Source organism: Rhinolophus sinicus, linkage group LG07, assembly GCF_036562045.2.
Source record: "Rhinolophus sinicus isolate RSC01 linkage group LG07, ASM3656204v1, whole genome shotgun sequence".
NCBI classification, from domain to species: domain Eukaryota; kingdom Metazoa; phylum Chordata; class Mammalia; order Chiroptera; family Rhinolophidae; genus Rhinolophus; species Rhinolophus sinicus.
The window spans coordinates 120,278,509-120,422,687 of record NC_133757.1 but is presented as its reverse complement, the minus strand read 5'-3'; the positions used below and the strand labels follow the sequence as shown (position 1 = coordinate 120,422,687).

The 144,179-nt window shown below is 37.1% G+C and overlaps 2 protein-coding genes across 3 annotated transcripts; both read left to right on the top strand.

The window, feature by feature from the left end:
- The first annotated feature begins 67,017 nt into the window (after nt 1-67,017).
- INTU (inturned planar cell polarity protein) lies at nt 67,018-119,537 on the top strand. The gene is made up of 16 exons (XM_019749039.2): nt 67,018-67,241; nt 75,200-75,735; nt 84,685-84,770; nt 89,999-90,202; nt 94,486-94,604; nt 97,114-97,203; nt 99,305-99,382; nt 102,958-103,147; nt 106,824-106,877; nt 108,274-108,336; nt 109,084-109,305; nt 109,908-110,390; nt 111,728-111,825; nt 113,272-113,461; nt 115,916-116,073; nt 117,582-119,537. The coding sequence occupies exons 1-16, from the start codon at nt 67,093-67,095 to the stop codon at nt 117,691-117,693; spliced, it is 2,832 nt and encodes a 943-aa protein (XP_019604598.2). The 5' UTR covers nt 67,018-67,092; the 3' UTR covers nt 117,694-119,537.
- A 1,515-nt stretch (nt 119,538-121,052) lies between these two features.
- On the top strand, nt 121,053-141,465 carry SLC25A31 (solute carrier family 25 member 31). 2 transcript variants are annotated; one of them, XM_074338691.1, is made up of 7 exons: nt 121,053-121,070; nt 122,426-122,603; nt 129,785-129,912; nt 133,852-133,969; nt 135,978-136,132; nt 137,623-137,748; nt 141,265-141,465. In XM_074338691.1, the coding sequence occupies exons 1-7, from the start codon at nt 121,053-121,055 to the stop codon at nt 141,463-141,465; spliced, it is 924 nt and encodes a 307-aa protein (XP_074194792.1). The 2 variants fall into 2 exon arrangements, with proteins under 2 accessions (XP_074194792.1, XP_019604602.2); XM_019749043.2 differs by lacking the exon at nt 121,053-121,070 and having other exon boundaries at nt 122,360-122,603.
- The last annotated feature ends 2,714 nt before the right edge of the window (nt 141,466-144,179 follow it).

The window sequence follows — 144,179 nt, the reverse complement described above, 5'->3', positions numbered from 1 at the left end:
GAATTTATTTGGATTATAAATGAAGCGTGCATGCATGAACCAAGTTAATATGAGGTATTTTTTACAGCATTTTGTGTGCATTTTTGTTAAGCATATGTAAGGACTTTGGTTTCAGCCTACGTTGTTGCCTCTGCTGGGATTCAGACATGTCTGAGCATGTCTGATGAGGTAGTGGCAGCCCTCAAGTGTCTATTTATACAAACTGACCTGCCCCGGGGTTTGGAGCAACTGTAGGGAGCAGAGCTTTTCAAGGCACACCGTGAGAGACACCTGGGATTGGAAGGGAACAACATGGCAGCTGTCCTGCTCAGGACTCATAGACTCGTGTTTGAGCTCTAAGCAGAGAGAGGTGCTACAGGCATAATGGAGGGGAAAATAACCTGTTTTCCTAAAGGAACTTAGGAGACACAGCCTGAGCCCCTCTCTGTGTGCCTGCTGACAAAATACGTTCTTTGTGGAGCACAGCTTGTTTCTGGGCCAGTGTTGGCTGCAGGATATTCAACTCTGCTTGGTCCCTCAAGTTTGCAACTTTGGGAGATCCAGGGGTGTAGTGACAGCAGGCAGTAACTGCTCTCAGACATTTTCTCCAGTAAGGGATACCCATGAGCAGAAGAGCTATTTATGAGTGCAGAGGAGACACCCCAAAAAGATACCCTAAAAATATACTTGGCAGGGAGTTTTCAGGAGGCTAAGCTCTCACAAGTTAGTAAAACTTGAGTTGTTAGAGTTGATGTGGTATCATTTGTGCCGACTGGTTTCTAACACAAATGATGACACAAGTCTGGCCCCACGCTCTGCTAATGCCATGTCAAAGAACGGATACTTGTTGCATTGATGAGCGGGTCTCTTGTTTTATTTAGTGAATAAATCCTACTTCGTTTCAGAAAGGATTCCAGGCAGCTGGCTAGTTTATTTAACAACGAGTTGCAACCTAAAGCCATTCAGTTGAAAGAAACAGCTTTTTTCCTAAAATCTAAGAGACAGCATGATCGAAGCCTACTTGCTAAGCATGTATTGTCTAAGTGTTGTTGCACTGAGGCTCCTCACCAAGGAAGCTTTGCACACACGACCAATGTTCTTTGGAATTGTGCAGTCTGAAATGGGTTGAGAACTCATTTCAGAAATGGAATGATGAGAAAATTCTATTTATAAAGAATGCGAAAAAGGGAAAAAATTGCAGTCTGGGACAGAAGTAGGTGTGCCCTGTCATGGATGTTGTGTAGAAGCCATGTTTTTGTTTTCTTTTTCAAAGGGAACCTGTGGAAACCTTCTTTTTTCCCTTTATGTCATCTATTACCACCATTTTGCATTTTTGTAGCATATGCACCCAAAAAGCTCACAAACTCTTCACAAAAGATATTATGAGGTAGAGGGTAAGTGCTATTTTGTTCTGTAGATAGTGTATCTGTGCTAATCCTTCAAGGAATAGTTGACTCTCATGGATGCCTTTGAGTTTCATTGATAACTGAGTGAGAATGTTCCAGAGATGACATGACCTGCAAAGAATTGTATTATAATCTTTAAATAAAGACAGGAAATGGATTAAAATTAGTCTTGAGGAGTCTAAAAATATGAACTATCATGGTTCCTATTCCGTTTTTTCCTTCTGCACAAGTACTTTTTAACTTTCTCCCAAGAAACAATTCTTTTTTTCATTTCTAGGAAACTCAACATAAAACAAGGAAACTCTAAAAAATGATTGGTTTAGCTTTTTCTTTAGAATTCCTGTACACCCTTATAAAAGATTTATCTTGACTATAATGCCAGCATAGGGAATCTGAAATTTGATCTACTTCTGGTAGTAAATTAAATAAAGACTTTTAGACACCCATCAAATCTCATACTACTTCACAGATGTTGCAATGCACAAGTCAAAACTTGCTACCATTTCCAACTAGCAAATGGCTCCCTCTCATTGTTGGGCTTGCAGCTAAACCCAGGTACCATGATAAATGTGGAGATACAGAGAACTGGGCCACGGTCAGACATTACACAGGTGCCCTTCATAAATGTCAGAGAAAAAATAGACTATCCCTTGGAGATTGGCGTTTTCAGGGCTAAAGCTCTAGACACATCCATCATAGAAACCGGCAAGACGCCATTGCCCCAAAGCAGAGCCAAGCCGAGCGTGTGCTCAGTTACATTACCATCTTGCAGCACATCTAGGAATCAGGGGCCCTCCAATGGAAACCCAAGCATTTGTGCAGAAAAGTCATCATGGGAAGTAAAATCACAGACATTCAGTTTCAACTTGTGGAAGCCCGTGGCAGAATTGCAGTCATTTTCTCTGGACTTTCTACAGCAAAAGGAAATCAAATTACTCCAGGAGGAAAATATGCTGTGGTTTTCTTTTCCGAGGAAAACACAATTTGCTCTCTCCTATTATGTTTGACTGAGGTCAGAATTGACATTGTTGCCAGTGTGTCTGCTATTAAACATCTTGAATAAGCCTTTAAATAATGGCAAGTAAAATACTGAGCAGACACAGAAAAACCCCAAAGGTTTTCTTTTTGAAGCTAATATGAATCATTCACTTATTTCAGTAGCTCGAAACACTTATGTATAAACACACTTAGAAGAATTAGCGATACTATACATAACATGAGTCATTTAAAACCTCATCTTCTTTCATTAGAAAGTCCAGTCGTTAACCTGACTCAGTCTGAGCAAATGTTTCATGATTTGACTGTTCATTCTCTATTTTAATCTTAAGTCAACAACTTAGCTTCATTCTAAATGTTATTTGACCTAAATGTTTAGCTTCCTCTAAAGCATTTAGGAATTTCTCATTAGAAACATTTATTAAGAAAAGCCAGTAGGATTCAGGAAGTTTAGGCAAACCCAGGCACAAAATTCTTAGAAAATGCTAGGCTAGCAATTAGTGACAGTTTACATTAGCAGCTATGATCACACCCAAAGTACAGCGATTCAAACGAGATGGAATTTTATTTCTCTTCCATGAAACAATTCAGAGATAGATGGCTAGTCTACACAACCATCCGGGACCCAGAATCCTTGTATCCTTTGTACTCTGCGTCCTCTAAAGTATTGTCCTAATAGAAACTGAATCCGCAACAATTGAGTGTTCCAGCCAACAAGAAGGGGAAAGGATAGAAAGTAGAGAGCAAGCAACTTCCTTTTACAGAAGTAACACAGAAGTTGCCCACATCATGTTTGCTCTCATCCTACTGGAAAAACATATTCACACAGCCACAACTGGTTATGAAGGAATTGGAAAATGTGATCTGCAGCTGGAAAACTATGTGCTTAGCTAAAATTCAGAGGTTCGCTTACGAAAGGAGAAAAGAGAATGGATACTGGAGGTACAATTGCATTCTCTACCACAGACCATGTAACCTGAAGTGTATTAAAGAAACATCGGTTACATGAGATGTCAACAGGCTTACTAAAAATAAAAAACAAGTTCTTTATAGCTGGACTTATCAGAGCCTAACGTTTAAACTCCATGAGGGAGGAAGAGCTTTGCTACATTTCCTAAACTAATTTGACTACAGAACCCATTTTTCAAAGGTTAACTCTCAGAGCTAAGACTTTGTGGAACACATTTTGGGAACCAGTATTCTAGAATGCTACACTTCTATTCATTAACTCTGGTTATATATCAAAATTTCCCCCAAGTGAAGAAGAAAGCATTGCCATAGTCACATGCTACACTCTATGAAAGGGCTGAATATAGCAGAGACTGCATCCAAAGATTGCATATTGGAGTTCTTACAGTGAACTCATGAAGATTAGTTTGTGAAATCCTCTCGCTTTTTCCTTAAAAGGGGGGGAAGGGCTATTTCTTTATGGAAGACAAAATAAACGTGCATGATAGACAACCTATACCATGAAGTGTCCGAAGGGTTAATGGTCTATTCCAGGCTAAATCAGTAAGTCTAGAAAACCAACTTCATAGGGACACAAGTCAAACGCTTTAACAAAGGGAGTAACAGCTAAACATTGTTTATGGTCCAGGTCAACATCCGTTACCACACCGAGCTCCAGGGCAGGGTCCGACTAATGCAGCCCCTGTGTCTCCTTGTATGTACACTGCTAGGGTACACGATGAGGCAGCGGAGGCTAACGGAGCATCATCTCTGCTACTCAGACCAAGAAAGCACCCTGAGACTAGTTCACAGTTCAGATTATCCCCAAAGTCATCACTGCTGTTTACTTTTCTTATCATTAAGGAAAGCCAAGAGTCTAGAGCACTCTAAAATCATCATACAAGGAATTACTACCTAAGTCTGCCATCTGGGGAATGGATTTTTATATCATTTATTTGGTTCGCATTGCCTGTATCAATGGATGGTTTCCCTTGGACTGAAAGGGCCCTGCTAAGTTGTGGTGAAAAACTCTGGCTTCACCACGTCCCAGCTTTGTAACTCCAAACAAGCTACCCAACGTGAGCCTCTATTTCCTTGTCTATAATATAAAGACTATAATGTCTACCTTATAAAGTTTTTGTGATAATAAAATGGGAAGGAGTAGATGAAGTACTTAGCACATTGGCTGCTACATAATAGACGTTCTAAAAATCTTAGTTTTGTCGTATTCTTATACAACATTCTTCCCCACGGGTGATGGAGACGTTGATACCTAAGTTTCTGCCCTTGCTCAGTCTCTTCGTGGCTATATGAACCTTGAGCCAGTTTCTGAATCCCTCCGAGTCTCTCTTTCCTCATCCATACACTGAATATTAAGAGTTCTCTCTGTATTGGATTATTAAGGATGAAATGTAATATGAAGAAATTAGTCCAGTGGCTGCCATACATTATATTTCATCAAACTTAAGACTTCATCAACTTTAAGATGCATCCTGGTTTTGGAGATATTTACATGTGGAAGAAAAATATGTGCTTCTTAGAATTGATAAAATATGGTAATAAACACTTAATGCATATTAGGCATTGTTACCACATACTTATATAACGTTATTATGTATTAAGGATTCTTGCGTGGAGATCCAGGAGTAGAGCTTACAGAGGTTAGAAGGGTCAGTAACTTTAGTCCTAGAAAACTGAATGAAATTTGGAAAGTTAACATTATGGTCACAGTACCGTGTGATTAATGTGATAACAGAGGCATATCCATGGCGTGCAGGTACTGGAGAAGAAGCTGTGATCACCTCTGGCCTAGGACTATGGAGAACAGGGGAGGTGAACGTGGAAAAGAAAAGCTTCACAAAGAAGTGACTCATAAACAGGGTTTTGAAGAATAAACTAAGTGTGTAACAGCTAGGAAAGGACATCCCAGACAGAGGAGAAAAGAACTAAAAAATCACCGATGTTGGAGGATCACAGCTCAGCGTTACTGGAATGTACATTGCTTTCCTGTTGGATGACAGTTCACAGGAATCCACGTGGCCAGCTAAGATAAGCCCTCTTCATTCCCTGAAGAGATGGCTTCTAAGTAAAGTAATTTAAATCTATTCAGAGAAGAAACAAAATAAACGTACCTAATCGCCTAACCCTGCAGGATAATACAGAAAAGATGAGTGAAATCTCTAGGGCAAAAAGAAAAATAGACTTGAAGTTTCTATTTCCTAAAGAGAAGTATGTTCTAATCAAAGAACAAAAGATGACAAATTTGAGTATCTTCATGTTTCCAAGAGACTAAAGTCAAAGAAGTCCACTAGAAAATAGGCCATTCTTTAAAAAAAAAAAAAAAAAAACACACACACACACACAAAACAAAAACACTAACTTTGGCACATTTTTTTCATTCTAAATTTTACAATTTACTATCAGTAAAATGATCTCATCTTAAAGCACATTGAATTTTATTCCAGTTCTTGTGCTAATATCAGTTATTACACACCAACAACTGGATTTTGTTCATGTTTTGAGGTGTTATTATTGATGCAAAGGTAATTGCAGTTTTTGCAATTATTTTTAACCTTTTAAACCTTAATTACTTTTGCACCAACCTAATATAAGTAGCAAACCTTGAGAATAAACACACACCAGGGGGTTTATTCTCTACATGCAGGTAGGTCCTTCCTGTGGAGACAGCATTTGAGAGGCTACCAGTGGAGCCCCTCTGACCCCAAAATACTGACACCAATCATCTTACACAACCACTGTCCAGGTTTGGATCTGCCAGTCTGTTCCTGTCATCCTCTCTCCCCAACCTTGAAATATAAATATCCAAAGGGACCAGCCCTATTCTACTGCTCTTGGCTATCAAAATCTTAGCTGGAATTATTAATCAGTCACTGTGAAAAAGAGTGAGTGAGACTCGGGGTGGGGTAGCCGAAGGAAGACTAGAATATTCGTGACAAAGAAGATGTTTTTTGCAGCCCGGCTACTGCTCAGGCACTTTCCACTCTACACCTCTTTTGTTAGTATCATGGCTTGTTTGAAGGCTTTCTCAAAAGAGTCTCTGTCCTTTAAAAAGCAACATCTCCCTCTTCGTTCCCAAATCCCCAACCATCGGTTGAGGTTTTTCTCCTTTAGTTCTATTCCTTCTTCTCCTCTGAAAGAATTTCCTCAAATTCCCAACACCCTCCTCTGTTGTATTCAGGTTCCTTAGCAATCAGTTGGGGACAACATTTAATGATTTAGAGCTTTGTGGCTTTCTTTGCAGACTATTTTAAGATGGAGAGGGAGCTTTTCATGTCACAGAATCCAGCTGTTACAGAAATAGAGCAAGGGAAAGAATGTAACACCTTTCATTACACACTTGAAGCTTTGGCTCCCTGCTTGGGGGCTGGTAAGTCTCCTGGGGCCCTCTCTCCTCAGAGTATGACAGCTCTGGGTCTGATGCCACAGTGGGCTGCAGAGGCAGGGATGTGAGGATGCAACTGGGCTGGAGGAAGTAGCAGAGAATCATGATGACTAACTTTCCCCCTTGCCCATTCTTCATTTTCTGAGAGGGCATACATGGCTTAGAAAAATGTTTTATAGAAACAGTGCTCTTTCAAAGCAGGAAAAAAATAGAGAGAATGTCTTTTAAACTTTTATTTTCCAAAAGGGCAGTAAATGTGTACAAAGGAAATAAACAATAAGCAGAGGGGAGAGTTGACAGAGCAGGTGGGTGAAATGCAGGCGACTTTGTTACAGTCTCTTTTTGCAACTTGTGAACAGAAGGCTATTGATCTCTTGATAGACATTCTGTTAAAAAAAAAAAAAAAAAAGTTTTTCCCTTGGAAAAAATTATCTTCCTTAGTATGAATGTTCTTTTCTTCCTTTCCGATGCCCTTAAAATAAAATGACTCTCACAATCTGAGTCTGCATCTCCATCTTGCTTTCAGTGGCTGGTAAAATAATTCTTGCTATGCTTTTAACTTGATAGTAAAGAGCAGTTTAACTAGGGGAAATGCTGACTTAAACTAACTTAAACTGTATTTGTATTTCCAAAATTCCTCGGCCCTTTCATTTGCAGTGTAAGGGGTGGAATAAAGGTGAATACATTGCAGTGTTTCCTAAATTCTTCTTCCCATAGACCATTCTATCTAAGCACCTTTTAACTCCTCATGGAGATTAACACAAATCAGGAAATATTGAGTCCTCTGCTAAAGCAAAAGATTTTGGTTTCAGGACCCCTTTGCATTCTTAAAAATTATTGAGAACACCAAAGACCTTTCGATTATTGATATTTATCATATCAGTAATCAAAACTAAGAAAATTTAGATTTTTAGTCATTTCATTTAAAAATATAATAAACTTTTTACATGTTAACATAAATAACATTTTTTTAATTTTTAAAAATAACTGCATTTTCCAAAACAAAAATATCTTGTGAGAGGATAGGCAGTCTCTAATTTTTTGCAAGTTTTTTTTTCATTTTTGTATGTCTCTTTAACGTCTGGATTAATAGAAGACAACTAGATTCTCATACCTGCTTCTGCATTTCATCTATTGTAATAAAGCATGTAGTTTCTGGAAAACTCCACCACACACTCATGAAAAAATAAGAGTAAAAAAGGCCAACATCATCTTAGAATCCCTATGAAAATTGTTAAGACCTTTGAAAATTGCTGGACTAGACCATGAATGGCTTGTGCAAAGTGGAAGGGAAGGGAGGGAAGAATAAACCACTTATGAGTGTCTACCACATGCTAAGAAACCTGGTAGGAATTCATTAATATTAATTCACTTCACCTAGAACCATTTAAGGCGATCATCATTATTTCCTCTGTCTATGCAGGTGAGGAAACAGACTCAGAAGGATGCCAAGCAGGGACGAGTCAGAGCCAGTCTGAAGCTGATTTATGGATGTCAAAATATCTTAAGGAACGAGTTTTCAATGTTATATCACTGGATTCATTTTCTATTGCTACGTAACAAATGACCACAAATTTAGCAGCTAAAGAAACACCCACTAGTCTCACAGTTACATAAAAGTGAAGTCCTAGAGCTACTCAAATGGACTCTCTGCTCTGGGTCTCACCTTCAAGTTTTAGCCCACCTGAGTTCCCATCTGGCAGTTCTGGGGGGGAATGTGCTTCCAACCTCATTGGAGCCATTGGTCAAATTCAGTTCTTCACACAATTGAAGGACTGAGGTTCCCATTTTCTTGCTGGCTTCTGGCCAGGGTCACTCTCAGCTGCTAAAAGTTATTCTCAGCTCCTGGACACCTGGCTCTCTCCATCTTCCAGCCAGCAATGGGAAATCTCCTTTGCATATAAAAATTTTTCCCTGCACTTGCTTCTTTTTCCATTTCTCAAGTTTCCTAGAGCTGAAACATGGGTGCTGACCTCTCTGTTCTAAGATGAATGCATCCATCTGGGGTCAGTGGCTCTGTCCTATGCCAGCGTCGTCAGTGCACTTCATGGAGCTAGGCAGATAAAAGCTCTCTGCTGCACAGCAGCTGGGCTTATCTCCGTGCACCTCTGCATTCAGAAAGTCAGTTAGCCTTGGCTCCTCCCCCCAGATCCCATGGTTCCATGTCCACAATTTTCAGTGAGGGGACGCATTAACTTCTACAGTTCACAATGCCAACCCTTTTTCATCTCCTCTCAAAATGTCTTTTCTCTTTTTTTCCTTTCTTTCTCATAAAGATAAATTCAGACATTCTGATATCACTCTTCTCAGCTAGTACTAAATTTAGAGATTATCTCTATAAAACATTGTTACAAAACAGCTTCATTAAGGGCATCACATATACTTTTAGGATTAAAGGCTGTGGAGTTCTACAAATTCCAGTCAAAACATTATTACATATTAAACAGAATTAATATTAATTGTGCTTAGAGAAATTTATAAGAACATTAAAAAACCCTTTAAAGCAGCTGAAAATCAACTCTCTTTCTTCCTTTCCCTGCTGGGTTGTTGTCAAATGCATACAATCCAAAAAGCGTGGCATGCTTTATAAGCAAACACTAGTTTTTGCTGTTGTTTTTGTTTATGTCAACTTTTCACTTCTATCTTTTCAAAAAGGAAATATTCAGAGAATAATACCACTAATTTTTTCCACATGTAGACATTTATTGTGACGTATGTAGAAACCATCATAATAGCCAGTGGAAATGGAATTAGAACAAGCATTTATGAATTGGATTATAGAAATGACAGCACACAAGGCAAAGGGACAAGGACGGAGAAAGAAGAAAGTGGAGACAAGAGCCATGATGAAGAGGTACAAACAGACGAGAACATTAACATGCCATGAAAAAGAGGTGACGATACCAGACTTGTTGTACCTTGAGTGATCAGCTAATAATACCTGTTGGATCAGGCAGTTTCAGGATCTTCTGTTTGTGTATCTAGGGATATATACAAGAAGGAAACACAGCTGTAAATCTAATGAGTCAGAGCTTTAAGAACTCCACATATTAAGCCTTATGTCCTTGGTCTAAGTCCCAAAGTTTTGGCCTGAGGATCCAAGATTAAATGCAATAAAAGGGAATTTCAGAATCTACAGTCCACGTAGAGCTGCCTTTTTGGAATTATATCAATGCATAGGTAACAGTACTATTCTATAAAATTGAAAATCATGCTTCTGTAGGCAAAAAGAAAAGAAAAGAAAAGAAAAATCTGTGTGACTTGCTCACATTGTTGGTGATTACGGTTCCTGAAGAATAAAAACTAACTACTCAAGGTCAGTGCCATCTTTTCCACAGCATTTGTTTCCTGACTATTCTCAGAAGAAACTGAAAGAACAGACATTTTCTTTAGCTTTTTCCTGTCTTTCTCAAGTCATTCACAGTTCTCTCACTTTTTTCAAGCATCCTGTGTCCTTCTGCTGTAGGTTTTTTTGGGGTTTTTTTATGTAGATTTGCTAGAGCTGCCATAACAAAGTACTGCAGCCCGGGTGGCGTTAACAACAGAAATTTTCTCACAGTTCTGGAGGCTGGAAGTCCAAGATCAAGGTGTCAGCAGTGTTGGTTTCTTCTGAAGGACGCTCTCCTTGCCTTGTAGATGGCTGTTTTCTCCCTGTGTCTTTACATGGTATTTTGTTTGTGTCTGTATCCTAATTGCTTCTTATAAAGACACCAGTCATATTGCATTAGGGCCCATCCTAATGATTTCATTTTACCTCAGTTACCTCTTTGAAGACCTGATCTCCAAATGCAGTCACATACAAAGGTATTGGGGGTTAGGACCTCAACATATGAATTTGGTGGGGGGACACAATTCGGCCCATAACAGTAGTGTTTGGGAAATTTTACTCTGATAAAAGAAATTCTTATCTGTGGACATAAGTCATCTGTATCATCTACTGCTGCCATCTTTAATTCAGCTTTTTGCCTTAAAAAGACAAAACCCACCAAAGTTTTCACAAGTGAAAACTCTGAAAGAAGGGTTTCAAAACAGGGAAATGGACAAGCAAAACCTTTAATTCCCTTGAGTTTTATCTCCTATTTGTGACTTTCTCACATTAATTCTATCACCATGCAATCCACGAAGTAAATACTTACGACCATGTTTTCTTTTTGTTTAGTTGTTTGTTTAAAATTTTCTTAATTTATGGACTTTAATAAAAGGAGGCTGTAAAACATTGATAAAAATGCGGAAATCATAGCTATAAACTCAGGTGAACCCTAAAAGAGACTAATTGATGGATTATTGAAACTAGTGTTTAAATCTTACCTCTACCATTCACATAATATTAAGTCACCCAATTTTTACTTCACTTTGTGCCTTAGTTTCTTAATCTGTATAATAGGAACAGTAATTCTGGGAGACATTAAAAGGAACACCTAAACCTTGCAGGTTCTGACATCTGACAGTGGCACACTCCTGCCCCCTGGTGGCAATTTTTAGAAATATGTCGGCAGTGGCAAGGGCAAAAATAAAATAGAAGCTGTGAAACAAAAACTATGAGATGCCTTCATTGCAATGCACACTTTAATTGTTAATTTTCTTGCCTATTCGGTGCTTTTTCTCTCCTACTACTATAAGTAATCCAAAACAATGCACAAAATTTCAGGAGTCATTTAATTACCCCAGAGAAACTGTAGTATACTTTTTATCTTTATTTTTGCTTCTGTCCCCTAAATCACAAGGATTTGTAGCAAATATCCATGCCCTGTGTCACTAATGAGACCTCTTTTTAAAACTGTGATAAAATGCACATAACATAAAATTTACCATCTTAATCTTTTTTAAAAAGAGTACAGTTTGATGGCATTAAATACATTCACATTGTTGTACTACCTGAAAAGAAAATAATTTTATTGTGTTCTAAGTTTAAAAAAAAAACACAAATTATGGTTATTGTAAATAGTTCAGAGGGATGTTGAAAACAGAAGTAAAAAATTACACCAAATTCCACCAGCAGAAAAAAAAAACGCATTTTTTATTTTGATGAACAACTTCCATGAATATCTAACGTAAATGTTAGCTACAATCCCTGTGACTGGTGAGAATCACATATATTTTGTCTCTGATCCTAAGAGCACTGCTTCTCTACTTCTATTCTGTGTTTTTCTGCAAAGTGACCCAGCTGGCTACTACCCTACTACTTCACTATGCAAACTACTTCCTAATGAAGGTGGTATGTGTAGCAGAAATGGCTGATGCTTAAGCCAAGAGTCAGGACAGCAGAGAAAAGCAATCAATGTAAAATTCCATCTCATACATCCTGTTCTTTTAAAGAAATCCCTAAGCCATTTCTGTTCCAAGGAAATTTTCACCCACTACATCTTCCATTTATTCCCTGCTGCTGTACAAACCCTTTGCATTCCCCGCTCTTCACCCTCTCTGGCTAGCGTCTAATCCCAATCTTCTGTTCAGTTTCTTACACAGAAGAGTTCAGCTTTCTCTTTATACCTTCCCTGCCCATCACAGCTATGCCAAAGGAATCTCAGCTTCACAAGGAAGCACACCCATCTAGCACAATCACTCTTTTCTCCCAGAGAATTCTGATATGTATGCATATATATTTTTTAAACAAAAAAGCAGTATCATACTATCAGGGCTGCTACATTGCACGATTCTGGGGACACCATTCACATCCTAGTCTATATGGATAGGCACCCCCTGAGCTTATGTGTCTTTGTTTCTGCAAAAAGAGATCCGCAATACTAGTTATTTGGTAACTCCACAGTGCAATGGACATTTTCTCCTGTCACAAAATACGGTTACATATCATTTTTTAATAGCGATGTAGTGTCCCATACTGCATAATGTTCTATTGTCAGCAACCACCATACATAACTGACCCTTATTTCTCATTATTATGAGCAATGCGGTAATTTACTCCTCAAACAAACCTTGTGAAGATATCAGATTATATCCTTAGACAAATTCCTAGATATAGAATAAAAAGTATATACATTATACATTTTTGCCACATGTTCCAAACTGCCCTCTTAAGAAGTACCAGTTTTTATACATGAGAGTTTTTTCCTACACCCAATTTCCAACCATGGATATTATTATATTCTTTCTTCTTTTTTAATATGACAGGTAAAGATGACAGCTTAACAATTTTTGTTTTCTTTTCTCTGATTACAAGCAAAGTTGAACATCTGTTTTATATATTTATTGGCCATCTTCACTTCTCCATTTGTGAATAACATCTTTATCTTTTAATCCATTTTTCTATTGGTGGATTTATATTTTTCCTACCAATTTATAAGAGCTATTTAAAAATAAGCAACATACTTCTCTAAGGCTGATTTTTATTTTACATTTTGGAAATTCCTTTTTACTTCAAGGCCCATCCACTATTAAAATTAGGCCATGAGAATGAGACATTACTTCAACAGAGTGATAAATGGGAGAAGACAAAATATTCAAGTTCGTGACTTGAACTTCTATCATTAAAATAATGTGATAATGGTATATAAATAGACCAGTCAAATAGAATAGAAATTAAAATAATAGACTCAAGTACATATTAAACTTCAGTGTATGATAAAATTGGCATTTCAGTTCACTACAGCAAAAATGAACTTTTTCATAAATGGGACTGGAACAACTGTTTAGTCATTTGAAAAAAAAAAAAGAAGATAAAATTAAATCCATACCTCGCAGTACACACAGACACACACACACACACACACACACACACAGACACACTTACACACACACACACACATCTCCAAATGGAGTAGAGAGTCAAATGTAAAAAGAATAAAATTGCAAATACTGGAAGAAAACATGGTTGATTTCTTTATTAACCAGTTGCAGGAAATAATTTTCTAACCATAACTGAAAATCCAGAAGCAATTTTTAAAAGACTGATAAAAATTGACTTCATTGCAAAAAAAGGCAAAGTGAAAAGACAACTGACAAACAGAAAAAATATCTGTAGCCTATATCACAGATAAAGAGCCAATATCCCTAATGTATGAAGAACTCTTACAAATTGAAAGGTAAAAGATCAAATACATGACAGAAAATGGGCAAAAAGACGTGAACAGAAAATTAACACAAAAAAATATATAAAAATGGCCCTTAAATATATGAAAGTATGTTCATCCTTACACATGATCAAAGAAATGCAAATTAAAACAACCACTCTCGTGGTGAGGCTTAGGGAGACAGCTGCTCTCATATACTGCTAATAGGAAAGCAAACACAACAGTTAAAACAAGACCATAGTAAATGGGGGAAATAGCGTTGAGCCCTAGCGATAAGAAAATGATTAAGACACACTCCCTGTCCTTGTATGCAGAGTCTCTGTCCCATCTTTGAGAAGAAAACAGTGCAGGATAGACACAGAAAATATTCTTTCAATGCCAAGTTCCAGCCATGAGAACAAAGAGGAGGGCATTTAGACTAGGAGGGGAAGGCTTCCTAGAGGAAGTGATTTCTAAGCCAATGCACGTGAGCCAGAAGAAAGAAGAGGAACCGGAAGGACAAGTGCGAAGAACTTACACTTCATCCCATCAGCAAGACAGAGCTATTGCAGTATCTTAGGAAAAGCAGTAGCGCTTTCTTCCACAGCAGATAGAGTCCTTCCAATGGGACCAGAAATACCTGATGGCCAAGAGGCCATCTTTCCTTGACAGTACGAGTTGGCCCTTAACCCTCCTTTTTCTAGCTTCCACGACTGTCTAGCATTCTCTGTGAGTGGATACATTCAATCAGGTTACAGTGAAGTCTGGCTCTCCTGGGGGCCATATGGATTTTTACAATTTTACAATCTGATCATTCTGTGTCGGTATTAGAGTTACCCTCCCAAAGTGTAAGATGATTCCCCAACTCTTAGGGAACACCTCACTACAGAGCCCATCTCAGGGTATAAATGGTCAGGTGTACATTTCAAATACATACATCATTCTCTCTGTAATGTACATAACAGACTGCAGAGAGGAACAACTGCCCACTGGGGAAACCAGGTAGTAGAGTCTAAATAGTCTAGATGAGGGTCCAACTAATGCAGTCACCATGGGGATGGAGAGGCGGGGCCAGAGTTACCTGAAATCACAATCCTCCCACATATAGAGAAACTACTTTTCTCATTACAATGCTGAAAACTGAAAATGTCTCGATCTAGCATTAAGTTAATATAATAAAAAGTATCATATATACAATAGGAGGGCTTTATAACTTCAGTTTTGTTTGTCAATTCAGAATTTGAGCACTGGTTTAGTATTTTTCTTTAAAAAAGAACAAAACAGCGTGTTAGCGATAATGTTCACTGAAGGAGAGTTTACCTGGCACCATAACATCATATCAATCTTGTAATTGTAACAATGAAAACACAATCACAAAGGTGGCAGAATTAAAATAACGATTTGATTTATTATTATGAACGAGCCTCATAAAATGAAATTAGCCACTGGTATTTAGTACTTATTACAGAGAAAATCGAGCTTTTTAATATTTGTTTTCTGTCAATTGTGCTATTTTCCAAAAGAAATTTCTCTCTTTGCTCTTACTCATTTTTTTCTCTTGACTGTAATTTGTCCAGATTAGTTAGTGTAATAAACTTTAATTGCTTTATATTTATAGACTGCTTAAATTAGTTCCTTTGTTCTCTTCAAGTGAGATTTTTTTCTCTTATGTTTATGTTGTTCTCAACCTACTTCACAAATATGCATGTATACATATCCATATACATTATATATATTTCCCAGTGCATCTGCAGTTATTACACAATACAAGCATAATCACCAAAAAAAGATCATTTTTTTCTATGACTTTGTCTAGCAGCCTAGATAAGTAATTGTTGCAAATGTAAACTTTTGCTATTGAGTTGTAGAATCCACAGTAAGGTGGAGATTGCATTATCTAACTTCAATAGCAAAAAACTGTCTCACACAGGTGAGATGAGAAGCTGATTAAATTCACAAAAATTTTCCTTTTAGAAGAGATGTGCATTTTTAAATTTTAGATATCTGGTGTTTTACGACTTGCTTGAGAATTGCTTAAAATCCTGCACCACACAGGCCTTTAAAAGTATTTGCCTCTTACCTAATGCCATCTGGTGTAGATCAGCTTATTATATATAGCATCATCTCCAAAGAATTCTCTGTATTATATATAAATATTATAATATGGGTTGTAATAAGTTATGAAAAGTATGCAAACACATCTGGAGGTCATTTAACAAAACTCAATAAACCCTTTATGAATTGAACCATTATTCATATGTTAATCTGATTGGCTCACTAAACATTTCAATTGTTTCACTAAACATTGCCGGTGTATGTGAATATGCCTCAAAGTTGATCAAAAGACTCGGTGGCTACAGAAAGCACCAATTAAGTTTTTCATTACACTATTCCTTAGAAAGCTATAATCCTCTCTCATTGCTGACTATTTGGGCAATAGAAATGTGAGCACTCCAAGCTACATAGGCAAAGGGAAATACGGTTGCAGAGGATTATAACTGTCTATCACCTAGGCAGTGTGTACAAGAGAAACTACTCATGAAAGATCACTTTGCTCAAGTTTTCTAAATCATTACTTCAAACCTCAATGTCCCTTTGTCTATGCCAATATAACTATTAGAGATTCCCATAAAAGGAGCCCCTTATACATTTTCAGACCACCAAAACCACAGTCACACATATTTATCATCCCAATAGACTTGCCCTTGCAAAACTCCTATTGATTTCAGCAGGAGACACCCATACCCCAGAGTACAGTCAGCTTTTCTCATCTACTCTAATGAGAGACAACATTTTATTAATAAAGCAGGTGGCAACCATTACAAATGTCTTATTAAATATTAAATAGTGGGGGATTTCTCTGAGCCAAGAAACAGTAAGAGGCAATATCCATTATGTACACGGTACTGGCAAGTTTGCCCTTTTATAGACTCTCAGCAGAATTGAGTGGTTTAACATCTCCCCTAAAAGACAGGAAGGTCACTGTTTCTGACAGCTTACCCTGCGCCAAGCACAGTGCTAGGCGCGTTATATGCATTATTATTTTACAGACGAGTACCTGAGGTTCTTACAAGTTAGGATAAATTACCTACTAAAGGCCACACAGTTTTCAAGGGTCAGGCTGACTTCGAAGCCCCAGCCCCTCCCAGGTGGCCACACTGAACGGAGCCCTAACATGGAAGGCATTCTAAATGAACTCCCCCGTCAACCCAAGTGTGCAGAGAGAACAGGGCTCCTCCACTTTGCAGTTGATACGGTGACTCTTATGAGCCCCCACCCTCTCTCTGGGGAGTAGAGGGGGGGAAGTTACCTAATGTCAAGCCTGGGTTAAACCTCAGTCCAGTCCAGTCGTTTGCGCTGTCTGCACAGGCAGCATTTCATGGCCCCTCACACTATTCTCCCCCTCTCCCACAGAACAGCAGGACCCATGGCCAGGACGGCCAGGCCAGTGGCACCCCCTCTACTCCACAAATGGCGTGCTCCAAATCTGTTCCTTGATACGCTATGGGGGAGAATACAGGATTTTACAAAACCCTTTCCTGTCAATAGCCTGGCTTGCAAGACTATGGACTTGCAGCAAATTTGAATTCAGGAGCTACATTCCTTCCATACCTTCAATCCACCCTCACCCCAAGTAAATGGATTTCTACATCTGTCTGAGCTTAGGATATGTATTTGGAAAGGCAAAAGAGAAAAGCGTACGGATAAACTTCAAACTAGTTTTACCAATCATACAAGCATGGGTGGATGCCGCTAGTATACTAGAACTCCAACTTGGTGAAATTATTTTTCATTTGAAAAATATAAATTTTTGTTATGAATATATCATGCATACTATGGAAATAAACAGTGGCTGCTAAATTGTTGAAGAATCATTTAAGAGTTCTCCCCACCCCCATTTTCTTTATTACAATGTTTAACTATTAAGAATAAATTCACTATATATATATATATATATATATATATATATATATATACACATAAAATCATAACAATTTCCCTTGCACCCCACTCCTCCAAGGTAATAGGAGTAATGTTCCCTAGGGGTAGAGTGTATTTTTCCATACCTCCACCCACACTCACACAAACATATATAAACATGCAGATATATGAATAGGGATTTTTGCATCATTATATAATCTATACACATTACTCTGCAAGTTGCTTTTCTCATTTAAGTCATTAAAACCTAATTCTCAAATTGGTTAAAACAAAGTTCCACACAAATAGTATTGTGCACATGGCAAAATTTCATTTGACTTATTAATGAGGAAATCAGCAAAATGACAATATTGATTCAATTTGGATATAAGAAACTTGGACTTATATAAACAGTGAAAAAGGAACACTATAAATAGGACTGGTAGATTAAATATAAAATTGGTCATTGTCCTACAGGGAAATAAAATCATAACCTTTGGGGTTATACAGGAAAAAAAATCAATGCACCTTATTATATTTCTACAGGTTAACCTTTAATTTTCTCAAGATGTAAAATGCCTGGATCCTAATCAATGGTAAGCAATAAGTGAAGCCAAGTCTCTCTTCCTCAAGAGAGAGCTACATGACCCTCAGACTGGCTTGGTAGAAAATGCTATAGCTGAATAGAAAGGTCATGCAATCACAATTTTTGCTTTATTTCCAAGTTTTGGAAAAATTTCCTAATCATAGATCATAGGTATCCCTCTGGATTAATAGATACAACTTTAATTCATTTTTTAATAACTGTGTAATCAATCCATAAATGCTCTACAAATAATACAGCAATTCCCTTATTGCTGCTTTAATATCTTTTAATATGTTCTTTGATATGATGCTTCTATTCCTAAAGTAGAGTCCCTAAAGCAGGGGTGTGAAATCAAAGAAAATCAGTATTTTAACTTAATATCAATTGCCACACTTCTTCATGAGTTTCGACAATTTGGGATGTAGCCTCTGAGGCATTTTGTGGCTGTTCATCAGCCTCTAGTTACAGCCTCCATTAGAGCCTAAATGAGAAAACTCAGGGACGAAGAGATTGGGTCAGGGGCATGTGTCTTTGTAGCTTTCTCCACTTAACTCTACACTTTCTTCAACGCAGAAGTTCAGTTCTCATCCATCTGTCTCCCTAAATACACAACCGTAATTATTGCATGTGTGAGTCTACATTTATTTTGATTACACATTAGTTTGACCTGTAAAACTATAAACTCCTCCAGGCCAGAGTTTTTGGGGTTTTTTTCATATACACTTCCCACATTCAGTGGTCTATTCCTTGAGCTCTTACCAAATACTTGCTGATTGAACATCTGATGAGGCTAGCTCTAGTTTCAGGGCATTGGTTCCAAACTGAAAAAATAAAACCTCTGCCAGCACAGTGGTAACACCCTGCCTAAATAAACAGAGTGATTTGCAATGCTTTACTCTTATGATTTCTTCTGGTTTTGATTTTTTAACGAGCATACCACTTCAAAAACATTCCTAGTGTGGCTCAGCCCGAATAACTCCAGTAGGAGATGGTAGCCTTTCTCCACGAAAACCAGCCCGACATTAAATCCTTTTGTTCCTGGGTCACAGATCAGATCCAAGATCAACCCAGAGTGATACAGGCCAGAAATATAAGCCAAACACAATGCCCTTCCCTCAAGACATTTTCCTGAGTGTGCTTCCTACTGTTAAAAAGATGAACAGAGGCATGTTAAAAAAAATTTTAAGAGTTTATCTGAGCAAAAATTGATTCAAATTGGGCAGTGCCAAACCAGAAGTGGTTATGAGCTCTCCACCAATAGGAGATGGGGAAGGCTTTTATAGAGAAAAGGTGGAAGCAATGTAAGAAAATTATTGATTGGCTATAGCATCAATCTCACTTGGCTATTTGTGGTTGGTTGTCCTTAGGTTTCCATTTTGTAACCCTGACACATTTACAGGCTTAGGTTTTGGGTTGTGTATGTAGGCCACATGGCATTAGAGCCAGCTCAGTCTAATAGCCTTCTTGTTTAATTGTGGCTTTCAGAGAAGACCCCTGAATGTCTGAATGAAAGGTTCCAACAGTAGGGTAACTGATTAGTAGTAGTGTTGAATGACTTTTTACAAACTCATCCGATTTTGAAGTACAGGACATGGCCTGTAGGTTACAGCAACTTCCTTAACATTTATGAATACTGAATATAAAGCTGAGGAAAATTTATGCTTTGTGTAGGTTACAGACTCTATTTGCAGCGATTAATCTGTCCTGGGCTGGTACAGAGTAATTCTCTTCATACTTTACTGTATGTATGACATTGTCTTTCTACATTAAAGTGGGAATGATCAAGGTTCATTCAGATATATATATATATATATATATATATATATATATATATATATATATAGAGAGAGAGAGAGAGAGAGAGAGAGAGAGAGAGAAAGAAAGAAGAAATAAAGAAGATATATAGAGACCCCAATAGATAAGAGGCCTTGAATACCCAATAAAGATATCCATGTGGGCACTCTCACAGGCCCATCTCTTATTTTCACTTCCTCTACTACTTCTCTCTCCAAACTTACAGAAACTACAAGTCATATTTGTGGTTTCTCCAAGGTATATTTGGCCGATTTTCAGAGTGGGCAACACATACAGGATCCCAATTTAAAATCCTGGGCAGATGAATGCTATGGAGTAGTGGAAGCCATCTTTGCCCTGCCCGTATCCCCTCATACAGGCTTTATCATTTCTGTGCCCTTGGCCTGACCTCCAGCCGCTAGCATGTTTATCTCTTTGCCTAGGGGCTTTCTCACACATAGAAATGAAGTATGGGGGAATCAATATCCTCTGGAAAAAGTCTTTATCCAATGATGGATAAGAGTTGGTGTATAAATTCCCGGTTCCCTTGCCTCTTGTTTGAGATCACTATGAAGTGTACACTCTACATTGGCTCTAGTGGACGAAGCTCTAGTTTTCCAGGGTGGCAACTTGCCCTTATTGGCTGTCTTCACTTCCTTATTTTACATCCTACCTTCCTTAGTGGTGTTTACTGGAAGTACCTCCCAAATAAACTACTTGCACTCAGATCTTTGTTTCAGGTACTGTTGCTCGGTTAACTCAAATCAAGAGATACGGTAATAATAATAATCATTTGTTCAACATATGCCATGTGAGAGACACTGTTCTAAAAGCTCCTTATATATTAAACCACTGAAATATCACATGACTGGATAAGGTAGGTACTATCATCTTTATCCCCAATGTACAGGGGGAACTGGAGCACATGAAGTTAAATCCATATCATTAAATCCAGCCCACATGGCTCCAGAGCCTCGGCACATACCTATGCTGTGCTATGCTGCTCACTGCCCCAAATGGGCTGTTCAGAAATAAATGAACAAAAAGGAAAAAGAAATAAAATCAGAAATCCAAAAGTCAAAATAATCTATTCATAAATAATAAGGGTATGACAGAGGAAGAACCAGCAGACTTGAGTACTTATTGAATAAGGAGTAAGGAAGAGAGAGGAGCAAAAATTAATGCAATCCAACAGACAACAAGCGCTGGTGAGGATGTGGAAAAGAGAACCCTCATGCTCTATTGGTGGGATTGCAGGTTGGTGCAGCCACTATGGAAAACAGTATGGAGGTTCCTCAAAAAAATAAAAATAGAACTACCTTCTGACTGAGCAATTCCACTCCTAGGTATTTATCCAAAGAAATCCAAGACACTAATTTGAAAAGATATATATACCTTTATATTTGAAAAGATATATCTATACCTATTTACAATAGCCAAGATATAGAATCAGCCAAAATGCTGATATATCTTATGGGTATATATACATACATTTTAAGAGATAGTAGTTCGCCATAATCGGAAGTGTCTGGATGCTGATGGTAACCACTTTGAGCACCTCTGTAATTGCAGAAGTCAAACATGACTTGTATTCATCTTTGTTATCGGTATATATTGAATATTACAATTTTAATTTTCTTTTTCTTTCTTAAAATGTGTATGCATTTGTTTGGCACCCTCTGTATGCATACACTCACACACACACACACACACACACACACACAAATATGCACAGCTGATTTTTGACAAAGTTTCATAATTAATTCTGTGAAGGAAAGACAGCCTTTTAAACAAATGGTGCTGAAGCAATGTCCAATGTCCATTCATAGGCAAAAAAGTGAACTTAGAACCTCATACCTTACACAAAAATTATCTCAAAAATGGATCACACACGAGTAAAACCTAAAACTATAAAACTCTGGAAAATAAAAACAAAGAAGAAACTCTTTGATGATTTTCTAGGGTGAGGCAAAGAGTTTTTAGACTTGACACCAAAAGTACAATCCATAAAAGGACAAACTGATAAATTGAGCTTCATCAAAAGTAAAAACTTTTGCTGTGCAAAAAGACTATGTGAAGAGAGGATAAAAGGATAAGTTACAGGCTGGGAGAAAATATTTGCAAACCATGTATCTGACAAAGGACTAGTATATAGACTATATTAAGAACTCTCAAACTTTCATGATATATTTTTTAAAATCCAATTAGAAAATGGGCAAAAGACATGAAAATACACTTCACTGACGAGGATATGCAGATGGATACTAAGCACATGAAAAGATGTTCAACATTCATTAGCCACTAGGAAAATGCAAATTAAAACCACAATAAGATAGTACTACACATTTATCAGAATGGCAAAAATAGAAAATAGCGACAACACTAAATGCTGACAAGGATTCAGAGAAACTGGATCACTCCTACATTGCTGGGGGCAACGTAAAATAGTACAGACACACTGGAAAACAGTTTTGCCATTTCTTGTAAAATCAGACATACAACTACTATACGACACAGCAATTGCACTCTTGGTCATTTATCACAGAGAAATGAAAACTTAAAGAAAACTTCACAGAGAAAAGTGTAAAGGATATTTATCGCAGCTTTGTTCATAAACAGCCAAACACTGAAAACCACCCAGATAGATGTCTTTGAAGGGATGACTGTTTAAACATTCATACGTGGACTACCACTCAGCAATAAAAAGGAATGAACTAGTATGTAATAAGTACAATAGAAGACTGTCCAGGGAATTATGCTGGGTAAAAAAGCTAATCCCCAAATATTACATGGTATACGATCCAAGTTATATTGACATTCTTGAAATGACAAAACTTTAGAAATGAACAGATTTGTGGTTGCCAAGGGTTAGGAATAGGGGGGAAGACGTTTTACAAGGATCACACAAGAGATCCTTATGGTGATGGAACTATTAATATTTTTTTATCTTACTTTTATCTCTGGTATGGATACACACACCTACACGTGCTAATAAATTGCAGAGGACTAAACGCACACACAAAGCATAAGTAAATCTGAATAAGATCTACACTGTAGTTGTGCAAGAGGTTGCCATTAGGGAAAACTGGGTAAAGGACACATATCACGTCTCTGTATCATTTTTTACACCTGCCTCAGAACCTACAATTATCTCAAAAGAAGAAGCTTACTTTCTAAAAATTATCTCTGGATATCAGTCATCAAAATAATGCCATCTACTAACGCTTAACCCATAAGCCCTCTCCTGAAGTTGGGACGGGCATCTCAGGTGTCATTACCTCTGCCCAGCCCTGCCTGCTGCACTGTGAAGCATGACGATTACAACCAGAAGAACTGAATCACTGTGGTTGGACCCTATGCTGATGAGTAGGGAGCGTGAGGGATGGAAGGGTAAGCGGCAGCTTCTCCTAAGAGAAGCATGCTTTCACCGTCTCAAATGGTCCACAAGCAAGTCAAAAATTAAAAGGCAGAAGAGGTCATTGTCTGCACAAAGACAACGCCTACGCACAGAAGAAACCAAGACAGAAAACGAATTAGGTTGGGTGTGTTGTTCCCCGCCTTGAAAGCCACCACTAATCTGAAGAACGCCCTGGGCAAGGAAACTGTGCTGCTTCTGATGCCCACGCAGCTGATGTGCATAGATAAAAATGACTGAGAGGCAGCTGTCTCTTAAGCAAACGTTGTGATTCCCCCTTGAGAACTATGGCAATAAAACCACCATTTTATTGATAAAGAAACACTAAGGGCAGAAGTGGGAAGTGAACTGCCACCATGTCAGAGTTAGGAAACAACAAAGCCAGGATTCAAAACCAAGTTTCCTGACTCCAAGGCCAGTATTCCCTCCAAGGCCAGCTACACCAGGGCTGTGATGGCTTCAGACAGTCTTTAGCTAATAACTATATAGAATATTTCAACTGGCAGAAGAGCTGCATGATTACGTTGAACATTCTTACCTTTCATCATGTGGATCTTGAATATTAGTTGAAGAGATAAACTTTTAAATTCATACGTAGAAAAAGCTGTGCTGCATGTGAATATTCCATTTCATTAGTAACATATTGAATGCTTTCAAGTACATTTGATCCGCACACAATCCTATAAAATAAGTAGGGCTGGATTTGTTATAACCATTTATTAAAATGAGAAAAATGAGGCTCAGTGAGGCTCAGTGACTTGCCAAAGATGACCTAGTTTTTATTAGAAGTGGAGCTGGAACAAGAACACATTCTCTATCCGCAGGTTTTTTACACTTCTTTTTCCATTTTCTTAATTTTCTTTCACATGCAAAAAAATATATGTGATAATCAAGCACTTATCTTAAGACCTGAACCTTACCATTGATGTTGAACCCCTGTAATCTCTTCCCCAAGGGCCACTGTGTTTCACAGCTCCAGGAATCACCACTCAGAGAATATAGTGGGAAGGCTTCCCCCTGGAAGCCCTGCCCCATTTCATCTCTTTCCTCAGTCCTGAACTGTGTTTACCATTATCTTACTTTTCCTGATATTTCACCATATATCTTTAGTACTCTAAAAATGTATTGTTTAATTTTGACAGTTCTTTATACTTTTAAATGGATTCATACTGCTCTAGTCATCTACAATTTGTTCTTTCATTCCAGTTTTGTGCGTGAGCTGTACCCGTGTTGATGTGCCTAGTTGTATTTCATTCATTTTCCTAAATGCAGCATAGTATTCCACAATGCGCATTTGCCACAATGTGTTTGTCTAGTCTCCTGCCGTTGAACTTTTGGGTTGCTTCCAGATTGGGGCTACTGAGCTGTATGACTTCTTTACGTATTTTGTAAATTCACTCTTTACCAGATATATGATTTGCAAATATTTTCTCCCATTCGGTAGGTTGCCTTTTCATTTTGTTGATAACTATTTGCTGTGCAGAGCTTTTTAGTTTGATGTGGTACCATTTATTAGTTTTGGCTATTAGTTTTGTTACTTGTATTTTTGGTGTCATATCCAAAATAATCATTGCCAAGACCAATGTAAGGGAGATTTTCCCCTATGTTTTCTTATAGGAGATTTATGGTTTCAGGTTTTGTGTTTAAGTCTTTAATCCATTTCAAGTTAATTTTTGTGAATGGTGTAAGACGGGGCTCCAATTTCATGCTTCTGCATGTGGTTATCCAGTTCTCCCAACACCATTTATTGAAGAGACTATGTTTCCCATTTGAGTATTCTTGGCTCCCTTGTCAAATATCGGTTGCCATTATATGTGAGGGTTTATTTATTTCTGGGCTTTTAATTCTGTTCCATTGGTCTATGTGTCTGTTTTTATGCCAGTACCATACTGTTTTGATTACTACAGCTTTGTAGTATAATTTGAAATAAAAAAGTATGATACCTCCAGCTTTTTTCTCCTTTCTCAAGATTGCTTTCCCTTTTCAGGGTCTTTGCGGTTCCATTCAAATTTTAGTATTGTTTTTCCATTTCTGTAAAAAAATGCCATTGGAATTTTAATAGAGATTGCATTGAATCTACAGATATGTTTGGACAGTATGGACATTTTAATAATATTAATTCTTTCAATCCATGAACATGGAATGTCTTTACATTCATGTCTTCTTCAATTTCTTTCATCAATATCTTATACTTTTGAGTATACAGATATTTCACTTCCTTGGTTAAAATCATTCCTAATGATTTTACTGATTTTTATCCTATTGTGAATGGGACTGTTAGATTTTTTTTTTTTTACTTTTTTTATTAGTTTCAGGTGTACAAAACAATGAAAAAGTTAGACATTTCACCCCTCACAAAGTGGTAACCCCCTCCCACAATCTACTGCCTCTCTGACATTGTATATAGCTGTTACTAAACCATTGACTATATTCCCAATGCTGTACTTTACATCCCGTGACTATTTATATTTATAAATATTTAATCATAGATTGATGACTATATATATATGTATGTATATATATATATATATATATATATATATATATATATATACACATATATATATTTAATTATAGTTGACATTCAATATTATTCTACATCAGCTTCAGGTGTACAGCAGAGTGGTCATGGCTCTACACAGTCTATGAAGTCATCCCCCCAATAAGTCCAGTGCCCATCTGGCACCCCACATGATCTTTACAACATTATTGATTATATTCCCCATACTGTATTTCAAATCCCCATGACTATTTTGTGACTACTAATTTGCACTGTCTAATCCCTTCACCTTTTCCCCCATCCCCCAACCCCTCTCCCATCTAGCAGCCATCTGTTTTTTGTTCTCAGATATTTCATTGTTAGTGTAAAGAAATTAAACTTATTTCTGTATGTTGATTTTGTATACTGCAATTTTACTGAATTTGTTGATTATTTCAAAGAGTTTTTTTGCTGGAGTCTTTAGAATTTTCTATAGATAAGATCATATAATCTGGAAACAAATATAATACAATTTTACTTCTTGCTTTCTAGTTCATACGACTTTATTTATTTTTCTTGACTGGTTCATCTGAATAGTACTTCCAGCCAAGCTAAATAGGAATGGTGATAGTGGGAACACTTGTCTTATTCCTGATCTTAGAGGAAAATCTTTCAACCTTTCACCATAGAGTTATAATGTTAATTATGGGTTTGTCATATATGGTCTTTATTATGTTGAGGGATGTTCCTTCTATATCCAACTTGTTCAGAGCTTTTATCATGAAAAGATGTTGTATTTTTTCAAATGCTTTTTCTACATCTACTAAGATGATCATATGAGTTTTATCTTTCATTCTATTAATGAGGTATATCACATTTATTGATTTGCATATGCTGAACCATTCTTGCATCCCAGGGATAAACCCACTTAATCATGGTGTATGATCCTTTCATTGTGCTGTTGGATTCCATTTGCTAGTATAGTGTTGAGAAATTTTACATCTTTATTCATCAGAGATAATGGACAGTTATTTTCTGAGGGTGTCCTTACGTGGCTTTGGTACCACAGTAATGTTGATCTCTTAAAATGAGTTTGGAAGTGTTCTCTGCCTTTCAGTTTTTTAGAAAAATTTGAGAAGGATTTGGTGTTAATTTTTCTTTAAATATTTGGTAGAATTCACCAGTGAAACCATGGCTCAAAATTCAGTACTCTGATGGGCCACTGTCCATGGAAATTATTGTTGTTGAGGAGACAAAAACAATGGAGATCTTATTTCACCATAATGCTAACGTCACTCCCATAATTTACATTAAAGACATTGTAATTCCCCTATATGTTCTCCAAGGTTTTAAATTGTTTCCTATTTTTTCCATATAGACAATTCTTTTTTTATATATACAACTCTTTAATGAACAACTTTGCATTTACAACTTTTTACTTGTTCTATTACTTCCTGAGGATGAATGTCTTGATGTGGTGTTGCTAAGTCGATTTTCTAATTTTCAAGATTCCTAACTCTTTAGAATCTTTTTGCTCATTTGGATCTCCGAAAAATTATTGAATGTATTCTTTTGACACCCTTACCCTGTTGGTCAATAAATCAAAGTATTACCTAAGCTGGATTGTGCCAAACAGTATTTAGCCAGGTGTGGACAGAGAAAGAACAAGCCAACTATCCCAAGTCCTTTGGGATGTGTGCATAATGGTCTTCTCCCACAAGGAAAACAAAACAAAGACAGGGCAAAAACTCAAAGAAAACTTTGGAAGGCTATAACCTGCTTTTCTTTGGTTTCAGCATTTCTGATGTTTATTATGTCATTTGCAAATGTTCGTCCAGGTTATTCTGCTCAGATAACACATATTTCTCTTCTCCAAAGATGTTAGCCTTTTATGTCTTCCTTCTGAATGTTCTTTAAAATGTTGTCTCGGGAGGAAAGAATTAAAAACAAGGAAGAATTCCTGGCAGAACAATATGATCTGCACCGTTAAATGTGCTCTGTCTTTTCTCCAATTTCTCCCCTTGTTAATAACTCCAGAAAAAAAAAAAAAAAAAAAATATTGATAGAATTATTTTACCTAATCTCTGTGTAGTTTAATTTGGAAACATTCTTAGACCAACATCCAAACAAATTTAGGGCAAGTGAAAAAAGGTGAAGGTGACCTCAAACAAAATTCAAGCAATCACTCATGGTTGGAGAGACTGGTGATCTGAAGACAGGGCTATGGCAGCAGGAGCAACTAAGAGAGAAAGGCTTCCACACCTCTGTGCTTCCCTGAGTGGTCCAGGGCTTGCTGGTTGGAGGAGTAGGGGCGAGGGTGTTCAAAGAACAGGGTGGCATCCTGTAAAAAACACCAAACTGGGAGTTTAATGACTTTGGTTTGTGGTTTGAGACCCAACTATTCGAACTCTCAACTTGGAACACATTATCACTTACGAGCAGTACAACACAGTGGTCAAAACCCCAGGTTTTGGAGTCAAGCAAAGGACAAATAGCTTGTTCCAAAGCTAAGGAGTCTAAATACTGGAATATTTTAAGTGTCTAAATATAAAACATTAACCATCAGAAAGCTTCCGTTTAAAGCAATCATGCTGCCATTCAAGAGGGAGATTGCCTCTGCCTTTGAATCATGCCTTGACTGTTTATCAGGGCTCTGATCTTGTCTAAGTTACTTAAGTTCTCTCAGCCTGAGTGTCCTCATCGTGAAAATGGGGCTAATAATGCCTGCCCCACAGGGCTGCTGTGAGGATTACATGTATAAAGCACTCCGCAGAGTGCTTGGCACAGAATGCTATAGCAGTGATTCTATTGTTATGATTATCTTTTCTAAATCACAACTGACTCATCTATGCAAGATGTTACTTGACAATTACTGTAATCTCTTCTAATTTCAATTCTAATTCAAATATTTTACATGTGAAATACTGCACAAGCACAAAATCTGCTCCTACATTTAAGATTTCATCATAATGCTCTAGATTTTATATATATGTATACAGAGGGTACCAAAAAAAGTACACACTTTAAGAAAGAAAAAAACTATTAAAATTGTAATACTCAATATATACCGATAGCAAAAGATGAAAACAAGCCACATTTGACTTCTGCAATGACAAGAGATGCTCAAAGTGGTTACCCTCAGAGTCCAGACTCTTCTGATTATGGCGAACTGCTGCTTGAGCAACATTGACCAAAGTGGCCACTTGTATACATTTTTTTTGGTACCCCTGATACATACATACACACACACACACACACACACACATGAATGATAGTTCATATCTATGTATATATATATGATAGTTCACACATATATATGAATGATAGTTCATATATATATATATATATAAACTATTCTCAAATAAGATCATCATGGTTAAATGCCTGCCACCATAACTGAGCCCTCAACTTCTATTTAACCCATGGAAAATATGCACTCAAACATGCGATCTCTTCCCGTGCCTCCCTCTCTCATTTCCTACAATACTGTCTCCCCAGCCCTCCCCAGCCTCACAAGTCTTCTTGTTATTCCACTGAATACATAACACACAAGGCCAACACAGTCTTTACACTTGCTCTTTTCTCTTCCCTGAATGACCTTCTCCTAGATGTTCACATGGCTTGCTCCCTAATTTGGCACAAGTCTCCTATCAGAAAGGCTTTCCCTGACCATAATTACCATAAGCAATCAGTCTCTATCCCCATACCCTCAGTATTTATTGCCCCATATATTACATATATGTTTGTTCTTGTACATCTACTCACTATAAAATATGTTCCACATTGGAAAAGACTCGATCATGTTCCTATCTGGATTTCCAGAGTCTAAAAGTATGCCTGGTACATAGTAGGAACTCAGTAAATATTTGACAGTTGAATATATGAATGAATGAGAGAAAGAAATAAAAAAGAAGGAAAGTGGGAGGGAAGGAGGGAAGGTAGGAAGGAAGGAAAGAAGGAAAGAAGAAAGGAAGGAAATGGGAAAAGAAGGAAGGGAGGAAGGAGGGTGGGAAGAAGGACAATCAGTAGTTACAAAATAATCATGGGATGTAAAGTACAGCATAGAGAATATAGTCAATAATATTGCAATAACTATGTATGGTGCCCTGTGGGTACTAGACTTATCGGGGAGATCACTTCATACATTATATAAATGTCAAACCACTATGCTGTACACCTGAAACTAATATAATATTAAATGTCAACTGTAATTGAAATAAATTTATAATTTTTTAAAAATCCACATACAAGTGGACCCACACAGCTCAAACCCGTGTTGTTCAAGGGTCAACTGTATGTACACACGTGCCCTATACTGTTCACTGAGAAGGGGCCTATAAGCAGTGACACCCTAAGAGCACTGAGTGTAATGTATCATTGTTCATTTCCTGATTTTAATGGTTGTATTTATAAGAAAATGCCTTTGTAGAAAATACTTATTAAAGAATTCAAAGCTGATGGGACATCATGTAGGCCATTTACGCTCAAATGGTTGAAAAAAATAAAAGTTCTTACCACTTAAAACATATTCTGTAAATTCAAGATTGTTACAAAATAAACATAAACATTAAAAAGGAAAGAAAGAAAGACCCATGAAGAGTGGATCAAGGATCAAAAGGGCGATCTGTTACCCTCTTTCTTAAAAAAGAAGGGAACAAAAACATTAGGAAACTTAATTACTTCAACTGAAAGGAACATTATTTTTCCTTTCTTCTAGCTTTATTCAGAAGGAACATTTTTAATTCAGACATGTATCTGACTGGTTGTAGAAAGACTTGGGGGAGAGAGCATTTTTAGCTGGGCCAGAATTTACTCAGCCAACTCCAGAGCTCCTACCATGGAGTGAAGAGGAGAAAACGTGGCTGGGAGCCTTTAGGAGACGTGGAAGTCCTCTCCGTGAATGAAGTCCTGCTGCATTCTGCTCTTCCATTGAAAGGGATTGCTTGCTTCTCTTTGATTGGAAAGCTGAATGGGAAATGGGTTTTGATATTTCTTCTTATTCTTCCTCACCTTGAGCTAAATGAAGATATGGACTAACCCATAACATAGGAATACACTCACCTCTGCCTCTATTGACAATAAAATTTTCTGATTTTTTTCTTAAGTTTTAAGTTGATAGAGTTTATTTTGCTCTAATAGTCCACGCAAGTGTTGTAAATTTAATTCCAGCTCCAAGGAAAATCTGTAAGGAGAACTCTTTTCAGATGTGCACCCAAATAGAGAATCGACTTTATAATGTCCCTTCTGGCATGAGGAGGAGTCAGAATCAGGCAGACAGACCCCTTTTCAAAGGATTCCTAGCACTATGGCCTAGTTCCCGGGGTGCTTGCCTCTTTCTGTACTGTTTTTGCTAATTACTCTAACAAAGAACAAGAGTTCTTGATGTTGAAAATCAAACAAAAAGCAGTCAAAAGGAGGAATGTTCACGTTTATAGACATTCTATCATGCGTATAATTTTGTCCATGATAAATGAAATGACTTATTTAAGCTACCCTTTACTGAATACCAATATGTCCTAAGTTTTGAGCTAGACACCAGAAAAAATGGATATATCTGAAGCAGGCCCTGCCCATGGGCAGTTTTCTGCCCAGGAGGGGAATCAAAAGTGGGGTGCTAGAGGGAGATAAAGGGTAGTGAGTGGAGAGTAGCCAATAGGATTGAAAAGAGATAGCACATCACACATGCAGGGGCGTGTGGAGATCATTCATTCATTTCACATTTACTGAATACTTATCTACAAGTCATTGTTTTAAACCAAATATTCTTAATTCTTGATACAAAAGTCCTGAGTCCCACTTGTATTATTTTCTGCATCCCACTTGCAAGGTACAAACAAGTTCATTAGCATTTTTTACACAATATCGTCTAGATCCTTTTTACATACCAGATGCATACTTAAAAAGCTTTATGCCTGTTTTTAAAAGGCACATGAATTTCTAAAGACTATGTTTAAAGAATGCTTATATGATTATTACAGTAATGCACTGTAGAATGTTTGGAAAATGCAGAAAAAACATATAACAATAATTTCACCACCCACACATAATTTCTAACAATTTGCTGTATTACACACACACACACGCACACACACAAATACATACATGTGCACACACATACACACTTATGCAAACATACACTTTCTACATAGTTAGGATCATACAGAGTATATAGTTTTGTATTGTGCATTTTTCACTTAAAAATGAAGTATGAAATATCCTAAAGGGTTTCACACACCTTTCCATGTAATTATATCTGCAATAACATGATCCACTTCGAGGAATTCTTTGTCACTTCTAATAAAGTGGAATGTACGTTAAATACTTCATCTGTTATAACTCTGAACTTTTCTCCAGCAGGTTTCATTAAAGCAGAATGCATTTGTACATACAAATAAATTAGCCTGAGAAGTTCCTGTTTTCGCCTGTTGTAAACAACCTCTACAAATCTGAGATCTGTATTTTTTTTTTCCCTGACTTTTTTAAAAGGGCATCAAGCAAGTTGTACCCTAATTTATGATAGTGACCATGGCATAAAGGTTTAGGCATCTTTAATAACAACTTTATAAACAAATTTATTGGCCAAATATTTAGAAAATCAACTGGCTTAGTTAAAATAAAATGTTCTTGGTCCAGCATATTTTGAAACTTCAGAACAATCATTTTTAGGATGTAATTTTTCCTATCATACAAGTAATATGTGCTTCTTAGAGATAATTTGAAAAAAGTCTATGAAAGTGTTATCAACCCAAGATAACTTTTCTAACATTTTTCTGGATCCATTTTTTCCATTCAAATAATTAAAATATATAATCATACATAAGTCTCCCGATTTTTTTAATTATGAAAAATTTAAATCCTCCATACAACTTAAAAACATCAATTTAATAACACAATGTCCCTCGTGTAAATGTATCCTAATTTAACCATTTGTAAAATATTATTCAATAGTTTACATTTCCTGGGTTTTTAGCAAAAGTGAACAGATGTGTGCATTAAGCTTTTCTATATTGAGGCTTATTTCCCTAGGTTGATGTGATAGTTTTTTGCTATGTCAACCTGGCTAGGCTACAGTCCCCAGTTATTCAATCAAACACTAATCGAGATTTTCCTGTGAAGGCATTTTGTAGACGTGATTGAAGTCATAATCGATTGACTTAAAGTAAGGGAAGTTATCCTAGACAATCTGAGTGGACCTCACTCACTCAGTTAGAAGGCCTCAGAAGAAGAGCTGCGGCTCCCCTGGAGATGCTCGGCCTCTGCACTACAGCTTCAGCTCATGCATGACCAAATGTTTGGGCCTGCCCTTCTTGACAGCCTGCCCTACAGATTTCAGACTTGCCCAACCAGCCCCCACCACCCAGAAGCCACCTCTTTGCAATAACTCTCATAATATATATCTCCTACTTCTGCTTCTCTGGGTGAACACTAATGGATAACTTATATTCTCAGACGTATACCCACTAGGTCAAAGGTTCACCCAATTAAAAAGTCCACAATACTATTACTGTTGCTTCTTTCTTATAACTTTCTCCATGATTTTTTAAATATTTAGATGGTGCCCTGCTTGCCAACTAATCTCACATAGGCTAAAATTGAGCAAGTAGCTGGAATCATGTTTGACGGAAGACCTGTTTTATGGCTAAGCTAAGAAAAATTACACTCAGAATCAGCCAGATCAGTGGCATGTGTTCAAGTTGTGTGCTCGACAAAGTGTAACCGAGACTTGGTCCAAATCCTTCCCCAAAAGAGTTGGCATTTATTCAAAGTGTCTCAGCTAACACTTCATTATCCAGGCAATCTAAGGACTTCTGTGATACCACTCTCTCCCTTGGACTGATTTTTTAATGGACTATTTCTATTTATAATGTAATATCAAACCTATACCAAGCAAAAAGATTTCACACACACCTACGTGCATGCATACAAATATACCACCCCAAACACATATTACCTCTTAAATATTCCTTCTTCATCTTGTCTTATGTGGTTTCTACAGTTTTGCAATTATTCTTTATAATCTCTCTTCAGACTTCATCGAATTTTATATATGAAGAATTGTTTAAATGACTTTGAGTTATTAAGGAAATGCTATAACAATTAAAAAGAAATGCACACTAATGAACAGTATGTAAACTGATTACTTATAAAGTCCTGTGTATTATTCTTATTCTGGAAAGTTTAACAGGATACTGTTATCACAGCAAGACTTAATCAGTTTATTGTTTCCCTGTAGACTAGATATAATTGGCCACATATTTTGATCAGGTACATTACCATGTAACCACTACAGTCCAGAAGAACAACTTACAGAATTGGGGTTAAGGTTTTCTAAAAGTCTAACTATTAAAAACTGACCTCAAATAAAAGAATTGAACCATTCATAAGGTACCTCCTATTTTTTAAAGTGAATGGTTCTGTGCATTTGGAATCATAAAATGAGTAGGATTCACTATCTGCATAAGATAATGAGCAATAACATGCCATGAGAATGGTTCATACATGTGATTCTGTCAGAATCAGAGCTTAAGGAGCCAAAGGGTGGACACACCAAGGAAATCTAAGTGTCTTACCAAGTTAAAAGGTCCACGCTGCACACAGATAACACCACGTAACTGGCGGTTAGACATTTAGACTTGGACAGCAAAAGTGAAGTCAACAGAATTATAATGATTTATAATGTGTCTACACGAAGTAAAGTGGGTGTATTTTAGTGTTGGAAGTCCCCAAAGTCACGAACTGTAGACATCAGTAAACATGCGGCAGGAATGAATCCATCCTTTTTCCCTCTGAAAAGTTGGAGCTGCAAACAGCTGTTGGTATAGAAAGCCCTTTCCACTAAATTCTCCCCATCCTGACACACTTTGTGGTCTACATGGATTCTGGAAAAGACTTTGGAGAGAGGGTGTCCTGTAAAATCAGGTCCACTTGGTGAAAAAGATCACAAGTGTCCAGAACTTGACAAAATTCTTTAGGATCATTTGATTGCTCAGATTGACACCAGCATCTTCAAGCAACTGTCTGATCCTAACTTGGCTTAGGACATTTTCCTACTGAGAAGAGAATGCAATAACCAGTCAATACCAGGATTTCTACCCATTCTGGAGTTATATTCTTCAATGTAAATATTGGCCTTTTATTTATAAGTTTCATTAAAATCCAGAAGCTTCACAACCTCCCCACAGATGAACTAAGGAACTCAATATTCAATGAGACCAAAGTCCATGATCAGGCACACATGGGTATCTGAGAATTATACTGTTCCAAAGCAAAACATGATCTACATTGTAACAATTCCTTTTATAATATGGTGTCCAGAACTGTAAGGTGTTAAAAAAAAAAAAAAAAAAAAAAAAAAAAAAGAAGAAGAAGAAGAAAAAGAAAAAAACTTCAGTCTTTAAAAATCACCCCAAATCAATAAGAAAATAATGGGGGGGAAAAAAAGATTGTATTTCTCATTGTGAAATGAAAGTAAAAGCAATTCCTAAAAAGCACATTTTTAGAATTTATAATATTTATCTTTAAAAGTATGCCTATTTTTCAGGTAATCCACCTGTAATTTCATTATTACAGTTCTAGTAAATGCATGGGACATGAGCCCATAGAAAGTTCATGGGTAGATTTGAAGTTAACCTCAAGTCAACAAATACTTGTTGAGTACATACTATGAGTCCACCTCTGTTTTGGACACTGCATGAAAAGATAAAACACTGGATAAGATACTCCTTCTGTCCTCAAGGCCAGAATATAAAATAACTATTAATATACGAAGCAGGTCAAGAGACCTGGTAAAGGCATAAGCTAAATGTATAATTCAGAAAAGGGGGTGTCACATCCAAACGAGAAGTGGGGTGCTTAATCAAGGATTTGGTATTTGGATGCACCTTGAAGATAGATAGAATTTTAGCAGATGGAAGTGGAGAGTATTCCTAGTAAGTGGAACAGCAAGAGCAAATGCACAAAGGTGAAAAAACGTGGCATAGTTTTAGAAAAAAGCAAATGAATGGGTTTGACTGAGGTGTGGAGAATGGAATAAGAACCCATGAGGAATTATATTGGCAGGTATATTATGAAGGGATACCAGGAATACCAGGCTGAAAAATAACGTACTCAATTTCAGATACGCTGGTGGGCCACTAAAGATTTTGGTCAGGAGATAATGGGCAGGCTGAGGGTGAAAGAGGCTCAAGATAATGTTGGTAGCTTAAGAAGACAAAAATGTTCTCAAAGGATCCATCACCTTTGAGTGACAGACAGGAGAACCTGCCTGTGGGCCCCAGGCTATTCCCCCAGGAATTTTCCAACATATTATAAAAAAAAAAAAAAATTCCAAATATGCCCCATTTCTAAAGTATGGTCCCTCCCAAAATGTGGATAAATAAAATTTTCAAAGATCAAATTCTATTCTGTATGCCCAGGAATCCTGCAGTGCTCCCATTTTCAAAACAAAAGATCATTTGTGCTAAGAAAACAGTCCATGATTTGTTTCTCAAAATTTTTTTTTTTAAATTATTGCTTCTTTCCAATAAACCTAAAAATCTCAGCCTCTTTTTAAATGTCATTTGAAATTTCAATGTGAAATAATGATTAAGATTACATCAAAGTAATTATACAATTAAATATGCTTTTTTTTAACTAAATATGCTTGTTTGGATTCTGGGGTCACCACTAGCTACCTCCCAGAATAAACCACCCATCCCACACCAAAGATATCTGTAATATTTGAACAAAATCACTGACTCTAAAACAGAGCCATTTTTTACAAAAACAGTGCTTTGTTGTCTCAGAGCTAATTCCACACTCAAGAAAGGGCAAGTTTATTAAACTTCTTAATTATCTACACTAAAGTTAAAAAAAAAAGTGAATATTCCAAAAGTCATATGTTTTACTTTAAATGCTAACTGATATGCTTTTCTAATTATGTTTCCCTTTATCTATTATTACATTTTCTAATCCCACAGTGCACAGGAGACAGACTGGGAACAGTGCTGATTGAAAGAAGCCAGTGGAAGTTCCAAACCATGTTGAAATAATTTATAAAACAGATAACCCATATACAGAAATGTGAAAACCAATATACTGCAAGGTGAGTGACTTAAAAGAGTTGCAAATATCTCTTTATAGTTTTTTTCTTATCTTTAGATTGTCAGCATTACAATATAATTGAAAAATATTCATTCTTACAGTGCTATAATTTTCCCTTACTTGACATAATTTTCCCTTGTTCTATCTGTCTTGTTGCTCAGATCCTCTCCCACCTTCTGACATAGCTTCACACTGTCCATCAACTACATTGTCATTGCTCAGGAAAGCACCGTAGGAAAAGGGGCGGGGGGAGTCACAAAATGAGTTGTCATCCCCATGTTTACAGATGAAAACACTGAGTTTGTAAATATCCAAGTCAAAATTCAAACCCCAAAATGACAACTCCTTGCATTTAAACGGCACTTGATACTTATTGAAGAATTTCACACATATTATTTCAATTTACTGAACTTTCATTAGATTCTTCCTTGATATGAAAAATGAGTTCCTAAAGGCAGGTGGGATATGTTAAGATTTATGTTTGTGACACTCGGATTAAAAAATGATTTTTTTCTCACATATAAATAAAAAAATTAGGGGTACAAATGCTAAGAAAATGTTTGTTTTCTTGACTTTTGTTAAGTCATGTGGTTTTATAAAGTTACCTATCTGTAAAATTGTGGTACCTATCTACATATTGTGTTACCGAATCAAGCAAATAAATATTTAGCCATATGTTCTGTCTAAAATAAACCATCCAAAAGAAATTGAGGCTAAAAGAAAGTGCTTCTTTCAGTCATCTCCATAGTAAAAGTCTGTGAGGATTTGTATTTAGTCTCAAATTATTTGAGCACACTTTGTAGTGGCATACACACAACATTTTGAGAACTGCTATATACCCAATACAATACCTTGTACCTGGAGAATGTGCCCACTATATGGTGATGGAAGGAGAACTGACTCTGGGTGATGAACACACAATGCAATATATAGATGATGTATTGACAGAATTGTACACTTGAAACCTTTGTAGTTTTGTTGACCATTGTCACCCCAATAAATTTTAATTTAAAAAAAGAGTTGAATTCATGTGAATATGTTAAATTGTGCAGGGAGCAAGAGACTAGGTAAGTATAACAAGAAAGACTGAGAATGGAAATAAAATTGGGGCAATTTCAGTGATATTTTATAAGAAAACAATAATGGGTAATGTATAGATTCATTTAACTCGTTACTTCTACATCATAATTTATTTTTTGTATTTTTAAATTCCATGTGCAATTAAGCAAAGGTAAGTCTAAAGTTATATGAAGTTTGTTTTTCTATCTATGCTAGAAATTCTAAAAACTTATTATTTTGTATTATTTGTTGACATATTTTAAGAGAAATCAAGTCACATTAAAAGTTATTTAAAGATTTATTTCCATTATAATCTCAGCGTACACTGAGTATTCTTGTGCTCTGTGGCCCACTCATCCATTTTTTGTTTTTGCTTTTTCTTTTTAGTATTCAGTAATATGATGACATATTTTTGAAAACGAAAATTTTCAAATTTATTTCTCAAGCATATGAACAAATTGCATTGGAAAGTATAAAAACAGTGTACAAATGTTTTTGAACAGAGCAATGAATGCCCTCTAGTGTTTGTTGCTGGAATATCAGTTTTAATAACAAAGATAAATTAAGTAAATATTTTTGTAACTGTTCAAAAAGTAAAGGAATAAACAATAGAATTGGAATTGTATAATATTTTAAATGTTACCCAAAAATAGAGTAGCAAAACATTTGGTCAAATGTGATGCTACCTACATAACAGGTTATTGTTTTAATGTAAAGGGGATAGAAATCAGCGCTGTTCTGAGAGTTTTTCAGATATGGGACAGCTGACATACCTGAAACACACATCCTCCCTTTTAGGACTACCTTTCTAGCTAACTCCGAACTAAAGTAGTTACAGAAGTGATTCTTAAAGCAGAAATATACAAGGAATTAGTCCCCAACACCATACGTGTGCCCTGTCCATGGGCATGCATATGCAGAGCTTCTCTCTCTAGAAGATGAAACACTGTTTTCATGGGCATCTTCTGCTTCTGCTCGAGTGCCCCTGTTGGTAATGGACATGGTGAAGATAGAAAGCAGTAAAGGAACATAATTTACCTGGACGTGTCAAACCTGCAATGTTCCCGTGTGCCTTGCCTTAACTTTACACAGTGGCAATCATAATAAGAATAATATACGTCAATGCCTGAGTAGTCACAAACCAGTGGTTGGTCTATCTAATGCAGTATTTGCTTACAGAGAAGAAGCAGGGGCATCAAAAGCATGCTGGTGGATATCTGAGTTTGTCACAACCTACAGATGACTGCATATCATCTCAGGAACTAGGAAAATCATTATAACTACCACAAACAAAGAAAAGCATTGGAAAATATTTGAGTTGAATACATCAAATAAGGGATATTTGTTATTTTTTCCTGCACAGTATCCTTCCACTTCTTTTGGGGGCACCACCCCACTTCCAGTGCATCAAATTGGTACCACGAGGAGGGTATTTTACCTTCTCAGGACCAAGGGGTGGGCACAGATTGCAACCTCGGCCAGACTTTGAGAAATAGGAATCTTGGACAGAGTGAAGAGGGGATAAAAAGTTGCTCCCTAGATCCCCAGAGCTGCCTGTTTCTACCTGCCGAAGGCCTAAATGTTCAAGTTTTCCTTGGAATCTGTTTGAGATTCCAGTATCTTATTATTTTCTCTTTTTGTTTAAGGTAACCAGAATAAGGATGCCTCATTGAGCTCCTTCATAATAATAATTTTACACTCATCACACTTATAGTTGCATAAAACATAAAGGATAAAGTGAAATGGTATAATTATGCTGTGGTTTAGTTATAAATGCATAATTTATGAACAATATTTTGTTATCATAGAATAACACTGTCAGCTACAATTTTATAATAGAATTTGTGGAGATAAGCAACATTTTAATGTATTTTCATTAAAAACCTCCAAAAAAGCATGCTAAAAAAGGTATTAGAGCAAAAATTTTTTTATTGCTCATATTTACAACTAAATAAAATTGTCTTCTTTCATTCTTTGCCTTAACTGTCAGGTAAGTATAGTCTCCCTTCCACCACCACCACCACCATCCAAAATTGAAGGGGGAGATTTACTTCTTCATGTCATTTATTAGCTTGTTGCAAAAAGTTAACTGCAGTTTTGCAATTATTTTTAACCTTTTAAACCGCAATTACTTTTGCACCAACCTAATATATCTTTCATGCAGTTTAAATTTGTACTCTTTTGTTTCCATTTTTAACCTTTCAAAGATTGGTTAAATGATCAAATGTTTTATTTATTATTAAACAATGTATATATTTTATGTGAAAGTAGCAAAGTAAAATAAGGCCAATTTTACTTATTTAAATAGTGCTTCAGAATATTTTTATTTATGAAATCTCTTAGCATAGACTATGAAACCTATAAGTCCTGTACAAGGTCAGAATAACTCGTGTTTCCCCAAAAATAAGACCTAGCCGGACCACCAGATCTAATGCATCTTTTGGAGCAAAAATTAATATAAGACCCAGTATTATATTATATTATATTATATTATATTATATTATACCCAGTCTTACATTATATTAAAATAAGACCATGTCTCATGTTAATTTTTGCTCCAAAAAATGCATTAGAGCTGATGGCCTGGCTAGGTCTTATTTTCAGGGAAACACTGTATGTACCTACTTTGGCAGATAATTTTTTAGGAATACAATTAAGCAATGATAGTGTTAATATGCTGTGTGTTTTAGTTTACTCCATGCTTTTATGTGAATTATTTCATTTAAACCTAATGACTGTGTGAAAGGGTCAAAGATTTGTGTCCTCATCTTAGAGGTAAGGAAACTGAGGCTAAAAGAGGGTTATCATATCGTGAAGCTAACTCAAATACAGATATTCTATCTCGTAAGCTATGGTTCTTTCCACTATACCACACTGCAAAGTAGTGAGAAGTTTTATTTTCCTAGAATTGTATTACATCTTAGAGTCAGTATCAGTGAGACGGAAGTAAACCAAGAACATAACACGATACAAAAACCCTGGGCAGTTTCCAGAAATTGTAAGTTACTGGTGCTCACTACTTTTCTATCAGGAATTAGAAAGTGTCTTTCACCCCAGAGTATTGATTATTCTCTAGAATATTCCAGTAATGTATGTCCTATTTCAATGATAAAGCCAAACAAATCTCAATCTGCATTTAAATCACCAGCATTTAATACGGAAGTGTAATACTGATATCATTGATTGCGTGCATACAAAGACGACAGTAAAGTTTCTCCATAGATTTTTTTTTTTTTTAATCCATGAAGGTGTTTTTCTAGGAGTTGGATTTGCCTTGACTCAGATCACCCTTTTGACTGGTGCAAACAAGATGGTTGGCTAATTTAGCATGCCTGCTTCGGCCATGGAGCATCAGAGAGCCAAGAGGCCTCACAAAACACATGCCCTTTTCCACACATGTACTAAACAGCCAAGCTAGGAGAGACTGAGACCTGAGTTTAAGATCTCACAATCTACTTTAATGCATACGAACCATATATTAGACAATTCAGACATCAGAAAATGAGGCCAATGTCTCCACTTCCACATTTTCCATAAGACTTCCAGAATGGATAGTGTGTTAGTTTGGGGTCTCTCAGAAGCAGGAACGAAGACAGGATTAAACATGCAAGGATTTTATTGCAAGGAAATGCTTGTGTAAAAAGAAATAAGCAGGGAGCTGGGAAAGACTGGTAGAGTTGTCAGACTGCATGCAAATCCAATCTGAGAGAATGAGAGATTGACAGCAGGTTGAATAGATGCATCCGAGACAGCTGCGCAGTCAAAAAGAGCTTTGGCAAAACCATGGGGCCAAAGTGGGCCCACAAATGAGTTCCCCCTGTCTTCCAGGGCTTGGTCTGCCTCAGTTTATCACTGCACTCAGTATTGGCGGGAGCAGGCAATGGGAGGTGTGGCCTGGGCGCAAACCTTGGGATAGATGGATTTACAAGCACAGCAGCTGGGGCCCTCTGGTTTGGGAGGAGCCTTCTTAGAGCCCTAGCACAGCTGGGAAGGGAGGGTGAAGGAGGGACTTTTCTAAAACCCTTTAAAACATTAAAGGGAAGGCCTGCTTTTATCAGAAATGCATTAGTTCATAAAAGAACGAATTTCGCATAATTGGGGAACGATATCAAGAACATTATTCTAAAAAGAATAGACTACTGAGAAAAGCATTTTGAATGCAATTTTTAGAAAACCAACAATTCTATCTCATCAAATAAAAATTATACGTAGTTTTGTTCAACACCAGGTGGAGCTCTTTTGCTTTTTAAAACAGCGAAAGAATATTTTTTTCTTAATTTAATACAGGCTTAGGCTAATTACTCCATAGCTCTTAAGTCATCTTTTAAAATCATTTGAGTGCTTTCACACCATATTCGTCAACATTGTAAGCATGATATTTTTTCCAAATACTACAGACTAGATCAAACTGCAATATGAATAAAATAAAACCACGAAGACCAAAAATATTGTTAAATCTCTAAAATAAAGTTGTAAATAATACATTGTGTGCATTTTTTCAAAAGAAAGAGTTAAGAACCTAATTTAAATCTCCTGGTCAATCCTTAAGTAAATCAACAACTACTGAAAATGCTCCCCCAAACCTCCAATTTGCTCAACAATCATCCTATTTTTATCCAAAATATATTTTCTATGGGAAAGATATTGCTTTAAAAGAGGTTTTAGGTTATAAAAATAAAGTACAATATTTTTAACAACTTTCCTATGCCAATTCTCAAAAGAGGCTAAAGGGTTACATTAACAGCATTTAAAATGTAGACATGCATTTTTAAGAGTGAACTGTGACAGCCAGGAGGCATTATTTATTTTGTGCCTATGCCTCAGAATTCTTTCATTCTCATTGCAGGGAGACAGATACAGATACAAATAAATGAATTTTTGTATCAAATAACAATTTTGTTTAAATGATAGAGTTGACATACCTTTAAAGCAGAAGTGTCCAAACTTTTCTCAACGTTTTTCACCAAGGGCCATATGCGGTAAAATACACAAACAGCCGGGCCACTCACTCGAGGTGAAGTACGTATTGCCTCACCTGGTTTATTTAAGTAAACTAAATATATTTTTGGAATTTGCTGCGGGCCAATTAACAATGGATTGTGGGCTGCAATTGGCCCGCGGGCCGCAGTTTGGACGCACCTTCTTTAAAGGAACATATAGTCAGGCTGCCCTCTGCATCTTTGCTTTCCCACATCTGGGGATTCAACTGACTTCAGATCAGGAAATGGGAAAAAAAAAAAAAAACACTTTATACTGCTGCTGACATAACCTAGGTACCGTGTTTCCCTGAAAATAAGACCTAGCCGGACAATCAGCTCTAATGCATTTTTTGGAGCAAAAATTAACATAAGAGCCAGTCTTATTTTACTATAATATAAGACTGGGTATAATATAATATAATATAATATAATATAATATAATATAATATAATATAATACCGGGTCTTATGTTAATTTTTGCTCCAAAAGATGTATTAGAGCTGATTGTCCGGCTAGGTTTTATTTTCAGGGAAAACAGTGTAGTTAGGCCTACGATGGTTGCGTCTGTACTGACCATGTACAGATATTTTTTTTCATGTCATTATTCCCTAAACAATACGGTATAACAACTATTTACATAGCATTGACATTGTATTAGGTATTATAGGTAATCTAGAGATGATTTAAAGTACGTATACGGGAGGATGTGCGTAGGTTCTATGCAAATACTATACCATTTATATAAGGTACTTGAGCATCCGTGAATTATGGGGTGTGTGGGTGTGTGTGTATGTCTCCTGGAACCAAATCCCTTGCAGATACCAGAGACAACTGCATTTAATGAAACAGTTTGTGTACCTATTTATTCTTTCATCTATTCAATAGTTACCGAGAGCTTGTTATATGCTGAAAAGAGGAGTGAGTAAGAGGAACAGTGCCCGCTTTGAAGCTTGAGAGATCAGAAGGCATACAAAGAAGTAAGCAATTATAATAAAGGCTATTGTAATTAAGGAAATACAGAGTACTGCAGGAGCACACAGCAAAGAAACTTAATGGCAGAGACCTAGGAGACAGAGACCTTCTGAAAGAATGGAATTTAAGCTGAGACTTCTCGGTAGGAGAGAATGAGGAGAAAAACAAAAGACAGGGTGTGTAAGGTGAAGAAACAGCTTTTACAAAGTCCAGGGGGTGAGACAGAGTAGGTCGAATTCTCAAAAGGCAAAACATTTCAACATAGCTAAAACATGGGGTTTTAGGGGAAGGGAAGAAAATGAAAGATCTGGAGAGATTTGCGAAAACCAGAATGTGGAGGATCTTTTGACTGAATTAAGAAATTTGAAATTTACCCAAGAGCTATAGAAGTATAAATCAAGGATGATTTAAACAGGAAAGGACGAGTTTTAGCTTGAAAGGGTGTGATTACCAGCCCAAGAAACGTTCAGTGTCTAAAGGAGCAATATATTGGATGTATCATCAATATCCCTACCAAAACAAACTACTTGGATGTGATAATTTTAGCTGTGCTTATTCATTAAAATAATACCATTAAAATACAGACTCAATTCATATAATGACTATTGATTTCAGTGATGATTTACCGTAACACCTCTTGAAAAGTTATGCTGCCTTTCAAATTCTCTCATTTTTTTTCTTGGTGTAACTATATTTATTTCCCAAAAACACACTAATTGAATTCACTGCAAAATGTGATATTTCAATGTTGCAGTTTCAAAAAAAGACAGTCACCAATTTATTCAACACATTTCTGGTCAGGAAATTTCTAATGGAGCAAATCTGAATTTAGCCCAACTACTGGATGATACAAAACGTTTTGCTAAGCAGATCTATCTGTGCCAAGAACATCTATACTCTACAGTTTGTGGTCTACATGGGCTATTTCCACATGTGTTTCAAAGCACTGTAATGTTTACCTTTGATTTTGCCTTGAAGGTGTTTTTAATTGCTATTACTCCCTTTTAAAGTGCAAACCAATCATGAGCCTCCTTAAGGTAAAAAAACTAAAGATCATGCAGAAAGAAAAATGCACCTTTCAAAGAATGACTCCCTGGCCCCTTCCTCCACCATCCACTATCAAATCATCTTTCTCCTTTGGAGAATATAAGAAATCTTTATCATGTTACATTTTATGAATAATCCAAATTTATTTACTTTCAAACTGTTGTTTATTACTTATATTTACATCACTCAGTTGAGTTTTTTTTTTTTTTTTCTTTTCTACCTGTTATCTGGGAGTGAGATGGAATACACTGTAATTTTTCCATCAAAATTCACAGAAGTTTTTTTTTTAATTTATGGCATGTTTTTAATTTAATGATATGTTTTTCAAGGAATGAAATAATGTCGCTAACCAAAAAATAGGTGTTCATCAAAGGACAGAGTTGAAACCAAACATTTGAGGCATGAATGTAAACCGGTTTCCACAAAATAAATTGCAACAGAGAAATAACCATTAAAACAGGATATTTTTAAAGTCAGAAGAGATTACTTTGTAAATGCATGTGGCAACCCAGATGAACTGAAAATGCAATTACAAAATTGATCCCAGAAAGAGCAAAAAGTTTAAAAAGATGTAGATATATAGAAATAAAAACATAGTGAAAGTTATTAAGGAATTACCCCCATGTGAAAGCACTAAGCACAGATGATTCCACAGGCAAATTTGACTAAAAACATCAAAGATCTGATAATCCCAATGCATATAGTGTTCCAGTGCATGGGAAGAGAAGCAAAACTCCCAAATTCTTTTTACAAAGCAAGTATAACATTAATATCTAAACGTAGGACATAAAAGTGGCAGACCAATCTTACTTACGAATTTTAATGCAAAAATGCTAAATAAAATATTTGCAAATGGAATTCAAAACCACATTAAGGAAATAATGCATTGTGATCAAATGAGATTTACTTTAGTAATGTAAGAATAATTCAATATTAGAAATTCCATTAGAGTAATTTACCACAGTTATATAACTAAGGACAAAAATTATGATTATCTCCATTAGTGCTAAAAAAAGTCTTTGACAAAATTTTATACCCATTCCTCATATGGGCTGTTATGGGCTGAATTCGTACCCCCTCCCCAACTTGCATGTTGAAGCCCTAACCCCAGGGGTGTTTTTGAAATAGGGCTTTAAAAAAGATAATTAAGTTAGAATGGATGGTTAGGGTGGGCTCTCATCCAGCATGTCTTTATAAGAAGAGTGTGTTCTTATAAGAAGAGAGATTAGGACACAGACGTATAGACAGAAGTTCAAGCATGTGAGAACACAGTGGTGTCCATCTGCAAGCCAAGGAGAGAGGCCTCAAATAAAACCAACCCTGCCAACAGCTTGATCTCAGAATTCTCCCCTCCAGAATTGTGAGAAAATAAATTTCTGTTAAGCTACCCAGTCAGTGGTATTTTGTTATGAGAGCCCTGACAAAGTAACATACCCCACACACCCCCAAAAATAAATACAATGATTTTACACCACTCAGTCTTAAAGCCAGCACCTTATTGAATAAGGCAACACTAAACGCCTTCCCACAGAGACCAGGAACAAAGCAGGGACGTCCATGACCTCCCGCACTCTTCAACAGTGTATTGCAATGAAATCAGGCAGCAGAAAACAAGCAGACATACGTGTACTACTCAGAAAAGAAGTAAAACAATTTCTACATGCAGATGATATGACAGTATACCTACTATCGCAGGAAATTCACTAATAAAGCTAACCCAGACAATAAAAGTACTTGGTAATGTAGCAGGACATAAAATTAAGATACAAAAATCAATAGCCTGTATATAAGCAAAGAACAACTAGTTAAAAGAGCACCCTAGCTTTCTTCCACGTCTTTGTGGCACTAACTCTGCTGTTCCTCTGTTAAGTAAGGTTCTGGCGTTAAAACTAAAGTGTGTAAAATCATATTTATTTATTTTAGGGACAGGGAGACCAGGAATGAGTGTAAAATTTTGTAAGAGTCTTTTTATAGCATTAATGGGAGGGGAAATTCCAGTTATAAAAGCAGTAAAAAATAGATAAAATACTTAGGAATAAACTTACGAGGTCTGACAATGAAGTTCTCAAACTTGTTGCCATGATGTTGCTAACCTTTTTTTGATATCAGAGTGATTATTCATTATGAATTTGTACCAATTGGACAGTTAACCAAGTTTACTATTTGGAAGTGCTAAAAAGGCTGCATGAAAAAGTTAGATGACCTGAACTTTTCCCCAATTCATGGCTCTTGCATCACGACAATGCACCAGCTCACACCGCACTGTCTGTGAGGGAGTCTTTAGCCAGTAAACAAGTAACTGTATTGGAACACCCTCCCTACTCACCTGATCTGGCCCCCAATGACTTCTTTCTTTACCTGAAGATAAAGGAAATATTGAAAGGAAGACATGTTGATGACATTCAGGACATCAAGGTAGTACCACCACAGCTCTGAGGGCCATTCCAGAAAAAGAGTTCCAAAATGGCTTTGGAGGGTGGACTGGGCACTGGCATTGGTGCATAGCTTCCCAACGGGAGTACTTTGAAGGTGACTGTAGTGATATTCAGCAATGAGCTGTGTAGCACTTTTTCTAGGATGAGTTCCCGAACTTAATTATCTGACTTCATACTTTAGGAAAACTTTTAAACACTCCTAAAGAACATGAAAAATAGACCTGAACTAATAGAAAGACCTACCTTTCTACTGGATAAGATGAATAAAATGAGTCAACATAATAAAGATAATCAGTTCTCCCCAAGTTCATATATCAATGTAATTTGTTCCCAATTAAAATGCCACAAGTTTCCTCTCCTCTTTTCTTCTCCTCTCTCTCTCTCTCTCTCTCTCTCTCTCTCTCCCTCCCTCCCTCCCTCCCTCCCTCCCTCCCTCCCTCGCTCCCTCCCTCTCTCTCCCTCTCCCTCTCCCTCTCCCTCTCCCTCTCCCTCTCTCTCCTTAGGACATTTGATGCTAAAGCTCATATAAAAACATGGCAGGGGCCCGCACTGCTCCCCAAGGCTGGTCAGGATGGAGCCTGGGGAAGCCCAGCTGACCATGCTGGCGGATGCCCACGAAGAGCCAGGGCGAGCGAGCTGCCAGAGGGACGCAAGGGCATGACCTGTTACTACCTGCCTCGCGGCTGGCCGGGACCTCATGATGGTAGTGAACCCGCACGCTACGTACTCCCCACACATGCAGTGCGACTGCTGACAGCTTCAGCATGCTGTGCACGCGCGACAGCCTTCGCCCCCAGGACAGGGTACCGCCCTGCACAGGCAGGTCCTGGTGATGTTGTCCCAGCTTGAGGGCAAACCATGTGCCGCCTGGTGCACCGCAAAGCAGTCCAGGCCTTCTTCAGCGACTGGACGGCCTCAGGGGACACCCACAGCCCCCACTCATGCCTGAGGTCGCTGGCCTGCACGACCGGGCCTTGTGACCGCCCCGCCCTCGCCCGCTTGCCCCTGCATGTGTACTTTAGGTGGGAGGCTGGGACAGAGGACTCTTGAACCAGAATCTCAGGACCCCACGTCCAGGGAGCCCCAGGCACCAGGCGCAGCTCCCCCTGGGCCTTCCTCCCTGACCCTCCCTCCTGTCTGGGGCGTCCTACCCACCAAGCGGAATACCTGGGACCCGCTTCTAGCGAAAGGGGATTGTGTGCCAGCCCCTCTGACTCACCTGCCTCAAGGCTGGGTTCAGACCTCCAGGGCTCAGGTTGAGTCTGCCTCTTCCCCCTGGGCCTGAGGCCTCCTGCCTGTGAGCGGCAGCCAAGACTTCCAGTCACAAAATCAAATTGAGCAGGTCAGAGGCTGGGACTCCAGGGTGAGGAAGAATCATTCCCTTGCGGGGGTCAGAGGCCGGGCCCCTGGGCTGAGCAGGGACCATTTCCTCTGTGGGGCACACGGTCAGGAGACCTCTCTCCCCAGCCTGTCCCCAAAGACCACCTTCGAGGCAAGCAGCATTCCCTGGAATCCCAGACGCCTGGTGACCATACACTTGGGACAGGGAAGGGGAGGATCTAGCTGGGGACACCAAGCAATTCCTGTAGGCCCGTCAGGATCAAAGCCAGGCCCCGGCCCGGGGGCTGTGGGTCAGGAGCTGCCATTTGGTGGTGTGCTTTGTCCTCAGTACCACCTGACCTCTTCCAGGAGCCTGGACCAGGGTCCAGAAGAAATCCTTGGCCAGCCTGTCCGGACACATGCAGGGCAGGCCGTGGACCCTCCCAGTCCCTCCTCTGTCTCAGAAGTCAGGGAGCCGGACTGTCTCCCAGCTGTCCTTCCCCGTAGCTGCTCAAAGTCCTGCATCTGGCTGTGGACGTTGGAGGCCAGCTTCTGGGGGTCTGCCTGGCCTCGCTGCCCTGCAGCAGCCCCTCACTCCCACGGAGCTTGCAAGAATTCTCACACATGGAGAAACACCAGAAGCACTACACTCACCTTTAGGCCTCCGTTATATTTCCTCCTTTTACTCTGTGAATATTTTTAACCCTGTACATATGGCCCAGATCTTCTGACGGGGAGACTATTTCATCAGTCAGTCCCCAGCCCTGTAGGATGATTCTCCAGGGGTTTCCAGACTCAGGCGCCGATGGACCAAAGGAAAATGTTTTGCATTATAAAACAAAAAGAGAGAGAGAGAGAGAGAGAGAGAGAGAGAGAGAGAGAGAGAGAGACAGAGAGAGAGAGAGAGACAGACAGACAGACAGAGAGACAGAGAGAGAGCGAGAGCGAGAGCGAGAGAGAGAGAGAGAGAGAGAGAGAGAGAAACATGGAAAAATAAACTAGTAAGAAATGTGAGACTAGCCCTACCAAAAACTATGGAGAGACTAGCCCTACCAGAAACTGAAATATAATAGAAAGCACTAGAATGGAAAGAGCATAGTGCCAGTGACAGGTAGAACAGTGGAACAGAATAGAAATTGCAGAAATAGACACAAGTACATATGGAAGTTACTTTGTTACTATAAGAAAAATGGCATCTCAAGTCACTAGGAAAGGACGAGATTTTTAATAAATGGTGTCCTGGATAGTCATTTGGAAGAAGATACAATTAGATTCATACTTCTCACCAGGCACCAGAATAAATTTTTTATGGATAAAAAATAAAATCAAATGTTAAAGAAGAAAGAAAAAAAAAAAGAAACCATGCAAGATATAAGTAGTAGAAAAATGTGGTAAATTCCTTTATAATCTGAGTGTGGGACAAACTTTCTAAAAATGACTTGAAATCCAGATGCAACAAAAGAAAATGAATTTGTATTAAAAGAAAAATACATGAAGAAAAAAAAAAAGCCATAAGCAAAGTAAAAGGATACATGACAGACCAGGAGAAAATATGTGAACAGTTGTCATATATAAAGAGCTCATTTTGCAAATTTTTTTTTTAATCATAAACCTAATGGGGGGAAGTCCCCATGATGGGGACCCGTGGTTATAATGGACCAGCAGAGACTAGATTACTCAACCATCCTAAACAACTGAAAAAAAACACACACACACCAAAAAAAATGACAGAAAAAACACATGAAAGTATGGTTTTCAGACTGTACCAAAAGCAGCCCAGTGCATGAGCCCTGAGAGAAGCAAAACAAATGAAATCATGTCTTTGATGGCCCCAGTTTACTGCTTGGAGAGAGTTTCCAGGCCACAGCAAAGGGAAAGGGAACCCAAACAAAGCCAGGCTGTCTCCACTGAGCTAAGGAGACAGAGAATTTGGGGAGGTTAAGGTGGGGCAGAGTACCAGAGAGGAGAAAGAAGCATGCAGAGGAGAGGGCGAGGGACCTCCCCAGACCTGAGTAGGAGTCCTCCTGGGTCTTCAACTAAGTACCGGTAAGAATTTGCCTGTGAGGAAACCTCCTGAGGCCAGAGAAAGAACCACTGGAAAGGAGCAGATGAAACAATCCTCAGAGTACACACTGCACAGGGAATAGCTTATGTCCCCACTAGCCGCGTGGAGAAACCTGGAAATAAACAGGAAGTCTGGCAGAATAAGAATGTGCAGTGACAGAAAGGTCAGTGCCTGCCTATGGATGGGAGCGAGGGAGGAGAAAAGATGAATTACAAAGGGCACGCACGAGGAAATTTCAGGGAATAATCAGTATGTTTTATATATATATTATAGCTCACCAAACTGTATATTTTAAATGTGTGCAATTTTTTTATGTTGACTACACCTCGATAAAAGTACAAGGGAAAAAAGTTTTTAAAAAATTAAGAGGGAGAGAAAAGCGACCAAAATCCCAATAGAAACATGGGAAGGCAGGAGCAGACAGTTTTTAAAAATAAATAAAAACATATGAAAAGATGCATAATTTCACATCTAATAAGAGAAATGCAAAATACTGGTACTATTTTTTACCTTTCATATTGGCAAAAATTCAGGAGCTTTACAATACACGCTGGAAGCCATAGCGATACAGTCTCAGACTTTCCAGGTGGTGGTGCAAACTGGTGTCGTCCATTGGGTGGAAACTGGCAATATCTACCAAAACTGTACATGCATTTATTCTTTGTTCCAGCATTCTCACATCTACAAATTTACCCTGAAGATACACTTCCAAACAAACAAACAAAACAAAGCAAACATTTATTCAATGTGTCATTACTAGTCATAGAAAATATTAGGAACATTCCAATTGCCCATCTATGGGAAACTGATTGAGTAAACTATGGAACACCCACACAATTGAGTATTGTTTAGCTCTAAAGTTGAATTTTAATCAAAAGAAATGAATCTAATTATATATCAAATGGATACCATAATCACAGAAAAAGAGAATTAATTAAAGTATCTTTAAAGTAGTACAGTAATCTGACTGTATCTTTAGTGTGACATACTCTAAGGACAAAAAAAAATGCTATAAAATTTGGCTTTGGTAGCGGTGTTGGCATAATAATTCTAATCTTAACTTATATGAATTGTAGGCGAGAGCAAAGGAGTGACTATATTGATATTTTGGGACGTGAGGTTCTCTCAGTGGGAGAAGACAGATGTAAATATGGATTAGAGGAAGGAGAGGAAGAACCTTAAGGCATTGTTTTGGAATAGGGGGTATTAGCATCTCAACTCGTGTTTTTAAATATATATTTCCTAGTTCTTTCCATAGGAAGGGCATACAAGCAATGATACACTAGTAGCAATGAACACATTTATTCCCCAGTGTCAGGAACAGTACAAGGTCTGAGATTTTTATCCTTCTTGCGATCGAATAAGCTTGCCTGACATAGTTTCGTGAATGCCAGCAGAACACAAGGAACTCCTAGGTCAACAACAAAGCACTTCATTACTCTCAGACATTGCAGTCACAGGGTTATCAGCATTTGTGCCCGCTCCCCAACCCCAATTCCCACAGGGCAAAGTGAAAAGCGCTAGGTGATATCTGGACGTGCACTGGGTTCTTTTACAGGAGGACCCTGCAGTTAGGGTATCTGAATCTTGTAGAATGAGAAGGCTGTCTTAGATTCACCCCAAAGGGACACACTGTCTTCATTATACTGGTCAGTAAGCAAACCTGTCCTTTGCTCTGGAGGGAGACAGATCTGTATCTTCTAAGGCTGTTCACTACACAAACATCCTTGAAAAAACAGTTCAGAACAAAGGGCAGTTACTGTGTCACCGAAACATGAGAGAACCATGGAGAATTGTTTCCCAACACCCAGATCCTGGGGTCTAAATACCACACCCCACTTTAAAAAAAGAAAAAAAAGGAAGAAAGAAAAGGGCTCCTTTGATTATAACTTTAGGGCAGAATATGTAAGTACAGGTGAGTCTGGAATAGCTTGTGGTGTCAAAAAGCGAAGGAATACTGAAACATTGATGCAGACATTTAAAGGAACACAGGAGCTAGAACAATTTGAGCATCAAAAAGAATAATCATGGAATGGATTATAACACAATTATAATTATAAATGGATTACTTTTTAAAAAATCCACGAGGCCATAGTAATCCTTTAAAAAAGGTGGTGGAGTAACTGTCTTTACAGAAGAATGCCAGCCACCGTGTTTCCCTGAAAATAAAACCAGGTCTTATATTAATTTTTGCTCTAAAAGACGCATTAGGGCTTATGTTCTGGGGATGTCATCCTGAAAAATCATGCTAGGCCTTATTTTCAGGTTAGGTCTTATTTTTGGGAAAACACAGTAATAAGTAAAGATACAATGGAAACATTAGAAAATAAGGGTAGACTACCAATGAATGCGTCTTGATTTGTAAATTGGCCCTGTACACAGAGGGTAAGGAGAGACTGGAGAAAGAGGCCGACCACTCCAGATTGGGAGCGGGCAGGTTTAAAAAGCAAGGGAACTTCAGAGGCTTGTCTTGGGCTCCACAAGATGAGTAGATCTCCACAGGTGCCTGGCTGCCAGAATCTTTAGAGTTTATATCAAAGCCTTAATGAGGTTCAGTTACATATTCAGTCAAAATGGTCTCAACACCACATTACTGCATCAAGGCTGTCCTTGGAGCAAGTGGAACGCACATTCCACTAGGGGAGAGGAGCTTCCCATTGCCCCGTCCAGCTCCAGCGTCAACCTGTGGCCACATCCTCGCAATGAACGCCTCCAACAGTGCCAAAACTCTTGTTAAAAAATTGTTGGGGAACGCAACCTTGACGTATCACTCCAAAGGTTTATTGATTACAAATAGAAAGAGTAACTTTTATGGTGGGGAAATCTGGCAAGCTCCACCTTACCCAAGTGATTAAACTTTACATCACCAATGGTGAGGCAAATTGAAAACGTGTGCCTCCTGGTGCCATGCACTGAAAGCAATATCATTTTGCAGTATTCGTATCAAAAGTGTTTGATCTGAATCCAGTCAAGAGGAAACTATAAGATAAATCCAAGTTGTGGACCATTTTGTAAAATAACTAGTTTGGACTCTTTATAAATATCAAGACTAAGAAAGAAAAAAAAAACTTGCGGTATGTTCATGATAAAAGACAAAAGAGACATGACAACGAAATGCAACAAATAATTGTTGGTTGGTTCCTTTTTTTAACAAAACTATTAAAAATTACTGAACAATTTGGAAATTTGAAAACATTCGAAACCATTATTAAATAATACTAGTGTATCAGTAATATTGCAATAATGGTATTGTGGTTTTGTAAGAAAATGTCCTTTTGGGAAACACATGTTAAAGCATTAGGAATAAAGCAACATGATATCTGCAATTTGTTTGGAAAAACAGAGAGTTCAAATGTGGAAAAATACTAATTGATGAATTCTAGGTGAAAGGCATAAGGGTGTTCCTTGGTTCTTCCAACTTTTCTGTAGGTTTGCAACTTTTCAAAATAAAAAATCAAGAAACAACTAACAAATCATATTCCCTGGTCATCTTCCCAAACAGTACTCCTAATCCCTTATGGACTTTCAGCCCACCCATCTTTAGGATCATTTAAAGCATGAGTGTCCAAACTTTTTTCAACGTTTTTCACCAAAGGCTATATGCGGTAAAATACACAAACAGCCGGGCCACTCACTCGAGGTGAAGTACGTATTGCTTCACCTGGTTTATTTTAGTAAACTAAATATATTTTTGGAATTTGCTGCAGGCCAATAAAAAATGGATTGCAGGCTGCAGTTGGCCCGCGGGCTGCAGTTTGGACACCCCTGATTTAAAGTATCTCTTTGGAGACATTGGCTGGTTTCCTTATAATTTTAATATAGACTATCACCCAAGACTGCATGTAACTCTGCTATAAGAGTGACCTGTCTTTGACCTAGAGTTGATAATAGCCTTTATTTTGTATTCCATATCAACATTTTTTTTTTAAATCTTGAATTTCTAGACTATACACATTGAGATTGTATCTTAATTGAGTCTCAGGTCCTTTGCCTGGCTGGTAACTGATACTCATAGAGAGATTTAATTTAGATAAATTCCCCATGTATTTTCCATCACTGAAATTTAATATGCCTTTTTTTGTCAATCCATATAGTTATTAAGATCTTCCTACAGTTTATTCCATAGTCATTAGAATTTCCAAAATAGCTTAGCAGCAAGTGATATCCTCAAACACAAAGATGTCATTGCCTGTGTCTGCTTTCCATTCTTTATAAACTGTTAAACCCATCCAGCCCTACCTTTGTGTTTGGAGGTCGTCACTATTCCAGTTCTCTCCCCAGAGGCTTTTTGTTTTATGTCTCTAATACTATTCTTTACACCTTTTAAACTGTCGGCCCTCTTCACCCTATCCCATTATAGAATTAGGAAATTTCATGAAAGTCTTTCTGAATAAAACAAATTATGTATTGTCTCTGTGTGTCCTCATTCATATATATCCCCCCAAAATATCCATGAGCCAGATATGACAACCACTGACTTTGTGTGAAGCTATTGCCTTATGTCCCTTTAGGCTTTTCCTCTTAGGTTTCATCTCATTTCCTTGATTCTCAGTTATGCCAACACACCATCTTTATTTGTATCACTTCACCGTGTCATTTCTTATATTTAGACCATGACAACTAAAAGGTACCTAACAAAGGCACAGGGACTTTGTAGCCCTTCTCTGTCTATTCCCACTTTCCACACAGGTTCTTACACATTCTTAGGGCCACACTCAGTTTCATCTGTGTGATGCCCTTAAAGGTAGAGTGAAGGGTCCATTAACAGTCCATTATTAAACAGCATTACTGCCAGCAGCTCACACAAACACACAGAAGCCAAGAGTGTATTCAAAACTCATTCCTGTATTCTAAGACTGAGTTGTATCTCCCGACTCAAGAAGTTAGGTGTGTCACTAGGGGTCTCTATGCCACTCAACTGATCCCCAGCTCCATAAGAGCGGGTACACGTGAGGCCCCAGGGAGAGGAATAAGTGGAAGAAAGAGCTCTTCCCACTTATTTTGGTCTAAGAATTTGCACACAGAAAAGATTTGGATCCAGGCAAAGCAAACTTTATCCACCTAGCTGCCTATCATTCTATCACGCCACACTCTTATTAAATGTTTAGAATGAAAAACCTAAATGTGGGTTCAGTGGTCTGGGAAATGACAAGAGTATGTCAACAGGGTACCAGATACTGAAGGCTTGGATGTTCCTGCTCAGCTCCAGTAGGACAGCAGTGGGAGCAGCCCGAGGCAGAACAGAGCCTGGCTGGTCAGAACTGAGAGCCAGTTCCTGAGAAAGGGACCAGGATCGGTGGCCCTGTGGGAGGCTGGGCATCTAACAACATGCCTCGGCTCGTTAGGAAGATGGAACAGGAACCAAGGGCTAGAGGACTTTTTCTTACCACTTTTACATGATAACACAGTGATAGACAACGAAGAGCAGGCATTAAATATTTGTTAAATAAATAAGAAAAAGTCAGAAATGCTACATTGCTATCACCTTGCTATTATGCCCCCTCAATGACTGAAAGAGCATACAAACACGTATAGAACATTCGCAGAAAGAACACACCCAGATTCAGTCATGAACACAGTCCAGAGGGTACAAAACATTCTTTACTTCCTATAGCACACAGACCAAAGCCCTGTCCTCTGTCTTATTCCCACTCGGCCTGCCCCTCACTGCCCACTCACTCCCTCCTGCTGCTGAGGGTTTATCCTTCTGATGTCTGCTGTCCTCAAGGAGTTTTGAGGTCTGTCTGTGTTCCATTTTCCAGTGCAATGATGGATCCTCAAATTCTTCATCAAGGAGCACCTACTCAACAAGTAAAACTCTCCTGATAAATGATAGTAATTTTAGGCTACAAGGCCCCTGCTAAATGATGAGGTATAGATGGAAATAGAGAAGTCTGTTCTGCCAATTGGGAACAAACGAAGAAAGCTATTCTCTTAGTTTAAGAGTAAACACTAGATCAAGATAGCGCTATAATTTTAAGAATGTAGATATCGTATGTATGTATTGTCCTGGAGGGTAGAAATAAGACTCCACTTCATGCTTTTGCCCATGTTGTGTCTTCTTCTTATCTTGACAGCATATTTTGCACAGCAGAGATTTTTAATTTTAAGGAAGTCCAACTTATCAATTATGTCATGGATCCTGCGTTTGTTGTTGTGTTTTAAAAGTCAGCATGATACTCAAAGTCATACAGATTTTCTCCTATATTATAGGGTCAAGTGTATTTTTAAAGCAAATAGATTCCCTAAAGAGAATATAGGGTTCACACTGGGCAGGTCAGAGACCAGTTATCCTTTTATCCACAAAAACTAGAACTCAGCCTGGCATATAGCAGGTAATCAAAACAAGTTTACCTCTGCGCAGAATTTAAATCCCATCGAGAACTGACACCTAACTCTCCTTTTTCCCACTCATTTCCAGTCTTCGGAGAAGCCCCTTCTGTGCCTCCTGCACTCCTCCAGTGTTCGCGGCTCTTCAAGCTGCAGGTGGGAGCTTCCCTTGCTGGGGGCGGTGCCTGGACACCGGTGTCCCCAGCCCGGGACAGCCTTGCGGTCCAAGAAGGAAGAGTTAAGAGCACTAGGCGGCGAAAGAGCGCAGCTTTGGGCAGCCCAAGCAGCGGCTCTCCGACGGCTCACCGCGGGCACAGGGGTCCCTCCACAGCGGTGCGACAAGTGGAGAGGTGGGGGCCCAGAAGAGGAGGAGGGGCAGCTTGGACGTGGTCAGTCTCGGCCGGGGACCCACAGCGCGCTCACCTGCCCCTGAGCTGCGGCGCCAGGGTGTCCGCGCGTCCGCCAGGGGCTCCAACATCCGCACGGGTTAGCGAGAGGACGGAGGAGAGGCACAGCGGTGGCTGACGCCGCCGCCCTTCAGTCCCAGGTTTTCGCGCGTCCGAAGCTGGCCGGCTTTTCCATCCCCTCTCGGTTTCCCAGCCGCGGACCGAGCCGCGCCCCGGGCAGGCGGCGCTGCGAGCGCGGGGCTGAGAGCGGGCCGCCCCCTCGCCTTCCTCCGGGTACCTGCTGTGCGCCCTCGGAGCGCGTCTCCAGCGGGCATGTTTCAGGTGGGCAGGTCCAGCGTCCCCAAACCTGCCCCCCGGAGCCTGGAGGAGCTGGACTCTGTGCAGCGCGTGCTCTTACACAGGTCAGTGTTGGGCCGGGGGCTGAGGCAAGACCGTCCTGCGTCTCGGGGTGCCGGCCACGGGAGGGGCAACTGTCCCTCGGGGGTCTTGCGGAAGTCTCCTTGGGAGTCTCCTCCGTGCGCTGCTCGCGCTGGAGGGGCGGTGGGAGCCGCACCACCCATTTCCAGAATCGGATGCTCTGGACCCCCGGGTCTCGCCGCTGGGAATCTGGCCCCACGCGGGCCCGGCTTACCCACCCCTTCCAGAAAACGCCACTCTAATGAAGCGAAAAACGATTAAGCAAAGCTGTTCTTTAAACACCTCTAGACTTGCTCCAGGAAAAATAGCCGAGAGTTTTGTTTGGGCTTTGGTTGTGATGGACGTTAAAACGAGCCACTTTTTAACAAATCTAACTTGAACCCCCCCGCAGAACACATACACATGAACGCACGCGCGCGCGTCCACACACATAACTACACAAAAGAAATTTAGGAGTTCTTCTGGAGGGATGAGAACCCCAACTTTCCGTAGACTGCTAGTATATTGACTTACTGCGGGTACCTTTGTCCAACCTAATACTTTATGCAAAATAGACTAACAGATACTAAATTCCATGGTAACCGTGAAGAGTGTATGTAATAGAAGAGAAAGAAATAAGAATCTACATGGAAAGAAAATTCTCTTTCCCTTTTAAGATTGAAAAGAGGGGTGAAGTGCCAGGCTGTTAATGCTGCTTTAACTCTAGGAAAACCTGGCCTTCTTAAGACATTATATGGGAAAACTGTTCTAGAAATAAATCGAAAGTATCTCTTGAATACATTTGCGGTGAGAAAGAGTAAGTGGCGCTTAGTAACTGTCAGGGGGAGGTTTATGTGAGTTCTCTCATCTGTAAACGTTTCAAGTGACCCTTTTAAGTCTTTGTACAAAACCATATGAGCTGTAGAAATCCTGTTCTGTTGGAAGTGTGAGTAAAAAAGAAAGACATTGTGCAGGGAAGAAATTGGGTCTCTTCTATTTAAAAGCTGTCTTCTGAAACCCACAATTTTCCACAGTTGGTTTTCTTCCCCCGTCTCCCCAAGAGAGCCCTTGCCATATACAATAAAATATTATCAAATGAACAGCTAAGTAGAGATTCTGCTAAATTCCCAAAGACAGTTTCCCCTGCATTTGATAAAATTACAGTCCAGAAATAATCCCCAAAATTATTAAATAGAAACTCATTCACAGCATGACTTTGATAAAGCTGGGAGAGGTGTTTTAAAAGCTTAAGATCTTGCTGCAACAGAATTTCTTCATGTTTTAAATGTCAGGTGCCAAAAAATTCCAAACTGATTAACACTACAGGATTTCAGGTACAAAGTACAAACCTGTCTGAATGAACCAGAACAAAAGAATATGTTTAAACTGTAGTCATCAAGACTAAGATTATTTCGGAAGTGAGTAGTGGAGTATTTCTGGAATAAACCTGCTCAGTACATGAAAAGCTACTTTATCTGAATTACCAATAACTATTCCCACATGCTATAGGAACCAGTGGAATCTGAAACTATGTTTGTCGGTATCATAGCTAACAGTGTTTTATTTTTAACATTACATGAAAATCTTTTTGCAATGCATTGTTTTTATTAGTGGTTATCTACTTACTATTTAATGTATTCAAACACTTATTTAAAAATTTGAGACATCTATAGAGGTTTCTCTTTCATTTAAGGAAGCTATATTTTCACACAAGTTCATATTTAATTAAATGTCCTTTGCTTGTAGTAGATACACAATTAAACGTAATGTAATAGTAATTAGATAACCTTTAAACCATACTCATCTACTCACCACAGTTATTGTCTAGTCCAGTGCATGGCCTATTTTTTTAGATCAGTTTTACAAAATTTTTATGTTTTTCCTTTAAAACATCCTTTGTAAGAATATTCACAAAATTTTGGCAATTGCATTAAATAGACCAGTAGCCTTGAGCCATAGAAAATTTGTAGACAAGAGAAAATAGCAGACTATTCTGTTTTATTTTTTACATCTTATTTTAAAGTGTGTCTTCTGAGTGTTTAGTTTGTAATTACTTGTGTATTTTCCATTGCGAATATGGTTTTTAAAATGAAAAGCATTTAATTGCTGTGCTTTTGAAAAAGATACTTCAGCCAAACCAAAATTGAAGCAAAATTGTAAACTTTTCTCTGTGTGGGGTGTTAGCTTCAAAATATGTCAATACTAAACTAACAATAGCTTGGCCAAAAAAAAAAAAAAAAAAGTTTGGTTACCCTACTTTTTGATTAAAAGTTACATATAGGTTGTTTGAGTCAGGGAAAAATTTCAGTATTGTATTCCTCATTTACTTTTACTTAAGAAAACAAACACATTTGTGTCATGTTGATTATAAGCAGTACCCAAATAATATTAGCACCCATTAGTATTTTGCAAAGATTTAAAAAAAAAAAATTATGCACAAGCCTACTGCAATTCAATCATCCCCTTGGAGTTCTATTTCTGTTGCATACTCGTGTGACTTGGCAAGATTTTTAACCTGTTTTTCTATAACAAAGAGATAATACACACTGCATAGGGTGGTGGTATGAGTTTCAGGTGATATGTAAGTGCACTAAAAAACCAAAGTTGTATTAAAATAAGGGATTATGTCAACTGTCCTAAAAATATTAAAACAAAACACACAAAAATAGTTATTCATATCAGCTAAGTGACCGTTGCCCAAAGCCTAATGGCTGATGTATGGTGCTGGTCCAGGTTGAAGTGCAGGTGTATTCTGACACCTAAGTCCCAAAGAAAGTGAGTTAGAGGTGAGTCTCTGAAAATGTTTAATGATCTAAGTGTCATACTTTTGTCAACAGCAAAAAAAAAAAAAAAGACTATTTAAAGCATCTTGAATATTCAGAACTCTCAGGGGTAAAGGTGTACCCCATTAGATGTATTTCTGATGAGTAAAATATACTTTTAAACTCAAAAAGTAAATAATTAAATAAAAACTTTAAAAAAATACAGCATATAGCACATACTGGTCTACTTCTTAAGGTGTAAGGCATTAGATTCCAAGGCTTGTCTCATTTGGTTCTTAGCAACTCTGTATGGTAGGCACGGATCCTTGTCGCTGTCTGCAGATGTAGAAACTTCTGTCCATATTCACTTTGTTATTAGTGCTGGAATCAGGATGAGAACCTGGCTCCTCTGACAGGGAATGCATGCCACTTACGGATTATCAAGCATTTTCACAGTCGTTCTCAAATTACTGTAGGGTTCAACAATGCAGCGACTTTTTTTTTTTTTTAGGTGCTTCTGAGGGCACTTGGTCCTCACTTAAAAGTGATGATTTTTTTGTAATTCTTTTGTCTGCTTTTGTTTCCTATTTTCCTCTTCATTGGGAGATTGTCAGCAATCATCCATTTCTGCTGCTGTTGTATTCCTGCTTTAAGGAGGCTTCCTTCCCTCCCTTCTGGTTGGCAGCTACCAATCTCTGGCAGTAGAACATTTCACCAAATTTGTTATAATTTGTAAATGAAACTACCAAATGAGAATAAGTAGGAGTAAATGAAAGGTTTGGGCTTGAGCTTTATGCCATCTACTTTAGTTACTTTTATGTTTACTTCTGGATTCTCATCTGTATTCTGCTTTTAGTCAAATGGAGAATACATGATCTTAGAACAACTAAGTTGCATACATTTTTACAGGTAATTCCATTTTTATGTAGGAAAATTAGAATTTTAGATCACAATGCAATTCTATAAACACAGGATTGCTGAAATGTTATGTTTTGTCTCTATCCCAAATTTGAAAAATTCCACATTATCAGTCTCCGTTTTTAAAATGCTATTTTGCTGACCTACCGAGTCTTTTTATCAATGATTTAAAAAATTATTGTGGTTGTTAGTTCATGAATTATTTCCATGTTCACAAGTAAGGTGACATTAATTAGTTTCTAACAAAGTTTAAACATTTTTTTAATGGTTATGACCTTCTTTGGCCCTGTTTTCATTTACTTCTCATTGCTAGCTAGCTTCTATTACTACTAGGGAAAGAGCTCTTGAACCTGCTAAAGATACTAAATATTTAATTATGTTCTTATCTGGTGTATTTTATGTCAGAATTGTATTGTTTGCCTGATTGAGATGATAATCTATGGAAATAAGAACTTTATGTCTCATATATATTAACTAAACATTTTGGGCCTCAGAAGATGGCAGGTCATTTGTGTAATAGAAAATAGACAATCAGAATATACCCCAGTCTAACTCTTTTAAATCTTCCTGCAATTGTTAATTATGAAACAGACAAAAACAGCATTCTGAAAATGCATCTTATTCTTTACCTTTCTTCATCCTCTCCAATGCTCATCTAAGGTTGTTAAATATTAATTTAGTTAGTACAAATATGACATACAAAGTTAGATTAGCTAATACCCTATCCTGAAAATTTAAATAAGAATTTTAAATGATTGCTATCATTTCTACTTTTATGAAAGATCAAAGGAAGTGGTTACTTTGGGGGTGGGGGGATTTTGTCTATTAAACTAACATAGAAATAAAGTAGGCAAGGAAGTTGACATGCCTCAGATATCTAAAGTGAAGGAACATTTCTTAAAAGAAATACTTTTATGTGGCATTTCTTGGCACAGTTCAACCTTGTATAAGAGGAAAGATTTTTTTTTAAAAAAAGAAAAAGACTCAGTCATGTCTCCTAGGAACTTGTAATTTGGCAGCAAAGATACGAGGTCAGGCAATTAAGTTCCCAAATTCATCCTAGAAAAAGTACTGCATACCTCATGGCTGAATATCACTACCGTCACCTTCAAAGTACTCCCCTTGGGAAGCTATGCACAGACACCAGCGCCTAGTCCACCCTTCAAGCAATTTTGGAACTCTTTTTCTAGAATGGCTATCAGAACTGTCATCGTATGACCTTTGATGTCCTGAATGTCATCAATATGTCTTCAATATTTCCTTTATCTTCGGGTAAAGAAAGAAGTCGTTGGGGGCTAGATCAGGTGAGTAGGGAGGACGTTCCAATACACTTATTTGTTTACTGGCTAAAAACTCCCTCACAAGACAATGCAGTGCGAGCTGGTGCATTGTCGTGATGCAAAAGCCATCAATTGTTAGCGAAAAGTTCAGGTCATCTAACTTCTTCACGCAGACTTTATAGCACTTCCAAATAGTAAACTTGGTTAACTGTTTGTCTAGTTGGTACAAATTCATAATGAATAATCCCTCTGATATCAAAAAAGGTTAGCAACATTGTGGCAACAAATAATTGTCAGACCAAGTAGATACATCCCTAAACAATTGAGATACTAAGCAGACTGATACTTATTATAACAGAACTTTATGGGATATATTGTGAATGGAAGGTGGAAACAGGAATTCTTACTGAGCTAGGAAAAGAGTCTGAGAAGGCTTCTTGGAAAATGTACCATTTGAATTAGGTCTTGAAGGAAAATGTAGTATTTTGGATAAGTAGCATTCCATAGTGAGGGAACTGTGTGAGTAAACAATCTATAAAATAGCTTTATGGACACTTTCTGTATTAGTAGGTATTTTACTTGCATTAACTCACTGGACCCCAAACAGTTCTGTAAAGTAGGTACCAATATCTAAATTCACCAATAAAGAAAGTGAATCTTGGAGAAGTTGATTTGCTCAAGATTATGTATATACATGATGGGTTCTGAAGGAGGGAGAGGTATGTATGTCAGGCTCAAAATCAGGAGGTGGGGCCAGCCCAGTGGCTCAGGCAGTTGGAGCTCCATGCCCTTAACTCCGAAGGCTGCTGGTTCAATTCCCACATGGGCCATTGGGCTCTCAACCACAAGGTTGCTGGTTCAACTCCTTGAGTCCTGCAAGGGATGGTGGGCTCCGCCCCCTGCAACTAAGATTGAACATGGCACCTTGAGCTGAGCTGCCTCCTGGATGGCTCAGTTGGTTGGAAGGCATCCTCTCAACCACAAGGTTTCTGGTTCGACTCCTGCAAGGGATGGTGGGATGCGGCCCCTGTAACTAGCAACGACAACTGGACCTGGAGCTGAGCTGTGCCCTCTACAACTAAGACTGAAAGGACAATAACTTGAAGCTGAACGGTACCCTCCACAACTAAGATTGAAGGGTCAACAACTTGACTTATAAAAAAGCCCTGGAAGTACACACTGTTCCCCAATAAAGTCCTGTTCCCCCTCCCCAATAAAATCTTTAAAAAAAAATCAGTAGGTGGGAGTGGGGTCCAGCCTATTTTGGAAATGGTCAGTGGGCCTGTAGGTGTGACGTATAGAACTGAGAAAAGGCTTAGGGCAATATTCCCCAGGTTTGCCCAAACTCAGGGACTGCTGGGGGCACTTATTTAAAATAGAGATTTTCAGGTCAACTCCCCTGGAGCTTCTGATTTTTAAAATTAAAATCTTTATATTTAACGAGTACCCTAGGTGATCTTTTGATCAGGCAGATTGGGCACACTTGATTAACCTGATCTATGTATAGCAGGAAATAAAGCATCTAACTCCTAATTGGTGCTCAATTGTTTGTAGAATTGGATTTTTTTTTTTTAAAGACTACACAATTTGCATTTTATTCTCTATTTATTGGGGTTAATATTGAAGGTTTATGAGCAGGGTATAAAATTATTAGATGCTTATAGAAAAAAATGGAGTGTTATTTATTGGAAGAAAATGTGGTGTTTTTGTTAAAATTTAAAATATCCTTTTTTTTTTAAACTTCCAATAAGGTGCTTTTAAAATGAGAAAAGGTTAATTTGTTAAAGAGGCACCTAAAGCATTTTTTGTATTGGAATGGAATCTTTAGTAATTTTTAACATTCGAGATTGTGGTGAGAATAAATATGTATATTTTAATATGAAACATAACTATAATAGTAATTTCAACTTTTTTATAATATTGCTTCTTTGTTTTTAAAAGTAATACCTTTTTTCCTTTGTTTTTTTGGACCTCTATGCTGATGGAAATATTTGTTTCCCTTCCTTCTTGGATCCACTCTCCTCAAACTTCTGACCCCCTTACTTCCTTCATCACTTTCAGCTGGCAAAGTTGCCTTCCATTTTTCCAGAGAAAATAAACACCATCACATGGAGACTGTCTCAAGTTCTTGACTGAAACTGACAAGTCAGCATTCACACTTGCACCATCCTTTGGGAACCAGTTTTAGGGAAGAGGTGTCAGCAAGGTCATATCCCTCCATCAGTGCCTTGGGTACATCCCCTCCTGCCACCTCAGTGACCTTCTTTGCCCATTATCCCTTTATGATCTGGTCCCCTGTTCTCCAATTTGAGCCATATGTGGACCTCTTTTAAGGAAAAAACTCTTAGGGATTTCCAGGGATGACAAAATTTTTTTGTAGTTATAATTTTAAATAAACAGATATTAGCTCTATGCTTTATAGCTCTTTAGAAGGTAAAAATAATTTTATAAATTAATACAAATAAACTACAAAATAAAATTCAATAGCTGGTATACGGCTGTAAAATGCATATTTAGAAATTAATAAAAATAAAAGCATGAAACATAGGATATTCAAATGGACATAGTTTAATGTGATAAGTGAAACTAAATTGCAGCTTGAAAGTTTAAATATTTGACTACTACTGCCCAGGTTCTTTTGAGTTCTCCATGTATATATCACTCTGTGCCATGGGATGATTCATCTCCCACTATTTTTCTCTATTTGGAACATTATGCCCTATAATAACAAGGTAAGTTAAGACTTCCTCTAAGAAATTTGCTGTGGCCCTGCGTGTCCTTTCTTTGGGGTATTCCATTAGAACTCTATACTTATAATACTTATCACTGTATGTTCTAAAATGCCCATTCACCTTTCAGTATGCACCAGCTGAGATCACAAAATAGCACTATATCCTTTTTTTTTTACTTTAACAGGAACATTTCCCGCATGCATTACTCTTTGAAAACATTTCTATTAACATCATAATATTTATATTACCTATGTAAGTGTATTTAACTTCCCCCTATTGTCGTACATTTAGATTGCTTCCAGCTTCTCACTTGTACAAATTTTATTTGCGTCCCTTATTTTCTTAGATCTCTATCAGATGAAAAACTGGGTCCTGAGGAGGAAATACAATCTAGTAGTTAATGACTTAAAGTTCAATTCTTGGTTGGCTTTGTTGCCTGACAGCCATCAGACCATTAACAAAATGAATAACCTCTCTAAGCTTATTTTTGTATTGGGTATTTACTTCATAATATGTGAATACTTAGCATAGTAGGTGAACAGAACATGTAATTAGAGCAATGGTTGACTCTCAATAAATGCTAGGTATTATTTTGTACTTACAAAAAATACTTAATGTAGGCACTTGCAAATGACAGGTAAAATTTACTTGTTTACACTTCCAACTTACACTTACGCTTCTCATCCAATGAGAACACGTCACCAAATTATAAAATTTTGAGTGACAAAATGAACACGCAGTTGATTTCACAATTTGACACCTATTTGAAGCACCTTTCTACAATATGTGCTTGGGAGAACTGTAAAAATGTGTGCAAGTACTTAACAATAAGAAAAACAAATAAGCAATTGCGTGTATTTATATTAACACCTGGAGGGTATTGCTTAAAAGCTAAAAGCGTGCATTCCCTGCTTAGATGCAGAGGCCCGAGGAACGGCAGAGGGTAGTTTTCTTTACCTTAAGGGAAACCCAGGTTTAGTGCCTCTAAGGCTTTAGACAGTTGTTCGGCGTGGAAACATAGTGCAAACTGGAAGAAGAAAAGGGTGGGGGGACAAAAACCAGTGGGTCTCCGCCTGTTTGAATAAGTTACTGCTCCAAAGAAGTGCGCTCGGGAGACCGTAAGCGGTGAAGTTTTTGCTACTTCCATTCCTCCCACACGTCCTCCTAGAAATTTCAGCGGGCTGGCTCCTCAGTCTTCTGAGTTCTCCCGGGGAAGCTTCCCCATCTCCCTGGCAACCCAAGCCGCCACCAATTGCAGCGAAGGATTGATGATCACGTGGCCTCTGTCCCCGCTCTAGCGGAGGCAATATGGCGGCTCCGACAGGCGGTAACTGCGAGATTTGAGTTACTCTGCTTGTCTCGGCTGCATCTTTCATGATGGCATCTCCAGCTTTTTGCGGTTCAGGTCAGAGCCCGGAGGGGCTCCTTGGAGACCTCTCTTCACAAGAAGACGATGAGGATTGTGATCCTGAAGATCGTGTCAGCGACTCGGGTTCATATTCGTCTGCGAGTAGCGATTATGAGTAAGGCTCTCCAAGAGGGGTGATTGAATCCATCCTTTCAATCCGGAGAGTACACGTGGGCTGAGGGGACTGCAGAGGGTTGGCGTGGTTGGGATTGAGTGAGTGACGTTCTATAGTAAGTGGGATTTTTTTGCGCCACGTTTTAATTGTGTGATGTGAGCCGAAATGAGGGTGCCATTCTTTGCTACCGGACGTTTTTTCACGATTCTCAGATAAGAATCTCCTCTTTTTTGTGGTAGAGTCCATAATATATGATGAAGGTATATCCGTTAGTGTTCGTAGAACTGTTATGTCGCAGTGTCTTCTTGCTTCTCTGGCATCATGACCTTTGTGACTTAACCTCAGTAGTATTTTGAGGGAAGGGGCACCCTACACGTTTTATATTTAAAGAATGTAGATTTTTTTCCTGTTATAACCATGGATAGATATATAAAAGAAAATCAACCCATAGTCTCACTATCGAGGACAACCTCTTTTAGCATTTTTGGGGTATTTCTGCTATCTTTTCCTACACACCCTCGTGGGTTTTCTTGTTTTCTATTTTATTTCATAATGTAATTTTTGAAATACAGATTATCCACTTTTTTTATCCTTAATAATAATGAAAAAGTTAGTTTGAGTCACAGTACTCAGTGCTACTTCAGATTTAAAGGAATGTATCCCTTACTGCTCTGGATTAAGAACTTTTTGGAAAAGTTAATTAGTGGTAACTTGAAATGACTAACAGTGGAAAGGTTCAGGTGCTGAAACATCAACCAAACCCACAATGGACTGCCACATACAGTCAGTTTTAGGATGACATTTTATGTGTATTTAGGAATAACAGTTACAGTATTTAATATGTATTTAGGTGCAAAAGTTACTTGTCAATTATTTTCACCTATAGGTGTGTAAAACATTTTTATCATTAAAAGCGTGGGCGGAGGGAGAACCATCACTAATGGCTGCTTAATATACTCTAGAGGCTTAATGAGGACAAATCATATGAAGACTTGAACAAATTTATGAATACCACATATTTTGCATAATCTTGTGCTATGGTCATTTAAAAAATAATTACAAAATTCATGGTTATCAAGCGAGGTTGCTAGAAGGAAGTATAGATTATGTGGAATCCATTTGGTCTTGCTATGGAAGTCATAGGCACTGTGAAATTCAAACTCTTGGTTTGTCTACATCTTAAAACCACATACTTTTAACCCAAAGAGAATCTGTAATTTGCCCACAGTCATATAGCTCAGTGTTATCAATGTAGGAATTTAGGAGAACTGATTTCAAATAGGTTGCCCTGATTTTGGTGGAATGAAGAGAACTCCTTACTTCAGAGCATTTTGTAAGTCAGAATGCATGTATATGTGTATTATATTTTAGTTTTTTTAAAAAGTGGTTGTTAAACTTTCTATGTCAGTCATTCACTGATCACTCCACATGTTCCAGTGTCTCCATCCTCCTAATAGCAAAGTATAGTAAATCCCTATTATAAGATGTTTTTCTGTTTTATATTGCGAGTCCTACCAAGAGTCAGATTTTATGGCTGTCCCTTGGTGTGTAGGACATGAGAGTTGATTTGCTAACCTGACCAGGTAGGCCTGACAGGTAGACCTGACCTGTTCCTTCCTTATGGTATTAGGTAGTTACCTCCCTAAGCTGCAGAGTCACCACTGTAGGAGGTAGCCTGTGTGGCTTGGACACTCTTTGATCAAAGGTTTAGGGATGCGAACCTAATCTTGCTCATCAAAGCTCAGAGATGAATTGTCTGCTGTCTTTCATCACTTATATGAAGGTTATTAAGGAAGTTATGCTACTTACTGATTCACTTAAAGTATCCTGAACTTTCAAGGCTTTAGTTAATTATCTGCATATTCTTTCTGGAAATTATTATTGTTTCATACATGCTTTGTAACTGAAAACCAGTTTGAGCTGCATGTGATTGTCAATATAGGATTAATAAATTTATTACTTTTGAGATGAAATTACTTTAGGGTACATTCTGGTGAAGTACTTTTAATAGTTTTATTTAAGACATTATGTATGAGGAAATTTTTAGATTGGTGCAGTGCATCTTACCTGGCACACTGGCAAGTCCCTGGGGGAAGTTTCAGAGGTAATACTGGTGGGTGGGTTGTGTTGAGGGAACCAGTGACTAGTTTCAGTATGGAAATAACAGAAATCATACTTGCAATAATGCTATGTTTACTTGCAATAATGCTATGTTTCTTTGCTTTGGTTTACAATTATCCAGCTCTTTGAAGCAACATTGGTTAGTTCATATTGGCCACAATTATCAATTTCATGACAGATTTTTGATTTTCCAAAGTGAATTTTTTGTTGTTATTGTTACTTTTAAAACTTTCAACTGATGGAAAGAGGAATACTTTTAAAAGAATTTAGCTGTAAAAAGCTAATAAACTTCCACTGAAAATAAGAATGACTAGAGAAGAAGGGAACTATGTCCTTTACATTGGGGGTGGGGGGTGGGGATTTTAACAGCTTTATTGAAGTATAGTTGACATACAATAAACTACCCATATTTAAAGTGTACAGTTTGATAAGTTTTGACAGGTAAATATCTGTCAAGGTAATGAACATACGCATCTCATCTAGGTTTCCCATGTGCCTGCCTCCCTGAGGCTGCTCATGGCCCCCAACCACTTACCTGTTTTCTGTCATTAGAGATGAGTTTGTATTTTCTGGTTTTATAAAAAATGGAATCAGACAGTACGTACTCTTTCTTTAATCTGTCTTCCTTTACTCAGCATAATTATGTTGAGACTCATCCATGTTGTCACCTATATGTAGCTCATTCCTTTTTTATTTCCGAATGGGATTCCATTGTATGAATATGCCAAAATTTATCTTTTTTCTTGGGTTTTAATGTGGGACTGTACTACTTGAAGAATCAAAATATTTCATTCAAAGTCCTGATCCCCTGTATCAACACCCAATTTAAGATAGTCCTGTTTTTCCTCTTTTGTTCTGACCCCTGACTTCTTTTGGCTTTTAATTTTTCCTTTATCAAATTATATAGATTAAAAAGCCAAGCAGTATGTAAGCAGGTGTATGATGAGAAATGGTAATTCTCTGCTACCATCTCTCTCTGCTTCCAGCTCAGGATGTTTGAAGAGAGTTCATGATCTTCCTCCTCTTCTAGTGTTGCCCACCCCTTTTTCTGCATCCCTCTCTCCTTGCCATATCTTCAGATCTAATAAGTTTCCCGTCCTGGTGACTTCCTCCTTCTCCTTTGCTTTCTCACAGGCGCTGTGAAACGTGGGGGGTGTTGCTAATGGAGGAGGCTGTGCACTGGGGGTGGGGGGCAGGGAGTATATGTGACGTCAGTGTACCTTCCACTCAATTTTGCTGTGAACCTATAAGCGCTCTAAAAAAAATAAAGTCTACTACATCATTTTTCTGCCTACTCAAAAACTTGAGGGCCTCCCAAATAAATTCCAGATTCTTTAGAATGATTTTTAAAGGTCTTTTAGATCTGTCCCCAGCCTTTCTGATCTCATCTTTGATGCTCTTCCTCTCTTTAGCCGCCTGTATTTCTACTTGTCTTAGCTCGGGCTGCTGCGTATTTAAAAGATAACATAGATTGAGTGGTTTATGAGCAACAGAAATGTATTTCTCACAGTTCTAGAGGCTGGAAGTCCAAGATCGGGGTGCCAGCGTGCTCGGGTTCTGGGGAGGGCCCCCTTCCTGGTTGCAGACTGCTGACTTCCCATTGTGTCCTCACATGGCACAGAGTGGAGAGGAGCAGCAAGTTTACTTGTATCTCTTAGGAGGGCACTAATTCCATTTGTGAGGGCTCCACCCTCATGAGTTCATCTAATCCTAATAACTTCTGAAAGGCCTCACCTCTAAATACCATCACACTGGGTGGTAGGGTTTCAACATATACACTTTGTGGGAGCACACACATTCAGTGTACCACGTTACTGAAATATCTACCCATTCTCATTCCATGTTCTTTCACACCTGTACGTGGACATACTTGGTTCACTCTGAAACACTCTTTCTTCCCATCTCTACTTGTGAAAAGCATGCAGGGTTCCACTTAAGTGCTACCTTTTCCTAGAACCTTTTCTAATCCTCTGAGACTTAATTTCAACAGACTGTAGTTTTTATTCCTCACTTTTGGTGCTTGCTTTTCAGCTAGGTGATGAGCTCTCTGTCCTTCTGATGTCTTTAAAAGTACAATGAAGCCCTCTAACAAAATGTTTTGCTGGTCTGTGACTTCAGTTCTGCCAGCGTTAGATCATATTCCTAATTTAGTGATGAGTAGACCTGGCCCATTTTAGCTGAAGAGTTGGGGGTGGGGCGTGTGGTCCTGGAAATGGGCTCATTCTGAACACAGTTCCAATGGAGATGTGTTCCTGATGTAAACATTTATTTCATGCAGTGAGTACACAGTTTATAGTTCATGGGCTGTTCCCTTCCTCTTCTCTGACAGGCCGTACATTTGTTCCAGTGGTGACTAAACGAGAAAGAACATTAGCCCTTCCCAGGTTCCCTACCCCCCTCAAAGTGCTATAACAGCTAGAGTAGATTTTAACCACTAAAATCATGATTTTTCTTTTAGAAAACAATCAGAAGACTTCAGGGATGAAAATTAGGTATTGCTGGTAGACAGAACATGGGGCGGGGGGTGGGGGGGGGAACCAACACACAGAAAAGCATTAAGCAGACCGGTATTTACTGCCTGAGGACCAGCTAGAACCCATGTTAATTTCTCATGGTGTTTTCATTGTATGTGATTTTTCTCTGTCCCTAGAATTGTCCTGCTGTACCTCTTAGCACCTCATAACTATGTGTGTTGGCCACTTTGGTAAAGCACATTGTGCTTTGCCCACTAAAAAGAAAAAATAAGTATAATGTACCAGGTTTGGAGTAGTAGCAAAAGTCTATTTTTCTGAAGAAAATGTACCAGGAAGGCTGGCTGTTTCATAATGTTTTGTGTTTTTTTGTGGAGGTCAAGGAAATGGTGATACTACTTCAGTTGATGAAAAATGCTGATATTAATGTAAATACACACCTGAGAGATTCAATAACTTAGAAGGAGGGAAAAAAGATTTAGTGTCAATGTAGAATTCTTGACTACATCAGAAATTGAGAAACTTATTACCATTATCTGACGTTCATTTTCTTTAATTATGTTACGGCTTATGTAAGTGAACTTGCTTATGTGCAAATTAGCAAGTCTTTTTTGGGGAAGAAGGACTCTTCTCATTTTTAACCACATCCATTAGGGCCTTGAAAACCATTTAAAGTGCCATCAAACTTTGCAAGCAGACTATATACAGTTATTTCAGTTTAGAGCAAGATAGATAGACTAAACAAAATAGGAATCTCATTGAAAGACATTTATACAATGACACCTTTGCAGTGTGCACCATAGGACCTCAGAAAAGAGATGAAAGAATATTTGCATTGTATTACAAAAATCTGAGTTAAAACTGCTAGATTTATTTCTTTTTGGAAAGTAAACCTTTTATTTTTGGGTAAGTTTGAATTTATAGAAAAGTTGCAAAGATAGTACAGAGTTCCTAGCTATCCCTCACCGAGTTTCCCCTGACAATGGCAGCACCTTACACAGCCATGGTACAGTACGCAAAACTAAGAAATTAACATCGGTACAGTACCATTAACTAGACTCCAGACTTTTTTTGGATTTCACCAGTCCTCTACTTATGTCCCTTTTCTGTTCCAGGATCTCATATTGCATTTAGTCATCAAGTCTTACTGTCCTCTGGTGTGTGACAGTTTTCAGTCCTTCCTTGTTTTTCATAACCTCCATCTCTTGGTTAAGGTAATGTCGGCCAGATTTCTTCACTGCGTTTACTATTTTTTACTTCCCACACTCTGTTCTTTGGAAGCACGTCAGTAGGCCTGGTCCATGCTCGACAGGAGGAAAGGTTAAGCTCCATCTCCTGGAGCAGGGTGTATCTACATACAAAGTTCTTTAATTTTGTTCTTAATGGGTAGTTGCAATGAAAGGTTGGGTGGTTATTGTCATTGTTTTTAACACATCTCCTTCCTTCTAGTAGGTTTGGGAGTCCAGTCTTTACAACTCTGTGAAACTTCCTAACACATCCATCAGTTATGCTCCTGATGCTTATTTAAGTAGGAATCAGTCATCTGGAGTAGGAGTAAGGAAGCTTTGGGAATACTGAACTATGGGGGCCTTAACAGCAGCATCTGGTTTTGCTTCTGCGTCACCGGCACTTAGCCGGGAACCTAGCAAACAGAAGTCGTTGGAAACACCTTTGTTCATTGCCAGGGCTTGGAAAAGTGCAGAGCACAGAGCTGTATCTAATACAGGTGTGAGTTTCTCTTTAGGTTTGACTCTGTGGGGTGAGAAAGAAGGGAAATAGCAATTAGTTGGCACTTACCATTCCAGGTACATTATTTTTGTTGCTGTTGATAACAGCCCCCTGAGGTAGATATAATCTGTTTTCTAACAGAGGGAAACTAAAGCTCGGAAAGGTGAAAATCTCAATAGAAAAGACTTTGAAGCCAGGTCTTTGTGACTTCTCGGTTCATTTTCTTCTCTCTATACATGTCATCTTTTTTTACCGTTAGGGATGCTTGTAACAATGGTTGTATGATTAATAACCTGTAGTAAGTGGTGCTAAGTGCCTAAAATGATGCCACACACTGGCAACCAACAGTGGTAAAAAAATATTAGTTTTGGTATTTGGGGCCAGTTACGCTTTTTTTTTTTCACCATTCATATATAGTTGAAAAATCTGTATTAATTACCAACCACAGACCAGGGCAGTGGTTAGTTTCAGAATTGAGTAATAGAATAGTGCATTTTTGTAAACATTAATTTTCATAGTATTTAGAAAGAGACATTTAACTTTTAAGTTAACAGAACCAGAGTTGCTAATAAACACTGCAGAAAACCAGACTGTTTTCTGTCTGATTGAATGATTAGAACACAAATGAATACCCTTTCATGCCAAGATATTACAGCTCATGGTTCTGAAAAGACTCTCTCCACTTGGTAATTTTTCCACTGTAACCAGTTTTTCTTTAAAGAATAGCGGTTTGAAAGGTAAAGTGTTCATAACATCGAACAGGGTAGAGTTTGTGATTAGTTTTGTTGTTTTAAGATGAGTATTTTTGTTTCTAATGCTGTTTCAATCATTTTAATAGCAATAATTTTGTTTCTTTCAATGGCCTACTTCCCAGTTACAAGTTTTTTCTTTTACAATCACATGATGCATTATGTAGTATGTGGTTTACTCTTCCTACTACAATTATTCAGGAAAAGGAGTTTTACAGAAATTATAGGCTACAGAAGTGATCATTATTAATTGTGATTATAAACTGGTTGTTTTCAGCAAAGATTTTTATTCATGGCGAGGGGAATGTTTCTGTTTTGAAAATTTCTTGTATAAACAAAGTCTATTAATGCTGGTAGACTTTAGCTTTCATTTTAACATGACAGCCATGCTGAATAATTTCTATACAAATATGCTTTTGTGTACAATTTCCAAATGGCTTACGTCTGTGGATATAATTGCATAATGAACTACTAATGTAAATTATTGTCCACTGAAATTGTCTAATGTGAACACTAACCACACAGGGACTGAGTTAAATTTCTTTAAAAAAAAAAAAAACAAACTTAGATTCTAGAAGGTGTCAATCTCTTTTTTTTCATTTGTTTTCTATCACTATACCTTTTCTTTTCTTTTTTTTTTTACTGCACCTTTTCAGTTCCTGCCGCTTCCCTCGCCCCCTGCCCCCATTCTTCAAGACTCTGCAAAAAACATCCTACAGGAAAAGCTGTTGATACAATAAATTAGAAATAGTAAGGAAACTGAAATAATCAAAGCGCTTTTATACCTCCCACCTCCCTGCACCATCCCCACCCTCACCCCCAGGCCAGAAAGACATCATTGTTTTTCTTATGTTCAGCTGCTATTCAGATTATCTTTTTTTTTTAATAGTGACCTTGAGCCTGAATGGCTGGACAGTGTGCAGAAAAATGGAGAGCTATTTTATTTGGAACTGAGTGAGGATGAAGAAGAAAGCCTCCTTCCCGAGACACCTGTTGTGAACCATGTCAGATTCAGTGAAACCGAGATTATTATAGAAGAGGATGACTACAAAGGAAAAAAGTACGAACCCAAACTCAAGCGGTTTACCAAAATTTTAAAAAGTAAAAGACTTCTACCCAAGAGCCGTAATAAAAAAAATAGCAGTGACAGTGGGCCAGTCTCCATTCTCAAGCATCAGTCCAATCAGAAAGCAGGAATCGTTGTCCAACAGAGGTACAAAGATGTGAGTGTTTATGTGAACCCCAAAAAGCTGACTGTCACCAAAGCCAAAGAACAGCTGAAGCTTCTGGAAGTGCTGGTTGGGATCATCCATCAGACCAAGTGGAGCTGGAGAAGGGCCGGGAAACAGGGCACTGGAGAGAGGCTTGTGGTCCATGGCCTGCTCCCAGGAGGCTCTGCCATGAAGAGTGGCCAGATACTCATCGGTAAGTGCTGCCGCTCGGCCTCCGGGCTTGTGTGCTGAGATGCATGACTAATGAGGCCTTGTGAGGAAAGCCATCAAGACAGAAGTAGAGCCAGATGAAGGACCGCTTCATGCTATTTGAGACAGGGTGACAGTGTGAAGGACAGTGTAGTGCCAGCAGGGTGTCCTTAAAATCAGCCCTTTAGGGCACTATGCGTGTGCCTTGTGTAGGCCAGGGGGCGGCTTAGCTAATTTTTTAGTTTTGAATTAGATCATTTCTATTTCATCTTGGTTATATTTGCTGACAAGTAAAAGAAAAGTTGATGGTACAAGTGATAATTTAGGGTTGAATGACCTATATCCAATAACGATACAAAAATATGTAATTTATGAATAAAAATACTTTAAAATTGTATGTTTGTGCTTGAGTACACTAAGTTCTTAGAGTGGTTTTAACTGTTTCATTTGGCATATTTAGCAACAGTGGTGTTGTACATACATTTCCTTTTAAGGGTGTTTGCCATAAAATATCCCACCAATTTTGAGGGACAAAAATAAATCCACAAGGTCTTCTGAATATCTTTTAAGATGAGCACTTTGTGTTGCTGATACATTTTAAGCTGTTGGATATAACATTTGAGTTAGCAGCAACTTTATTACTTAGTTAAAGATAAATTAGACCAATGTGAGACTACATTATTAATGACAGTTAGGGGTATTGATAATGCTGAAAGCTGACAGTCTTCAGCTGACCTAGCCTAAGAGATTTGGGTAAAGGAACTTTTATTGATACTTTAGAAACATTTAAAAATATTTTTTACTTCAAGTCTAAATTTCATTTGTTTGTTTATCGAATCAGGAAATAATTTTTTGAGCATCTGCTAAGTACCAGGCATAGAGATTACGGATCTTAAGTAGCTCATATGTAATGAAAGAGATGGGTGAGAAGTAGGCTGGCAGTTTCACAGTGTGAAAAGTGCCAAGAGACGGTTTTGCCAGGAGGAACCGTGTAGGGAGGGCATCTGTGCGAAGTGTGTATTCAAAGGGTCACAACAAGGTCCCCACATTGTCTTCTTACAATGTCATGTTGATATGTTCCCATGGGGATCTATGGTCTGTGTGTCTTTCTTCCAGACCTTTGAATCTGGGTTGGCCTGTGACTACAACTTAAGTGGTTCTGTGTGACTTAAACAGGTGGGATCATACAAGAAAAGATGCAGCTTCTGCCTGGTATTCTTGGAATGCAGCCGCTGTTCTGTGAGGAAGGCCAGGCCACATGCAAAGCCCATCGGTAGTACTGTCTGTTGGGCCAGCCACCCTGCAGCATTGGCCAACTGATGTGAGTGAAGAAGCTGCCAGATAAATCCAGTCCCAGCCACCATCTGGCTGCAGCTACATGAGGAACCATGAGTGAGAGAATGTTAGCTGAGCCCAGTCAACCCCAGAACTGATAAAAATAATAAATGGTTGTTGTTCATTTCGTTTTGTTATTGACATATAATTGACATATAACATTATATTAGTTTTAGGTATACGACATAATGCTTCGATATTTGTATATATTGTAAAATGACCGCCATTCAGTTAGTCTAGTTAACATCCGTTCCCACACATAGTTGCAAATGGTAGTTGTTTTAAGCTATTGAGTTTTGGGGTGATTTATTATGCAGCAGTAAATAATTGCAACAAGAGCTGATGCATACTTACATCAGGTCCTCAAATTTCTTTTTTGTAAAATGACAGGATTGGACTGCAACATCTCTTTTAGTTCTGTCAGAGGAGGCCAGAATCCAGCTTATCAATCCTGCCTGGGTTGTTGCTAACCGCCATGATTTTAGGATCCCACATGATGGGAAATTCCATCTAACGCATTTCTCTTTAAACTTAACTGGGGCTTCTACTCTGATCTGAATGCCTATTTGAACTGGTTTATACTTAGATCTCTAGAATTCTTTTTACTCTTTTCTCTTGAAATCTAGTGGTGAGGTGATTATATCCAGTGAGCCTGCTATTCCCTGTGTCCTCTCGCTGATCCTCACTGCAGTCGGCTGATCCTTCTAGGGATGCCAGGCACCTTTAGGCCTGACCTTTCTGAGTCATCTGTATGGGAGGAAAGGAAGTCAACCATAGAGAGGAAGAGACTACCATGGTGGTCCCCTTGGTTTATCTTTAACATAATGTAAAGATACACAAGGGGCTAGTGTCTACTTTTTTGACCTGAGTGTGGTTACATGGATGAGTTCACTTTGTGATAATTCATTGTACTGTATTCCTACAATTTGTGCACTTTTTTGCATGTGTGTTAAAAGGCAATTGAAAGTTATAAAAATGAGGATTATAGTTTAAATCTTATAATGGAAAAGTTCTTGATTTACTAATAAGTGAAAAAAAAAAGATTGATCAGAATAAAATGATTATTTCATCCATGTTGTACAGCAAAATGCTTGGCTCGAAATAAGCCCTCCGAAACATTTATTGAATGAATGAATGAACTATGCGAAAAGAATATACGCAGGGAAAACAATTAGAAGTCAATATAAATACAGCAAAATGCTAACAGTGTTGGGTTAGTCTAGGGGCATTATGGGTGATTATTTACGTTTTCAATTTTTTTTAATTTTATGATTATATTCTGTATTTTTAAAATTATGTGCTTTGAGAATAAAGAATGGACTGTTTTGATACCACAGTGAGCTTGCCAGTCCCACAGGGCGCTTCCATGCTGGCAGTCTCTTACTTGTTTCTGTCACAGTTCCCTTTCACACTGCTCTCTGTGCTGACCTGGGAGGTGACCCCACAGGCAGGAGGGTCATGAAGACAGTGCCTTGGTAACACAATTTGCTGGGGTAGCTGCCGCCACTAGCTAGCTGGGGAGTCACCCTCCTTTGACGGAAGTGCCTTCAGTCAGCCAACACAGTGAGACTCGGGACCCTTCATTCTTTTCCTTTCAAGACAGCAGGGCTCTGTTCTATTCCAATTCTTCTCTGCTGGGATTTTGGGAGTTTTGCTGCCCTTTTTGGTGCCATTTTTGCTGTCCCTGCTACCAAGGACTTGCATCTTTACTCTTTGTATTTCTATTTCTGAGTTTTTTCTTCAAGTTTGACATTCAGCTGATAGCTCCCGAACTCCCGTAGCCAGCCCCCGCCCCCAGACCAGAGCCAATGGAAGTCCTCCTTTTCTATACATCCTAGAAACTACCTATTACCCTGGTGGGTTTTTTTCTTCAAGATTACTGATTTTCAGTCATTTTAATTAGGTGTTTTTTAAGGATTGGAAAGGATAGGGTTAGAGAAATCACATATTAATGTTCTAAACATGCATACCCCCTGCAGACTGTTTTTACTGAACAATAAAACAAAGTTTTTATTTCAGGCTCTTTTAGTGTAGTTCCTAATGTTCTCACCTGTGCTCACTGAATAGACTTGTTTTGTATGACACACCTGTGCTGTGTTTCTCTTTTAAATATTTTGACTTTTTTTGTTTACTTTTAAAAAATCTTTTTGAGGTATAACATGCATTCATAACATGCACAAATCTTAAGTGTACATTTGGTGAATTTTGACATGTAACTTTGTATATAACTGTGTAACTACTAGGTCAAAATATAGAACATTTCCAGTATTCAGAAGGCTCCGTGGTGCTTCCTCCCAATCAACACCCCTTCCAAAAATTAATCTTCTAAAAGTCACAGTTTTCTATTAACAGTTGATGTTGCCTCTTCTTGAACTTCATATAAATGGAATTAGGAGGTGTATTATTCTCTTGTATCTATTCTCTAGTTTATAATGTAGGAGAAATATTCTTGTTGTCACTATGCAATATTTCATTGTATGAATATACAGTATTTGTTTTTCCGTTCCACTGTTGATAGTCATTTTGGTTGTTTGCAGTTAAAATATTTGAAGTGTGTGTTTTTTGTTTTTGTTTTTTGAAGATAGATTTGGCTTTTATGAACATCTAATGTATGGTTTTATTCTCTAATATTATTTGATATGCATTTTTATTTTCACTATCTGTGATACTTGGAACATTTCTGTTTTCTTAATGGAAGTAACGCTACTGTGTTTGTCAGTCTCTCTTCTCTCACATCATTTCTTTCCCACATTTTTAAACCTGTGGTACTTTACCTAGTAGTAAAGGAAAGAAACTGAAGTAGTGAGTTAATTGGAAAGACAGAATTTTAGAGTTTTGAAGCCTTTCTAGAGAACTTCTAGTGCAGGTACTTCCTTCTACAGATGTGTACCAAGGGGATTACAGGATTTTCCCAAGAACAGACATTCATTTAGCAATAAAGCCGGGCCCATGTGTTCTGATTGCCATTCACAGAGCTGCTTCCCTTTGTGACGTTGCACCCCAGAATGGGTGGAGGAAGTGCCAAAGGATTCTATTTGAAGCAAAAAAAGAAAAAAAATTATTTAATCTTTTCAAAATGTAATTTGGAAACAATATTAAGCTACAACAATGTACCATTTAACCCAATTAGTACATTTTGAGACATTTATCCTAAAGAAATAACATAAAACAGATCTGCAAGCCACAGCCCGCAGGTCCTATTAGGCCCCCACTTGTTTTTGTACCACTTGCAAACCGAGAATGGTTTTTCTTTTACAGTGGTTAAAAAAATGAAAAGAATAATATTTTATGACATATGAACATTATATGAAATTCAGATATCAGTGTTCATAAATAAAATTTTATTGGAACAGAGTTGAGTAGTTGCGACAAAGAACATATGGCCCTCAGAGCCTAAAATATTTACCCTTTTTTATTATCTTACCCTTTATAGAAAAAGTGTGCTGATGCCAGATGTAAAACGAAAAACTATTCACTTGAAAACATTTATTGAAGCTTTTTGTTTTTTTAGTAATAGTAAATAATGAAAAGCATGAAAATGTCAAACACAAGGGTATGGTTATTTAATTATAATTTAATACATTTACCCGACTATTAAAATTATAATTCTAAAAAACTATATACCAGCATAAAAATTCTTATTACTTGAGAAGTTTAAAAGGAAAAAAATCCGTGATACCTTATTTGTGTGAACATAGGTAAAGAACAAAAATAATTTGCAGAATAATCATTGTATAGTATTGGGATCATCAATAATTTTTTAAAACATTTCTGTAGTTTTGTGTTTTTTTTTTTTTGTATTTCAAGGAGAAATAACAACTGCACTAACTTGTCCAGCATCATCAGAGAATGTGATAATCTACTTAATCAAATGTTCTGAATGATAGTTACAATATATGAGTTACCATTATTGAAGGACTTCTAGGATGGTAGGTTGGGAGGGTCCTTAATTTTCTTTTAGTGCCTGCATATTATATAGATGAGGAATTGATATTCAAGCTAAAAAAAAATAATAATAATAAAATTCATTCTCTTAAAACTTAGGAATTTGCCAGTAATCACATTAAGAGTAACTGTATTCATGTGAGTGTGTAAAATGTCAGTATGGTGACTATGTTTCCAAAACCAGATTCTCTCTACCTGAAGTCAAACTGGACTCAATTTCAATGATCAACTGAAATTTACAATGCGATCCCACCGCACCATTCCATACCTATTTCCCAGCCCTTCTGTGCGTAAGTCCCCTTTTCTAACAAGACTGATTGTTTTCCCCAATGACCGCCAAATGTTCCTTGTATCTCTGTTCGTTAGCATTCATGCTCCTTGAGTCTCAGTTGGTGCTGAGCCAACCAACATTGCTTTGTATTGTTAGGTGGGTGTATTCATTTTCTACTGCTGCTGTAACAAATTAACACAAACTTAGTAATTTAAAACAGTAAAAATTCATCATCTTGCAGTTCCGGAAGTCAGAAGTCAGAAATGTTTCTTCCTACACTAAACTCAAAGTGTCCACAGAGCTGCATCCCTTCTGGAGGTTCCAAGGGGAATCCCTTTCCTTGGCCAGCTTCTAGAGGCCACATGCAGTCTTTGCCTTTGGTCCCTTCCTCCATCTTCAAAGCCAGCTGCATAGCATCTTCAAGTCTCTCTCTGACTCTGACCCCCCTATCTCCCGCCTATAAAGACCCTTGTGATTACATTGGGCTCACTTGAAAAATCTCCCCATCTCAGGATCCTTAACGTAATTCTATCTGCAAAGTCCCTTTTATCACTGGCAGGTAACATTCATATTTCAGAGATATGGACGCAGACATCTTTGGAGGACAATTATTGTGCCTACCACAGTAGGTTGTTTTGTGTCTTTGTATAAAATAGGAGTTTAAATTTTTTTCTTTTTACAATAGTAATAATATGTTTATTGTGGACAGCTTACAAAATATAAGCCAAAAAAGAAGGGAGGGACGGAGGGCGGGAGAGAAGGAGGAAGGGCAGGCACATACACCTAGGCAATATTTTGATATGCATCCTTTTTCCTACCTTTATGTGTAATAATATTGATTCAAAAGGAATTTCTTAAACTGTATATTCATTTTGTTTATGGGGTAAGTAAAACAGTAAACAAAATTTGCGTGTATGTTTTCATAGCCCTTTGTGTGTTCATAGTAGCCCTTCAGTACACATTTGTTTATTGATATTAAATAGATGCAGAGAAATTGATGGGTTTTCACAAATAATTAACTTTACATTAAGGAACTGACCTAAGCACTGTGATAAACTGATCTCACATCTTTGTGTTTTATTCCATTCTTGACTGTATCTCTTGGTAACATTTTCCTCTTATTTTTACCTGTCAATAATCCTCAGACCATTTTTTATTTAACGATTCAAACCAGTTCATGCAGTTCATTTTCTTTCAGCTTTTGAGATGAGACAGTGCATACTAATGACTCCCATGTATTTGTGGAAAAAGAACTTTCCTAGAGTGCAGGCTGCCCAGTGCAGTGATGTGAAGTCCAGGAAGTCTGCAGTCTGAGCCACCTCACGGAGGTGCTCAGAGGAAAACAAGTATCTGAGAGAATGCAAAGTAGATATAACACTTTTATTTCAAAAAAAAAAAGAACATTTTCTACTAAACATTTAAAAATATGAATACTACACTCACTCTAAAATTTATTTTCATGTCTTTTACTATATAAGTGTTTCCTGCTTTTAGGGGTTTATTAGACGTGATGCTTTCAGGTGATACTCCCTATAACACTCAACTGTATTTGTTATGGTTTCGAGAAAAGGTGTCATTTGGGACAGTATCCAGTGGAGTTTTAATTTAAAGGAGCAAGTTTTAAATGGTGTCACTATTTAGGTGTCCTGATCATCTACTGACAACCTAACCCATGGATAGAATTGTTTTGCATCTATATTCCAATACTGTGTTCATCGTTCCTTTTTTTTAAAATCACTACAGCTATAAATAATTTGATATAGTACACTTGTTTAATCTCCTATTTTAAAAAATGGGGGTTATGTTGCTTTTTTCTCCGCAGGTTGAACTGAAGTTGGAAGTTTATTTTAGTTGGCAAGTTCTTACTTTTTAGAAAAGTTACCAGGTCACTCAAAGTGCTGCAATGGTTGCCTGACAGTCTGATGATTCAGTGCCCGTTCCTGCAGAACGCTCACCTGAAGAGCATCACTTGAACCTAGTCTACACCTAGTGCAGGTGCTTGAAAGCCTGAAGGAAGGAGGGTCCCTGACACATTCTTCCTGCTCACTCTTCACTTAGCACCTCCCCCGTGCAGAATGTCAAGGAGGACAGGGAAGGAAGGCAGAGGGGCGAGGGAGAAATAGCAATAGCTAAAGCAAGAGCATTTTCGCCTGTTCCCCAACCCTCATTCCCACCAGACGACATGAAGAAGGCCAGGTGACACCTAAACACATACCTGTAGTGAGCTGCATGAAAGGGTGAGGAACTTGGACCCTGGGGAACATAATCTTTTAGAAAAACAATTAATAATAAGAGACTGGTGGAGGCACTATCCTTATTATACTGTTTATTAAAGAAACTTGACCTTGGCTCTGGAGGGAGACACTGCCCCTCATCCAAGATGGTTCGCTATACAAACATCCTTGAAAAGATAACCCAGAATAGACTTTCAGTGCCTTGGCTCGGCAAGAGGTACAAAAACACGAGACGGACAGAGAATTATGTGCTGACACTATATTATCTATATACTTATTTATTATCCATCTTCTCCAAAGAGTGTTAAGTTCCAAGTAGGTAAGGATTTTTGTCTGTTTTGTTTAATTCTCTACCTGCAATGCCTAGAACAGTGCCTGGCGCACAGTAGGTGTACAATAAATATTTGTTGGACGTATTAATGCATGAGTATGAATTGATCAATTTCCTAATGATTTATTTAGGGATAAGAAAAGAAAATAACCTTGGTATGTATATATTACTATTAATATGTAGCTCACTGGTGTTTTGATATTACCTTTAATAATGGTGTGAGAGTAAATTTCCACTTTAACACTGATCTTTATTTTATTAAAGCCACCAAATTTGATCAACATACACATTTAAAGAAAAGCCATGGCAAAGGAGATTTTTACCAAAACCTACTAAGGATTTTGATATGGTGGGAACTTTGAAACAAAGAGCTGCCTGTAGACACAGATCAGTAACAGTGAATATCTCATCATATTGTTTATGAGGGGCCACATGCATTTAATTAAAATTTCAGCTGAATTTTTTCTTAAGTGGTTAGATTCAATTTTGTTACGTGTAATACTTCGTTTATGCTACAAATTTTCCATTTCTCCTTTGGGTTTACGTAATTCTCCCAGTCGTATCAAACACTACGATATTCATCTCTTTAAATATTCATAGGTTGTATTTGGTTATGGTGCAATGTTAGGCTGTATTATAGTTTAAAAAAGAAGTGGAGTGGGAGATTAGCTCTGCCACTAATGAGCTTTGTAACCTTGGACAAGTCTCTGAATGCCTGTACCACATTTTCCACTATTCTTTGAAGAGCCAGAATAGATGCTTTTTAAGATTCCGATTCTAGGTCTTTTTGGTTTTGGTTATTCGCACAACTGTCTGTTGTTGTTATTCTGTGTTCAGGTGATGTCCTTGTTGCTGTGAATGATGTTGACGTGACCTCTGAGAACATAGAGAGAGTTCTGTCTTGCATTCCTGGACCTATGCAGGTATGGACACTCATTGTCTGGGTTTTATGGTGAATTACATAAAATAGGGGCATCTTGGACTATTTTCTTATTTTAAGATTCTGGAAATTATCGTGTACAATGGGTGAGTTATATGTACACACTTAAGATATTTAAAACATTTTTGATCTTGTTAACATTTTTAGTTTTTGGAGATTGTTCAAAAAACAGAGAGAAGTATCTACAAATAAAACTCATCCTAAGTAAAGCAGGAACAAGAACAATAATAAGTACATATGGAGTGACCAGATTGCCATTATTAACTACCATATGTGCTGATGAAAATCCACTTTCTAGAAAGTCATTTTAAACAGTCATGGAACTTTCTATTCTCTGGCTTATTAAAATCCTTATTGCTGTGAAGTTATTTTGTGTATGTGGTTTTATTATTAAAGCTACTTATACTCTTGTCTTGATTTTTCTGTTATCTAATTTAGCCTTACTGCTGAGCTTTCGTTGAGCTACTTATTTTCCATTCCTTGTAGGTAAAAATAAACCTCTTTCAAAATAAGTTATTGTGATACTCTAAGCATTGACATGTTGTATTAGAGATGACACTTTTAGGTAATTAGATGTATTTTGAAAGTGCTATACCTCCTATTTATGGATGTTTTGTTCTTGCTAGCAGCAGGAATTAGCGTCCTCTCTTCTGAGGGGTAGAGAGGACGATATACTTGAGAGAGGTTGGAGACTCTGTCAGGCAGTAAGGCCATGAAGCAGTTTTTGGATGAGTCAGCATGAACAGAAACCCTGATAAGTCAGAATCTTATCTGCATCTACTTGAGATTCTGAAATAGTAGGTCCCATGATAAAATTCCTTGTTTTTGAAGAAATAAGATTTCCCTATGCTCACTGTCTTTTCTTAACACACACACACACACACACACACACACACACACACACACTCTCTCTCTCTCTCTATAAATTTAACTGTCTTTGGAAATGTAAAGTGAAAATGCAGGAAGTTTAGTAGATTTGCATTTTAGGAATGTAGCACTCTGAATGGGACTGGGGGTTGGGAAACCAGGTGGTCAGCTTTAGAGTAGTCCAGAAGAGGTGATAAAGGCCTGAGGTAAGGCGTTGGCTGTGGATATGGACGAGGAGTCGATTAGATGTGTGATATGTGGGAAGTGAAGAGGACAGTTTTTCCTGCGGGTGAAAGAGGAGTCCTAGATGCCCTCCAGGATTTGTCTTGAGTAATGCAGTGAGGCTACCCCAAAGAGAAGAGGATCAAGGAGAGAGAATTTGCTGAGCCAAGTAGACTCAATCCCTTTAGAATTTTGACGAAGGACTATTCAAAGCATCTGCCCCCCCAGGGAGAAAGGATCAGACAGCAGAGAGCAGCGAAGATGTGAGAGACACAGCAAACCAGGTGAGATGGTCTGGTCTGGAGCTGCTTCAGATTCTGACAGCCTCCCCACTCCCGTATGTGGAGAGGATGGCATGGTAGCTAATGGGGAGGGAGAGGATTTGTTTGTTTGTTTGTTTGGCAGAAGCTGGAGGCATTGCTTGTTAAATGGGATGGGTTGAAGATAGAAGTAGAGAGGGGTAATGAAAGCAACAAGAGTTTGGAAGAGAGCACGTCCTAAGACCTGAGGGAACTGGGCGGGAAGGAGGAAAGAAATGATGGACAGATTGCACAAATGAGAAATCGTGTTGAGGGAGATAGGAGATGAGGAATGATGAAACTCATCACAGGTTAATGTCCATGGAGGAACAACAGGAAACCCTTTTCATAAGAGCTTCATATAAACTATCTCATATTAGATGTTTCTTAATAACTTTTTCCCTATAAAACACATAATATCTTTAATATTTACATATATCAAACCCTTTTAAAAAATACTACTTAACTCTTAATTTGGTTATCTGTCTCACCCTTTATTATTTTATCAGGACAACTAGATTTCCTGACATTGTAAGCTTTTTAAAAATGTCTTGCTAAAGTGTAATTATCTTTGAATTATGAAGCCAACTTTACTTAAATTGAAAGAATGGCGGCTAAAATAGTTCCCTAAAGAATTTTAATGGATGGTTCTGTAGTGTGTGTATTGGTTTGAGTTTTTGTCATGGTTAAGGGGAAAAGTGTCCATGCACCACAGAAAAAGCACTGTTGTTTGCCAAGGATAGCATTCAAGTTAGTTTTCAAGTTTGTTGCTTTTCACGAAGCATAGCAAACCAGTCTTCTATTTTAGGTTGCTGTTGCCATCTAAGTAAAATTGGTGACTTTTTATTTTAAATCTACCAACTCATTTCCTTTTGTGAGCTCTGGTGAGTCACACCCTATCTTTTGACCTCTCTTTCCATCCATGAGAATCACAGCTGGAAAGGACAACTTCCCTGTTTTGAGTCATGCTTGTTTCTCTAAGGACCCATCTTCCTCTAGGGTCACACTGGTCTGCCCCCTCTCACAGACGCTCCAGCAGACCCAGCCTGTCTTTGTGACACCTGCCTCCCTAGGATGTCACTCATCTTGTGTCTCCCCCTCCCTCCGCTCCATTCCTTCCCCAGGCCCAGTGCCAGGACAGCCTTCAAGGCTCCCATCTATCCTGTCACAAAGTCCACGTTCAGAATTTCCCCAAATTCTAGACTTCTCACATTTTCAAGGAACACCACCTCAAAGGCTCCCACATGTTTTCTTTTGGATACTACTAAATCCTCATTCTCAGATACTGAAAGAACATCCTGACCACCAAGCCTTGTTCACTGCATCAGATCCTTGTTCAAGGATTTCATATATTTATGCTTATGTTTATATTTCTGTATGCATATATTGAGCATTACCCACCAGAGCAGATGCCGCCCACAGAACAGTCTTTCGGTCCATGTAATACATGTTGCTTGTTTGGGACAAAACCACCCATCAAACAAATACTTTTTCACATCCTTCTAAGATTATTTCTAAAACAGTGTCTCTTCAACTCTGCCTCACCTTAACCATATATTAATTTTCATCAGATAACTCTTGATTGTTCCCACGTATGAGCTCGAATTTTTTATATTCTTGTTTAATTTGCTTAATATTTCACCCCCCCAATATACTAATTTTATACTCAGCCTTTTTTAATACAGTATTCTAATACCAAAGGCCCATTTTTCAATATCAAGGAAACATAAAAAAATTTATTAAGGTTGATCTTTTCCATTTGGAATGATATTAAATGTTTTGTAAAGAAACATGATCATCAGGCCTCAGAAAAGTTTCATAAGGGATTTCTCTCCTATTCTCTGTATAGATTGCTGCTAATTGTAACCTAGTTTATCACAATTACAGTGATACCTTGGTTTTCGAACGTAATCTGTTCCGGAAGAACTTTCAAGTTCTGAAGTGTTTGAAAACCAAGACATGGTTTCCCCATAGAAAGTAATGCAAAGTGGATTAATCCGTTCCAGAACTTTAAAATCATGCCCTAAAACTGCAAATTTAGCGTGAATTTTACTATCTAATGATACCATAGATCCATAAAATTTATGGCGTTCATAAACCGAAATGTTTGTCAGCAGAGACGTTCGGAAACCGAGGTACCACTGTAACTGAATTTAGACCTTATGTGTCTTTTCTACTTCTTAATAAAATCAACTCTGAGAATTGTTTTAGAAAAGATGTTCACTTAATTAACTTTAGGTAGACAAAGATAACTTGGTGCCCCAGATAGCTACAGATAAGCAAATACCACAGATAGCTATAGATAAGCAAAATTGAACACATCATAAATAGTCACTCCTTGCCAACAAAGAGAAGATAGCTAGGTATTTTTCTTTTGGAAGGTTTTATTCATCAGAGATTTATTGCACATTATAATACAAAGAACAGTAGGATGGGCTGGTGGGATTATGAATAAATTTTTAAAAATAATATGTTTAATATTTTCAATAAAAATGTATAAATATATAAAGCTAATTTTTAAAGAATTACTAATGTGTTAGTGTTTATCATATAATTAAAGTTGGCCTTGAAAAGGGTACCTCTTGTAATAAATTTCTAAAAATAGGGGTTATTACTGTCTTGATAATAATTTTTAAATATTTCCCCCCAAATGCAGCTGACTGCATACAAACAATTTTATCTGATTTTAAATATTGACCAGCCTTCTTTATTCCCCAGCTTTACTGAGGTATGATTGACAAATAAAAATTTTATATATTCAGGTTGTACAATGTGATTTTTTAAATTATACACCATGATTATTTAATATACATATATTGGCCAGGCTCTTGATTCTTTTATTTTTTTACTTTTAAAATTTAATCTAATTTTAAGAGTCATTGCACATTAAAGTTTAAACTAAAAATTTTGTGATTTTTAATTTAAAATCAGTTAGAACGTCATGTTTTACTCATATAAATTCTGATAAGATTTTAAACATTAGGAATACTTTATGCCTGTATAGTTTATGATGATGTCCTTGTTACACAAAATTAACTATATTAAGTGAAAACTTCTTTTAGTCAAGAATCATGCTGGTGCTTTGAAATGAGCGAGTTATCTTTGGCCAGCTGACATCTAGACACGTATCTCCTTTTTCTAGGAAAGGTAATTGAGGAGTCAGATGGAAAATGGCCACATTCTGGACTCTTACCAATCTGGTTTGATATCAGGCCATGAAACAAAAACGATCTTGATAAAACTGATAATCTTAGGGCCATTGTCCAAGATCCGGCATGTTGATCGTTTTTAACTCTCCTTCACCTTTATTTTAAAGGACCACAAAGAATGTCTAAGAGAAGAATGTTTGAGTATCACGTCACTTGAGAGGAGCATAACTCTGGTTATATGAGGTCACTTTTCATCCTGAATCTCTTCCTTTCACTTTCCCCAGATGAGTCAGTGCTATCAGTGCTCACAATGTAGTGTTACTCTTTATTACACTATCAGATCATACTAATTTTTGTTTTTCCGTGGCATTTCTTGTTTTTGCTGTCAATACTTAGAATACAATGATTAAGTTTAAATAAATGCATTTTTGTACAGAGAATTATACATTCTTCCTCACTAGATATTTATAATAATGTGCACCAGACACTGGGCTAGGAGCCAGACACAAATGTAAATAGAATACACAGTCCCTGCCATCGAGGAGCCCACACATCGAATGATGTCTGACCATACAGTACGCACCTGAATGGGTGTGCACGCAGAGCCTCCTTCCTGAAAGCTGTAGCTGACTCTCCCTTGTTGAAACATCAATACATTGTTTTCATTTTTAAAGGTGAAACTGACATTTGAAAATGCATATTCTGTGAAAAAGGAAACGACTCAACCAAGACAGAAGAAGGCACAGTCAAACACAGGAGATTTAGTCAAACTTCTATGGGGAGAAGAGGGTGAAGATACCGAGCAGAATGTCCTAAACACTCCTCATGTCGTTATGTATCTCACGCTAGAGCTGGATTCAGAGACGTCAAAGGAGGAGGTGAGTGTCTTCCCAGAAGGACAAAGGCAAAAAGTAGGGACCTCTTATAATCTCCCAAGTAAAGATTATAGTCTCCCAGGTGAAGAGTAAGTACTTCTCTCAGTCATTCTATGTCTTTATAGTTTTGGTACGTCTCTTCTAATTGACAAGTTCAATGAGTCCATTTGTGGAGATTAGTGAAATACTTGAGTTTCTTCTGTCTTCTTTAAAAGTTTCTATTTGTACTGATTTTTCTGTGATTTTTTATTTTATTTATTTTTTACCTTTTTGGTTGCTTGTATCATTACTATTCTTGCTGTGTACTCTATTTCTGTTTTTTTTCTGTGATTACTCTTAAAATATTATCATGATATTTGTCTTAACAGATTCTAAAGTTAAATGCTATCTTAACCCTTTTTAAAATAATTCAAGGCCTTTAGGACACCTAAACTGCCATCATTCCCCTCTTCACTTACATGCTATTGTCATCAATATTTTAGTGCTATCATTTTTTTAATTCTACAAATTTGGCATAATTATGCTATTATTACTACTAATAATAATTATATTTCATACATTATAAAATGTATAAATTGTATATTATAAAATGCATGTTTTATACATATGTCATACAGTTGAACCTTCTTAAATTTACATGTATGCTTACCATTTTCTTGACTCATTCTTTCTTATGTCTTAGACTGTCCTTACTTATTTTTCTTCTTCCTAAAACATGTATTTTAGGCATTTCTTTTCAGTGAAAGCCTGTTGGTGATAACTTCTTTTTATTGTTATTTATCTGATGATGTGTTTTTCACTCCTTGAAAGGTAGCTTTATGATCTCCATTGCATTAGTCAAAATAGACCAATCACTATAACAAACAACCCTAATATCTCAGTGGCTCAACATAATAGAAGTTTATTTCTCATTTCAATGTAAATGTTCCTGGTGTGGCTCAGTGAGTTGAGCCCTTCAGCTAGTGGTTCCATTATTCCCAAGAGCTGCAGAGTCCTCTGTTGCATCTTTTGCCCCTAGTTGGGCCAATGAGAGAAGAGCGAAAGCATGTTGAATCCTATGGCACTTTTCAGAAGCCTGGCTTAAAAGTACTGACATCTCTGCTACCCATGTTCCAGTGCCTAGAACTAGTTATATGGTGTTTCTTGATACAAGGAAGTAAGAATTGTAGTCTTCCTATGTGGCCAGGAAGAAGATGAAGTACACACATGATATAGCTTATGCCAACTAGGTAGAAAGTTATGGTCTCTATTCTGTTTGAAGATAGTATTCTTTTGTCTTCTGACTTCCATAATTGCTGTTAAGAAGTCTACTGTCAGTCGTTCCTATGTAAGGAATCTTTAATTTGTTATGTTTCTTGCTTCTGCTCTGCCCAAACTGTTGTTTAACTTCTCCACTGTGCTTTCTGTTTAAGTAGTCGTAGCTTTATCTTTAAAAGTTCCTGAAAAGTTTTTAACTAATCTCCATTCCGACCTGCTATGCTTTTCCTGGTAGTTTCTTGTTGCTTGCTTGTCTTAGTGATTCTGTACTTTATTTCTCTAAGCATTTCATACAGAGCTCTTCTCTATTCTGTATCTGCCCATCCCACTGTCTCTAAGTCCTGAGGGGACGCTGACCTGTGGTGGCTTGCTTTCTTATGTCCTTGAGGATCACTGACTGAACTTAGTGCTTCATTTTGGGAGTCCGGTTCCAAAGTGGGAATGCTATCCTCCAGAGAGAATTTACTTCTTCTGACACTGACCTAGGACACTTCAGCCTTACTCAGGGTTCTGGGTTTAACACGATGGTCCTAAGCTTAGCTCACTTACCAAGCCACTAGCCCAATGCTCAGTGTCCTGATTGAACATAGGTGTATGTAGGCATCAGCCCTCAGCACAACCCTGCCTCTGCTTCCTGTCCCCCACTCACCATGCCCAGCTGAGGCCCAGCTTGCTTTGCACTGGTGGGGAAGGGAGTTGGAAGAGTATGGAGAGGATGTCCTTGGAAACCTCTCTACTTCTTACATATCCAGCAGTTCAACCGGGTATCTAGTTGTTTTACAGTACAAGGGTCTCTCAAATATCTAGTTCACCATAATGCTTCAAGCAGAAGTGAGCTCAAAGAGGTTTTACCTAATTTACATTTCTTTGCTTTTGAAATCCTTGCAGCCTATAGTCTCAGTGCCAAAGCTGTTTTATCCAAGGGGTGTATTTCCTTATGTCTCTTCATATATCAAAATTTAGTCAATAACTGAAATGGAAAAGAAAGGTTTTATTTATACATATTTTTATAATTTTCTATGTTCTGAAAAATACATACAATTCTGGAGTTAACAGTTCTAATTTCTTGCGTGTATTATTAGTCCTTTATATCTTTAAAACAAATGAGAACTTTTAATCATTTATTATATAAAACACACAATAAATTTCTAGGATGGCAGCACCCTGAATCTCTCTAGATTGTCTTAGAGTAGGCTACTGCTTTGGCCTTTTGTCATCCTTGCCTTTCTTTCCATGGGAAAGTGTGGAGATGTTTCTCAAATGAACAGATTTCTGTCTGTTGACAGCCCTGTATCAACACTGTAATCAAGGGAGGCTTTTTATTCTTATTGAATAGAGTGGAAGCTGCTGCAAATGCATGCTGCTAATAAGTGCTTAAAAGTACAGCTAATTAAATTGGCTAGGTACTGTCCAGCTTGCCAGCTCTCTAATAGGGAGGCTTTCTGGGCTGGTCATCGTAGCAGTTGGAAGAGGTTTTCTCAACTGACCCTTTTTACTGGTTTGACTTATTTTACACTAAAATGTCATAGGGTTGTTTTGTTTTCATGTGAATTGCATATTTAAGAAAAGCTTGTCTTCTTTAAGTTACAAGATTTGGAAACTTCATAAAACGAATCAAAGAGAATATGATTATTTTTTCAAGGGATAGTTGTTATTTGGTGAAATACAATAAGTTTATTTACTAGCCAAGTTTTAAATGTATTAAGTCAGCAGAGAAGATCTTGACTGATGTCTGACTTAATTTCTAAACTGTTTATACACTAGAAATATTGCAAGAAAATTTGAGTTGTTAGGCAGCATGTATTTGGCCAACATATTCCATACAATTTGCATATATTGAATGTGCTTAATAAGTATAAAAACCAGATGTGTCCAGTTTATCATTATTTATATTTGTCCTAATGTAAAAATTGCCAAGACGTGGACACCATATCACATAATTATTTCTTGTAAAGAGAGACCATAGCAAGGAGTAGAACACGCTTAATAGAGTGAACCAAGGAAAAGATCTGATGACATTTTAGGAGCTTGGGCTTTCAGTAGTGGTTATATTAATATTTATGGATATTGTCATTAAATACCGTAAGTGGAAGCTATTCTGAATTCTCCAAAATTTTATTTTGCCTGCTTATCATATGCTTGGTAAGAAAAATAGCACGTTACTTTATGTAACAGTAAAAAAGTGAGGTATAGAATGATTCATCCATTTGTGTAAAAGTTCTAGCATGATGCACATACTGATTTTGAAATTTGTTATTTTATTTTGTAAAAACTGTGTTTCATGGGCCCATGCTCTTCTTGAAAATAGAAAAATATTTAGCATTTTGTGAATTATATAGTAGAGCTAGTATTTTCCAAAAATTAAAATGTGTTCTCTTTTACAGTTTTAATTCAGATTAATTTGTGGTGGGCAAACATTTTCAAATTTAAGTCAGATAAGATTTTATAATATCATAATACTTCTTTCTTCCTGTCTGCACTACTTTAATGTAGTGTTCTATTCTCACTTTGGAAGTTTAATTTGAGATTTGTCTTGGATTTAAATATTTAACAATTTCACTAAAGATGATGAAGATTATCTTATAAAAGTCGGTATAAAAGTAATTAAATTTAAAGACTCCTAAAAGTTACATATGGTGTCTGTGTATATATGTAAATACAGGGGATAAAAATATCTGTATAATGAATTATAATAAAATATTAGTATTAGAATTTATTGTAAAGGAGATTAAAGTTTAAAACGTCTGAAATTATTCCAACTAATTAGTGTCCTACTCAGTATATATTTTGGTATCATGACCAATTTTGATGGTCTGTAACTTATTTTCAAATGTAGTATTTTTAAATGCTAGGTAATGTGTTAAAATTCCAGATCTCCTTCTCTCTTTATGTTTGAATACAACTCCCACTGAAGCTGAAAGGATTCATTTTTTTTCTTTTATTACTACAAAGTCTGAACTTCCTGTGACAAACATGATGGTTGAAAAATTTGGGGAGTATGATCATTTCTGTTTGTTTTCATTTAACAGCAGGAAATTCTTTATCATTATCCAGTATCCGATGCATCTCAGAAACTTAAAAGTGTGAGAGGGATATTTCTCACCCTCTGTGACATGTTGGAAAATGTAACTGGGACACAAGTTACTAGGTAATAATTGATTTTTCCTTATCTTTAATTCTGTTTTCTTTCAAGTTCTTCACCTTGGTTCTGACAAGCAGAATGCTCATACAAATATCTATTATACAAATATGTTTGTATCTATAATGCAGCTATCTACATACATAGCAGACAGATATCTGCAGATACTCTGTTTCTCACCTAAGTTATTTCTACCAGTTATATATAAGGTGTAGGTTCTCAATATAGCTGTCGACTCAGTGTCTTGGCAAACTTTAAATCACAAAGTTGGACTAATGACCTATACTGTAGAATTTATTCACGAAAGTGGCATCTCTTAAGCATGGTAGTATGATGAGTCTTGGCTTTTTCATGCTTGTATCTTGATTATTAACTTGGTAAGCAATACCTTTGTTGTTGATAAGAATGACTGAACACTTGGTTTTTTTTCATATAGTTTGAAAATGTTCTGTTCTTACAACAATGATAGAAAAATACAGAATACGCTTTGGGTGTAGTATTTAGAATGCAGTATTATATAGTAATAGATAAGCAAGACTAGTGTCATATAATATTTTGAAAAATAAAATACATCATACAGTGAGTTATATAGCAAAATATCCCATTCCACATCAACTTACCCAGCCCTGACTTTGAAAAGCCATAGTTAACTTATGGGAAGAGGGGGCTCAAAGCTTTTAAGTTTTATTTTTGAGGTTTTTTTTTTTCCATAAAGTAAATCTATGGATTATAAACCATTTTCTTCCTTAATATATCAACAATTTTTGACTTTACAGAAAAGTTTATCAAATTTTAAGAGCCCCCATAATATTGATAAAATGTCAAGTTGTATTATATAGGCTTTAACTTTCGTTTTCCCATCTTCTGGTAAAATGACACCTCTATGGTTTTAACATAAGTAGGATCTGCAAAATAACAGGAAGAAAAAATTTCCTTGTTTTTCTAAATAAAAGTCATGTTTAATTCTGGGACTTAGTGCATATAGAAAATATCAGTCCATTTTCAGGACACTAGTAACTGAGGCTCCATTTAGTGTATACATTGGCATTCATAAAAGTATGCTGCAAGCTTTCCTATATTTTTTTGAACAGCCTTACTGGGATATAGTCCATATATCGTAGAATTTAGTGGTTTTTGTATATTGTCAGATATGTGCAACCATCACCAGAATCAATTTTAGAACATTTTGATCATCTCAAAAAGAAACCACACACCCTTTAGCAATCAGCCCACCTACCCCACCCCAAGCTCTAGACAGCCACTAATCCACTTTCTGTCTATGCAGATTTTCCTATGCTGGATATTTCATATCAATGGAATCGTAATATGTGGTTATTTGTGACTGATTTTCTCACTTAACATAATGTTTTCAAGGTGCAGGCCTCCTTTCTAATCTTATTAGAAAGAAAATTTGATTTAATTTCTCCATTTGGGTTTTCTTTTAAATATAGGTAGAAAACCTTTTTTGTGAAACAAATATGAAAATAATTATTATTATCAGGGATTCTTTAGCAACATGTGTGTCTTTTAAAACAGCATACAGTGTTTTAAAACTACAGTGATATTAATGTCTGACTATAAAAGAATTTAATATCTGTCCAAAAGGATATGCATTTTTAAACTTTTTAAGCCAAAAGTAATATCCTTTTTGGAAAAAAAAAATCTATTTAGCAATTCTTATTTCAAATCCCACACACTTACCTACTCAGTAGAGAAGGTATACTATATCCTAGGGACTCAACAGGTAAAGACCGGTGTATGTATTTTCATTTAAAGAAAGAAAACCTAAATATATATATATATATATTTTTTTTCTTCTTCCATCCACCTACCCATACTACAAGAAGGAATCATTATATTCTGTTTCCATAGTTCATGATTGTATCTCCTTTTAGAACACATTTGTTTTCCAACTTCATTGAAATATAATTGAATTATAATAAACTGCACATATGTAAAATATACTATTTTATCAGTTTTGATGTAGGTATAGATGCTGAAACCATCACCATAGTGATATATATGGCCATCACTCCAAAAGTTTCCTTTAGAACACATTTAAATCTGATTTATATATTGGTTACTTATTTATGCATCTGTGTCCCATACTGAATTATCATCTTGTGAGCTGGGACCATGTTTTCCTTTTTTTGTAATCTCTTTTAGTAAATCATGTTCATAAGTAGGCAATTAGAAAAGATTTGTTAAATTAACACACTGTGATTTTTTTGAAAAAAAACTGTACATAGTCAATGTTTGCAAAAGAATGTCTTTTTTTTTTTTTTTTTTTGCTGTAATGGATCTACTTTTGTTTGACTTAGAGGTTTTTTGTTAAATATTTCAGAACATGTTTTTGTTGTCATACAATTCCTTGTCTTCTGTGTGACAGTTAGGTATATGCCAAGAAATTTGCTTATTAAGCATGTAATTCTTAAATCATACCATATGTAATCTTTTATGAATGACTGTTTATAATTTTATGACATTTAAAGATATTCTAACTTTATTTTTTTCTTAGCTCGTCCCTTCTTTTAAATGGGAAAAAAATTAATGTGGCATACTGGAAAGAATCTGACAAGTTGTTGTTAATTGGCCTGCCTGCTGAAGAGTAAGTTGAGATTTTTGTTTACCTTAAAATTATCTCTCAAATACTGTTAACAAAGTCTGTTTTGTTAAAATTATGACATTTTCATCAAAGGCAAATTCCATAAATAGTTTTATAATTTAAACTTCTATTTCACCTGTGTGTTGCACTAGTGTGAATGCACTATGTATGTTTATTCAGTATGAATAGGGCAGAGAGGGGCCGGGAAGGCCGAGCTGGGCTAATCAGTAAAAGGTGCGGGCTGCCAGTCACTTTCCTCTGAGATGTGGCCAATACCAAGGTGACAGAGATGAGCTGGTCCTCTGCTCAAACTTTTGCATGCTTGCAGTTTTTTACTGTTGGAAATGTAGGGAAATTAAGGTTCAGCAGAAAGGTGCTTTGCTCTCATGTTGAGTACCTTTGACAAAATAATGAATATTTAACTCTAAAGTGACTTCTCTAATAGTATGTCTTTTATTATCATGGTTTCCTTCTGAACTTGATATATTTTGAAATATATCTTAATAGTTGGAGGTAAGAGCAGGGTTGACATTGATAATTGAGCTGACCATGAACCCAGGGGCTGCATTAGGTACTTTACATTTGTTAATCTCACTTAATCTTCAAAGTCAGCTCAAAATGGATTTAACAATGACTGGCCCCATTTTATAAATGAGGAAAGTAAAACGAAGAGAAGGTTATATAACTTGCCAGTTATATAAAAATCAGCAAGAGGCAGAACTGGAAATTGAAGGAGAGTCTGTCTGAATTCTTTGCTTCCCTAATGTTGTAGGATATGAAAAACTGGCGGCGGGGTTAGGAATCTGAACAGCCCCAAGGAGATAGATTTAACTACTGACAGACTAGTCTATGTCCCTGTTCAATGACTTTTCAAACTTGTAATTTAGACTCTTGCCTACTTTAAAAAGTAATTTCGTTTTCCCTTCTGGTCCATTGAACCATCATACATTGTCTACCAAATAGTTATCAAACATCAAGTACTGTCATATGTGACTGACACAACTTTAGAAAATACCAGTAGGACAGATTTTCTTTTGGTGCCGCTTTAAGCTTTCCAAGAAAAAGGCTGACCCAAAAAATGCATTACCCAGTGAATCTGAACACGAATGTGACTGTTTTCTGTTACTAATGACTTTGTTAACAGATTGCTTTCAGTATATAACAGCATATTAATTTTGTATGCCTGCTTAACAAGATGGCTTACACACATGGCGATTGTCAGGAGGCATCAGTTCCTTGCCACATGGACCTCTCCATAGAGTTGCTGGAGTATCCTTACAACATGTCAACAGGTTTACCCCAAAGCAAAATCCAAAACAAAGAAAGAGGGAAGCTGCAAGACCTTTTATGACTTAGCCTTAGAACAGATGCACTGTCATTTCTCTTCCCCCATGTACTATTTGTTACAGTGAGTTGCCAAGTTAACCCCCACTCAAGGGCAGGGCATTGAGTGGGGCAGGGCATCTCCATTTCTTGAGAACAAGAACATTGTACTATTTGTGGACATGTTTTAACACCACAAACAGGAACCCCAAAGAAGGCTACAGTGAAAAATGTCAAAATGATTATGTTTTGAAGGTAACTTTAATATTCAACAGAGACATCATCATAAATACAGGATTCAAAATTTTTAACATGGCGGGATGTTATGTAGACTAGACGATGGCTCTCTTGAACCAGCTAACGTGTGTTTTTCTGTCTAAAAAGGACCTACAGTTGTCTCTTGCTATCCATGGGGGACTGGTTCCAGGACCCCTTGTGGATACTAAAAGCAGCACGGGACAAAGTATGAATCCTGCTAGGAGCCTGCCCTACACCAATGGGTTGGATTATGAAAAGCTAGGTTGTTTTGCAAGTGTACAACATTCACAATAAGATACTTTTGGCAGGGTAAAACATTTGTCTTTTGACTTTTGTTGTAGCCCAAAAGGCAAAAGAAAAGAAACAGAAAATACAGTAGCAAGATAAAGGTAGAACACTTAGTGAGGGGATAAGAAGGCCCAGCTAAGGAACTGAGTGGAAGCTATAAAGCTACTCTGCTTCTGTTAGACATGTATAATTTGATTGTGTCATAAATAAACAAATGTATTTTTGCCTTTCTTAGAGTGCCTCTTCCTCAGTTAAGGAATATGATAGAAGATGTTGCCCAGACCTTAAAATTTATGTATGGTTCTTTAGATAGGTAAGTACTTCTTTGAACTGATTCTCAAGTTTTAAGTGTATGATTCTAAATCACCTTTTGCACTTAATACTATTCCTTGGTTGGCAAATTAATTTTTTTTTCCTTCTTATTTCTCATCCTTGATGACTGCTTTTATTTTACAGCTATAGGCAGCTTTTCATTTGATCCTTTTTTTTTTTTTGGTCTCATATGTTACTTTAGTGAAATAGTGATGTAGGGGAAAATATAAAAGCACTTTTTTATAACATACAGAAAAGACAGAAGATTTTTATTTTTGTGTGTATTTTTCTCCGATTATAAGACAATTGTCAGATTAACTGTCCTAAAATGTAATACTTCTTAAAAAATTTTATTAAGTAAAAAAGTATGCACTCTTAAATAAATAAAAGATACAGTAGAAAAGGTATTGACTATTTAGTTTTATGTGTATCCTGCCATGTATTTTCTACATAATATGAATATGCATACTCTTTTTTTACATATGTGGATTTATATTATTCATATTTTTCTGCTTCTTGCTTTTTTAACCTTACAATATAATGTGACCTGAAGGAGAAAATTTGAGGTAACTGTTCCACATTTGAACACGTAAAATTATGGGTGGAAAATAGATTTTTCTCTTTGTGGGATTTTTGTAGGATTTCTGAAGTCCCAGTACTTCAGAGAGCTAAAATAATACCTTTGTTTTCAAAGCCTTAAATGTATACCAATATATAAACCCAAAGATAGTTTATAGGTTTTTCCAAGCCATAGTGATATTGGCTCTCTGTTTCTCTATGTGGATCTTTATTGTCACCATTCTCAAAGCAGCCTTAAGGAATTTTCTGTGACTGTGCCATGTGGGAAAATTGTCTAGTATGCAGTATTCTCCTCCAAAAGCTGCTGAGGAGACACATTCCCCTCAAACCCCATTAATTACTTATTAGCATTTTCCAAATGTGCGAACTACAAAAGGCTGGGCAGCCACAAATAGTGCTTTTACCTTTTGCTAATGACTAAATGTTTAATTGATGAAGAGTTAAGGATGTGGTTATAAACTTTACCTTAAATTTATACTAGATGAGCAAACCTTACTAATAATATGTTTTGCTGTAATTGAAGGTTTTTTTTTTCATAAAAACCAGAGATAATCAAAGAATAAATTCCTGCAATGAATTCTATATATCAAGACAGTAAATTGGAGTTGTTCTGCCAAATCCAGTGGAGGAGGTTGGGGGCAGGGGGATTCATTTTTCTTTTTTTTTCTTTTTTTTTTAGTGTGTACTTCCAGGACTTTTATTTTCCAAGTCAAGTTGTTGTCCTTTCAATCTTAGTTGTGGAGAGTGCCTTTCAGCTTCAAGTTGTTGTCCTTTCAGTCTTAGTTGTGGAGGGCACAGCTCAGCTTCAGGTCCAGTTGCAGTTGCTAGTTGCGGGGGCACAGCCCACCATCCCTTGTGGAAGTCGAACCTGCAACCTTGTGGTTGAGAGGACGCACTCCAACCAACTGAGCCATTTGGGAGCTCAGCTGCGTTCAATCTTAGTTGCAGGGGGCGGAGCCCACCATCCCTTGCGGGACTGGAGGAATTGAACTGGCAACCTTGTGGTTGAGAACCCACTGGCCCATGTGGGAATCGAACCGGCAGCCTTTGGAGTTAGGAGCATGGAGCTCTAACTGCCTGAGCCACTGGGCCAGCCCAGCAGGGGGATTCTTAATTTCTCTGAATTTCATTTTGAAATTTAGGTTCCATTGATTTAGAAGTATCTCCAACTTGGCAGCAATTTAAGTAGTTTGTGCTTGTTCAAGTGTGAATTTGAAAGACAAACTAAGCAATAAATTTGAAAATCCTTTGAGTTCTTAAAACCAAGAAGCAGTATGGATCTAAGAAGTTGTTAATAGTCACTTTGCAATAATTTCTTAATAATTGTCTTCTGATTATGAAAGATATAAAGGCCCAGTGAGCCACAGAAAACTGATTATACATTAACAAAGTGTACTGTTGTGATCAAATTAAAGCTGTAACAGTTCCTTCATTCCCCGCCAACCCGCCAGCAAGTCCTAATCACAAATCCATCCATTTCCTTCCATCTCCACTATGACCCTGTCTAGCCACCATCTCTCACTACTACAGTAACCTCCTCACTGGTTTCCTTGCCTTCATTCTTGCCACTTAATTTCCAAACGCAGTTAGAGTGATCTTTCTACATTGTCTGGCTCTTATCTACCTTTCTGATTTCAGATCTCAAACCAAGTGGACCCCTCTGCACTGTTCTGCGGGCACCTGGCCCAGCTGTTTCCCCTTACAGCTTTTGTACTCTTTCCTGTCATTGGACCTTCTTGCCGTTGGGATCTCAGCTTAGATGCTCTGTCTAAGACTCTTCCCCAACCATTTGAACTAAAATAGTCAACCAGTCACCTCACCCATTCACATGGTCTTGTTTTCTGCATAATCCTTGGTACAAGATCATGTGTTTACTGTTTGTTCATTTGTTGTCTTTCTCCACTAGGATGTAAGCTCCACAGGAGCAGAGACCTGTCTTTTCTCTTGGTATTTTTACTGCTGTACCTCCAGCAATGAGAATAGTGCCTGGAGCATAGTAGGCACTCAAGTAATTTGTTGAATAAATTAACAAATATTATTCTGACATTAGTTGTACATATACCAGTTATTGTGTTACCCAGGGAGCTATTCCAATGAAGGGTTGCAGGCAATGCTGTATTACTTTTACATGGCTAAAACCAAATGTTGAGTTTTTTTGTTTTGTTTTTTTGATTTTTGAGTTTTTCAATAGTTATGACTTGTTGTTAGTGAAGAGGGGAGGAAATAACTTGGGCTAATTTACATGCTTACTGTTTACCAGTATAAGTACTTGTATAGTATTAGGTTGGTGCAAAAGTAGTTGCGGTTTAAAAGGTTAAAAACAATTGCAAAAACCGCAATTACTTTTGCACCAACCTAATATATTACATAGTAGACTGTAGAGAAGGTATTGCCTATTTAGTTTCATGTGTATCCTGCTACGTATTTTCTATATAATATGAATATGCATACTCTTTTTTTACACATGTGCATGTGAGTTGAATTATATCATCCCCATTTTTATAGAGTTGGAAACAAAAGTTCAAAGGAAAGGTAAATGATTTTCCTAAGGTATCTACCTCATAAGAGCAGTGGTAAGACTCAAAGCCAGATCTGTTCTATTACAAAGTTCAAAATCTCTTTGTTATCGCATATTGCCTGAAAGATATTGGGAGTTGTAAATGGTTGAATGCTACTCAGAGGTAAAAACAGCTTACATTTTTTACAGAAAGGGTACTTCAGCCCATTCTGTTGTACATACACCACTCGTATTAGCGCCATGGTTCTTCCGTAGCACCATCTACTTAATGCATTTGACAGGAGGTTTCGGGCTAAAAAATACGGACAGGGTGAGTTTCTTAACACGCTCCATCAGTAACATTATAGCAGTGATTCTTACTAAGGGAGAGGAGTAAGGAAGAGAGCGTATGTAGTTAGGAGAGATCAGTCCCCTTAGGAACATACAAAAGATGGCCACCATTTCCACATCTTCTAACTTACAGCTCTTGTTTCTTTCAGTGCCTTTTGCCAGGTTGAGAATGTTCCTTGTTTGGATCCCTTTTTCGACTTGTTCTTTCAAAGAGCACTGCAGCCTGCCAGACTGCATCCCAGCGCCAGTCCCAGCGCGCAGCAGTACGCGGCCTCCAGCGCGGTGCTTCTGGACAACCTCCCTGGCGCGCGGTGGCTCCCCCTGCCACAGGAGATCAAGGTGATCACAGACGTCGTGAATAAGAATCAGCACCAGTCGCATTGTAATGCTTTGTCTTCTCTCTCTTTTTGTTCCTGTTAGGCTTTTTGTTATTTTCAGGATTGTGAGTAAGAGTCCAAGAGACAATTAGTTGATGAAGTAGGAAGTCCAGTGCAGTGAATTTACAAATTTTTCTTTCTGAATAGAAATTAGCTCTCTCATCTTACAGTAACATTTAAGCTTCATCCAAACTTGGAATACTTTTAGACATCGTAATTATATGGTGTATCTTACTTTTGAATTTTGTGACATTGATTTCTTGATGCCACGTCCTTGAGTTAGGGTTATCTCTCTGTATAGATTAAAAGTTGATGAAATGATTGGCCAACCAACAACATTCTTAGCTAAAGTACTGATCATAGCAAAATCTTTCTGTACATGAACATTTGTAATTAGCTTACCAAGAGTAAGGCTTTATGATGGTTGAGTATTATCAATGTGATTGTGGTCTTACCTGTAGACCCAGAATCACTTTTCTGTTGTAGGACTGAAAAGGTCATTTCGGACATTTTCATCACCAACAATCTATTCAGCCACAGCATTTGGATTAGTATTGAAGAGGCACTATGCCACAGCCAGTTCCCTGCCCATGAAGAAACCCAGGCTAGACTGTAGTAAAAACCCAATTCAGGGTTCTACTCTTCATTAAACTCTTTAATGTATGACCAAATAAATGCCTGTTTGACAGTTTAATAATAATTTAAACTCCTTTATCAGTTGCTTTGCTCAGTTTTGTCATCTGTACAATGGGGACAATAATAGTACCTACTTCATGGAGGAGTTAATGAGTTGTTCGAGGGAAAGTGCTTACCGTGTTTCCCCGAAAATAAGACCTAGCCGGACAATCAGCTCTAATGCGTCTTTAGGAGCAAAAATTAATATAAGCCTGGTCTTATAGTATGTTATATTATATAAGACCTGGTCTCATTTTACTCTAAGACCGGGTCTTTTGCTCCAAAAGACGCATTATAGCTGATTGTCCCGCTAGGTCTTATTTTTGCGGAAACACAGTAGTATTGAGCCTGGCACATTGTGGTCAGAGTTGTAGTGGTGAGAGTTTTATTATATAGTTTTTATTTGGAAGGAGTTGAGAGATTAGAACTTGTTTAGAGGAACCTTTACCTTCTGTTATTTTTATTTTGTCAACTGCCCGCAGCTGCAACTTTTGGTATCTCAGTGATTGCCTTTTTCCTAAATCATGTAATAACTAAAAAGTATGAGGTATATAATCCTACCCCTATCAGTGTTTTCCTAAGAAATCATATGTGTTCACTACAGATAGAAAGTAAATAGATAACTTGACCTTTAAGATAGAAAGACTCCGGCTCCAAAGTCTGCCTCATGCCCACTCAGCAGTCTTTTTTCTTCTGAAAGACACATGGCCGATTTCATGAGTCAGAAGGTGCCGTCTCCTGAGGCCTGCTAGTCTGGTCTTGCAGTGCCCAGGTTCTTTCCCTGTCTCAGAACCTCCTCATTAAAGAAATCTCTTCCCTCAAAATGTGCAGTCTTTCTGCGAGAGTGAAGATACTTCATGTTTTCAGGGGCAATGTCTTTAGACTTTGGATATATTAAGATTAAATATTACGTTCCCCCTAAGAAGTTTAAGACATTTTAAAATATAGCCAATTTTGGTCTTATAAATCCCAAGGAGGTGTGAAGGCTACCTCCTGTATTCAGATCTCTTTTTCATTAGCATTTCTTAATTTAGCATACATTTTATTAAAAGGACTATATGCTTTTATCTCAACCTAAAAGAATATCAAACTGAGAAGTCACTCTGTGAATTGTGTAGTTTTTAATTTGTTGCCTCAAATCATACCAGTTACTTATCTTACCAAAGCTTTAGTAGCTTTTACCCTTGTTAAGTCTAACTTTACTATACAGAGATCAGTCTTCATTGTGCCGGGGACTCAGACTTGTGCCATGCTTTGGGGAATCCAGAAAAGTCTTCTGGATGCTCACAGTTCAGCTGCATAGGTGAAATTAATACTTGGGAAACAATGAGGACATAGCTTAGACGTTTTCTGTATTTTGTAGCCTGGTTAAGAAAGTGAAGAACAATATTTTTGGAAAGAGAGCTAGATACCTCAATAAAGTGATCTAAAGGTCTCTGATGAATGTAAAGTTTGAAAAACAAATAACCCTTGAAGTTTTTGTTTTTCTTTTACCAACAGACTCAAAGAACTTACATTACACACTTTCCTTTCCTCTTTGAAATTGCTTATTGTGTTAAAAATAGTAGGGTTTGTTGACCGTATATATATTTCCTAAAGGAAAATATTAAGGAATTTTATGCCTTAATAAATCTAGTTAAAAACATCTCTGTGTTATTTGTGCCTGATAAATTTTAGGTGGAAATGAATATTTTTAACTTGGAAAAAACTTAACTTGTTCTGAGTTTAGTATATGAGGAGGTTTTTCTTCATTCCCCCCCCCCCACCAGGTGTTTGAGAATTTCCTTATTTTGGTTGGTTGTCAGATATTCTCTTTTTAAAAATATCATTTTTCCTAAGGTACACAGGGATAATTAAGAGAAAAGATCTCTTAAGCAATATGAAGAAACAATTATAGCAACCTTATACATTAGCCTAAGAGTTCTATAGCAGGAATAGCAATTAAACAGTAATGTTTCTGAAATCAAAAATCACAAGCAGGTAATTTTCTTTTTGTTGTATAGTTTTTCACAAGAGAAACTATAGCCGCAAAAAGGAGAACATGAAGTATTTGATAGATGCAGGAAAATGTAGGCCACAAATGAGTAATAAGTCATACTGTGTGAAAAGCACTGAAAGGCATGACTAATGTTTCCAAAGGTTTTGTCATCTCAGTAAGACACAGTCTGTGAAACAGTCCTGCAGAGAGTGCCTTGGACTTAAAAAAAAAAAGATTCTTTTTCAGAAATAGCATATATGCTACGGACTTTAATGGCCAATAGTTTTCAATTTAATGTATATGCATTACAGCTTAAATTTATTGTTTTTAAATTATAAATGCTTTAGGGAGGTAAAAAAAAATGCATGAAGGAGTTCAGGGAATTTCCATAGAAACAAAAGCTAAATCCTAAGTAAAAGATTTTTCTAATAACTCTGTAGGGTAGTTAAACTGTGCCAGGTTCCAGGGGGAACACTTGCCTTCATGTTTTAATCCATGAATAAAGATTAACAGTCCTTTTATACAAAACATAGAAGAGAGACAGGGAAGAATGTTGATATTTTCCAAGAATCCATCTGTTGAGAAATATACAGGAAATGGAAAAACAAAAACAACTCAAAATACATTGGCTACATTAAGACTGATTTTTTTCCCTCTAAGAATTTTAATAAGCTAAAAAAAATTTCTAATTTAAAACTAAAAGCAATTTCTTAATCCCATTAATTATTTTGCATCGAATAAACAGGGAAGCCCATTTCTCAGTAACTGAGATTTAATTGAAAATGCCAATATGTTAAATAAACGAATTTTTTTGCCATTGCAAAGCTTTAAAACAAGATGTTCCATTTTGGGACATTTCTTAAACATCATAAAAGAAAAAGATACTTATTCAATTCTTCCAGTAATTTTGAAGCACTTTTCTATGGCCATTATTAAACAGTAGTAAGAGTTAAATGTTTATATTACTCTTTTTTCCTCCACATAGATGGAATTAGACACGGCATTGAGTGACTTGGAGGCTGCAGATTTTGCAGAACTGGTAAGAAAAGCAGTGAATTTTAGGAAAGAATAAATACAGATTTTTCATTTAAAATCAGTCATTGTTATAAATATTTTCCAAGTGGTAACTCTTGAAATATGAGGTCTGACAATTAAGTTCATGAATTCATCCTAGAAAAAATGCTACATACCCCAGTGCTGAATATCACTACAGTCACCTTCAAAGTACTCCCCTTGGGAAACTATGCACCGATGCCAGCGCCTAGTCTACCCTTCAAAGCAATTTTGGAACTCTTTTTCTGGAATGGCCATCAGAGCTGTCATCATATTACACTTGATGTCCTGAATGTCATCAAAATGTCTGCCTTTCAATATTTCCTTTATCTTCGGGTAAAGAAAGAAGTCATTGGGGGCCAGATCAGTTGAGTAGGGAGGCTGTTCCAATGCAGTTATTTGTTTACTGGCTAAAAACTCCCTCACAGACAGTGCCGTGGGAGCTGGTGCATTGTTGTGATGCAAGAGCCATGAATTGTTGGCAAAAAGTTCAGGTCATCTAATTTTTCCGCGCAGCCCTTTCAGCACTTCCAAATAGTAAACTTGGTTAACTGTTTGTCCAGTTGGTACAAATTCATAATGAATAATCCCTGTGATATCAAAAAAGTTTAGCAACATCATTGTAACAAGTTTGCAAACTTAATTGTCTGACCTCATACACCATTTTACCAAAACTAGATCATAGTGATATTTTCTTCCGCAGCTACATTCTTTGCTGAACAATATATCGTAAAACCTGTAGTGCCTGCTCATATAGATCAACCTTATTTTTTTAAAACAGGTATGATATTCTCTTATGAACATACCTAATTTCATTTTCTGCTCTCCATCACTGAACTTCACTTTATCTTCCATTTTTGCATATTACAAATAATTCTATTAACTTTTATACAAAATTCTTGATTCTCTTATTTGAGTATTTCTGTAGATTGCCAGAAGTGGATTTACTCAAAGAATATGTGTATTTAAATTTTTTTGTATATACTACTCAGTAGTCCCCAAATAGCTTGTACCAATTTGGACTTTCAAAAATAGTATATTTTGACATAGTATTTGATATTTGATAAAATATTGGATATTTTAGGTGATGTATAGTGTAGAAGCTTTTTGTCTTGATAGGTGTGTTTAATCCCTCTTGGTGTAACAAATCTTATATTTATTCTCAGATGTCTCTAATCAACAGTTTCTTATAAGAATCAAAAATGAAATTGTTCTCAGTCAAAATAAACATATATGCACATTATCTTTCACCCTAATATCCTAGTATATTGATTGCTAAAAAAGGCACTATGAAAAGTTTACTTACTGAAGAATATAATTGCCATTTTAACTGTTGTAGCGTAACTAGGATTTTTAAATCCACTGTGGTTTTTTTCCTCCAGTCTGAGGATTACCATGACATGAGGCGGCTGTACACGATTTTAGGGTCATCTCTATTTTACAAGGTAAGCTGGAGCGTGAAGCTTTTATAAATGTCCAACTGCTATCTGAACAGACAGAAAGTAAATTTCCTCCAACTTTTACAAAAAATGAAAAGTACATATGTCTCTTTTCCTCTGAATGTATGTACCCTAAAAGTAAGATCTTAAAACAAGACTTGTACCTGCATATTTACAAATACAATAAATACTTCTGGCTTCACTACCTTCTAAAGCATTTACAAATGTATTAAGGAGAAACTGTACTCAAGGAACCAAGTATGTGAGAGAGGAGAGCAGTATTTTCTCGGTTTCCTTTTGCAGCAGTGTGTTTGTTTCTTATCTTCAGACATAACCATGCATCCATGAATCAGACAATAGACAATGGTACACACTGAAAAGTCTCTTCCCACCTCGACTCCTGATTCTCCACTTTCCATCCTCAGAATTCAGTACTTTTTCTAATTATGCCAAACACTCAGTCTTACACTTCTCAGAGGTGCTCTTGCTTTCTGCTAAAGTGTACCTGTTGTAGACTTAAGTTATCATAAATATTTGTTGACCTCGGGATAGGGGTGGGGCATTTATTTTTACTACTACTTATTTTTACTGTTTATTATCATTATTACTATATTATTATTTTTACTAATTTATTCCATTTGAAACTGTTATATTTTAAACCAACTGAAGAAGTACCTATAAAACTCTTAGAAATATATTGTAGGCTGATTGCTTGATATCGCTAGTTGACTTTTCTTTGTGTTTAAATCCAAGGGTTATTTGATATGCAGCCATTTGCCCAAGGATGATCTCATTGATATTGTTGTCTACTGTCGCCACTATTGCCTACTGCCTTTAGCAGCAAAACAAAGAATTGGCCAGCTGGTCATATGGAGAGAAGTGTTTCCTCGACACCACCTCCAGCCTTCTGCAGACGCAAACACTGACGTCTTTCAGGAACCTGAAGGGAGATATTTTTTGCTAATTGTTGGTTTGGTAAGTTTACCTTGCCTTCTTTCTTGGTTTTTTCTTTTTTTCTTTTTTTTTTCTCTTTTGCCATTTACTGTCTAAATAAATATACAAATAGGATCATTTCAAATTATGAGCAAGTCAAATATCAGTATTCAAGAAAATGTTCGATGCCCCTTATTCCTTTTCTTTTGCATTCATTTAATACTCATGGATAAATATTAATGAAACCCAGGATAAGATTTTAGCAGGTTCTTAAGAGCTTTTGTTCTCAGTTATATAGCGGTTTATCCTCTGGTTTGTTTTGGGAAATAGAGGTAAACATGAACGGATTATAGTATCAAAATAAATATGTAACTGTAAGTGAAATGCAGTAATTGAGGCTCTTTGAAAGCTACCTTAGGGAATTCTGTGTGCCAAAAGTAGTGACCGATGGTATAACAGGATACAGCAATAAGAGATTTGTTTTCAAGGGTGATCAAGGAGCATTGAAATAACTAAGCAGGAAGGGTGGGGGAAGAGTTTTTAATAATTATCACATGGTTATGCCATATGCCCGTATACCTTTAGTATTCCTAACTTTATATATGCATGTAGCTAAATCTCTATTAATTACTTTTTTCTTATAGAGGCATTATATGTTATGTGTGCTGTTAGAAGCTGGAGGCTGTGCATCCAAAGCTATTGGGAATCCTGGACCAGACTGTATATATGTGGACCAGGTTAAAACAACTCTTCAGCAGCTGGAAGGAGTCGATTCCCGCATAAATGAACAACTGGCATCTTCTCCAAGTCCCTGCTTGTCTTGTGCTGACTGGTTCCTTGCTGGATCACATGAAAAATTAGATGGTTTGACAACCTCACCTATCCTTAGTAGGCTACAAGGTGCTTCCAAAGTAGCAACCTCTCCAACATGCAGAAGAACTCTTTTTGGTGACTATTCTGTAAAAACACGTAAGCCCAGTCCTTCCCGAAGCAGTGGAGGATCTGACAATGGTTGCGAAGGTGGAGAAGGTGTTGGCTCAAGCCCCCATGCTACACCGGATGCAATACGGAAGCAAAGAGAATCTCAGGGCTCTGATGGTTCAGAAGAAAGTGGGGCCTTGTCGAAGGTGTGTGTTCATTCAGGTGTACATTCTGGGACCTAAGCTGTCTTTCCAGTCCTTATTTTATTATTGCAAGAGAATTTTTAATGGCAGATCATTCTTCATTTGAACCGGTGGTTGTTTTAGTCACTGTTGGCAAACCAATGATTTAGAACTAAAAAGAGGAAGGAATATCAAGTGATAAAACAGTAGCCCCTGAACATTCCAGCATATCTGACACCACTTACAAGTAAGGAAACTCTGGGTCCTGCTTTCTCCATTCATCTCCTTCTTCCCGATTCACAGTGTTAACAGGGAACAGCCCAGTTGGGGAGCGTTTGGAGGGCTGATCTGACTAGTCAATAAAATGTTCAGCAGAAACAGAAAGAGAATCAGGAACTTAAAGTGTAGGTGTGTATTTGTATGTGTGTGTATGTGTTTCTATTTTTTTTTTTTTTTTAAATTTGTACCTGTGAAAGTCTGATCTCCATACTCAGGAATTCAAAATGTGACTATTAAGCAAAGAGAATGTTGACTTTTCAGATTGCTTATTTATCATTTTCTTTGTTTTTTCTATGAAACACCATAATCTATACAAATGATTATCAAAGTAATCACCCTGAGAAGCTTTCTACTTATTCTAGTGATGCTGCTCTTTTGAAACATTTTTGAAAGTTGTCATTTGGGTGGAGGGAGGTGATGTCAAAGTATGGAGAAGGAGGAGTCTGAGAAGGGGCAGGAATAAAACATGAGATTCTGAATGTCATGGTTCAAATAACCATAGATTTGATCTCCTAATTCCAAACAATAGAGCACTCTTGGAGCCCTAAGTGGATGTTTATTTAGGAAGTGCTCACATTGGTACTGTACTCACTATCCCAGTTGGTGAAATTGGTAGAAAATTTAGCTTAGGAAGATTTGGATAGAATTAAGGAGCCATGAACAGCTCCTAAGAGAAACTGATATAATCTCTAAGATTTAGACATTCAGTTGTTGAGTGAACACCTACTATGTGCCCAGGGCCATGCTACACAAACAAGATGCAAAGATGAGTAGGATATATATAGCCCCTGCCTTTGAGTGCAGTCTAGACCGGGAGACAAGTACGCATACATATAAATTGTAACAATTTGGCTCTGGTTGGAGGTTTACAGGGAAAACTATCATGTCCTCCTATGACATGGCCCTGGAGTCTCTGTTAGCCCAGGATAAGCCAAGAGGCACAAGTTAGCATTGAAAATATTCAAAGGTAACATTGGAAAATAGTAAGTAGTTCTCTTAGAAGGATATTTAGCTTTTATATTATTTCTGCTGTTTGATTCCATTCTTAGATATAAACTGATCTACTTAACTATATATTTCAGGTCACTAAAAAGAAGTCAACTCTTCCAAATCCATTTCAGTTGGGGAATGTGAAAAAGGACTTTTCAGAAAAAGAATTGGAAATATGTAACACAATGAAGTAAGAAATTTCCTTATAATATTCTTTTTCACTTAACTCTTTGAAGAAATTTTATAATGAGAAAGTATAAGTCCATAACATAGAGATTTTATTCAACAATTGTAATTATGATATATCATTAATATTAAAGATAATATCTATTCTATTTCTCTCATGCTATTCATTATGCATATAGGAAAGATACTCCTATTATAAGAGATAAAACACATATAAAGCAATATTTCAAAATGTGAGAGCCCCCCTTTATCTCTCCTCCACAGGTAACCCCCCTTCTGTGCGTCTAACTTTTAAACTAGAGTTGACCATTTCTAGACTCTGGCGGGTGCTGTGGTGTACTGCCCAGATACTCCTGAGCCCAGTGTGCCTTCGAGGCAGTATCAGCCTAAGAGCTGAAATACGCCTTTTCCTTGCCTCTGTGCTTCTGGCTGGAAAAATAAATCAACTGAAGGAATTTTTTCGTACAGACATTAGAATTAGAATGGGGCAGCCTGAGTATCTGAGATGCATATGGAGAATTGCTCTCCATATATTTAAAGATTGCCAATAAATAGTGAGCAGTAAGAGGGAAAAAAAAAGCAAGGTACAGTGGAGCAAGCTTCAGAGCCAGATGAGCTCTGCACTTAGCTGTGCGGCCTCAAGCAAGTTAATCCCAGTCCACTGAACACGGGGACAGTATGCAGGCTCAGGATGGTACATAGAGGCATTCAGTATATTATTACAGTCAGTTATCATTGCCACTATTGTTCTTTAGCTCTGCTTACTACTGGTAGAAATAAGCAGTATTTATAGGTTCTGCTGGCCTGAGACCTAAACGGGAAGAAAGGACAGAGAAGAAGAAAGGATAAATGAAAATACTAAGAGAACCTAGAAGAGAAGACTGTACTGATGAGAAATAGTGGGATATTACTAGTACTTACCATGGTATTCTAGAATATTAACCCACTTTTGCAGTTGGTAATAATAATTGTATTTTTCTTCAGGATCATCAGTTTGACTGATGGTAAACGACTTTTATGCTACTAACTTAAATGTGTTTAGTTTGATGGAAGGTGTTTTTATATGTGGCCTACCCTAGACTGATAGCATGTTTATGGCTTGTAGATATCTGGGCCAGACATGAGATGAGTTATTCATTACCAACCACGGAAAAAGAGGGGGTTAGCCAATTTGGGCTGTTTAGCAAAGGGGCGATTAAGTTACTTGCAAATGAATTGGTGTTTATTTATCCTTGCAAAACACGTAATACTTGCCTCCATTAAGAGAATTGATAATAACCCTAGCCTGTACTTCAGTTAAGGAGGAAGAGGAAATTAAATGTTTGGCCTAGTTTCCCCTCCCTAATTACAATCCTAAGATTATATTGTAGATAAAAACTTATTAGGAGTCTACACAATTCAAAAGAAGCAATATTTTTAAGATTACTTAAATATCTTTTTTCTTTTCAAGATTGACATCTGGTCCTGAGAACACACTTTTCCACTATGTTGCCTTAGAAACAGTGCAAGGCATCTTTATTACTCCGACCCATGAAGAGGTGGCCCAGCTAAGCGGCTCTATCCACCCTCAGCTAATAAAGAATTTCCATCAGTGTTGTCTCTCCATTCGTGCAGTTTTCCAACAGACCTTGATGGAAGAGGTAAGGCACAGCTATAAATATAGTCTTCTGCCAGTTTCATTTCCAGAACTCTAAATATTTTCTCTAAAAGCTCTTTAATCAATATGTCCAGCAATGACTGTTTTCATTAACAGTCACTCAATCTAAACTGAGTGGCAAAAGCATTATACTCATAGTGCTTAACTTCAAAGCTTTGTTTTATAATACTGAGTTTGACCCTAGACGATTATTTCAGGAAGTGGTGGACCTGTGTTTTTCTATAGCAAAGTAGGATACAGTAGCTTATAATTAGCCCCCATATTTGATATCTGTGATTCAACCTTTACTTGGACAGTGACATCTACCAGTTGGTAACTCTGATAATTCTTGAAGTATTCAATCAACAGTATAAAGGATTTTGGAACATAAAGGGGTAAGGTACAGAAGTAGTCACAATACCGTTGCAAATATTTTAGCCCCTTGGTTGGTTATTTGCTGGCTTTTCCATCCAGAATGAAGTTGCATTTAATATTGTACCTTCTGGATAAGTAGTAATGTTGTATACAATTGAAATATCAGCTAGATTATTTTAATGGCAGGGAAAGGTAAGTGTTAATTCCTAGAAAAGGATAAACATACAGAAGTTTACTTGTGACTGGTCATTCATCATATAACCACCCCCTCCAAAAAAAAAAGTCTCTGAAAATGATTATAATGTATGTAGCAGTGAGTGTGTTAAGGACCTAAATTTGTAAAGAAATTGGGTTTCAAAGTGGAAGAACATTGGGCTGGGAATAGGAATCCTGGATGAACCCTTCCACTCTTCCTATTTCCTCAGCTACAAGGTGCGTGGGCTGAATGATGTAAACTCTTAGGACTCATTCAGTAGTAATATTCTGTGTCTTACAGAATTTCTTCTTAAGCTATCGGAAATTGGAATTCAGCAAAATGTTCTGTTTGACCATATATCCCTATGTGCTTTGCATTATGTTCCTCCTTTCCCATTTAGCATAATTGATGGATTCTATAAGGGAGTATTTCATTAGCTTATTCAGTAATATTTAGTAATGTAAATTAGCCTTCCTCATATTATTTAAATATCGAGTGCCCATTACTCAGCAGACACTATTCTAGGTACTGGCAATACAGCAGGGAACAACACAAAGTCCCTTTCCTTATGAAGTCTATATTCTAATAGGAGCAACTAATGAATTAGCAAGTAGTGTAATATGTCAGATAGGACACGTTGCAAAAGGAATAATAAAACAGGGTAAGGATGAGAAGTAGGGGTTACTATTTCAAAGATCCCTCTGATCATGTCAAGTAATATTTGAACAAAGATCTGAATGAAGTGAGGGAGCAAGCCCCTTGACAAATCTGGAGGCAGAGCTTCCAGACAGAGGGCATAGCAGGTGCAAAGCCACAGAGGTCAGAGTGGCTGAGTGGGCAGGAGAGTGGTAAGAGGTGAGATGGCAAAGGCAGCAGGGCCCGATCATGTGTGGCCTGACAGATTCCAGGGCTTTGGGCTTTGTCCTGAAGGAGATGGGAGGTTCTTGGACAGTTCTGAGCAGAGCAGACACATGCTCCTTAAGTTTTTGAACGAATCACTCAGGGTGCTGTGGGAAGAACAGGTGTTGTAAGGTCACTAGGGTGGAGGCAGGGACCAGTTAGGAGGCTGTGTAAATTCTCAAAGCAAGAAACCATAGTGGCTTCTGGATTCTGGATATATTTTGGAGGATGAAACAAAAGGATTTGTTGATGGATTCAATAAGGATTATGACAGAAAGGAAAGAATGAAGGACCGTTGCACTCTTTTGGCCTGAGCCTTGCGAAAGTCTTTATATTCCAAATAAGTCATTGTTTTAGGAAGGTCCGGGCAAGATGGCAGAGTAGTTAAATGCTATGCTTGCCTCCTCCTGTGACCACATTAAGATGACAACCAAATCATAAAACAATCAACCTGGAGAACCAAAAAAGTCATTGTTTCTCTAATGATTTAATCAATGGGAAATTTAGAGAGTATGTGCATCCGAGGAAGAGACAATCCCACTTTAAGTATATGTGTTTTAAGTATATTATAAAATCATGTGTTCGCTTAGGAATCTATTCATTAGACACCTAATATGTAGCAGGCACTGCTGCTTTCAAGTATTACAATGATGAATAGTATATTGTCTGAAACCGAAAAAAGGCTTATAATGTTCTAGGGAAGACAGACCTATAAAACTGCTAATGTAATATAATATAAATAGTAATAATTAGGGCTGTGAACAAAAGGTTCCCTGGGAGAGTCACGGGACACTTTATCCATGAAGCCTCTTTTAGGAGAAGGCATTTAAAGTGAGTATGAGGAAGAGTAGAGCTTTTCCTGCAGGTAAAGAGAAGAATGTCATTGCAGACACTTAAGAATTAGGATCAGCCAATTCAGATCTGTATGTAAAAACATTTTAAAGTAACAGTTTTAATACCAGTTAATACTAACTTCTTAATTTACAGAAAAAGAAAGCACTAAATGTTGGAGATCATTCTGGTTGTACAAATTCAATGTCTTCTCTAAACCCTGTGAAAGAACATGGTGTATTGTTTGAATGCTCACCTGAAAACTGGACTGATCAGAGAAAAGCACCACCAGTCATGGCTTACTGGGTAGTAGGGTAAGTGGGAAAAAAAGTATGTGAAAGTAAAGTAAGATGTTAGAAAAGTGAAAGAAAAGTGGTAAAGGAGAAAAAGTTTTAAGATGTAGGCATGCAATTATTAAACTAACTATAATATTTTAACATATTTTAGAATTTTATTTACTAAGTATCTCCTTTAAATTCCTCCCAAGTATTTTTCTATTCAAAAATAAAAAGCTTTTTCAGTTATCGTACAAAGTTATATTAATAACAATCTAAAAATGATTTCAAATTTTACTATTTCCTTCCTTCCGTCCCTACTTCCTTCTATCCTTCCCCCTTCCCATCCCTTTCTTCCGCCCCATCCCCCCTCCAGTACAGGACCCTGCCCAACCTGGCCCTTGCCCACCTCTCTGTTTCCACCTCCTGTCACTCTCCTCGTCTAATGTCACAGTCACATCGGCACCAGTTGAATCTTGTTCTTGTTATTCCTTCTGTGTGCAACGTCCTGCCTCTTAATCTGTGCATGTCTGGCTCCTTGATATTCGGATCAGTACTAACACATCATCTCTGCAGAGAGGACCCACGATCTCTTTCCCGCATTAAAGTAGCTACTCAGTTATTCTCTATTATATCACCCCTTTATTGCTTATTTTCTTGTTTATTTATGGTCTTTCTCTGCATCACTAGAATTTGGTCTTATGAGGGTAGGAATCATATCTGTTGTCCGCCACTGGCACCTAGCATTTAGTCACTTGATGATTTATAACAATTTAGTAAATGGAGCTATGCTCAGCAAAATGTGTGGTGGGTGGGTGGTATGGCAAACAGAAAGATCAAGTCACAGTCATTGCATCTAATGGTCTCACATGTAGCAGAAGAAATATGAAATATGCTCAAATATCTCTATATTTACGGATGTACGAATACATTACATGGATATAGACAGATATCTAAATATCTATATCTAGCCATCTTACTCTTTCTCACTCTCTCCTCTCTCTCTCTCTCTCTCTCTTTCTATATATATATATATATATATATATATACTTACATACATTAGTATTAAATACATTAAATTTTAACTCTTTTAAGAAAACCAAATAAAATTTCAGTGTTAATCCTAATCCAGTACTATCTGCAAAAAGCTATCATATATTTGATGTTTTAATAACAATTAACTTTTAGAAAGTAAATGGCAATGTGCAATAACTATTGTATGTAAAATGATGGTAACACCATTGGCTTTATCAGAATAGTAATGACTAAATTTAGTATTTAAGGAACTGAGGGATACAGTAACACATATTGACAAAATAGACTTTTTACACCCTGGAAAAATAAAAATAATTGACGTAAGGCTTATATTACTTATTTAAAAGTTAAACTAGCTGCATTTCCCCTTCTATAGATTTAGATTAGTAGTTTCTTAAATTTACTACTGATTCTTTCAGAAACAAACAAAAAAAATAACATTGAAAGTTTGAACTTTTTCTTTCTTTTCTTTTAATGAATTTCTAAAATGAGTGTGTTCTTTTCCTCTACAGGAGACTCTTTCTTCATCCCAAAGTTCAAGAACTTTATGTTTGTTTTCATGACTCAGTCACAGAAATTGCCATCGAAATGGCTTTTAAATTGTTCTTCGGATTAACCTTGTAACCATGTTTTCTTGCTGCACAGCAACATTGCGCATGGAGCACTGGGCGGTGTTAGGATGGCTGAAGGCCACACACAAAAGACAAGGTTTAGTTCTTTTCATTGTTCAGTGCTGAACATAACATTAAATATTGAGCTGATACGCTGCTGTGGGATTTGATGCACTGCGTCTCTTATGTAGTCTTGTGAGACTTTTGGAAAGACACTTGATCAAAATATGAAAAGGCATTGTTCATTTATTTCCATTTTGGTATATAATATTAATTTATTGATTAGTTTGAAATATTGTGAAGTGTGTTACATAAAATTAATATTGGAAATAATTATATCAGAAAAATACCGTAGTGTGTATTTTTCTCAAGACTAATATTGGTATCTGGTGAAAGAATCATGAAATTGGGAATCCTGAAATACGGAACCAGATCCTCTAACTAATTAGTGCTGTGACATGAACGAGTCTTTGTGCCTCTCTGAGCTCAGGCCATAAAAGTATCATGGGTATTAAGGCACTTTGTTTAAAAGTATTAAATGTCTTAAATTTCTTGATATGTTGCCCAAAACACCATGAGCTATTTTTCATACTGACAATTATTAATAAAAGCAGCTATTGATTACCTCACATTTTCAAACAGACTGAAAACTTGGGGTTTTATCTTAGCAGACTTTTTGCTTCATTTAATGACATTTCAGTCTGTTGAACTGCTTTCCTGGTATCAAAGAATCACGAAACCACTGCTCAATAACTGAAATAAAAAGACAAACTACTGATCTTCATAAGAGGAAATCATTTGCTATATTGTAGATATATGTCCATGTTGTAGAGACATTGCATTTTTAAGAAATAAAACCAAACATCGTCTTGGTTTCCATCTGTAAATGGGAATTGAAGTAAACATTATAAGTAAACTTAGCAGTCCATTTTTCCAACTACTAGGTTCAAATTCATATCCGAAAGTAGATCAATCTGATTACTGGATAATAAGTGTCTATGTGTGATTTTATTACATAAAGGGGACAGAGTAACAGTGCAGATACTCCAGAGGTATACTCTTTAGCAGGTACAGAAACATTCAGAAATTGGATTTTGTTCACATCCTGCAAATGGTCCCTTTCACCAAAGACTATTTAGGCAAAATTGTATAAATTCCATTTTAAAAGATATCAAGTACTGTCTTATCCCCATCATCTATTTTGTTTTTGGCTCTCCAGAATTCCATTTTAGATTCTATCCCCTCCTCCCTCCCTCACCTTTCTTTAGTTCTCATTATTTTTGTGGGGTTAGAGAACTGTACTTAGCAAAGGAGAGTTTCTTATTTGTGCCAAGGGACTGTTGATGGTGATGCATACAGGCAAGATAGTACATTTGCAGTGCCTGCTTTTTTATGTTTTTAATACAAATGGAAAAACCTATGAAACAATTTACTGGGTTTCTCTGCTTTGAACATTCTTGAAAACACACTCGTGAATAATTGTTTGTTGTCTGTGTGAGTTTCCTCTAAATAGTGCCCATTACATGCTATAAAAGTGTTAGGTACTACTAGTACTATTATTCTTAAATATCCATTTGCTAAAAACCAAGGAGTCAGCTAAATCATACCTACCACTGTACGAAATGTGGGAAAGAAGCTGAGGAAAAGTATTCAGCACAATACTTTTGGGAATAAGGATTTATACTTCGGATATTTTAAAAATGTTATCAAAGTTTACTAAAACTTTTAATCTATACACTAAACTGTGTGAAAATAATTTAATTTTGTAGAGTTGTATTTCTATATTCTGTATAATTGAAGCTATTTTTATACTATATTGATAGTTTTTAATAAAGATGGTTTGGAGGTTTGTTTGCAGTTGTGTTGCTTTTTCATGCATTTGTCCAAAAGATATTTATTAAATTTCTACTGTGTGCCAAGCATTGTTCTGGATGCTGAGGATACAGCAGTGAACAAAACAGCTAAAAATCCCCACCCTCACGGAGCTTGTGGTCCAGTGGGAGAGGCAGACCACAAATAAGACAAATAAGTGAAATATGGTGATAAAAGCCAAGAGAAAAAAAAAATGAAGAAAATGGGTGGCCAGGGAAAGGGGTGCTGAAGTTCCCCCTGACCTAAAGTAAGTGAGGAGACTTAGCAGGCTGATTTCTAAGGAAAGCAGAGTGAACAGCACAAAGGTCCTGAGACTCTATACTTTTAATACCAACTTTATAAATCACCAGTGTTTTATTTGTTCCCTAAATTTGTAAATAAAATGCAATGCAACAAGTTAAAATGAACATTTTCAGCTTAGTCTTTTGAAAAAAGCCCATTCAAAGCTCTTAATAAGGGGGGGGGGGCTATATGTCTAAATACTTTCACTTTCGCTGTCTTCTATTAGTAAATATATGTCAGAAATAAGCATGAGGATATCATAAAGGAATATGTTATAAACATTATCAACTACAGAGTCAAAAGTGGGGGAGGGGAAAGGGAGACAAGAAAGGAAGGAAAACTGCCCTAGGGAGCAGCAGAACATTTGCTGTTCTGTCCTCTGAGAGTGTTGTTCCCTGTGACCAGAGATGTTTCCTTCAACCTCTCTTGGCATCTTGGAGTGTGACTCAAGTAATCACCCCCTTAATTTTTTCCCTGTATGCTTGTTAATGCTTCTAATTCCTTTAAAGAAGACTGAGTCCTTTCTTTCTTCAGATTTTTGCAGCTAAAACACCAGTAATTTCTTGAATTTGCAATGAATTTCACAAAGGATTCTGAAGTCAATGCAATAAGACTTTAAATTTTTTTAAGCCTGGGAATAATGATTAATGCAATTGCTTCAGAAAGAGTAATCTGGAGGCAGTATGTAAAATGGAGAGACTTAGGCTGAAAAATCAGTTAAGAGTCAAATAAGCCATTACTGTGGAAAGGAAGGGAGCACGATACACTATAACAGTAGGACTTGCCAACTTGTTTTGTGTGAGGTAATCAAAATATTAACAAAATTCCTATTCTGGAATCTTTCTGCCTATACATTTATTTTTTTCACTAGTGACAAGTAGTATTAAAAATGTAACACATTTAAGATAATGAAAAAATTAGAACCTAAAGTTCAAAAAAAACGTTGCTAACTCTTCAATCATGTTTTGTCAGTGTGTTTCAAGACTGCAGGTCCTACAGAGTAAGAGATAAGATGGAATCTCCCATTTGTTAGAAATCATCAAACAAGTTATAAAAATGAATCAGGAATATATTATATGCTATTGCAGAGGGATCTCTAGGATGTACAAATTAACAAAGCAAGGTGGAAGGAAATAGAGGCAGACATGATGCGCAGAATTGATGTACATGTGAGTATTGTTGCCCAAAGAAGTCAAACCTGCATCTGATAAGCCTCAGATGAGTTTTCAAAGTGTGGTATGGGAGAGCAGCAGGTGTCACCAAAACTTGTCTTAATAATACTAAGACATTATCTGCCTATTTTACTCTCATTAGTGTAGGTGGAGTTTTCCAGCTAGAGGATGTGTGATACTCCGTGAGACGGACTGAAAAGCGTCTATGTAAGTCCAAGGGTCTTTCATTCCGTCACATTAGATTTTCAAAGAGATAAAACAAGGGTATTTTTCTCACTAGATTTAAAAATTATTTTAAAATATTTGTTACTTGACATGAATATTTTAAATTTTTGTGTCACTTCTGAAACGGTAAATATCAATATATGTAACACATAAACAGAAGCTTCTTTGTAGTCTTAAGTAATTTTCAAGACTGAAAAGGGGGTCCTAAAATCAAACAGTCTGTGAACCACTGTTCTAGAATAGATCGCACATTAGAATTCCCTAAGCCCGAGCATTAAAATTAAATGCCACTGCCCCATCTCCTTTGTGCAGTCTGGATTGAGAACTGCTCTAGACAGAACTACCAATTTCTTTCTTTTTTTTTTAATTTTATTAAATTTATTGGGGTGACAATTGTTAGTAAAATCACATAATTTCAGGTGTACAATTCTGTATTACATCATCTATAAATCCCATTGTGTGTTCATCACCCAGAGTCAGTTCTCCTTCCATCACCATATATTCGATCCCCTTTACCCTCATCTCCCACCCCCCACCCCAGAACTACCAATTTAGATAAAACACAGGAGAAGGAACATGTTGAATTATGCTACGGGGACGCAATCAGCAAAACCAGTGAGAGTGTGACTAGACAAACAACTGCTGTTAAATAAAAGGGGCAGAAATTAAAGTACTTTCTAAGAGAAAAATGGAAGAGTAACCCTGGGAACTAAAACTAAACTCGGTTAATTCCGGAGGGTTGGCTTCCTGCTCTGTTCTAGCTTCGGCTGCTAACAATCCTTATACAGAACTAGCTCTCGGGGTCCCTTCCTGCACCTTTCCGGCTCAGAACCCACGGCCGCCTGACCCCGCCCACGCAAAGAAAAGCCTGGCACGGAGACTTCCCAACACAGCGCCGCGTGCCCAGGAACCGCGTGTCGGCAGTCACGTGGGCAGCGCCAGGTGGCGGGAGGCGGTTGGAGGCGCCTGCGCAGCTCCCGGCCCCGCAGTGGTTCGCTCATCTCCCAGCGTCCTGAGCGCCGCTTTCCCGCCAGGACGACGCAGAAGCGGTTCGCGGCTTCCCTTCGTCGTCTCTCGCGCGCTTATTTCGACTTGGCTGCTGCTGGGCTTTACGTCCGTCGTCCCACTATGCAGCTTGACCCTCGGAAGAAGCCGCCGGAGAAGAAGGAGGGAAAGCGGCTCTTTGACGTCGAGTCCTTCGGGAAGGACCTGCTGGCAGGCGGGGTCGCGGCTGCTGTGTCCAAGACGGCGGTGGCGCCCATCGAGCGGGTGAAGCTGCTGCTGCAGGTGCAGGCGTCGTCCAAGCAGATCAGCCCGGAGGCGCAGTACAAAGGCATGGTGGACTGCCTGGTGCGGATTCCCAGCGAGCAGGGTGCGTACGGGCCGCCGCCGCGCCCCCTCTCCCCAACACGGTCAGCTTCCCAGAAAACGGGGCGGGCTGGGAGGGCACGATTTGGGGCGCCATGGCCAGCAGTGTCTGTCGGTGGGTAATGAGTTTGTTTCTTCATCTTCGAGAATTCAGTTTCTTAACCGATCTAAGAGACTATGCTGTCCCGGGGCCAGGAAGGCCTGCACGTGACTAGGCTTCTCTCAATTTCTCCTTCGCAGCAGGTTTTCCATCGTGGCGCACCTGTGCCAGGCTCAGAAGGCAATGGTTGACCTCCCAAGATTGGGGAAGATCCATTAGGCACTTTGCTGTGTGTTAGTTAACAGGTGCCTTAAAGTGCTTAAATATTTATTGAAATATCACGTTGAGAAGTATTCCAAATATGGAAGCATCCCCCCCTCCCCCCACCCCCCAGTACTCTGGTCCCTATTCAGTGAAGAGGTTCTGCTTATTCTTGAGAACTACTGAGGACCAGGATTGAGACTTAGGAGGCACCGACCTCTGCTCAGATTTGAGGGGGGCACAAAATAACTAACTCAATTAAGACAAATAATATTTTAATGCAGTATTTTTTTTAAACAAGATGAACAGAATATTAAAATTTTCAGTAAACACAGTATCAGTATTACCAGTTTCTCTTTTGCATCAGATCCTGTCTTTAAATAGTTTGATATTTTTGTTTATTGTGGGGTTTTTTTCCATTAATATTGGAATTATTTCAAAGACTAAATAGTGAAAGTGCTTTGTTAACTATTAGATGCCCTCCTGTTGCAGAATGGCTCCTAAGCTACCTCAGTGAATCTGAGGATAAGTTTATCACAAGCTTGTATAATCCACCCATATAGTTGGATTCAATTGAAAACTAGATGGACTTTAAAAATGAAATACACCCATTTATTGTGTATTCCGAACAAAAAGTGAAGTGACTTCAACTTCAATGCAGTCATTTTTTCCACTCCTAAGTCTAGGGCGGGTTACTGTCTCACAAAAAAAGCATTCTGTCCCTAGGGATGTGGTTACAACTCTTCCTGACCTGTTGGGTGCAGTATTTAGGGTCCAAGGCAGACTCTTAGGTATCATCTAAACTGAATTTAGAATCCCCACCTGGAAGCTGAGCTCAGATCTTTCATACTTAGTGGTTTACATCTCCCCATCCCATTTATTTGATCAGAGCAAGCTTCCTATTTCCCCAAGGTTTTTAGAGGAAAAGTTGGAACCTATCTTGGCTTTATCTTCTAAGACCTCTTCAGAGAAGCAGGGGCCACTTTATTTTTAGCTAGTCTGCTTTAAATATTTAGTCAGGTAAAGTTAAATATTCTGGTCTGGTTGTGCTGACCAGTTCTAATTTATTTTATATTTTAAATGTTTCGGTTTTTTGTTTTTTGTTTTTGTAATATTTAAGCCTAAATATATTCAATACAACTCTTGTAAATTGAGATCTTTCTGAATAGTATCCCGGTTCCTGCGTTCTATACCTTCAGAGATGATCACAGCAGAACTCTAAGATGTTTTCTATTCTTACATACAAATATGAGACCTTGTTATGAATACACCATGGTATGTATCCTATGCTGAGAGGCTAGTAATTCAAAACAGGGATAATATTGCCATCTAGGGGCTTTCTTGGAGACTCGAGGAATTTTTTGTTGAGCACAACTATAGAGAAGGATGTAATCTTTAATTGCAATGATGTGTAAGGCAAAGCCTGGGAGGCTAAACATCCTGCTGCTACACAAGGCCATTCCTACACACCGAAAACATATCTTGAAAGACTCAGATCTTCCACTGCACACTCATGTAGCAGTGTGGGGACAGAGCCAGGAGTGCAGTTTCCAGGCTCTCGGCCTCACGTGGAAAGGTGCTGGCTCAGGTAGTAAATGACCATCAACTGTGATTGCATGGCCATCAGCTGTGGCTAGTTGGCCGTCAGCTGTAACCAGTGAGCCATTGGCCACTAATATAACTGCTGTGGCTACGCTAGCAGAAAAATGGGGGCTAGCAAGAAGATGGTGGCTGAGCTAGCAAGCGGATTGCAGTTAGCAAGTGAGGTTGGTTGGCAGAGAGAAGTGGACAGCAAGTAGCGGATAGTGTGGCTCCTGCTTCCTGTGTCTCCAACCAGCCGCCAGCTAGAATATAGTGGTATGACCCCCCTATCTGTGGCTCCATGGGTGTTGCTTTTTGGCCTCACCATGTCCTGCATTCTTATGTGGGGAGCAGGACCAGAGCCCCTGCATGACACCCCGCATGACAAGCAGTAAAACCTGTTTGTGATTATCTAAGCCTCGAACCTAACTCTGATTTATTTATAAACTCAAACTCTCTGGGGTATAGTTCTAGTATACACTGATTCTGGTAATGCAGCTACCATGTAAGTAGAGGGAGGATTGTGCTTTGTTTTGTTCAGGATTTTACTGAGAGTTGTTCTTCATTGTGAAAACTCATGTCAGCAACTTTGCTTGTGGTATTAGGTCACCACTTATATCATCTGCATATGTAACTATTGAATACCTGATGATTGACAGATATATGTACAAATACATGTATTGAATCCTTTTTCAAAATGTCAGTGTGCATCTTAAATGTAACTCATTGTAAGTAGAAGCAAGCATCTGTCTATAGTGCAGTCGTTCTTCCCTTTATAATTAAAATATATATTTTATTATAAATTCTTTTTCTACATAACAGTAAGGGCACTATGTTGCTTTTTTTTGAATTGGTGAAGAGAAAATTGTCTTTGAAGTCTATTTCTAGATAGTAAAGTATTTACAGTAAATACTTATATAGAGTGGGCTTGAACCTGGTGGGGTTGAGAATCACCATGCTAGGATCATTTTTGAACTTTACTAGGCAATCAAATTCTGAGATTGTTATTTTCTGGAATTCACCTTCTGTCTCTTTTTGAAAGTCAAGACACATCCCCATTTCAGGTGTTCTGAAGTTTCTCATGTCATGTTTGCTATAATTTTACAAACTTTTATTTAGGCAACATGGAATGAATCTAAGAGACATGAACTCAGAAGGCACTACTAGATATCCTCTCATTATCTTCTTCCCTTATCTCTGCTTTCTTTCCACCCCCAGGATAAATCTCCTCATTCTTGCTCTGAGCATAGCTTTAAGCATCACTTTGCGTTTCTTTCGTACTTTTTATAAGCTTTTCTTGGATTATGAAAGCTGCTTGATTTATCCTGACTGATGCTATTCTGATTTACTCTATTCTTTAGTTGCCTTTATGATCTTCCAACTCTGTATGTACACATTTATTTAATGCTGTTTAAACCTTTATTACACAAGTAGTAAATGTTTATTATAGAAAATTAGAAAACACAAACAAGCAAAAAGGAAAAATAAGTCACCGCTAAAATCACCAGTTAACCTATGCTATGATTTTTCACTTAGCAAAATGTGCATATGTAAATATATTCTTAATTAAAATAACTGTTTTATTTAAAATATTGTAAACATAGCTTTTTAAAAGTCTGATCTATGCAGTCTTGTTTTTAAGAACCTACCAGAACTCTTCTTTTATGAGTTCCTGGTCATGAGTTCATCAGTTCTCTTTAATCTTTGTAAGTTTTCCAAACTTACTTTTCTGAAGGCTAGAGCAATGACGTTTTTATGTCTTGAATATGATGTTTTGGTGCATGGATAGAAAATATTAGGATTTTACTTTATTTAAATAAAATGGGAAAATAAACTTATGTTTAGTATGTGCATTGGCACTGGCACCTGTGCTTGTCCAAATGTCAGTTACAGATCACAGGACACTAAGGCATTCTGAAAAAAAGAGTAGAAGTTACACAGTGTAGAGTGGATGACAGGCACTCTTCCTCAGTTATATAATAAACATAGTTTAAGTTTGCTCAATTAAATGGATTTAGAGAGACAAGAAGACTATTTGAATATTTGAAATTATCAAGAAGACTTTGAAATATAGATTCATGTACACTGTCCTTAAGAATGAACCTCTCCTTGAGTGTGCCTTGAGATAATAGCAAGTGATGGTATGAAAACATCATAATTAGTGAGATATCTGAAAATGTTATTTAACTGTTCAAATAAATGCTCATTTATGCTGTAATATTTCCTAGCTAGAAGTTTTCACCGACACCCTATCTAAATAGCCCTTCTGTATATACTGTTTTTGTTCTTATGGCCACCTGAAATACTTATTTGTTCATTGTCTCTCTCTCCCTGGCCCCTCTCCCTCAAAATGTAAGCTCTGTCAGACCATACGTCCTACTGCTGTCCCCAGCAGATCTGCTGTGCATTAGGTACCAAATAAAGGTTTTAAATGAAGAATCTTTATCTCATCCTTCAGTTTCTATTTTGGGTATGTCTTACAAATATACAGAATAGGGTAGTATAGTAGCAAAGGTATATAACTTATTTTTAAAGATATATACATATTTCTGAGTCATGCTAATACATATATTTTTACTGAGAGGCATATTGTCAAACGTATTGGGGCGCAGTAGTCTATAATATATACCCAAACATGCCTAGCATTCCCATTCTTGGCTAGTAAGTTGACCAGCAAATGGCCCAGGAACTTTTTCTTATTTTCCCATCAGTTCTGTGTTAATACTTAATTATTGTCTCAGAATTCAGTTCAGAGAAGTTTTTTCTTTTTTCTTGCCCTTAAAGTTTGAAGAGATTGTTTTCTTAGCAAATAAGTAAAAAAGTTAGCTATTCTGCTGTTATTAAAGATACCACAATTACTATGTTTTTCTTTACCAATTTTGTGATTATGTATTAGGAAACTTTTATTCTGTGGGACTAGAGTCAAAATACTCCTACAATTGCATCATTCTTGGTTTTCCCTTGTTTTATTCTGACCAAAAATACTACTGTTTTTAATTGAGAATGGATTTTTATAGCAAAGCAGTAGAGATTTAATAGCTCTAGAACTGGAGTCAGATCTAGAATCAAGTCCGAGCCTTTCCCTTACCTTGTGACCTTGAGCCATTTTTATTTAACCTCTTAACCTCAATTTCCTCCGTTTTATATTGCATATTATAATAATAGCACCTACCTGATGATATGGTAGTTGTGAGGGTTAAACAAGACAACGCCTGTAAAATATTCAACCATGTGCCTATTGCACAGTTAGTGCTCAGTAAATTTTAACTCTAATCATTATGTCTGCATCCCTAAATGTACAAACATGTATTCCTAGTGTTCATTTGTAAGTGAGTGTATTTGGGATAAACTTGTGTAGGTGAGGATGATTTTTCCCTCTACCCTTCTAGGTTCTTTGGGTGTTCTGATAATCAGATTAACAGAAGAGATTAACAGAGTAAAAACCAATTTAATTATGTATGTACAGGGCCCCATAAGAATCTGAAAACCACAGCCAGTCAGACAGCTGAAGCCATTCTAAGCTAAGGAGAAAGGTCTAGGAGTCTGGCACTTTCGTGGGGAGGAACAATTTACGGGAAGATGGGAAAAGCAAATGTGTTGGTAAAGAAATGTTTTTCTGTGCCATGCTGAGACAATGGGACACAGAGAGGACTTTGAACAAACAGGTCCTGCCCAGCTCCTCCCAGCCAACCACACCTACCTAGCCCATTCTCTTTGTAGTCGTGGCTGCTGATAGTTCTGTTCCTGGACCAAGCCCTCTTTCTAAATTCTTTCTGGTAGTGAAGGGGAAAGTAAAAGAAAACCTCCCTCAGTCTTGGTTCTTAAAAACGATCAGCACAAAATAATCCTCATGCCAGAGACATATTTTGGGGTGGCAAATTTTGCTCCCCGCACTTACATAGCACAGAGAGTAGATTTTTGTAATTTGTCTGAGGGAACTCATTTCTTCATCTTTAAAATGAATAGACTAATAGCTCCTACCTCATGAGGGACTGATTATGAGGATTAAATGAATAAAAATAAATTTTTCTAGAAACCCAAACCTAGATAAGAGCTTTGGAGTGGGAAGACGTGGTTCCAAATCCTGGTTTGGCTATTTGGTAACTATAACTTTAGATAGTTTTTAAACTTTTTAAAGTTTCAGTTTGTGCGTGTATAAAATGGGTAGAGTAGGAGTCCCTACGTCCTAAGCATAATGTGATGATTTAATGAAATATACATATAAAGCCTTTGCCAGTGCCTGCACATATTAAATGCTCAGGAAGCAGTAGCTATTACCATTACCTGTTAAATGCACTAATGAAGGCTGGATCAGCTGTGAGTACTAAGAAGATTATTTCTTGGTTGTTAAATATATTTCTTAATTGGCTCTGTGAAACTACTTTATATTCAGTTTAGGATTCATCAAGATTCTGTTTTTTTCCACTAAATATACTTTTTAGCAAATAAATATCTTTCTGTGTACTCATCTAAATTAATTTTCAGTTTCCGGGCACTGTCCCAGTCAGCTGAAATGATTTTCATTTGAATCTTCATCATTAGAAGACTGATTCTGGGTATTCTCCAAGCTGAGACTAGAGGTATCCTATTCAGGGTAGGAGGATCAAACAATTGAACAAATTGCAAGCTAATAAAAACTATGACTACTGAAGATCCAGCCTATTGCATTTTAGGGCAACTCTGGATTCTAAAGGCAGCTCTGAATTATAAGAGTAACACATATTAGGACTGGTCAATCCATGGATATTTAAAGAAGGAAGATTACTGACCTCGAAAGTTTCCTCCAGTCTCTCCATCAGGCCTCTGGAGACTACCTTGAATTGTAAATTGATCCCTTGTCTGTCTAGGTTCCAGAACATACAAATGAGGATGCTTTAGACTCTTCTATCCCTTTCTCATTCTCATAAGTATGTATACAAACCAATTTTGTTCTAGCAGCCTTACCACTGTAAGAATTGTATATCATGATTTGGAAATGAGGCTAAGGGTTATTACTAGCTTCTCTGACAAATACTCTTGGGCTCTGTTTTTCTATTAGTAAAGAGCCCTACATTCAACTGATAATGGTTTACATAGGTTCTTAGGTATTCGAAGCTTTTTACTGGAAATTAACAAAATTGGAATGAGGTATATGGAGTTAAATTAACTGCCTTTTTACTTCAGGGTAGACACAGCTAAAGTTTGTTTTTTTCTCAGGAGAAGGGGATTTAATTTTATAAAGTTCAAATAGCTGCTTGTTAAAACTATGGAAATTATTTAATAATAATACAATATATCTATATTTAGTATACTTTCTTTTGTAGGTTTCTTCAGTTTTTGGCGTGGTAATTTGGCAAATGTTATCCGGTATTTTCCAACACAAGCTCTAAATTTTGCTTTTAAGGACAAATATAAACAACTTTTCATGTCTGGAGTTAATAAAGAAAAACAGGCAAGTATATATGAATATCTCTGAAATTTTCTAAGAAACAGTTGGATTTGTCTTTTCTGTGATGTTTTATTTGGGGAGTAGGTGTTCAAGTGGTGGAAAAAAATAATTAAAACATAGTAACTGTTAACATACTATAATATGTGTTAAGTTATAGAAATTATGAAAAACAGTTATATTAACTTTTAAAAGTTTCACTAAATCTTTTAACACAGTTTTAATAATTAAGGGATCTTATCTCAATGCAATATTTCTCTGAATAAATATTAATTTTAATGTAATTTACATTTTATAATCACTATTCTGCACTAGGAAAATTCTGCATTTTATCTGCTTTTATTAAGGAAATAAAAAGCAGTCAAGAGATATGTATTCCTACCTCTGAAGTGATTTATTCCTTAAAAAAGTAAATTGTTTCTTCTTTATGACTAAGGATCTTTTTAGCTGAAATTAAAGTGCATAGGAAGATCAAATCAAACAAAACAGGAAAATGATAAATTTAAGTTTGAGAATTCTCCTTTTTATTGCAAAGGTGGTTTTTCTATTCAAGGTAATCACTCCCATGGTTACAAAATCTCAATTTCAAAATTTCCTCCTTATACGAACTCTGTGTCGTTTGCCTTGGTTTCTATTTGTTTTGCTTCCATATACACTGTGCCATCTACATTACTTTCAAGGTCCTCTCTTCACCCTTACAAAATCTCTCTTCTCCTTCATCCTTTCTCTTTTCCTCTTTACCCGAACAATCAACAAGCCAAGCTGTCCTAGCCGGGTCTTTAAAAGCAACTGTGTGTGGTGGTGATGACATGCACGTGTGATAAGACTGCATGGAACTAAGTACACACAATGAGTGCATGTACAGCTGGTGAAATCTGAATAAGACGGGTTAATTTCCTCTACTATAGTCACATTGGATATTACCAACGAGAGGAGCTGGTTGGAGAGTTTACAGACTCTCTCTGTATTATTTCTTAGGATGCATGTGAATATGCAACAATCTTGAAAAAAAATAACTTTTAGGAAGGTGTGTGCCTACTATATGCATATGTTGTTTCACCAGATTTTCACCTTACCTTTTGAGATGGCTATTTTAATGTAGAGCTAAGGAAAACAAGACTCAGAGCTTAAAACACATGCCTAAGTCATTTATTCAGGTCTTTCTAACTCCCAAACTCATCCTTCTACCTCACTCTATTCCTTTCTCAACTGAAGTGACTAGATACATCGGTAATTTTTATTGGAAGAGGATCTATAGCTTTCAACTGTCTCAAAGTAGACTGAGACCTAAAAAAGTTATTTTATACCTTCTCCATTTCTGCCCTTCCTGCTAAATGGCATAGCGTTTCTAGAGTCAAATTCCTAAGAAATAGACACTGGCCCAGCTCATCTTTTCCTTCCAGGTTACACATCACGTACTGGGCTATGGGTTAGGTACCCTGGGGTCAGATGCTATCTCCTGATCTAATTATCTGTGTGATTATGAAACAGGGCTGCCCATACAGAGTTTCACTTTTTAAAAAGGAGCCATGGGAGTCTGAGGACAGTAAGTGGCATTCCTAGTACCCTTCATTAAAAACATATTTATTAAATGCATTACTACTACTGTGAGCAAGGCCCATGACTTGCTTTGTGAAATAAAGAAATGAATTAAGAATCCTGGCCTCAAAATAAATGCAAACAACTGATCTATTCATGAGCTGATGAATACATAAATAAAATGTGGTAAATCCATATAGTGGAATATTATTTGGCAATAAAATGAATAAAGTACTAATACATGTTAAAATTTGGAGGAACCTTGAAAACACTATGTTCATCGATAGAAGCCAGTCACAAAAGACTACATATTGTGTTATTCCATGGATAGGAAATGTCCAGAATGGGCAAATCTATAGAGACAGAAAGTAGCTTAATGGTTACCTAGGGCTCTGGGGGAGCCGGGGAAGGACGTGGAGCTGACTGCTAATGGGTACAGGGTTTCTTTTTGGGGTGATAAAAATGTTCTGAAAGTGGTGATGATTGCACAAGTCTGTGAGTACGCTAACAATCCACTGAATTAAATACTTGGCATGGGTGAATTGTATGGTATATAGATATATCAGTTGTTAATTTGTTAGTAAGGTTATTAAGTTGTTAAGTAAAAATAATAAAAAAACTGTAGTCTGGAGGAGGTAAGGTAAGACATGTGCACAAATAATTGTAAATTGAAAGTAGAAAGTGATTGTAAGTTCTATTTTAAAAAATGAGACTCTGGAACATGTTGACACATTTTACATATTGGTCACATAATTCACCCTTAATTCTCCGAGAGATGAAGTATTTATGGGAAGAAGGTATGATTACCTACACTTTTGGTTAGGTTGGAGATCAGAGATTTCATGAAAGAAGTAGAATTTGAATTAGAACATAAATCAGTAACTTTTTATTTTAAAAAGATAGGAAGAAATAAAAAGGGATAGGAAGGGCATTCCAAGCCAAGAGAAAACTGCGAGTTCCAAAGCTGAGACTCAAAACTATTGTTAGAAATAAGAGCCAGAGAATAAAGCAAGAAACTGAGCTTGATTAGAATAATATGCACTTTCATGCCTTTAATGGTTACAGTGACCCTGTACCCTAGATTTTCTGTAACAGCTCCAATTCACATATTCCTTTCTTCTCTAGAAAGCTCTAGATATTGAAAAGCAGTTTACTGGACCTAATTAAGTAGGGCACATTTTAAATGTTTTTTTCTTTAAAGTTTATTGGGGTGACAATTGTTAGTAAAGTTACATAGATTTCAGGTGTACAATTCTGTAATACATTGTCTATATCTCACATTGTGTGTTCACCACCCAGAGTCAGTTCTCTTTCCATCACCATATATTAGACCCTGTTTACCCTCTTCTAGAGCCCTGCTCCCCTTTCTCCCCTTACCCTCTGGTAACCCCTAAACTATTTTTTATGTCTATGAGTTTTTGTTCTTTCAGTTGTTTGTCTTGTTCTTTTGTTGTTTTTGGTTTATATACCACATATCAGTGAAATCATATGCTTCGCTACTTTTTCTGTCTGACTTATTTAGCTTAGTATTATAATCTCAAGATCCATCCATGTTGTCACAAATGGTGCTATTTCATCTTTTCTTACCGCCGAATAGTATTCCATTGTGATATATACCACAACTTCTTTTTCCATTCATCTATCGAACGACATTTTGGTTGTTTCCATATCTTGTCCACCGTAAATAGAGCTGCAATGAACATTGGAGCACACTTGTCTTTATGGATAAATGTTTTCAGAATTTTGGGGTAGATACTCAGGAGAGGGATTGCTGGGTCACATGGTAATTCTATTCGTAATTTTTTGAGGAACCTCCTTCCATAGCAACTGCACCAATCAAATGTTTTTCAAAAGAACCTCAACAGCCCATATGAATCAATAAGGCCTAAATTACATGTCACTCAGTTACATTATAATTGATTTGTGACAATTTTCATGTCAGCGTTTCAACATAATATATGCATTTTTGAACTGTTTTAATTCTAAAATTAGCAAATGAATTGCGGCTTTTTGGAGTATTGCTGCCCTCCCCTCCAAAAAAGGGCACAACTAAAGTCTCCATAGATGCCTGACATTTTAGTCATAACTAACACTATTATTAACAAAAAATGTGATCAGTCTAAAGAGATGATTATCTCATGTGGCCTCTTTTGTAAATTTGGGCTACTTTTGCTGGATGCCATTACAATATTTTGGAATTTCCATATGTCAGCATCTAAACTTTATCTCCCAGACTACCTGGTAAGAAACAGGCTACATGGACATGAGAAGTATTTTGGATAATATGCATTATTATAGATGTTCGCTTTAGTATGTAAGTCTGGCTTTTTCACCTTTATAAAAATAAAAATTATAAACATTCAGAATCTGTAGTCTAATAACCACTTTTTAATTAATGTGTTTCAGTTCTGGAGGTGGTTTTTGGCAAACCTGGCTTCTGGCGGAGCGGCTGGGGCAACATCCTTATGTGTGGTATATCCGCTAGATTTTGCCCGAACCAGATTAGGTGTCGATGTTGGAAAAGGTATGGGAATTTTAGAAATACTAACTCTCACTCTTCGTGTTTTAAACATTGTATTTATCGTAACAATAGGGCCTAAAGATTACTACCTTTTTTTTTTTTTTTTCCATAAGAGAGGGAAGGGGAAGGCCCACACTGTAGTAACAAAAGAGCAAACACCAAGATTGCTCATAACTTCCACTTTTTTCCTAGAGAGCCACCTCCTAGATCCCTCCATGCACTTATTCCTGTTTAGACTATGACTCCTCTCTGGGTCAGATGTACAGCTCTTATCCTAGAGATTCCCTTTGCCTCTGTCCTCTCTTATTTCATTTACCACATCGTCCTGTGTTTTTGTTACTGTGTTTTGGCAGATTATACTCTTTGGTAGCTTTCTGAGCTTTCTGCAGAGAGTGAAATAGGAGATAAATTGAGGTCTTGCGTGTCTAAAAATGTCTGTTGTTTTCTCCTCTTATTACTTAACCATATATAAAATTCTGGGTTTAAAGTTACTTTCTTTCACAATTTTAAAAGCATTATTCTGGATTCTAGTTTCTAATATTGCTCTTAAGAAATCGATCTCTTACAGCTGATCCTTTTGCATGTGCCTTTTTTTCTTTTTACATACCTTATATCCCTGATGATCTGACATTTCACTAGATGTATCTTCTTGAGTGAGTCTTTCTTTCAGTGAGTGTGGAGGTAACTCCACATTCAGCCTGGAGCCTTGTGTTCAGTTCTGAGGATGGCAGAGGAGTAAGTCACTTTGTGCTCAGGGAGAGGCTGTGGATGTTGAGCATCCAGATGCTACTTTTACTGCAAGATTAGTAATTAGTCTTCTAATTTCTTAAGGTTATTGGGGTCAAATGGCTCACGTCTCAATATCTCCATTGCCAAGAAAATAGGTTTCAGCTTTCTCTGCTCTCCTCTACCTCCTTTCCATCTTGCTATAATTTTTGGATTTTATTTTCTGTCACGTACTCTTCTTTGCCTATATGGTTTTAATCCTGTTTTATTCCTTTGTTACTTTAATAGCATGTCTTAAGGGACATAGGTTCATTTGACAAATATTTCTTTAGTGCCTGCTGTGAACCAGGCCCTGCCTCAGATACAAGATGTGTATGTGTGTGACACACACACACACATACTCACACCCCATATAAAACTTGGAGCTCATGGCTTGTGTATCTTGTAGTCTAGTGCAGGACACAAGTAATAAAAAAAATGAATTAATGACAAAAATATACTGTCAATTAGCAATAAATACCATGAAAAAGAATTAGGAGAAGGGAGTGACATCAGTTTAAGATAAATAATCACAGAAAATGCCTCAGAAGGGATAGCGGTTTGAGCAAAGATGAAAATAAGGGTTCCATCTATCATGTTTAACTGGCAGTTCTAATTTTCTTATTATTGCTAAGAAAGTGAAAATAACATGTATCTTGCTTTAAGTTCAGTTCTGTAGTTTTATTTTATCTCAAAATTGAGAGAATTTAATTTATATTGAAAGATTATATTCTTCATATAATATTAATATTTTTCAAATATTGTCAAAGAGGTTTAGGTCAAGGGAAAATAACAAAACCAACAAACACTCAAAAAATGTGACACCTCGTCTAAGATGTTAATGATCCTTAAGTTACTAGTTTTTAGCTTTGTCTTTTTCTTTATCTGTCATTTTGCTTTTCAACTGAAGCAAGTTGTGGAGTTTTTCATTCCTAATGAAAACTAAGAACTTCTCCATTACTAGTAATTACATTCCTAGTAGCTTACGGTAATTTTATTGAAATGTTTTCAGTCAGTCAGATTGCTTGAATTAGATTGCTTTTATAAGAGATTAATATTTTCAGTTAAAATAGTTTAAGATACTACTTGAAATCTTAATTTTTAATGAATGGGAGGATTTTGATTTGTGTCCTTTTTGTTAGATTTCTAGTGGTAATTACAAATAATTTAAATCTGTAAAATGTTTAATTAAATTTTATATATAATATATAATGCTGCTAATAAACTTTAAATGGCTTTATTTTAGGTCCCGAAGAGCGACAATTCAAAGGGTTAGGTGACTGCATTATGAAAATAGCAAAATCAGATGGAATTATTGGTTTATACCAAGGGTTTGGTGTTTCAGTACAGGGCATCATTGTGTACCGAGCCTCTTATTTTGGAGCTTATGACACAGTTAAGGTAAGTTGGGGCTTTAACTAGTATATATTTTACAAATGGTTTGTTTCTTTTCATTGTTCTAATTAGTTATACATTCAGCAGATATGTTTTCTTTTAATTATAGAAATCAAAATGAATGATGAAATAAGAGACGTTATAGAACTCTGTTTAATCATGACTTTGCCATAACCTAATTAAATTATAGCTCTATTGTGGATCTGACTTCAGATATAATGCATTAAGCCAAATGTTAAGTTTTTGTGCTATTTGCACTGAAAGACTCACTATACATCATATTGCAAATATGAAACATCTAAATAGGCTTACATCATAATCAAGTCTTTGGCATATAGAAAGGCTTTTAACAGAGTTTTTTTGATTTTACATTCACTTTATTTTCACTTTTTTAAATGCAAATCAATTTACTAACTCAACATTTTTGGAAAGTAGGCAAGGCATAATTAGTTGAATGTAACAAATGCTGCTATTGCTCAGGTGTCTATTGGGTAGTTATATTCTGTATTGTATTCTCCAGGTTATGTTTTAGTGATTTGCCTTTTTATTTCAGATTTTAATAGCACTTCCGTAAAGTAAGAAAGAGAAATATTGTAATAATGGCTACAATTTTTTGAGCCATTACTTAGTTCTAGGAACTTTGTTAAGTACCTTACATCCTCACAGTGTTCTGGATACCTTTTAACATACCCACTGTAAAGAAAAATAACCTAGGAGTGGTTAAGTAATTTATTTAAGTGGCAAGCAAAAATCACATGCTCTTAATCACTACATCATAATGCTTCCAAAAGGAAGCAATGAAATTAATATCAGTATTATTTAATAAATAAGATTAAAAGTTGAGGGAAATTTTATTATAGTTTTATATATTATCTCTACCTTCCACCATCATTATAAATGCAGTTGAATGTCATTTTTATTGTGGTCTCAGCATGTTACTTTTAGTTGTAATATATATTTTTAGAGAGATAAGTTAACGGACATTACAGGATCGTATGCATGTTTATTTGATCACAGAAAAATTTATGTGTACGTTCACCCTGCTTTTCTCTATTATCCCCTGTAGTAGTTGTGAAAGTTAGGAATGTTTCTACCATAGCTTAGAGCTTTAAAGCTACTTATTAAATATTACCTGTTGATCATAATAGCAGGCATTTTTCACATTTTTCAGCTCAGTGAAGAGTCATGGAAGAAATTTTCTGGTCACTTGCTACTATCTCCCCTAGTTTTCAGAGCCATTAATAATAACAAATCAATTATAATAGCAAATAAGTTTTCTTTTTCAAATAGTTTTTAAAGTGTAGCCATATATGGCATTCCCCTCTCTTAGTGATACCCTGCTATTATTTTAATCTTCCCACATTAAACCCAACTGTTTTTTTACTGCATTTTAAGTATAATTGAGCCCTCGTATATTTATAAGAATTACCCTTTGACTTAGAATTTAAGATATTTTAGAAATTTAGAGGGTTACTTGTTACATTTTTCTTTTCTAGGGCTTACTACCCAAACCAAAGGAAACCCCATTCATTGTCTCCTTTTTCATCGCTCAAGTTGTGACTACGTGCTCTGGAATACTCTCTTATCCCTTTGACACAGTTAGAAGACGTATGATGATGCAGGTATTTTATGTTATTGTTTGTAAGCTTAATTGAGTTTTCTATCTCTGATATTAAGGTATAATGTATTCAAATTTTAGAAAAATTTTGGCTAAAAGGCATAGATCATTTGTTTTACTTATTAAAATAAATGCATGCTGTATTCTGTCTTGTATTCTTTCCTATACCTAAACAGCCATCATCCAGCAAAGCTTCTTCCTTGTCTGCCATCAGAACAGAAATGTCTTCCACTCCAGTAGCATATGTTATTTGTGGGGTGGGAGGGAATGGCAGGGATTGGATAAGCATGTTGATCTTAACTGAATATTAGATGAAGTAGAAGAAACCCAGTCACAAGCCATTGACATATGTGTCATCGTTTGTTCTAGTATATTTTAATAAAAGTAAATAATTTTTAACTCAAAGGATGAAAATTTGTTTAATAATGATCCATACTCTAAATATAAATCCCCAAATCCAAATTTTGATACATTCAATCTCCACTGGTGTTACTTGTTTCATTCATTCAGCAAATATTGAGTACCTAGTCTACGCTAAACTATGGTGACATAAATAAAATAAGGTAGAACCTGCCCCCAAATTTATAGCATAGTATTGAAGGCATGCAGTTAATGGTTTAAATAGAAGTGTGCACAGGTTCCAGGAATGCAATAGAGGAAGAATGCTCAAGGATTAAAGTGATCAGATGTGGCCTCTTGGTGAGCTAAATCTCAGTAAATAGGCTTTTTCTCCCGATAATCAGAGAACATTCTAAGCAGAGGGGGAAAAACATACATAGAGCTACGCTTGAGAAGTAGTTCAGTATATCAGACTAATGATTTAATGAGAGCAAGTGAAAATGAGGCCAGAAAACTAGAAAAGTAATGTTTAAAGTGCCAGATACTGTCCTAAGCGTTTTACACTTGAACTAATTCTCAAAACAATGCTATGAGTTGTAGTTACTATCATTATCCTCATTTTATGTCTATAAAATGGTTCTGGAAGAACTCACTAGGCCACCTGAAAGGGAAAAGCATATCTAACCTATTACTTCATTCATGAACTGTCCTTAAAGTTATTCCATTTATATCTGTGTTTCTTCTTGATCTGTATCTAGCTCTAGCTTAATACATTGAAAACTTTTTAAAATGGAAAATTAATTTGCATATCAACTGTGGATTAGTAAATGGTACTGTATCAATTTTAAATTTTCTGATTTTGACAACTACTTTGGGTATGCAAGAAAATAGTCTTAGAAAATGCACACTGAAGTGTTTTAAAGATAAGGGTCATGATTTCTGCAACTTACTGTCAAATAATTGTGTTTTAGTATCAGTATTATTTAATAAATAAGATTAAAAGTTGATATTTAGTGTATTGCTAAGGCTGCCATAACAAAATACCTTAGACTGGGTGACTTAAATAACAGAAATTCATTTTCTCACAGTTCTGGAGGACAAAAGTTCAGGTCAAGGTATCCAGCAGGGTTGGTTTCTTCTAAGGGCCTATCTCCTAGGTTTGTAGATGGCTGTCCTCTTCCTATGTCTTCCCATGGTCCTTTCTCTTTCTCTTCTTATAAGGGTGGCTATATTGGATGAGGACTCACCTTAATGAGCTCATCACATTCTGAGGTGTACTGGGGGTTAGGACTTCAATATATGAATTTTGTGGGGACGTAATTCAGCCCGTAAGAGTACTATTTAATTTTTATATATTCATTTTGTATCTCACAACTTTGTTAAATAATTATAAACACTAATCTATGTGTACACTCTTTGAAGATTTTTTTTGTTTACACACACAGGTATATAATCTGCAAATGATAATCAGGTTTTCCCCCTTCACTGTCAATTCTTACACCTTTTATTTCCTTTTCTTGCCTTTCTGCGCTGCCTGAGACCTCTGATTCAGTGTTGTATTAAAGAAATAATAACTGGCAACCTTGTCTTGTTCCTAATCTTACAGAGAATGGTTCACTGTTACATAATTTAATGTTAGCTGTGGGTTTTTTGGAGTTCTCCTTTGTCATGCTGTGGCTGTTCCTTTCTGTTTTGGGTTATAACAGTTTTTAATCATGAATGGTGGTCATTTTTTTAATATCCATTGAGATGATCATAACATTTTTCTCTTTTCATATGTTAATATATTATATTAAATTTATCTATTTTCCTGAGCTAAATCAATCTTATATGCCTGGGATAAAGCCAGCTTGGTCATGATGTTTTGTAATTTGCATCCCTTACTGGGTTTGATTTGCCAGTTTTTGTTCAGCAGTTTTGCATTCATGTTTCAGTGACATTAACTTGGAATTTTTCCTTCTTGTATTGTCCTAGTCTATTTTTGGTATCAAGGTCATGCAAGCCTCATAAAATGTGTTGGGGAGTCTTCCCACTTTTTCTATTCTCTATAATTATGTAAGATTAGCATGAAATGTTCGGTAGTGCTCGTGTATAAAGCCATCTGGACACAGTTTTCTTTATGAGAAGATTTTTTACCAGCTGATTGAATTTCTTTAATGAGTTTATTAGTCCTTATTTTTTTCTATTCTGTTGTAAATTATGCTTTTTAAGCAATTCATCAGTTTCTTCTGAGTTTTCAAAATAATTGTCATGAAGTTGTTTGTAATATCATCTTGCTCTTAATCTCCGGGTCATCTGCAGTGATGTTATCTATGTCATTTCTAATAAATTTGGGGCCCTTTATAATAGTTTGGGGGCCCTTTCTTGTTTTTCCTCAAACAATGTTTTCAGAAATTTATCAGAATTATTTTTTTTCCCTTTTTTTTTAATTAAATTTATTGGGGTGACAATTATTAGTAAAATTGCATAGATTTCAGGTGTACAATTCTGTATTACATCATCTATAAATCCCATTGTGTATTCATCACCCAGAGTCAGTTGTCCTTCCATCACCATATATTTGATCCCCCTTACCCTCATCTCCCACCCCCCACCTCCCACCCTATCAGAATTATTTTAAATAGCTATTGGCTTCTTATGCTTTCTGTTGTTTATTTTCTATTTCCTTTATTTTTACTTTTTTATTTATTTCTACTTTAGTGTTTTTTTTCTAAAATTGTTTGGATTGTTGATTAATTTTCAGCCTTTCCTTTCTAATATTTCAAGGTCATTAATGTTCTTATAAGTTACCACTCAAGCTGCGTCTTACAATTTTAGTTACGGAGTTTTGTGTTTATTGTTATGTTTTAAATATTTTCTAAGGTGTGTTTTCTTAATAGCCAAACGTACAATATTTTTCTAGTTATCTTTTTTGCTATTGAGTTATCACTTCATTGCAATGTGGTGAGAAGATAAATATGTGATGTCCTCTTTTGAAATTTATTAAGCCCAATATATGGTCAGTTTTCAAGTGTGCCTAAAAAGTAGGAGAATTCTCCAACAACTAGGTATAGTATTCAATATATGTGCATTAACTCAACATACTTATTCAACACAGTGTTACTTTTATCTTAGTGCTGAATAAAATGTATCTTAAGATAAAAGGTATTAAGATAATGACAAACTATTTGTCTTTATATAGAGTGGTGAGGCTGAACGGCAATATAAAGGAACTTTAGACTGCTTTGTGAAGATATACCAACATGAGGGAGTCAATGCATTTTTTCGTGGTGCCTTCTCCAATATCCTTCGTGGTACAGGGGGTGCTTTAGTGTTGGTATTATATGATAAAATTAAAGAATTTCTTAATATTAATGTTAGAGGTAGTTCATCAGGAGATTAAATTGTTAAATGCATATATTTATTTAACAGCAATTACATAGCTGCCATCTGTATACATTTTGATAGCAATTTTTGAAATGGTAATTCTAAAATAAAGCATAAGCCTTTTTCAAGGATATACATACTAAAAATCAGAAAAATGTGGGTTTCCTTCCCAGTTAGACTCAAACTTACTTTAATGAGAGATTTTACTTATTATAAGTAGTAAATGTTATTTCTATTAGTTTAAAATCCTTTTCTTTTGTGATGAAAATTAAAATGTATAATGTTAAAATATAAGAAATGAAAGTTTGTTCTTTTAAAATGCTATTCTTTTGTTATAACTGTCTATCCATCTTTTAAAATTATATAATACGACAAATAATTTTTAGAAGCTTATCGGGATATGTTATCATTATATCAATGGGCATAAGTAAGCTTTCTTCCACAACATGCCTAGTAAGATAGCTCAGGTATTACTAAGTATAGTGTTTATGGTATCATATAGGTTTTAATAAGCACAGATTATAAATCTGATCATAAAAAATACCGATAATGACTTTAATGGAACCGTTAACCTGTAATTGGAAAATAAAAGATATAAAATGGCATATATGCTTTTATCTTTAAAATAAATAAAATCCTGCTAATGTGAATTTATCTTGGAACAAAAAAAAATTCCCCTTGAAATTAGTTTGTGTACTCTGTATTGATAATAAAAGAAGATTAAAACTTATATCTGAGCCTTTTTTCCTTGATTTTAACTTTATTTATAAGCAGAGAATAACAAAATTTTTGTCATAATTGGGAATTGGCTTAAAGACAAAACAGAGTTTCCAAGATTTTATACAAGAGTCTGTTTTGTTTTTCAGAAATGTTGTAGAAGACAGTACATTTGAAATCCTCAAGGTTTTAAAGTTTTGGTGAGTAAAGGGATGTCAAGCTAGTGGGGATAAACTATAGAAAGATTTTGTAAGGCTATGATTGGGCAAAAATGGGGTGGGTCAACTTCCTAGTATACAGGGGCAAAGTATATTTCAAGGAAAATAATCCAAACGCAAACTATACTTTTTAATATATTGGTTTATCACTTGAGAAAAAAATAACTCTTTTGAACACTCTCAACATGATTTCTTGCAGTGGTCATCATAACACAGAAAGTTATAGAAACAAAACAAAATATTTTCCTTTGCTTCTGCACTATCAGTAATTCTGTTTGCCAAAATGAAGATTTATGATGCCCCAAAGAAATGCAATTAAAATAGTCAAATGTTAGGAACAGTCACCCATATAAAGATAAAAGTTTTTCATTTGTACAGAGACATGTTAGAGGAAAGGTCTTTAAAATCTTGAATGGCATGGATAGAGGACAAACAGGAATTTAACTACTAAATCACTAGACCAGAAACTAGACCTATTCTGTGAAGTCTGGAAGATCACCCACTCTTGTAAATTCGGCTTCCTAAAAATTTCTTACAATTTTTTTTTCCATTTTGACTGCCATTATTTAATTCAGGATTCATTGTCACTAATGCAAGCTATTTTAATAACCTCAGTGAGGGTAAACGCTAAGCTGCTGCAACAAAGAGACTCAAGAATACCGTGGTTTAAGTAAGATTAGTGTTTCAAGTAAATAATAGTTGGTAGGTGACCAGTCAAAGATAGCAGGGTATCTTCATGAATTCCTTCAGACCTACCTTCCTTTCAGTCTGTTAGCTCTACTCTCTTAGAGCAGGGGTTCTTAACCATTTTTGTACCATGGTGTGGGGACAGAGCCCCAGAAAGTAGTTTACAGGCTCTTGGCGTCACGTGGAAGGGTGCTGGCTCGGGTGGTGGATGGCCGTCGGCTGTGGCCGGTTAGCCGATTGGCCGCTAGTATAACTGCTGCGGCTACCGAGGAGAGCCGAAGAGAGCGGAAGAGAGGAGAGGAACAGAGTCGAGGTGAGAGGAAGAGAGTCGTTGGTCAGTCGGTCGGTTGGCGGAGGAGCGGACAGCAGGTCACGCATCCGGTGGGCCCAGCCTCCAGTGAGACCATAGTGGTATGACTCCCCTACCTATGGCTCTGTGGGTGTTCCTTTTTGGCCTCACCATATCCTGCATTCTTGTGTGGGGAACGGGAGCAGAGACCCCGCAGGCCGCCCCGCCTGAAATATGGCGCAGCGAGCAGGGTCTCCTGCACGACACATGGACACCTTTGTCACTCTAGTAAAGCCTATGAACCCCTTACAGTAGTTTTTAAATGCTTAAAATAATATACATAGGATTAAAGGAAATATTTGAAATGTGGTTATTAAAATATTAAAAAATACAAATTTGTGATGTAGTAATATCCACTGCTTTTTAACACATTTACAGCAAGATCCACTGTTGTAATAATTATAATTTCGCAGCATTGATGACCATAAATGTTGTTTGAAATAATATACCCAACAATTACAATATAGTATGAAAATATCTGATTTCTCTTGGTAGGAAAAATCACATACTGTTACTACTACTGTGATTTGTGTCTACATTCATAATTGAAAGAAATGTAAAATTTCATTAAAGGTTAGTTCAAGACAACCCCCCCTTAAATTCATGTATGTATTCTATGGGGATCTGGGGACCCCAGGAAAAGAATCCCACCCTAGAGCATTGTAGTCATCTACATAGCCAAAGCTGGGTCTCTGGCTAATCTGTGTCCCCACTTGCAGAAAAGGGAAAGATAAATCAGGGTAGGTGGAAGAGATTTTT

What these genes read in the sequence shown, in the direction of transcription:
- INTU (XM_019749039.2), top strand. Translation starts at nt 67,093, where the DNA reads ATGATGGCATCTCCAGCTTTTTGCGGTTCAGGTCAGAGCCCGGAGGGG. An exon ending in TCTGCGAGTAGCGATTATGA is followed by an intron (nt 67,242 to 75,199) that starts GTAAGGCTCTCC and finishes TTTTTTTAATAG; the next exon opens with TGACCTTGAGCCTGAATGGC. An exon ending in GAGTGGCCAGATACTCATCG is followed by an intron (nt 75,736 to 84,684) that starts GTAAGTGCTGCC and finishes TTCTGTGTTCAG; the next exon opens with GTGATGTCCTTGTTGCTGTG.
- SLC25A31 (XM_019749043.2), top strand. Translation starts at nt 122,360, where the DNA reads ATGCAGCTTGACCCTCGGAAGAAGCCGCCGGAGAAGAAGGAGGGAAAG. An exon ending in AGGTGTCGATGTTGGAAAAG is followed by an intron (nt 133,970 to 135,977) that starts GTATGGGAATTT and finishes GCTTTATTTTAG; the next exon opens with GTCCCGAAGAGCGACAATTC. An exon ending in GAAGACGTATGATGATGCAG is followed by an intron (nt 137,749 to 141,264) that starts GTATTTTATGTT and finishes GTCTTTATATAG; the next exon opens with AGTGGTGAGGCTGAACGGCA.